Here is a 144,179-nt window from a genome sequence, read left to right on the forward strand (position 1 = left end):
AGGGAAGAAGCCACATGTGGAGCTGGGAACAAAGGATTGAATAGTGAAAAAGCAGAATTTGCATTAGCAAAGGGAAAGTAAATATGGTTTCCCTGTAGTCAGACAAGAGATGGATAAAAGAAGCTGCAATGAGAATGAAAGGTCAGTGAGAGATAAGAAGGCAAAGATCTTAAGAAAATGTTTTAAAAGACATTGTCTCACTTAGATGATTTTTAGGTGAATATCTGAAACAAATTTCAGGAAGAAAGGCTTTTAAAATGTGAAGAGACATAAATCATATACTTCCCTTTGGAAGGAACTATAAAAATTATAAAGTTATAAAATTTCAGGAATGAAAGTGATTTTAAGATCAAGAACTTTGTTCTCCAGATGAGAAAACTGAAGCTCAGGAAGAGTTTTAGTAAAATGTTCAAGTTTGCACAGTGAAGGTCAGTGTCAGTACGTAAAGCGGGTCTTCTGTCAACAGGTCTAGAGCTTTTTATATTTCTCACCACCTTTTTAATGGCTAATGCATATTTTGCCAATTAAACGTGTGTACATTGGCAATTATAAAAACAATATTTCAGTCAGCATGCTTAAGGGCTTTGTTTGCTATTAAACGAATAGCAATAGAGGAACCCAACTTCTGTTTAATGGGATTATAAACAAAATGAGAGATTACCACTAATGAACAGAATTGTACTGAATTTACTGAATTTTATAGTATTTTCAATTGTGTAGATAAAAGAATTAAATAATATTGTCATTTCTATGTTTTCAGAGAACTTTGACATGACATCTATGTTCATTGTGAGGTATAGTTTTGATAGAATAAAATTAATAGAGTCTTTAGGTCTTTAGGTCAGAAACTACATTAGAAGGACCGCTAGGTAAACCTAAAGTGAAACTGAAGTTGAAAGCATTCTTATCTAGAATTTAAGTGTTATGTACCAGTTACAAGCCAATCAAAACCTCACTGGTAGCAAAAATAAAAACAAGGAAAACACCCTCCCACAATAATATAAACAAATAAACAGACAAAAACCGAACTTCATAGCACAAAAAGACAATAGCATAGAACAATAATACTAAGAGACTAATGGCTCCTTTCACATTTCATAAATTTATAAACTCTCTCCTCCTCAACAGAATTTCTGAAAATGAACTTGGAAAAGTTTTAATTTCCAATAATACCTTGCAATTTGCAGGGGGAAAAAAAAAAGAGCAGGTAAAATTGGTGAGTAGGCACCCTGAGAAACAAGAAGGAAAAATAAGACTAGCAACCTGGAGGGACCAGGGACTGCCTCAGAATGTCAGTGGGGATGGAGAAAATGACAGGAGCTTGTCACTTCTAAGTGTTTCTTATTAATTTTTAGGGAATAGTATGCAGCACAGCAGTGTTCCACATACTTTCACAAATAAAATAAGCCCCACATTAGTTCAAGGGAGGCTTTGGGTAGCATGTTTAACAAAATTGCTGAAGAAAGCAATAGGAAACATCACAGGAAGGCAGTATGTGCTGTCAGGTAGTTATATGACTTTCTTAAAGCCTTCCCTCATCCCCTCAGGTTGCAGAAAACAGAAAGCCTATAGTTATTTTCCTCAAACTTCAGTTCATACAAATGCAAGATTTCATTCCCTCCGTGGGAAAACAATGGGAAAGAAACTGACAGAAATAAGTAAAACATGTACCAGATGAAAAGAGATATTGTAGCAACCGTGTAAATATACCTGGGAAGAAAGACAGAAAAGAGGAGAAGGAGGGAGGGGCCCCAAAGGAGAAAAGTGAAAGCCACTTGAGTTTTCTCACCTGGAGTTAGGCAGTAAAATCACTTTTCACTGTTTACCAATCTAGAGGAGTAAATTATTATCCATCACCAACCCAAATGTATACCATAGCTCTCTATTAACTGTGGGCTGACTTTCTGCAATCATACTTTCCTGTGTCTGAAAATATTAGATGCACAACTCCACAAATAGTATTTCCTAAGTTTTAATTTGCCACCCATTCTGCCTGGCATGATGAAATCTCATGCTTTTCTGCTTCTGTCTATATTTCTTTGTTAAGCATATTTGTATACCTAGTATATTACTATGTATCTAGTACCCAAGTATATCTAGAATGCTCAGTTTAATGTCACAATTGTTCTATTTTAATATGTGCTGCTATTGTTAGTCTCTTATTGGGCTTAATATATAAATTAGACTTAATAATATTTATGTACCTAGAGGGAAAACATAATATCTATGGTTCAGTACCATCCATGATTTCAGTTATACCAAGGTCTTGTAATGTATCTCACATAGATAAAGAAGGACAACTGTATATTTACTTTTTTGATTTTGCATTTTTATTAATTACCTGCTATTTTATTTTCTTAGTAGAAATCTTGGATATTGTTTTCTACTGGTAAGCTGCTTCAGACACTGTAAGAATTCTACACCCATGTTCATGCTCCTTCATCTTTACACACTCAAATTAGCTTCCTAGGAAAGTTCTCAGTCTCCCCACACCAAGAGCAGGCTAAGTGCCAGAGAGAAAACCCCAAAGTTACTCTGAGTCAATGAACGTGGTTATTTGGCAAATAGCCCGCACCTTGCCCCTTAACCTGGATACCTCTGGAACCTGTTCTCACTGTTTCATGGGCATCTCCAGCAGGATCGCATTTCAGACATCTCATTATGGTGGTTATGGATAGCCTTCACTGTGTGATCCACCGCACCCCCACCCCCACCCCCACCCCCACCCCAACCTTCTCATTTCCCTATTTCTCATGGAATTTCTATGTATTGCCTCAAAGATAAATTTCAGATGCAACAATTATTATATTTGTCTCCTTAATATTTTTTTCAACAAAACTGAAATACATCACCATGTATTGAATAGCCATTTTCTCCCACCTGCTAACACTGAAACTATTTAGTTAATATAAGATTTTCACTGGCAAAACAAGTTGTTTATGGATTCTTTATTCTCATTGGTTGCACTAATACCACATTGTGTTTACTATTACAACTCTGTTAAGGGTTTTGCTATCTGATAAGGTAAGTTCTAGTTCATATTAATAGTTTTTTAAACTTTAAGACATAATATATTTTTTCACATTTAACTATTTGCTTAAATTATAGTCTGTCCTTTACAGATTATTGCCTTGATAAAAAAGATATTTTCCCACTTAATTATTTGAAAATATTAAGTGTAATTATTTACAATATACCAGTGGAGGAAAATTTATAATCTGGATATTGATTTTGTTTCTGAACATAAATAAGTTATTTTGTGTTTCTAATTGTACATTTTATCTATTTATATAGCCTGTGCTTGGAACAGAGCATATGAACTTTCTTTGCTGTCTTATCCTTTCCTTCTAAAAAATCAAAAGGAATGTAACTTGAAGTTCTACTTGATTTTCTGAAAAGTGTTTGCTTCTGCATCAGCAATATAAAGGAAACACCCATTGTGCATTCACTTTTCTGGCTTCCCAGATTTAAGGGCATCTTTTCCAGATCCACCTTTTATTAGAGTCTGGCTTACTATTAGAACTGTCCCCTGTATTATAAATAAAATAATTTTTCCCATTCCTTCAATGGATTCTCTTATTTCATATACAGAGCGTTTAACAACTAGTATTAATTCAATTAAATATAAATATAAATATTTTCCCATGACCTAGATTCATTTACTTTTATTCTAGTTTTGATCATAAAGGATTTGAATGCAACATGCTATTCTCTTTTAACCATGGTAAAGAAGAAAATGATATCATGTTAGCCAATTATAATATTCAACAATTTGAGTTTATTAAGTGTTTCTAAAGAGCTTCCTTATTTCTCACCAATTGAATCTACCAGGAAAAAAAAAAAAAAGGCAAACTAGTTTACTTCTAAATACAATTTTAATCCTGACATAATTTTTACTATTCAAGGTGTGGATGTTTCAATGAAATGCTGTACTTTAATTATCAGAAAATAACTTTATTTTTCCCATAAAGTTTACATCCACAATTAAATGCTGTTATCTTAATCTCTTGCTATAATTGGCATGTTTAAGGAAATAAAGTCCAGGGCAAGTGAGCAATGTCTTCCTCAGGGAGAATACTTACTTAAAATAGGAACAAATGCTTTGGTCATCTTATTGCAGCTGCTCCCATATATTGATAACTGCAAAGCCATAAAGAACAACCATATGAGGCCTTAAGGATATTTTCTCTAAGTTTTAAATCAATACTGCCTTACATTGCATCACTTCAAATGAGGAACATAACAAAGTTTTCAGTTGTTTCAATAAGAAAAAAATAAGAGTGAGAGAAACAAAGTATAAATTAAGTTTTATATACACCTGTGCATAAGTTATTTTTGAAATGTCTACACCCCTGTACAAGAGGGGAAGTGCCTTTATAATAAGCTGAGTCAGAAGGTAAGAGGTTGATCTGTTAGAAACTCTCTGCAAATATCAAATGTACATGCCTAATGACTAATCAGTCTATCATGAATTTCATATTTTCCCCAAGAGTTCTCAGAATGATAAAGTGTCCTTTTTGTTTACAACATGAATTTAATTTCATTTACTTCCACAAAAAGCCTGTTCAGGAGATTGCCATTTATAACTCTAATCATCTGTACTCATTTATATCTTCTTAAAGATTAACTACCCTTTTAAAGTATAATGTTGCCAAAGATACACACACAACACTTTTATACTGACTAGTATGAGTGTGCACTTCAGTAGTTACTGCTCAACAAATCCTTAAAAATTTGAGAGGGTTTTACAGTTCAATTGGTGCTGGAGTATCGGTTTTGCTGACGTGGAGAACATAAATATCTCTATTCTCTCACAGCTCTTAAATTAGCAGGTCTTCAAAAGCCCGAAAATGGGGTCAAAAAGAAGTGCATCTTCAAGGCATGGTTCTCTCAGCTCCTATGAAGTCATGTTTGCACTTCTATTTGCCACATTGATGGTGCTGTGTGCTGGACTAATAGCAGTGTCCTGGTTGGCAATCAAGGAATCAGAAGGAGGTAAGTCCCAGACCTGGCTGCTGAAGGTCTTTACAGATGCATCCTGACACTTTAATCTCATTTTTCCTATCAGTGTATTTTATTCACTGCTGTCCTTTCATGAAAAGATATTTTTGTTGCCTTCTGATGCTTCTCTGTCATCCTCTTCATAGAATATTAGATGAAGTTACTTAGGGTATAATTTAAAACAATCCAGAATTCAAGATTGAGATTAAAGTTTGCTTTTTCTTTCTTTTCTTTTTAGTGAATAATGTTTCTCAGTAGCATAAGACAAAATAGATTTCACAGCCTGTAGATTCACTATGTAGAATTAAAATTCTAAACATATTAAAATATCTTAGAAGATACAACTTGATAAATATAAAATTAATGAAAATTATTGTTTATTTTTATAGAATAATATCTTCCTTCTCTTATTAAGCAAAAAATTCATTAACACAGTTTAAATCAATTTAAATGTAAGTGTAGATTTACAAGACTTTCAAACTGAATAGAAACTTTGATAAAAGCTCATTATTTAGAACCATCTTAGTGTGTATCAATAGCTTTCAAAAGATTTTAAATGGCATTAACTTAAAAAATAAATCTATGGGTTAGTGATGAATCTAAGAGAAAAAAAGTACTAATTTGCTTAAGTTTACATCATCAGTAAATAGCAAAAAGATTCCAAACTACATGATCAGAGTCTAAAAGTTGTGCTCAAATTTACCACTTATGTACTTGGAGTATAAATTAAATTAGAAACAGCAATAACTAGAGTATTGAGAGTATATTCTTTCTGAAACTTCTTCACCATTTTTAAATGATGAAATATATATGCAAACTAACACTTTCTGAAACCTCAACAGGTAGGAACTTTTGCATTGTAAGTGATATTACTTTCACTAAAAAATATTTTAGCTTTTGGGTTAGTTATTTTACTCTAGTAAATAAGAGCTTTAATTAGAATGCAATAAAATTAAAGTTTGATAAAATAATTAAACATAATACCTGGTTTATTTGAATACTTTTCCATATGCAAGGAATATATTTTAAAGAGAAAGAAGAATGGCAAATATTTTTTACATTTGTATAAACAATTGTAGAGGGTGAATTATATTTTTGAAAGAGTGGCTGCTTTGGTATTATTTAAATGGTGTGAAAAACTTCAAGAATTTATAATCATTTAGGAGTCTATTAGAATCTTTGGTACTTAGTAAAGATATAAAGTTTTGCTATTTTATAAGCAAAATGGGAAATAATTATTTATAAATGTTATTCCAATTTAAGAGGGAACAATTAAATATAAAAAGGAATTTGAGTTAAATATTGATTAGAACATCAGAGAGCATAACATAGACTTCAGTGATTTTAATTTTTTTTTACTTTTTTGAAAATCAACTTTAAAAAATTATCAAAATTTTACAGAAATCTTATGTAAACTTCACCCAGTTTTCCTAACTGTAAGTGGCTTATTTATCTATAATAATTGTCAAAGCTAAGAAATTCTATTGATAAAATATTAACTGAACCATACTTACTATTCATATTTCACTAATGTTCTATTGTTCAGAATCCAATGTTATTTCCTGCATTGAATTTAGTTAACATATTTCCTTAGACTCCCCAATCTATGACAATTCAGTCTTTCTTTGTTTTCCATATTTAAACATAAAATTTAAATGTAATTTTGAGTAAATAAAATAGCATAGGTTATATTCAAATAGGTTATATACAAATAATATTCCATTTTATGTGTAATACTTGAACATACAGGGCTTTTGGTTTCTACAAAGGGTCCTAGAATTTCTCGTTCCACACACATATTAAGAATTAATTGTATATCTGCTAAATTAATGAATATAAATTCAAAAAATTCAAAATGATGTATTAAAATAAAATATATCATTTATATAATGAAAACTATTTAAACTAAGTTCAAATTCATTGTTTAATATATAAGTTTGAATGTTCTTAGAACATTAGAAAGTTTGGCACCCATGACAGATCTTGGGTTGTAGACTTAGCCATTGCTATATCCAAATTTCAGATCTATCACTTTTTATGTTTACAACCTTGGGACATTTCTAAATTATTCTAAGCCCTGATTTCCCCATTGTGGGAAGGAAAACCAACATCCTCTCATGTTATGTAACTGTGAGCATTATGTATCATTGTTATTTCATTTACTAAGGATTTCATTATTGTATGATTCAACTGAAGTTGTTCATTTTAAATATAAATATATCAAAGAAAATATTCTCATAATGTGATTATTGAATTTATCATTTCTTTTCATTTTTTTCCTGTTAACATGATATATTTTTATAGCATTTTCAATAACTTCTTCAATAAAGATAGTCACATCTAATGTCAAAATGCTGTACATGCCAAGTTTATCATTACCACAATGCAAGAAGTAGCTTTAAAGCTGTTTCAAAGTAACCTATACACTGAACTTTTCACAGTAATCCACATGTAGGAAACCAGCAGTGTCCCTGGATTCTAGGGGTTGAAGAAGTATCTGAAAGCAACTACAAAACTTTTAATGGTCTATTTCTCACCATGTTTTCCTGAATCAGTTCCCATAACTGGTGGAAACTGATTAGTCCCTATGTCTTTCAATGGGAAACTCAAAAAGTAAAAAAAATTAAAAAATCAGAAGCTGATAGTGTCTGTTAGAATTCAAAGAAAGAAAATGGAAGAAAGAAGTATATTTTTTTAATCTTTTGATATAACCAGATGGCCAAAAGGAGAAAAAAAAAAGAAGGGAAGGAAAGAAGAAAGGAATGTAGAAAAAGGCAATTGATTTTGAAACAGGAAGACTACAAAGAAAAGGCAAGAGCAATGGGACCAACACATCAAGCAAGAATTTTGCTTACTTTTGTGTCTTATGTACGTATTCTCTTCATAATTCAGTGTTGTTTTTATTATCAATTTATCTAGATGCAGTATTTGGTATGAATCATAAAGTCAGAGGAACATTTAAAATAACATCTGGAGCTACATATAATCCTAATTTGCAAGACAAACTCTCTGTGGATTTCAAAGTTCTTGCTTTTGACCTTCAGCAAATGGTAAGGAATTGTCTCTCTTCAGCTCGTTAAAAATTTCATAACACAGCTTCTTTAACTTTTTTACCAAAATATGCATAGATCCCATTTTCTCTTTATGAAAATAAATAAATGTGGACATTTGAGATTCTTAAATGTGTGAATCTCCCATCAACACGAAGAAAATTTTGTAATCTATACTTCATATAAAATTTCAAACAAAAGTTGAAATTCTAAATTTAATGCACTTTTTTCATTTTTTTTAGATAGATGAGATCTTTCAATCAAGTAATCTGAGGAACAAATATAAAAACTCAAGAATTCTACAATTTGAGTGAGTATACTCACAAAATTTTAATTGACATCACTGATCACAAACTACTGATCTTCTTAAATAGATAGATAGATGGATAGATATAGATATGTGAATATGATAAAATCACTATTGTAGGGGGAAAAAAGTTTGGAAATTTCAACACTTGGTGTGGATTGAGAAGTAGTCCAGCATAAAATTTCATTTAGTAGCTCATAATAATAATTTCTGACAATTAATCAAATGTTAGCATGTTTCTCTCTCCTGAGAGTAAACTCTTTCAGGGATACATGGAAGGGTGGAGACTGAGTATCTACACAATCAGATATAGCATTTAATTTATTATGAACATGTGGAGGAAGATTGTTCATTATTAATAAGATATCACTGCATCACAAGTCTTTATTTACATTATAAATCACAAGACAGGGACTTGTTCACTCTTGTACCCAGAGGGCATCAAGATTATCCTCGGAGCAAATTAAGTAACCCATAAATTAAGGATTTTTAGATTAATATGGCAATAATATGCTTGAATCTAGAACATAGAGAGAAGTGTGTGTACGTGTTTGTGTGTTTGTGTGTGTGTGTGTGTGTGTGTGTGTGTGAGAGAGAGAGAGAGAGAGAGAGAGAGAGAGAGATGGAGAGAGAGAGGGAGAGAGAGAGAGGGAGAGAGAGAGAGAAAGAGATCAATATAGGAACACTTAACATGACATCTACCTTTTTAACAACACACTTTACTGTTGAATCACTGTATCCATAGGGAAGAGTCCCCTGTTTCCTATTCTGATATCCTACAGACTGGACATCATGATGAATCTAGAATTAACTGAGATTATTGAAGGGTATTTGAAACAGAGATACAAATCAGCAGCCATGTTAGCAAAGAAAATTGTAATGCTGGTTGGAAAATTATGTTAAAAGAGAAAAAAGACAATGTTCCATTTAAAAAAAATAGAAAATGAAAAAAAAATAACAGATCAAGACCTGATATATGTGTAAAATAGGAAGAGAAAGCCTTCAAAATAACTCAGAATGAAAAAGTGTTGCTAGAAAGAGAATGAGTGGTTCGGAGAGACTAGGTAATGTTTCCATTGTCAGGATACTAATACTAATGTATATCTTTCTAAAATGATCATGTGCTTTTTATATGGCTAATTTTCATGTAAAAACACTCAAAACAGAAAAACAATAAGAGCTAAGCTTACAGAGTTACATATTCAAAAATTTGTCAGATTGGTGTTTTCTAGCACATGAATCCTGATGACTACAGTCCCCCTCTGGATAGCTCATTCTCTGCATTTCTTAAAATGTCTTGCGTCTTTGTGCATTCTTACTCTTTGTGCCTTTTCTTATTCTCCATCCCTATCTCTAACCTTGATAGAATCAAGCACTTTATGGGAAAATTTATGGTATAACCTATATTCAAAATAGAGTAAAAAAAATCTTATGTGATGGATATCATTATCCAAAGTACATGTATGAAAACACAAATTGGTATCAACATACATTATATACAACCAGAGATATGAAAAATTATGCAGTATATGTGTAATAAGAATGGTAATGCATTCCACTGCCATTTATTTTATAAAAATCAATAAAATATCTTATTTTACAATATACTTTTTTCTTAAATATTATCTTTTTAGTAATTAGACGTATGTTATTCTTTTCTGAATCATCAATAGTACTTGCTGGAATTAGCATATAGGAAAATAATCAATCAGAGTTGAATGAGTTAAATGAATAATGAAATAACCTTTTCAAGGATACATTATAGAATGTGAAGATGTGATAGTTCATGCAAAAATCTATAAGGGCTTTTTCTAGCACTAGGATTGTGTACAATTTAAATTTGGTATTAATTAGTTATTTTTTAGCTATAATTTAATTGGTGTTTTAGCAAAAGCTATGGGCCAACTGAAGATGAAATAGGGAGTCTACAGTGACTGTACATTCTATGTTGTTTATAGATATATTAAAACATGAAAAGTTTGTGTGTGTGTGTGTGTATTTAGGAGAATGCCATGGACAAAGAATTAAACATTAAAGAATTTATTTCCATTATAATGAAAATTATCATTATTTCCTTTTTTCTTTTCTTTTCTCCTAACAATGACACATTGTTGGCATATTTGTTTCATGTGAAACATTTAAAAATCACCTCTTTAATTGTGGTGCAATGGAAACTAATTTTGAAGCTTCTGTAATCCCCCAAAGCACCAAGTAGAGAGCAGAATCACCACAAAGATGACAGTAAAGAAAGGCACTGTAAACAGTGCACCAAACATGAAATTCAAGTTGCTCTGGATAAATGAAGCCAATCTTTGACTTTTTAACATAGGCTTGAATAAATGCTCATTTAGTCATCCATCTGTGTTCTCACTTTTAATAGTACAGATACATAGAAGACTTGCTTGGAACCAGGCAATTAACTGAGTTCTAAGAATACAGATATTAAGAGAGAATATTATTAAGGGGCTCACACAACCACCATCAATGAGACATTTTCTCTTGTGTTGTAATTAAAACTGTTTCTTTTCCCCCTTTCTCCTTCTTTTCTTCTTCTCTTTCTCTTCCTCCCTTCCCCTTCTCCTTCTCCTTCTCCTCCTCCTTCTTCTTGTAATCCAGATGGATTACAAGGTTTTTCATTGGCTATTTACAAAAACTTCTTAAGAGATAGTGATGAATATATAACTGTCATTAGTAATCAGTTAGGCTCTGGGAAATATGTGATAGGATAGGACTCAAATTCCTGTTGTGAGGAATTTAAAATATTGCTGGAGAGAAATGAATCAGAAAAGTACACAGCAAGTTGCAAAAAAAATATAAAGACTTAAAATGATACAGTCTAGCTTTTGTTTGACTGGTATGGCTGAAATGTGCTTAGTCTCAGAAAAAAGTTTCAAACAGCTTAAGGTACATCATCTCAAATTTTGTAGATTTTTTTCCACTGGTTATATTCCTCTTTCTCCCCTTATTATATACTGCATCCACTTAACTCCATTCTTGCAATTTAAGAACCAGTATATGTCATCTCTCCAGAGATGGTTAATTGGTATCCTACACTGAGGGAGAGACTTGTCTCCTCTGCTCATTTAACACCTCTACAAATATATGAATTACAATCCTCACACTGCAATGTAATTGTGCATTTGCCTGTCTCCTGACCAGACTATTAGCTCCCTCAGGGCAGAGAATGTATTTTTGGTATCTGTATTTTCCAAACCTAACTAATGCTTGCCTTGCTGTACTTTCTCTGTAAAATTCTAGCAAATGAATGAAATATTTTAGCACCTGTTATTAAAACATTGAATATTATTTTAGCTGTTAAGAGTGTTTTTTAAACCTTGACCTGTACATATAAAAATAGGTATACTGTTTTTATAGTTTCTTCACTCTGATAAAATAGTTCTAATTTCAAAAATTCTGAAATGATTCTCTGAAAGCACAAGTGTGTTAATTTATTACAGATCCATAAATTAATAATTACAGATCCCCTTAAAGTGGAGTGGTAGATCATAGAAAGTTTTTTGAAAAATGTAAGAAATAGTTTGAGAAGCACAATTAGAGATTACTAGAGAAAAAAAGGGAAGCCATTCTGATAGAAAGAAGAAAAAGAAGGAGGAGAAGGAGGGTAAGAGGAATAAGAATTAATGTTGTATGTTGAAGATACAATTTAAGACGCGGTACAATTGAAAGAACATGAGGACAGAGACACTTGGAATACACTCCTTGCGTTAGTCTTAACATTGGCCAGAGAATTCTTAGTTCTTATTGATCAAATAAAGGTAGGATAGTAAAATCAGAGGCAAATGAATCATGCTTATAAAAACAGTAACAGAGGGCAAATGAAGATTATTTAATGGGCAGAAGAAAGGTCAGGATCTTGCCATTCCTATTGGAACAAAGCTAATACTAATAATTGAAGGTGCAATGAAAAAATGTGGAAAGTTTCATCTTTTATATATCTATAAAAAGAACAATTTACATTTTCTCTTTCTTCCTGTCCACCTCTCTCTTTCTTTGTTTCTTTCTTACCTGTTTATTAATCTACAGTGTCTTTATTATTCTTTAACTTATTGCATATTCATGACATCTTAATCTTAGTAACGAACCCTACACCCAATTCCTGTTTTCATTCCTACTTACAACACAAAGACTTTTACCTTTGTTTCCAGAACTTACTATTCTTGATACCATCTTTCATCAGGTTGAATATGGACTTTTTTTTATAGATAAGCCAAAACTTTTAAGTCCAAGTTTCCTCTAAAATAAGTGTGCATTATGCCATAACAGTTGATGACAAGAAAGCACCAGGCCCTGAGAAGTTCTGCAACTACTAGCAACAATGCTACATAAATGCTGAAAATATGTGCACAGGACCTAAGAGTCAAGAGCATTTTTATAATCAAAATTTGGGGAAGAAAAGCATAGATCATTTATATTGAATTTTCAACTAATATTGCATGTAGATAAGAGGGACAGGAGAGCATGGAGTAGGAAAGGTCTGTGACTAGGAGGAGTGCATGGAGGAGAAGTATTAGTTGCTTCTGGATTGGTAAGAGCTGGTAGTCCAGAAAGTTTACACATAGACAAGAGGAGACATGTCTGGGGATGCTGACCATTAGGGGTTTTAAGGCAAGATTTTAAAGTGCATTCAGATATGTGTTCGTTTCATCCTAGAGCTACTAATTGATTAATTTCCCTTATCAATTTCATCCTCTACCCTCTGTCCTTTATAACTAACCTTAAGACAACTCAGAGTTTTTCTGATGGGGACTGGTGGTTTATCAAAATCTCAGCATTTTCTTTGACAGTAAGTAAACTATTTCTCTACACGGTAAGACCCCTGTATTTGAAACTACATGGTAATTAAGTTGAGAAAATACTTTGCTCTTCTCCTTCACAGCAACATAGGAGGCCACTAGAGTGCCTACACCTTGATAAATATTTTATGATGATTCTCAAATAAGATACTTTATCAGTGTAGAGATAGTTTCCTCTGGTGGTCACTGAATCAAAAGTAAGTTTTTGAAACATGCAATGCAAAAAGAAAATTCATGAAAATGTCTGCATGATAAATTATAGGTTGGGACATTGAGAGATCAAGAAGAAGAGAGCAAAAGCAATTCAGAATTGGGAAATAGAGTAACAAGGAAACTTTTAGGATGACTTTAAGTAATCATGTATGAATAGAAACATTGTCACACTCATAATTAGCTTTTTTAGTCATTTTCATTTTAAAATTCAGTTTATAAAATCAGGGCACAGAAGTATCTGAAATCTCATCTAAAATAACAACTTCCACACCATTTGTAACAAAGTACATCTAAAAACCAATTTAAATACCTATTTTTTCTTTCTTGTTATTAATTTTAATTAAATGCACATTTTGTATATATATAGTTAGATTGTATACATAGTTAGATTGTATCAGTCAGAATAACTGAAATTATCCATTAATATATTTTTATTACTTTTTGTCACCAGCTAATGTGTGTGTGTATGTGTATAATGTGTGTATAGGGTATATATATATACACGTGTATGTGTGTGTGTGTGTGTATGTGTGTGTGTGTTGTCCTGTTCACAATAAGCAAATGGTTGGCTCTCCTTTGGGAATACTTTCTGCTATCAGTGCTTTGTGGAAAGTGCTTTGATTCTCTTAACAAAATACTGTTTACACTTTGTGGTCATAGGCACTAATTCTGCCCTTTGAACACAGATAAATCACAAAGTTAGGAAAAGAATGACTTTTGTTTACTCAGCAAACCTAAAGTTTATCAATATCATTAATGAAAATATGAGATAAGAAACATTTTGATCTATTTACCTCATGCTGTGAAATGACAGGATTTATCTGCTTTTAAAAAAAGAAATACTCAGCTATTCTACTGAAACAAGTACTTTGAAATGAAATGGACCATTTTCCACTATAGAAATAGTCCTCATTTACTTAATAAAAAACTCAAACACACAGCAAGTGATAGAGATCTTTACTAAAATACTAAAACACACACACGCACACACACACACATAAGCACATAAAAATCTATAGTCTTCTCATGAGGTGAAACAAAAATAAATGCCTAGTATGGCTTTCTTAATTTCAACTATACATCTTTCTTATCTCAACATGTACTGAATAAAAAAGAAACTTTAAAGAATCCAATTGTAAGTGGTTATAGAATATGTAACTTTTATCCTTGCAAAGTATACATTATTAAATGCAATGTATAATTCACAACCAAGAGAACACATCTTTCACACAAAAACCTTTTTTTGCCTGAGGATGAACTAATCCAATCACTTTCAACTCAGTGTAGGAAAATTACAAATTTGTACTTTCTCTACTCCAAATATTTTACATTTCCACTCCCTAGCTCAAATAAAATAAAATAAAAGCAAAATAAAAAGTGTTCAGTCAAGTTAAACATGTAGAAAATACATGAAGAAAAAACAGACTTAATTATATTCTAAGTTATATACTGTACAACCAAAGATAAAATGAAAATGTGCCATTGACAGCTAAGAAAATAGCAGATATAGTTCACACTTACTTAAATCATATTTCATCCTGCACTTTTTAAGCTCATGAATAATTACTCATATCTTTGGAGGTGAGGTTGATTATGGAGACATAAAGAGAAGGGAAGAGGAAGAGAGAAAGGAGAAGAAGAAGGAAGAGAGGGAGAAATAGGAGGAAGAGTGTCTATATCTTGAAAATGCTAGAGAATAAATATCTTTAGTGTCCTCACCAAACACCCAGATAGGTATTCTATCTTTTTGAATGTCAAATTCTTGTAACAATGCAAGATCATAAAACCCTGGAACTTTCTCCAAAGTAATGCATTATAGTATCTTTCCTGGTTGGAAATAGCTCACAATAGTAGCTATAGAAGTGGCGTTGTGCCAGATATGGTGGTGAATGCCTGTAATTACATCTACTTGAGAGGATAAGACAGAAGGATCACAAATTGATACCAGCCTGGGCGACTTTGTGAGACCATGTCTCAAAATAAGAAAATGAAAACGGTTGGAGATATAGCTCATTTATAGAGTACCCCTGGATCCAATTCCCATTATGAATTAAAGATAAATAAATAAACATGTGAGGAAATATGGAAGGGAAGGTAGTAGGGAGGGAGGGAGAGAGAGAAGAAAGAAGGAGGGAGAACGGGAGGAAATGAAGAGAGGAAGAAAGAGAGAGGAAGAGGGAAGAAGGAATGAAAAGAGTTGATGGTGAGAGATCAGGAATTATGTAAAAATACATCTAGGAGACAGAGGCGTAAGTATTATTTCTATATCTAACTTATAAGCTATACTACCCTGGGAAAAGTCACCTACAATAATCTGAGTCTCAATAGCTTTCTTACTAAAATGAAAATATTGACCAAAATGAGCTGAAAAGACAGAGCAAAGCACATCTCCTTTTCGGGAGTTTCTGTTCCAATAAATGTGGAATGAAGCCTGCGAGATGTGTTCCGGTTAATTTTTTTTAAAATTTTCAATTAACATAACACATGACTACAAGCACCTTAAATAGTACATGTTTATTATCTGACATCATATGAAAGCAGGAGATTTCAGTGGAATCTAACTCAGTGGTATAATGGTCATAATATGATTGGGCATAGATTTAGGTGCTTTTCTTTTTCTACTATGCTCTATTTAGCTTGTCAACCATGATTCACCTCCTCGTCCCACAATGATGAGGAAATTTGGCAATCATATGTAGACACAGTTATGTTTAACAAAGAAAATGGTATTCTTCTATAACCCTTCTTGCATTAGAAAAAGTTTTCCAAAAGTTAGCCATAATTTTCTCCTCAGATTTCTTGAGCAGAGTACAGTCATCCGCCCCTGCATTAAACCTTGATTGAAATGAGGAATTGTTCAAGATGGTATCCTTGAGAGAATGCAGAACAATTCTTCAACACGGGGATCAGCTGGCATGCAAAAATTAATAAGAGTGGAAGAATAGTTAGAAACAGTGTCTGTGACAAAATACATACTTATTAAAGACAAGAAGTGATTCTGTGTCTATGTTTGGGAACACTGATAAAAGTAGTTACTAAGGAGCCCTGTCATTTACAAGATTTTATTACAATGATTTAAGCAAATAGGTGGACATTTAAATCTTGTCACATTTTAAAAATAATTAATGCAATAGAAATGAAATGTGAAATCATTGTATCAGAGAAATCTGTTTCTTTCAAACATAAAAAAAATAACAGCTACATGAATCATTCCTATGAACCTGAATCATGGTACAGGCATTAAGAAGGATGTCTTATCTTCTGAGGATCCTGAACAACTATAATCTTTTGGGAAGATTTTGGTCTTTCATACAGTAAAGAAGGAAAAAGTTAACATTTTAGGTTGCAGTAGGATAGTGGATAGAAATAGATGGATATTGTGTTAGTCAACTTTTCATGGATGCATGGCGTGAACAACTTAAACAAATTTACTTTGGCTCATGATTTCAGAGGTTTTAGCTCATGATCATCAGCTCCATTGTTTTGGGCCTAAGGTGATGCAAAGCATCACTGTGGAAGGGCATGGCAGAGGAAAGCTCAGAGCAACCCCAGAGGACCTATTCCCTTCAACTAAGTTCCACTTCCTATAGTTTCCACCACCTCCCAATCATCCAGCCACATGACCAATCTCTTAATGGATTAATTCACTGATGAGGTCAGAGCCTTTATGATCCAATTACTTCCTAGGGCCTCAAATCAGAACACTGTTGTGTTAGGGGCTAAGCCAAATACATGAGTCTCTGCAGAATACTACATACTCAAACCATAGCAACTATATAAATAAAGAACTCTTTTGGAGTTGATAAAATTCTTCCAGTGAGACCTCATTAACTTACAGATACCACAGGGATACATAGGTGTGATGCCTATATTTTGAAACAGCAAACATATCATATAAAAATTGATACTTCCTAGTCTGTCTGTCCCTCTGGAATCAAGTACACTCTGAGTACCCACTGCTTACAAACAGGTACAGAATGAACATCAGAATTAGGAGTTTTCTCTCAAATGGTTATATCCTAAAAGACTATCAATCATGTTAGTAAAAATATAGGAAAGAAAGCAAAAAACAAAACAAAACAAACAAAAAAATATCTCAAGTACCTCTACTACCAAAGAAAGTATTTGTTTTTATATTTCTATAAATGGTCAAGAAAAAAATCTTGACAAAAAAAAATGCATATGGCACCTCAGGAGTTAAAATAAAAGGGAAGCTAATTACAACCACCTGGTTGAATTTGAATTTCATGGTGGGAGATGATGTAAGCAAGACAATTCTGACTATTTGCTATTAAACTGAATAGCCCATAAATCCTAAATCATCTTAGGTATATTTCTTTTTTTTTTATACCTTGAAACCAGAGCATATTGACATATTAAGACTAAAGAGAATAAAGAAGAAAATAGTAAATATAATCACTATTAGCTTAGAATATCAAGACTTCTTAAACTATATAGAAAAAAAATTATGTGAAACTATATTAGGTTTCTGCTTAAAAATTAACCAAATATTTTAAGTCTTTTGGGTATAAGCTGAGGAAATATTTGTCATGCTACACACTTAATGGTTGTATCTAACACTAAAGCAAAAAGGAAGTACACTAAGCAGATGCATTGGTGCTTGGTATGGTTGCTTCAAGGAGAATAAATAAATATTTCTCAAATAAAAAAATAATAACCAGAGAAATTACAAATCCATACTCTTCACTCCTTCAAACAGTAAAATCAGAATAAATGTCATGATACCATGTGATTTTTCTTAATTTCACACAAGTGATTCTGAGGAATAGCCTGGCTTGGGATCAGGATTCTAATGTATAACCCAGAAAATCTGAATTCCATTGTCTGTTTTGGAGTTTGTTCTCAGAAAATCACCTTGTGTTTTAATTCTTTTTCTTTCCACCTTAAAAGCAAAGATAATATTTAACATAACTTATCTTATTCTTTTTATCTTACTTTAAATTGCAAAAAAAATCACCTTGTAAAATGCATATTACAGAGTCGATACCTTATACTGGTGTAATGAGGATTAACAAGATGATAACAAGGGAATTTCAAAGACATTTTACATGAATTGAGCATAAATCACTTGAAGACAGCTGACATTTTCCTCTTATATCATCTTTTGCTTTGCAGAAATGGCAGCATTATAGTCCTATTTGACCTTTTTTTTGCTCAGTGGGTGTCAGATGAAAATGTAAAAGAAGAACTGATTCAAGGCATTGAAGCAAATAAATCCAACCAACTGGTCACTTTCCATATTGATTTGAACAGCATTGATATCACAGGTATCTGTGAACATTATTTGATTTCTTTGAATCATTAAGCTATGAAATTAAGATTCTAGCAATATACCATAAAAGCAGTGGGATCGTCCTTGACTTTAGGAGCCTGTCTTTTGCCTGAGGTAACACATTAACATGAGAAAAGTGAAATATGGAGAAACTATTTAAAGGAAAAATGTCAGTGAGAAAAAGTTTGTGAAAATATCAAATATCATAAAGTTTCTAAAAATATTGGTATGAATAAACATTTGCAAGTCTTGACACACTCTTTACATCAGTCAAGTATAGCTGGACTTTTCAGGAACCTTCTATCAGAAAGCACCACTTAAGGTTTTATGATTGAGGGATAGATATTTTCAAGGGGCAAGGTTCAGTCTGTAATTGGAAAGTTAGGGAAAAAAAGGGGGGGCAATGGATTTGATCTATCCTGTCCCTTATTTATAAAAATTAAATCTTATTTTTAAAAATGATAATATTTACAATAAGATTAAACCAAAAGAGAAGATATTTGGGGTATCAAAAATAATAGAAAATGGACAACACACCTATCAATGCTTTATTTTAATTTTTCCACTCTAGTTACTCTCTGTTCAATTCAATTCAACAATATATACACTATAATTATTTTGATTGAGAACAGTAGAAATTTGCTAGGCTCACAATTCTTTGCTATAAACTTTGGGGCCATGTGTGTTTGGGAATTCACAGGTTTTTGAAAGCTCACATCCAAAATAATAGTGTGTATATATATATATATATATATATATATATATATATACACACACACACACACACACACACACACACACACACACACACCAAGTAGAATGGAAACAAATTTAGAACAACCAAACCTCAATTTAAATAGTTTTAATACAAAAAAGGTCATTCAATATAGGTTTGCAATTAAATTGAATATATGAAAACATGCAGAAGTATAGATTTTGTACTGTTCTTTGATTTTAGAATAGTAGATGTAAAACTGCAATTCCAGTTGCTTCTCTTTCCAATGTTGGTTCATCAAGTAGTTTCCTATACCACAATGTCTCTTCCTGCATCCTGCAACTCCTGCTCCCTGAGAAAGCTCATGTTCTTCGTACCTCCCCCATGATGGCTTGCTTCTCTTTAGCATAGTTAGTGGGGCATAGATGGCCTACTTTAGACTTTTGTCTGATTCAGATTAGCTAAAAATTACTATCAGCCATTATTAACTAGAACAGGTGGTTTACCTAACAACACATTTACTCCCCACATTGATCCTGTAATATGATGTCTGCACTAACCCCATTTTACAGAATAGGAGACTAAAGCACAGATAATATCAGAAAATTGCCTAAAAGCACATGCTATTTATAGTTAAATAAAGGATTCTAATCTAGGTGATCTGTTCCTAATGTGTGTACTCTTAACCCTCATTACTAGAGTTTATCTATAATGGTTTTATCTTTGAAAAATGTTCTTTGGTGGGTTTTCAGTAGTTGTTTTTCTCCTAAAAAGTTTTCTTTGTTATTTTCTTTTAGTTATATCTTTTTTGTTTTGTTTTGTTTTGGGGGATTTTTTTTGTTTGGTTGATTTTTGCTATCTTTATTTAAATGTGTCTTGGTTTCTTGAGGCCTGTTTTGGCAAATAATTTGAAAGTTATGCTGACATTTATTTTCGTGACTTTTCACAGTTGAACAGTTTTAAGGAGGGAAGTTTATGATTTTAGAAAATATTGAGCCAAGGATATGGCTCAGTGATAAACTGCTTGCCTAACATGAGTGAGGTCCTGAGTTCACTCCCCAGTATAATATATATGTAATCTGATATATATATATATATATATATATATATATATATATATATATATATATATAATTATTGTAAATATTTTTATATAAATATAATTTATTTTATTTATATATAAATAACCATGACTTTTGTCTTGAGTTAACTTAAAATCTGTTTTATAAATGCCATAGACCTTATATCAACATCAATTCATAAATATCCACAACAAGTTGAAGTTAAAATTTATTTGATTTATTGAACTGCATTAAAAGAAACTTATAAACAAGACACCAAACTTAATTCTAGGTGTTTATTTTTAATATTTTAATATCATATGATTTTCAAGTTGATTTTTTGTAAATTGATTAAGAATTTCGTGCATATCTTTAAATTTAGTGAATACTGTCAAAATGAAAAATTTAAAATATTATCTTTATAAAAAATTTTTATAAATCTTGTTATCTTATTCATCAATAATCTGCCACTTGTCATTTAAAACCTGTCTTAGATCTCATATGAACAATACAAGATGAAAATAAATAAATAGTGAAATGAGCAATTTAGCAGGCAGGAACATTCTGCTTAGACTATGTATCATCAATACAGTTATGAATAAATTCAAATTTACTAGACCTATGGCTGATGACATATGCTTCAGTTTTCTTTGTAGCTTGTAAATTGATTCACTATACTTTTAAAATTTTTAAATATATTAACAATTGAAGAAAATGATATTTTTCTTCCTTTGTCATACATTGGAAATCTCTTTGATATCTAGAGACTAGATATTATAAAATTAGTACTCCTTTATCCAGTGTATATACAATATATACAGTATAACAAAGTTAAATGAAATGCACATTACAGGGCAATGGGTAAGCTGAAATTTTCTAGCACATTCTAATAAAACACCTTTGAAACTTCTTCCTTCCCACCTCCTTCAACCCATGAACAAGTATAGATGGTATTCTGTTCAGAGTTGGTTTAACAATTCCAGAGTCAGTATTTCATCAGTTTTTAAAAGCTATTTACAAAAATTTTTAATTCTACTACTTCTACTTTTAAATACATCAAGCACTTCTAAATGTAGAGAAGGACTAGATATTACACATGAGGTTCTGTCCACTATGCATACAGCACTGGTAGATAAAATAGCACACATAGCAATGGTTATAATCTGAGGTATCTTCTAACATGAGCATTTTGTCCTTGAACCTTTCCCTCCTCACTTCCTTCTCTCTACCTTCAGTCCGGTGGACAAGTACAGGCATGTTTAATGCTTAGAGATGGTGAACAAATTCATATTCAAAAGTCCTTTACAGAGGACAAGCTTTCCTATGAATTTCAACACAAAATGTACAAAATGTGCTAATTTTACTAACTACTTGGTCATACACTGATAACCTCTTTAACATCTAGAGACTAGATATTGCAAAATTGGTATTCATTTGTCCATTACACACACCATATACAAAACAAAGCAAAATGCACCAAACATACTGAAGGCTGATGTTTGAAAATATACAAGAATAAACACACTGACATATGACCTTTTACAATTGCTTCTTTCCCACCTCCTCCACATCACCAAACAAGTACAAGCAGTATCATACTGCTCACAGAGGTGGTTTAACAGTTTGATTCTCAAAAGACAATATTTCATGTGAATTTTAGCAAAAAAAGATATTTAAAAAGTTATATTTCACTACCTCTACATGTAATATACATTGGTCACTTCTAAACATCTAGACAGACTAGATGTTTCAAGTAAGGACTCAATTTGTTCACTATATACATGACAGTCTTGAATAAACTGCACACATATAACAATAGTTCTAATTTTAAAATATTTTCAAAATATGAGCATTCTGGCCCTTCACCAACCCAGTGGGCTATAATGCTTTAATTTTCAGAAAAGAATCTTTCCTAGGAATTTTAACATAAAACATACAAAATTTGTTTACTAATTCTACTTTTGTCATGCACTGGCAGCCTCTTTAGAAAGACTAGATGTATAATTAGACTCATTTGTCCTTTATGTACACTAGCTACACAGAAAAGTAAAGCGTAATCCATAGGCATAGGTACAACTCTTAGTCATGGTAAGCACACTGGAATGGTGCTCCCGAGGACCAATATACAACTCTTTTCTGTGAAAAACATTTATACTCATACTATACTTGGTTCGTAGTAGATATTGTTATAGGCACAATTACTTTGTGATTGAGGTCTTCTACATGTTTCAGTGGAAAACCACAAGAGACTAATGTCACATTATTATGTGATGTAAATATTAATTATTGAATATGACTACAGAATCAATGAATAGATACTTTTATTGAAATGTAGCACATAAAGCAAATTGTTTGCATAAATAAATTGTATAGACAGAATGTGCAAATACTGGAAATTCATCAAATGTGACACAACCATATCATGAATAGGACCATTCAACATAGAGAGGACAAAACAGGAGCTCTAAAACATCAGATGCCCTTTGAACAAACATTCAAACTGTATTCGGTGATTTGTAATATATTTACATTGGAAGCACAATTGTCAAATCAACTTTACTTTCTTCTAGCATCTTTGGAGAATTCCTCCACAACTACTGTTGTTCCTGCAACTATTTCAGGTCAGTACTTAAGACATTTTTAAGAACATATATTTGTGGTCATCACCATCCATGGTATTTTATTCCTGTAACACTTGTTGATATATTTAGTCTTTGTATGAAAATGCAAGTATCATACATCTGGTTAGGAACAATACAGTCAGAATATCACAGAGTTCATAGTACTAGTTACTATGTCAGTGGTATACATTCTCAATTTCAATGTTCTTGTCATATTTAGAACTTTCTCTGCATGTGTGTGTGTATGTGTGTGTGTTGTTTCAAAATATGACTCAGACATGTAGACTAGATGATGAAGCCATACTGTTTATAAAATCACTGACTATGAAAGAAAATTTTAACAGCATTCAAATTATGACTTTCAAAATTCATTTTACTCTTTGGAAAGGAGAATCCAATGTTTGATGATAACTTCCCTACTTTAGCATCTTCTTTACTCCATCTTAACTTCAATTGCTCATACAATTCAGAAATTTACTTTGTCTTACCAAGATCCCACCACTACCAACAAAGTTCACTTTGGAAAACTTAACAAACTTTAGAATTAACCTTAGTTATCTTAAACTATAAAACTATTCTGTTGTATAAAAATCATTAGAACTGAAACCAGAAAATTTGGCACTAATCCTGGTTTTACAAACTACCAGAATAATTTAGCACAACTATTTACCCATCTGAAAATCTGTATCCAGAATATTGTGAATAATAAAATTGTTTCGCATATCTTAGAAGTAATTCTAAATGGGTTATTGTTTAAATTATTTTAAAAATATAAATGGTTGTGCAAATTATAAAAGTAAAACTTTCAATATTCTCTATAATCATAGTCACCTTCATAATATTTGAAAGACCTATTTTTAAGATGTTAACCTGCATCAGGTTTTATATTTGATAAATATTATATCACAATTTTCAAAATAATTCTTTAGGGAGGTAACATTTTTCTACTTAAAAAGAAATGAATAAAGGAATTAAGTTACATTCTGAGAGTCACAGGTGATTAATTGTTAATAATCAAAATCAATTCTTCCTAATTCCAGAGCCCACAATCTAAGCATATCTCATTCTTCTATTTAAAATCTTCTATTTAACCTAGAATCTTTAAGTCTACAGCCATTATAAAGTAAGTAAATCTTCATATTTATTTAATGATTATTGAACATCATTCTCTTCTGTACTTTGAAAATAAACATGAGGTGCAAATCTAAATACCTTCACTCTATAACTCTAAAAATCAATGAGAAGCAGAACACAACATGATAGATTTGTTAATTAGCCTAATTTAATCATTATACATTGTAAAATATATATCAAAACATCACATTGTACCTCATAAATATATATAACAATTATTTATCACTTAAAATATAAAATATAAAAAAGAACACATGAAAAATCTATTCTTAGATCCAGATACAAATGACATATTCTTAAATTAATAGATAATAATAATTCACAATGATATCATTTATCTTTACAGACATCCTAACAACCAGAAGTCCTCTGGCAACTACAGGTCAGCCTAAATAATAATTTCTATACGTTTTTAAAAGGTTTTACTCATGTTCCAGTTTAGATCTGAAAACTCTGTGATGCCAAAGCAGTTTAACATTACCCTTATTGTAAAGATAAGAAAACGTAAACATAGGAGATTGTACTTTTAGATTCAGGTTTAAAGTGACAATATTTTGGGGAGCTAATGCTTGGGTTATCTTACCTCACTCTGACAGAACAAAGTTTATTATCTGTTGCTAAGGATCAATAGTATGAAAATATATTCCAGAAAGCATGATGGTTTCATCAGATATTAGGGACTTTTTTCTTTTGATTTCTCTCTCTACATACAAGTTCTACATGCTTCTTCCTATTACCAAAGTACTGGTTGCCAAACCATGACCAAGCTAGCCTTGAAGTCATTCACTCAATAATATTTTTTTTGAATCAGTGTCTACTTTATGCTAATTCCTACTATAAATCTTTGATTAGCCAATTTATCTGGATTCCGAGTAATTTGTGCTCCCATCTTTGTGCCAAGCAACTAAAATGCTTTCCCTAGTTTTGATTTAGTCTTCATGCTAAATAGCCTATGTGCAGCCCTAATCCTTTTAATTAAACTAAATAAAGTAAAAGTTGTGTAGATCTTCCATCAACTCCCATAATATGGTAGTACCCCATAACCATAGAGGGGACATTTCAAGATACCCAGCAGATGCTTGAAACTGCTGATATCACTAAGCTCTATACAGATGGTCTCCAGCTTGCAATAATTCAGCTTATGATTTTTCAATTTTATGATGGTGTTGTACTATACAACCGTTCTGGTTTTACTTTCAACATAATATTTAATAAATTACATGACATTCAACACTTTATTATCAAAGAGACTTTGTGTGAGAAAATTTTTCCCAACTGTAGGCTAATATAAGAGTTCTGAGCCTGTTCAAGGTAGTCTAAGCTAAGTTATGATATTGGTACATTCAATGTATTAAAGATATTTTTACCTATTATAGTTTTAATTAATGACAGGTTTATTAGGATGTGAATCTATTGTAAGTGAAGAAGCACATATATATATATATATATATATATATATATATATATATATATATATATATAACTAATTTTATTAAATATACATATCTGTGATAAACATCTGCCTTTCTATTTTATTTCTTATTTATTTATTTCTGTATTTATTTATTTATTTATTGGTGCTAGAGATTAAACCCCGGGCCTTGTGCATTTGAGGCAAGCACTCTAACAACTGAGCTATATCCCCAGCTCCCTTCTATTTTATATTACTTTTTTTCTTATTTTACCTTTCTGTTTTAGAAAAGCTCTGTAAGATATCACTTTGGTTATGTCTAAATTGTCATCTGGCATCATTACTATTGTAGTTTGGGGCTATTTTTAAAAATTAGAGTTTTTTGCACTTAAGCACTGCAATATACAGCAATCTGATCATTAGGACAGTTCCTAAGTAACTCATGAGTGGATGGTGTATAATATGTGGATACACTGAAAAAAAGGGCTTGACTCACACCCAATATGGGATTAGAGCAGCATAGTGCAAGTCCCCATCATGCTACTTAGAATGAAATTGAGTTTAAAACTTGTGAATTGTTAATTTATTGAATTTTCCATTAAATATGTTCAGAATATAGTTGACCTAAAGTAACTGAAAGCACAGAAAATGAAAGTATGGATAAAAGGGAATTACAGCACCACTATTTTATGTAACTAAAGTCTATATTATATGTTATATATTAGAAGAAAAGAACATTTATAAAACCATAAATATCCCTTCTTCGTAAGAGTTAATAATTCTTGTTTAAAATGGTTTGGTGTGATATTTGAAATGCAAGGTAATACATACATGAAACATGAATCAAAATAATTTAGAATACAAGCCATCAGAACTCTAAAGCCCATAGAGAAATCTATATGGCACCATAAGCAAGCCTGCTGTTGTGTTCTGGTATAGCGACACAGCAGCTAAACATACTTAAAAACTGTTGTCATTAAGCCTACACTCCCTCTCTAAGTTGAAAAAAATATATTTACAGTATCCCAAACTAGCCTTTAACATATCTGAAGAAAAAATGCTTTTAGGATTGATAATGACTAATTCTTTGAAGTTAAAAATAAACTAAAAAGGTAATTTACATATGTTTTAAGAAATTTCTTGCTAAAACTTTTAATATACAAATTAATGCCCATTTTTAAATTTTTCTGTTTGTGGATTTATTGAGTGATTCATGTCACCCAGTTACTGAGCTCCTCTTAGCTGGATAAAATGTCCTAAGAGAACTATGTGGAATGACTTAGGGGAAAAAGGATCAGCCCTAAATAAAGCAAGAAGTCCTTGAACTTCAACCAAATTTTTTTCTCCCTTACTACTCTAAAGACAAATCTGCCAATAAATATAGAAAACTGGTTAAATCACATATTCAGTTTCCTATGATTGGAGTAGATAGTGAATGAGGGGATAGAGAATAGGAGATCCATCACCTCTCCATTGTTTAAACTACAAGAATGGGGTCAGATATGCTTAGCATGTCTTTCACAATTTAATTGAGATTTCAAATAAAAGTCCAAAGCAATATAAAATTCTCAGTTGTTGAAAAGACATGAGTGAATCCACCCATTACCTAATATTGCCAATCACTCCAGACCTGTTTAGCAAGTTAACTAGCTTCTTTGATCTTTATTCTTATTATCTGAAAAATAAAGAGTAAAAAAAAAATGTATGCCTTCAAGGGTGATTGAGAATTAAAAAGAGATTTTACTACATTGTTGTCAACCCAGTGACTCATACATCAGAGAGTCACAATCAGTATTGGATCACTTCCCCCTTCCCCTACTGACTTGGACCCAAAAGAGAAAAATAATAATAGTTAAAATTGTAGACTTTTTTTAAAAGAAGAGTTTTAAAAATCTGTTTAAATAAAATAACATGATTATATTTGGCAGTGCTCATTTTAATAGAGTCACTTTTAACCAAAAATATTTAATTTCAAAACATTTCCTGTTATTGAATGTTGTGTTGTTTTACTTTAATTTGTTTTCAAAATATTATTATTATTATTATTATTATTATTATTATTATTATTATACCAGGGATTGAACTCAGCGGCACTTGACCACTGAGCCACATACCCAGGCCTATTTTTAATTTTATTAAGAGACAGGGTTCACTGAGTTGCTTAGCGCCTCACTTTTGCTGAGAGTGGCTTTGAATTCTTGATCCTCCTGCCTTAGCCTCCCAAGTAGCTAGGATTATAGGTGAGCGCCTCGGGTTGGAGGAGAGGGTGGCTCACCGGCTCAAAGAATTATTATAAGACAAATAGATGGCAAAATATCCCATTCCCTTTTTCACTAAATCCATGTATTGCATGTGTTCTGAAACATACTTCTCATTTATTCCTCTCACAAGGCAAGATGGTATAGATTTATAGAGGGGAATGAGGCAATTAAACTTGAGAACTGTGGTTTCCAAGCAGTAATTTATTATGGATATGCCTTTCAGGGATGTTAAGTTTATTCTCATTTTTATATGCCTGGAAGATAGAGTTTGAGAAAAATCAACAAATGCATGCATCATATAGCTGGCATCAGTACTATTATAAATTCTGCAAGAGAATTTTTGTATGATAACAGGTACAAAGTCCATGAGGGTTAGGTTGTATTGTTCTACAGCCTTTGCTGCCAATTACTGTAAAGTTTTACTAACCCATTTGGAACACTAGCAGAGAGAACTAGGAGCTAACGTGGCATTATACAGATTGATTTTTTGGCTGCTACAGATGCCTAGTGGGGCTGTTGGGCAATTACTCATATGCTTGAAGGGTTTCTAGACTGCAGATTTTTCTAGTCCTTTGTTGCTGACTGTGCAGGCATTGATTGCAGAAAAACAAAAATGTCACTATCATGGGCTTTCTCAATCTCAAGCAAAATGTAATCTTGGTATAACTTCAATATGTGGAAGAGTTTGGGGACTGAAGAAAAAGACAAGTTGGCTGATTCTGTGAAGAACTTGAAATTGAACCAAAAGAAGCTAAGATAGAATCATGCCCTTCAATTTAATTGTTCCAAGACTGAGGCACAGAGGCTTTATTCCTTTTATATTTTATATGCACATATATATGCATATGTGTGTGTGTGTATATATATATATACACACACACTCACATATAAATTTATATGCTTGAAATATTTTTCTTCTGCATTTGAGAACATAATATTTATTTAGCACTAATCATTCTCCTCTAATTTAAGATGTTCATATTTAATGATATCAGTACTTTAAAAAGATTCATCCATAATAATTTCATTTGAATTGAAATGCCATAGTCTTGCTTAAAAGACTAGATTTGTTCTATCAAAGCAGATGAGAACTTGTGTAAAGTGATGTCTATTCTCTAGTATAGCAGAGTGAAATGAAATTAGTTACCAATTCAGACATTCATAGATTCAGACACTATTTACTTATTTATTTATGTATTTATTTTCCTTTTTTTTTTTTTTTTTTTTTTTTTGGTAACAGAGGTTGAACCCAGGGGTGCTTACCCACTGAGATACATCCTCTGATCCCTTTTTTAAATTTTTTTATTTAAAGATGAGGTCTAGCTAAGTTGCTTAAGACCTTGCTAAGTTCCAGAGGCTGGCTTTGAACTAGTGATCCTGCCTCAGCCTCCCAAGCTGCTGGAATTACAGGCGTCCATCACCACACCTGACTAGTAGTATGTGAGCTATAGAAATCTAGGGCTAATTGGTCTTAAGTAAGTTCTGGCCACCTAGCATTATTATATAAATGAAAGGAAATTAGAAATTCAAAATTTCCAAATTACAATTTTTAATTTTTGTCTTATTAAAACATTTCTTGCATATGATTTAGAATAAAGGCAAGAATTTTACTCTTATTCTCCATGCTGCCTAGCACCAGCTTGCACAATGTACATACACGAGTTCTCTGGTCCCACATCACTAAAAATTGTTTTGACTTTAGATCACTCTGAAGTAACCACATTTCATTTATGTATATACTGAATTCTCTATACAAATATAATTAGAAAATTAAAATGATCTATGTGAATAATTTCAAAACAATGCAGATTTACTAATGTGTTTTCATACTATGTAAAAAAAAAAAACAGTACCCTGAAGAAAAATACTCTACAAATATAAAAATATGTGCAAATCTTCTTTCCACTCAAATAAACAGTAACTAATATTCAGGTAATATAATCAGCTGCTAAATGAACCACTTATTGTTTTCTTTGAGTACATTTATTTAAGTAGAATTCATTAACTCCTTCCAAACATTTTCTTTTAAGAAGTACAGCTTAGTACTTCTTAGAGAAGAAGAAATAATAGGGCAGAAATTAAGGAATGAGATGCAAACCAAGTTGTAAGTCAATGAACTCTCATTTTAAGAATAGAAGTCATTTACAAAAAGACTGGCCTATGATACATTTCTGTAACAACTAATATCTTAGTCAATCATGTTGTCAGAAACTGAAATTGTGACTGTATAAACAAGGGAAAATAGAAGGAGACTGAGTAAAATTATGATTTGACAGAATCCTGAAACTCATTATCCTTGTATAACAATTATATTTGTGTTTTCTACTTTAATTTCTAAATGAGAAATTTCTGTCTCTTCATGGATCAAATCAGCTGACGAGTACTTACGAAATAATCTGGAAAGAAATAATGAACAAAACCCAAACAAGAGTATCCAATATTTCTACCTTCCAGTGAAAATGCTTTAAAATAGACTCATTTTCTAATCCCATCATATGTTTCTATTCCAGTCACTATTGTGACTAAACACCATTAGTAATTTAACTGCCCATCACTTACACTTGCTCCTTTTCCACCTCCTCTGGTCTTGGTCAGGAACTCATTTGATCACTGAAGCTCATCACTCTGTTAAATCGCAATTCATTCCAAGCCCCATCTCTTCTGCCATTAGAGAATTCAGCCATTATGAAGGTCCACCTGGGGAATTGAAACCATTTCTCCACTGCTCTCATCTTTCCAGTTGATTCTCCACATGACCCCAGAATTGCCTTTATGAAACATGGGCTGGTCACACCACACAAGTATAAGAAAACTTTCTATGTCATTTCCTGTAGAAAAGCATTTCTAACATTTAACGAAGATTAAAAGGCCCCCTAAAACCTGGCACCAAATCCCCTTCCTATTATGGGTTCCATTCTTTTTTCTAGATAACTTAGATTCATCTGGTTTCCACATGGGGATCTGATTCTGTCACATCATCACATACACCTATCCTCCTGGTTCCCTTCTAACCATCCTTCAAAATCTAGTTTAAACACAACCATTTCTGGGATGATATCTTTAATCCCTCCTTCATAAGAAAACTAGCTCTTGCTGCTCCTACAACACTTTTTTTAAACGTCTTTTAAAAAAATTAATGAACCAGTCTCCCACTAAACTCCAGGCTCTGTGCGAACAGAGGCTCTTCCTTACTCATCCTCTCTTCTTTGTCCCTTAAAGTTCCATGACACAAGTAGTAGACAATAAAGAGTTGTGGAGCAAATGAGTAATCCTTAATGAGATCAAAGGGTCCCAAGAGCTATCTTTTGCCCAGGGTTGATCTATTGTTCAACAGAGAATGGACAGAGATGTGAAGCCTCTGGAAGTGATGCTGTCATGGGAAGAATAAGGACAGCCAAAATTAGGTATCTTCCTAGCTATATCCCCAAATCTACTCTAAGTTCTGAATACACAGGATCCTATTAACAACTGTTAAAATAATATAAAATTTCAAGTAAAGTTCTTTTTCCCCATCTATTTATTTATCAAACATTTATTCAATACTATCAACTAGTATGCCTTTTCCAGATTGGGACTCAATGATAATGACTTTTTGGATAAATAGTTTTTATATATGACAATTCTAATAAATTCAACTTTGGGAATTATTAAATAACATTTTATTATTCTTTTATTCTCTGAAATGGGATTTTCTGCCATTTTTGAATGACTCTGATATTTGGTCCTATTTTAGATGTTAGGTGTTCCATAAATTTCCCAATGGTTTATGTCCATTTTAATTAGAAACAGTTACTAAAAGCTAATTTAGTTGTGGGGTATGTGTGTGTGTGTGTGTATGTGTGTGTATAGGAACCCTGTCTATGAAAGTTTTTAATCAAGTTTTACCTCAGTAGATTAATTGACATAAATATATATTTTTTATTTTCCTAGTTGCTTTTGGAGCATAAGAAATGCTAGTATGCTTTATGGAGCATAACAAATTTCATAATTTCAAATTTTTATATTTTTAAAACCCAGCAGATGGCAGTACAGTTCTGGCTTTAAGACTAAGACCAATAACAAAATAAATGCTATTGAGTTAAAGATTTTAAAATCTTTAGGCCACCATTGTTATTATAGTTAGAGAAAAAATATCAAATACCCACATTACTCTGAAAACTAAAACCATGTTTTATCTTGTGGATATTTGAGAATATTTCTGATTTTTAGAGTTGCACTTAAAATTTTCCAAGACAATTTCTAGAGGTGAAATGCGTTTCTTGGGCCTCTCTATACCTACATATGAGGAAGTGGGCAGGTGAAGGGGAAGACAGGCTGAGATCTATAAGTTGATCAGATCCTGGCCAGATTATGGCAAAGAAACTTGCAGGAGTGTGTTTTTATCTTATCCTGTAAGAATCTGTGATTCAAGAAGCAAAGAGATATGAAACCAAAATAACCATGGGATTCTTTACTGCTGAATGTAGCAATGTATTGAGAATATTAAATTTGTTATCTTACTTTAAAATGTCCTTCATTGATGTATTTTTATTCTGCAGAATGTTTATTACTAGAATCCATTGTATTTCCAAATAATAAATTTAAGGATAAATGAAGTGGTTACTAGATGCTGCTGCTGATAAATTCCCCATACAGTACAACAATGCCAGGAGTTATAAGTATTAAGGACTAAATTCTAAACTCTAATATTACTTTATCAAGCTTAAAATAAAATTTTCATTTAACATTTATAAAGAATTTTTTTTTCAAAATTTAAAATCTTCTATATTTAAAAATACTTTATTCATGAAATGAAATAAATATTTCTATTGGAAGTGAAGTATATACTCATTAACTAAGGAGGTAAATTACAAAAAAAAACAACAAATAACAAATGTTTGAACATTGTACATTTTTTTACCAATTGGAAATTAATTCTACAGTACAAGCTTATAATTTAAATCTTTTTATGTTTTTAAGGAAATGCCTCAATAGAGTGTCCACCTGGCTTCAGGCCTTGTGCTGATTCTCTGAAGTGTATTTCAATTGATTTATTTTGTGATGGAGAAATAAACTGTCCAGATGGTTCCGATGAAGACAATAAAATTTGTGGTAAGGTCTCCCACCTGTTCTCTCTCCCCCTTCCCTGTGTCCTCTCTCATTCTACATACACACTCATCAGACATCTGAAAGTATTGAAGAATGAGCTTTTCCAATAGCCATGTGTATAATTTCATACAAACTCTAGAAATAATAGTACTAGTATTTCCCTAAACTTTATTACATAATGTTAAAGATGTTAATTTTACAGAATTCTTCTTCATAACTGTAAAAGAACTCTGTGATCAGCAATGTCTATAATAATGAGGGATGAGAGTCATCATTTTCATCCCTTCTCTATATTAAATTATTACTAATTCTAATAAAATTGAATTCTTATATTTGTCATTATACTTTTTAATAATTTTTTTTTCATTTTTTTCAGTATCATATTTTAATAAGCCTTTTACCCTACAGTTTAACAGCTAATCCAGTAAGCACCACCCAATTTTGATTGTTGCTTTTGTTTGCCTCTTGTAGTTCTGGCAATAATGCAAACACTAATAATTAACAACTTATTGTCTTATGATAAAACATCTATGTTTTATTTGTATATTTAGCATTTATTTTGGTGTTATTATTTTAGTATTAGTTATTGAATGCTTCAGTAGCATATAGCAAACATGACTCTAAATGATCAGACATATTTTCTCTTTGGCATATTACTTCATATTATAATTCAGTTCCATTTAGAAAAGTTTATTAGAAAACTATTCTGGTAAACTTTTTGCTGTTGTGACAAAAGACCTGAGAAGAACAATTTAAAGGAGGAAAAGTTTATTTGGGGTTCACAGTTTCAGAGATCTCAGCCTACTGACTGCCAAATCCATTTCTTTGACTGGAGATGAAGCAGAACATCATGGCAGATGGGTGTGGTGGAAGAAAGCAGCTCAGAACATGGCCACCAGTAAGCAGAGAGTTCCACTCAATAGAAATATAAACCCTAAGTGCAGGTCCCCAGTAGCCCATGTCCTCCAGCCATACCCCACCTACTTACAGTTATGACCCAATTAATCCATATTAATGGATTAATGCACTGATTAGATTAGGGCTCTAATAAACCAATCATTTCTCCTCTAAACTTTATTGCATTGTCCCACACATGAGTTTTTGAGGGACACCTAATATCTAAACCATAATAAAAGCAACATCTAACTGGGTAATTTATTTTGATATGTGTCATACTTAAGAAGATTACCACATAAATGTCAGCATGAATTAGTCAGCAATGTGAAGAACCATTTGGATAAACTAAGCAAGAATTTATTTTTAAAATATTAAACAAAAAACATGAATTGTACCTTTTCTCCTTTTTTTCTTTTTCTTTCTTTCTTTTTTATTTATTTATTTTTATTTTTTGGTACGGTTTGTAATTAGTTTTTAAATTGAGTGTGAATACAGTCAGTTCCTGAAGTGTGTTAAGGGCACAGTTTCTATTTGCTGCACTTGCCTCTTCTATTATGTTACACTTTTTTCATTTTGCTTGATATCAATTGAAGATGAATGTTTCAATGAGGAGCCAAATGTTTTAAATTACCTCTTCACTGGGTACATATTTTATAAGATGGGCAGTTGGTCTGTTTCCCAGCACCAACCCAACAAAAGGTAACTCTTGCTAAAGAGACTTCCACTCAGCAACCCAATTCAAATGTTCTTGGATAAATTTCAAAGCTGCAAAGTTTAACTATGTTCTGTGAAGTGCACTCAGAATATATTGGTAGAAAGTGCAGGCTACAGAATATTTTTTAATCTATTTTATATAACTAAGTTACTTAAAGAGGAAAAAAAGCTATCTTTTTTTGCTATAGTTTTCACAGATTTTCTAAAACCTTTTCAAGAGAATGATGCAAGTGTGCCATCATGAGGTAGCAGAGGTGATGTTGATTTTTATTTCAAAAGTAAGAATGAATGTCAAAGACAGATACACAGCATTAAGCCTATGTAATGATGATCAATATTTTAAAGTGAAATAAAAAGCATAACTAATATATTAGATGAATCAAATAATCAGAACATATATCACACCTATAATTTTGTCTCTATTTTCATGGAATTTATAATTTTTATAAACTAGTATCAAAGTGTATCAAAAAATAACAATGAAAGAGTGACAATTTGTCCCCCCAAAAGTTTTAAGGAAATGATTACTTTTCAAAGTCCTTTTAAACTCATCAGGCGAGCTTCAGTTTTAGAATTAATTATCTAAATTTTCTTTAAAGACATAATCAAACTGCACTATTATTTTTACTATCATAGAAGCTTTATGATTATTAACCTTAGTATTTATCAGCTTTCCATGTGACTGTCTTTAGCCTCTGTATCACTATTAATTCTCATTTTCCCAATTATCATATTTGCATTTTAAAGTTAGCCTTGTATATATTGGAAAATATATTTGAATTATTTGTGAAATAAGGCAGTGGAAAATTCAATCAATTACTCTGTCTTTATCTAGTGAGAATTCAAGAGTCAAGTTGTATTCATTTTAATTATTGATGGTGTGCAAAAAGGCCCAGTGGACTATATTGCAGCACCAACTTAAACTTTAGTAGCATAATTTCCACCTCAAAGCCCTTGTCCATCAATCTACAGTCACAGAAAAATGCATAACATTAAGAGGTTTTCTCTATATGAAATTAACCTTTGCCCTGTCTCTTACTCATTTATTTTACTCCAGCTGTGAGCTCTAATTTTAGTTTGTGTTATTAATAGAGTCACATTAATGTTGACTTCCTCACACAGCTTCTTTTTTTAGTCTTTGATTATTTAGGTTTGCACAACTTATAGCTGACTATAGCTAAACCAAGATTTCTTTAAATTGTTTTTCACTTTTGATTAGAATTGCATCAGCAAGAAAGTTCACTTTTTAGCTGACCTATGAGAAGAAAAGATGCTGACTCACAGTCTTTAAGAGAAGGTGCAGGCCTATTTAAAAGTTGTAGAGTGTCCTCAAAATTTGCATGCCTCGTATGTATGTGTATAATAGACCATTGTGGATGGGCATAAGTCATGATTGATTTATATACATCTTGGAGAATTCAGTGCTCAGACCAAATAAGCACTCGGTAAATATAGAACCAGCAGGGGGAGCTCTCAGTACATACCCTTCGAATCCCATCCCACCACAGGCAACATTTCTGATAACACAGAAGAATAACTGGTATAATTTGACAGATACATTTATCTCACTCTCAAAATTTTTTTTTCCCTAATGATGCACTAGAAAGCATTGAGCAATGCACAGTCACAGCCCTGAACACCCAGGAATCCTATTCATCCATGGTTGAGTTACATCTGCTTAACCTGAAAGCCTATCTTGTTCCATTGTCATATGCAAAATTAATTTATCCAAGAACATCCTTAAATTAGTGAAAGCATATATACAAAAGCTCACAACACAGTCCCACATCTTGAAATGATAGCATTTTTACATTTTGGACTTTAATATTGCTGCAATTTTAAGGTCCCTCAGGAATATTCTCCTTCTTTGATTCCATTCAGAAATTTATAAGAGGCCCTTTTGAGTGAGATTTACCCTGGATTTATCCACTTGTAGTAAAGCTTTGCAATTCCAGGGACAGGCAAACCAATCATATTCTTTAATATAGAATTAATACCATGATAAAAAAAAATCTTAGCAATTTGAGACAATAATAATTCACCTATATCACACCAGGAATTATGGGAAGGGATTGTACTCTTTGTAGGCATTCAGAGTTCCAGGTCTTCTTCCATTACCTTCTCTGCCCCCAGAGTCCTCCAAAGAATTATCTACAACCTGCTCACAGAGAAGATAATAATGTTACAAAACATTTTTTTTCAAAACTTTTGGAAATAGACACAATTACTTCCACAATAGTTTAGTGACCAACTTAGTCACATGACTCCATTTGACTGCAAAGGATTTGGAGAAGTGTGATATAATCCTGCCTTAGGAAACAGAGTCCAGCAAACAGACAAATCTCTGACTCATGGACATAACATTTTGGAAAACTATGAGTCTTGTGCAGCACACATCTGTTTATACCTTTCTGAAACCATCTGTAAAGTTTGAAGAATTACGAAAGTTTCACCAGCTTTGCAAATTGATTTTGTAAATTGATGTTGTTTTGTTCCCTTTTTAATTCTGCACATGCTTTGCTTCCTCTTGTTTGTTGTGGAATGTTATTGTAAATGTGGTCTATATTCCACTTTTCAGAAAATTTGAAAAGATGGAATTGTTGAAAATGTCCTTCTTCTTTCATGTACACTTTCACCTGCTCAGAATGGGTTATGTTGTTTACAATAGCTCTATTATGGTATTAGAAAATAAAAGCACAGTAAGACTGCCCAACTTTGAATTGCTGTTTATAAGCTGGGAAACCTGATAATAATGTAACCCCTCTAAATCTCAAGATTGTTCTTGTCTAACGTTAATTGGCTTTTTTTTTTTTTTTTTTTTTTTTTTTTTTTTTTTTTTTCAGCCACAGCTTGCGATGGAAGATTTTTATTGACTGGATCTTCTGGGTCTTTCCAGGCTATCCATTATCCAAAGCCATCTAAATCAAGTATTGCTTGCCGGTGGGTCATACGGTAAGAGTCCATCTTCTATGTTCTGTTCTTTACTTATAAAGTCTTTTTCTGATGCAATGTCTTATCACTTCCAGTAGTATTTTTTTTAACAATAATTGTTACCAGTAACTAGAAAATTCTTTGAAACAACAAACTGTTCAAAAGTTTTTCATTCTCATTTTCACCTTTAAAAAATATTCTGTCCTATGTACAACAGTTTTTAATAGATGAAGCCATATCATTGGACTCTGAAACAAGTTTGTTTCGTTCTCCGTGATTGGCACAGGTTACATGCTACTAAAGTAACTAGCACACATATACAGCTGTGTGTGTCACAAGAAATGGAATTTTTGTCATCTGCATCTGTCCTTAGAATGCAGTTCTCTGCCCATATCTACAGGGAATTGGTTCCAAGCCCCCCACCTTTGTCAATACCAAAATCAGTGGATGCTCAATTCCTTTATATAAAATGGCCTAGTATTTATATAGAACCTCCACACATTCTTCCACATATTTTAAATCATCTCTAGATTATTTATAATAATTAGTTCAGTATAAATTCTATTTAAATAGTTGTGATGATTGTTTAGGGAATAATGACAAGAAACGAAGTCTTTCCATGTCAGCACAATTATTTCTAAGTATGTTTGATTCTGTTAGTCAGCTTTTCATTGTTGTGACTTGAGAAAAGCAATTTAAAGTAGGAAAAATGTATTTTTGGCTCATGGTTTCAAAGGTGTTAGCCCATGGCCAGCTGGCCCCATTGCTTCCAGGTTAAAGGTGAGGCAGTGCATCGTGGAAGAAGAGCATGAAAAACAAAGTTTTTCACCTTATGGCTTCCAGAAGCACGGGGTGGTGGGGGGAGAAAGAAAGAAAGGAGCAGATACCTGATATACCACCCCGGCGCAACCTCCTCCTCATGACTTAATTTCTTCAGATAGGACATACCTCCCAGAAATCCCCTCCACCTCCCAATAGTCCTTTTTAATTATATCAATCCATTAATCCATTGATGAGATCAGAGCCCCCAGGATCCAATCATTTCCCAAAACCTCATCTCTGAACATTGGAGACCAACTCTTCAACACAGGAGCCTTTGGTGAATATTTCCCATCCAAACCATAAGAGATTCATACTTGGTTAAATCTGTGGACATAGAACCCATGGCTATGCAATTCCTTTATCATTATGCCAAAAATTGTTTACAAATCTTCATCAGTGTTATACAGTTAGTCTCAAGCAAACTAGAAAAGACTTCTACAATTTAGTCCAACCCCTGGCCCCCTTTTGGCTATATCTTGAATGACATTTGGGTCCATTATTATATACTTGATCTCCAAGTTCTTATTTCAATTGATCAATTAAATTGCTGTTGATTAAAATAAGCAGACTGCTGACAAATGATATGACCTGAATGTTTACCTAGCATTCTTCATGAAGAAGGAGTATCTGAAGTGCCTCAAAAATACTCCAAGGGAAAAAGAATTCATACTCGATAAATATGAGGGGTACTGAAATAAACTCATTTAAACCCATGTATATAATAATTTCTTTATCAATCTTTACAATCTTAATGCCCATTGAAAATAATTTAATGCTTAAATTTGTATCATAATAAAGACAATTCAAATTTAAAGGGTTTATGTGCAGAACAGAGTAAAAGCTTTTGCTGTAATAATAATATCATTTATGTAATAATCATCCTATATCAATTAAAAATTTGTGTTTCTTTTCTGTCTCCTTCCTTTTTATTACATAATTTTAAAACCCTTTTAAGAAATTCACTTTGATATAGGAATGATAATATAAACCTGAAAAATCTAAAATGTTATCCTAAATCAAATAGTGTACTTCATGATGAAATTATAATTGAATTAGTTACATAATTAATTAGTGATTTTTCTTCTCCATCCTAATTACTGTATCAGTGATTCACTGTACCATATAGTTATTGTTTTTCTCAATGGTGATAAAAGTGAGTATAGAGACAATGACTTTTCTATATGCATGGCAGACCAATTAAGTGGAGAAATGTTTCATATGCAACTAAACTATATTTTGGGCTAGACCAACCCACCCTTGACATTGTGACTACATTTAGCACAAGTCAAATGGTTAAGAATATGGAGGTTAGTGTGAGACAGTCTGTGTGGGTACAAATCAAGTTTCTTCAGATTTGTCCCAGACAAATAATTCCAGGGTTGCTGAGACAAATCTGAGATGCATCATTTCAGGCAAATTAATAAATCTCTGTGAACCCAAATTTTTACATCTGTAGAGCTCAGCAGCCCCAACCACTTGGATCACAGTCATCATAAAAGATAAAAATTAATATAGACTACTTTGTACATGTAAGTGCTCAACAAAAGTAAATTATAAAAGATTATCTAATAATACAACTATTACTAATTGTATTATTACTAATTGTATTAGAGTGTATACGTTAAATTTAGAAAATATTCATTCTCTTAAAAATATAAGAAGGAAACCAAGATACCTAATATGATTAAAAAAACATCAGATTATAGCCATCTGGTAAACTTATTTTTATTGCAAGTGAGTTGGCTGTTTTGAATTTAAAAAAAGAAAAAAAGAACTAAACACAGTATGCACTTTTTCTCTTCAGTCTCCAATTTGCTACTCTGAGAAGACAAAGGACCCTGAACAAAAAGGCTCCTAGATTGCTTCTCTTGCATTCCTTAGTATCATGGCTTAAAAGCAACACCTAATGAAGAACTGTTTTTTCTTGCCTACAGACACCAAAACTTTAATTAAAAGAGCAGAAGTCATCTCTGAAGTTTTCTTTATTTCTTCTGTCTCTGTCTTCTTCAGCTTTGACTCTGGATTCCCTACAGATCTCAGTAGCAGGCTAACTCTGCCTGATCCTTCTGCTCCTTCATCTTGATCTCCTTGTTCCTGCCAACCTCCTGTGGTTACCAAGCACATCTGAGAGGAGCCTGTGAATGGTATCTTCTCACAATCACCACTGGAGCTTTTCAAAGCATGCAGATCAGAATCCACTCCAGAACTGTTGAACCCAATACCCAGGGATAAAGAGCATGTCAGGTTATTTTTGTATTTTTGGTTTTTCTTTCATTATTATTTTTTAAATTTTTATTTAATTATTTTTTTAACTTTTTAACCACATGCCATTGTTCTATCTCCCTGGCAGCAAACACCACTCAGATACATTAACCTGGGTTTCTTCTTAAATGGCTTTTAATTGTGCCCTGCTCCCAGCCACCATTTCATTTTATGTCACTCTACTCCTTGAAGACTAAACTCCAGCCATGAACTTCAGCGCCTGACTAGACTTAGAATGTAGCGTTTGTTAAATCTTGGTTTTTATCACAAATAGCCATTTCTCAGTAAAGACCTTTAGACATTTAAAAATTAACTTCCTTTAGAGAGAAGGTCCTCATTTGTTTGCTAGGCCAAGTTACTACTAAAATTATACCTAAAAATGAGCTTGTTGTGCCCTTAGCCAGAAGGCCTCATTTATCTAGGGCCAGTTTTGGGACAGGTCAACTTTCAAGGTTACTGCTTGGCTTTGGAGACTAAATCTCTACTCATTTTCAAATGTTCTATAATTCATCCCCACAAGATATCATCTCACACCTGTTAGGATGATCATTACAAAAATCAAAACAAAGTAAGCTTTGATAAGAATGTGGAGAAATTGGAATCCTTGTGCACTAACAGTAAGAATGTAAAATAATATGGTTATATGTGGTTCTCAAAAAGAAAATTAAAAACAGAAAAACTATATGATCTAATAATCCCTTCTGGATATTTATCCAAAATAACTAAAATCAGGATTTCACATGATGTATCTAGACTCCTTTGCATGTTTTAGCATTATTCACAGTAGCCAAGGTGTGGAACATATAAGGGGGTAAAAGAAATATGACCTATACACACAGTGGAATGTTATTCAACAATAAAAAGGAAGAAGCCCTGTTGATGATATGATGTGGATGAACCTTGATAACATTACATTAAGTGAAATAAGTCAGGCACATATGGTAAATACTGCATGATTTCCCTTATAAGAATTTCCTCAAACTCACAGAAATGAAAACAGAATGGTGGTTGCCAGGTGCAGGAGGTACAGAGCAGTAGCAGTTGGTGTTCAGTTTATAAAACTTTACTTGTCAGAGATAAGTTCTAGATATCTGCTATACAACATTGTGTTAATGATTAATGATATGGTACTGTGCACTAAGAAAGTAGGTGTCATGTGGTTTTTAACACCAAAAAAGAAAATATATGCAGATTCTAGACAACATTAAGAATTATGATAATGGCTGAAAGCGTTGTAACCTCTTTATGCCTTTAATTTAGTGTAAACCAAGGACTTTCCATCAAACTGAGCTTCGATTCCTTTAAAACAGATTATAGAGATGTGTTATATATTTATGAAGGTATAGGATCAAGCAAGATTTTAAGAGGTAAGTTAAAAGAATATAATATAATCCATCATCAAAATGAAAATATGTGGGAAGCTTTTTGGAGTAAAGTGTTTTCCCTTTAATTTTGAACTAAATATGAACTGGAAATTTAGGTTACTAGAAGGAAAAAGCAAAAGTAGTCCTCATTAAGAAAATTAGGAAACTAGTGCTCTATGTTATCTTTGTAACAAAATAGTGACTATGTCACATGGTCCTCTTCTAATTGATGTTTTTAAAAAATGTGAAAGAAATATTATATATTTGTTTATCATACATTCTTCAAACATTAGTCTCCATTAAACAGAATTCAGTCAAACCCTAAATCTTGTGTTAAATCTTATTATTCTATTTTCTCTGACATTGCATAAGTTATAAACACACAGAAACTCTGTCAGTGTTCACTCTGTTGGGTAAAACAGTGTCTAACATCTGAGATAAACGCAGTAAACAGTAGTGTAGATAATACTGCTACACATACCACTTATCATTAGTATATAGAAACTAATATAATCTGAGAAGAAAGTAGGGATGCATGAGTAATATATATTTTCCCAGCCCACTTGTACTCTTTGGCCTCAGAGTTCACAGTTATATTTATGGTATACAGTTTAAGAAGGAACAAAATTCTAGGAGGAATCTTATTAATAAAGTTTTGTCATTTTAATGTCCAGATTGTGGGTAGTGAAAAGCAAATCATATCCAAAATAAAATGACTTCAATTGATTGATATGGGAAATATTTAAATAAGTGTTAATAATATTTAGATTTTATGGATGCTATTGATCTGACACTACAGAATGATTTATGCAGATCTTCTTATTTAATATTTTCAACAAATCTGGAAAGTATGTATAGGAGTCAAATGAGATCCAAAAAGTCAGATGATCCCAAGTTCACAGAAATAGTTATGTTAGAGGCAGAAATCAAATCAAAACTCTTTGCATTCCAGTTATCTTAATTTATTTTTTAAACAGATTATTTTAATTTTAATTAAGTTAAATTTTGATGAATTTATTTTTACATAACCTATTTAACTTAAATTAAATTAAATTTGATTTATTAGCTAAATTAATTAATTAATTGACTAGAAAAGTTGAATACTTAATGAATAAGGGAATTTTTCATTGTGCTTTGAAAGCCCAAATTCAAATAGAGTAATGAGAATGCATAAAACGTGAACTCATGGTAAATAACATTTGGCTTAAATAAATGCACCAATTATTTCATAATCATTTTTGTTATTGAAAAATACTCTTCTTTAAAATTATAATTAACATAAATATTTACACATGTGGGTAAATATTCAAGTTTATATAAATATTTTCAAAGGCTAATGTGACATTAATAAATTTTAGCATACATTGATCTCTTATAATGCATGAAGTTATGCTGTCAGGACTTTTTCAGCTTAATAAATGCTCCCCTCACAACAATTATGATAGTTTCTCCGTTATAGATGATGAAACCTAAATTTAAAAAAAGATAAATGCTCTGTAAGTGGTAGGTACTCTCACAGTCCTTTACTCTTCAAACACCTTGATTCGTCTAAATATTATTTTCAATGCTTAGACTATCAGTAATTTATGAATAAAATTTAAAATAGTTAATCGTAGTGATGCAAATAATGCACAAATAATTACCTTAAAAATGTAATGTGAAAGAGAGTACAAAGAGGTCTATGAAAGTGTTTCAAATTAAAACAGGGTCCTTTGCTTAAGACTATCTAAAATTTTTATTTCAAAGTTTTGAAAAAAAATATTTTAATTGTAATCAGAAAAAAAAACATTTGATTGTTAAAACAAATTTTATAATGAAAATAATAGTTTTTTAAAGAAAAGCAACAATATCATACCCCTAGCATCAACATAGTAAATGGTATAATGTAAAAAATCTCAGTATTTGTGGATTTAAATTTAGATTAATAGGTTTATATTTCTATTTTATGGTATTAAGGTGAGTTTTCAATGGAGACAAGCAGTAATTTTTCATAACTTTAGAGTTATTTCATATTGAAATAATTTCAAAACTTTCGTTCTCAGTTCACAAGCCCATCTAAAAGATTTGCAAATCTTTTGTGTGAGAGATACTTATCAGATTTACTTTCATTCAATTCCAGTTAGGAAATGTATCTCAAATGCTGTTGTAATTTTTATCACTTGGAAAATATTTAGATATTAGGAAATTAGGAAAAGTGGATTATCTAGAGAAATTATAAGACTGTCTAACACCATGAAATATTTGCTTTATTCTTGATTAGGATAATCAGGATAAACAAATCCCAATTCTCCAGCATCTTTATCATGTTTCCCTGCTCTCTTTCACAAAATGTATTCACCAGGGTCATTGCAGTTAGAAGAAAAATGAGGAGTTAGTTCACATTCAGGTGTGACTGCTTGACAACTCTATGTAAATTATTATTTATAAATTATTGAATTTTTGGAAAAAAATACTGTATTTTCGTAAGGAATTAGTGTTGAAAATTTTATTCTATCATGTAATATAGGAAAAATTCACCTTTTATAAAATTATCTGGCAATTGGTTTCTTTTTTCTTTCAACAAAAGGCATTTCTTTTAAGTAGGCAAACTGTATCACTCTGTGTACTCACATTTTAATACATGTGCTCAAATATTGACTAAACTTCTCTGCCTATTCATAAAGTTTTGTCATTTTAACCTCTGACATAATGGCAGAGGTACAGAAAGCATTAAGTCATAATCTGTGCCTTTCAGGGCTTATAATAAATTTGTGTGAGAGATGTACCATCCCTAGCATTCATTGAGCACTTACTATCAGTAGTCGCTCTTCCAAATGGAAATGATTTACTCCTTATAACAAATCTTTATGAAAAATTTCTTATCACAGAGAAAATTGAGGCACAGAGAAATCTACTCAGACATAAAGCAAGAACTGAATTGAATACTGACTTTGAAACCCCAGTTCTTAACCACCACCCTCTACTGTCTTTGTTTATACATAAGATACATGTCTTTCATTGGATCTGTGGTTCAAGGAAACCTTAAAAATCTGAGGAAAGTTTTAAAAAATGTCTACAGACACATATTTTATACTCTTTATCAGGGGTTATTGTCTATTTCTGATGCAGGTTAATGGATACCCGCAGTCTACTTAGACCAGAGCAATAACATTGGAAAACGTAGGAATCCTAACACATTACAATCATCAAAGGTGCCATTGAGCCACCAGCCTCATTCACATCCATCCAGAAACAGTTGTGCCAGAGAATTCCAATGCTGTAGAAAGAAAGCAAGAATGAGAAAGGCAGACAGGTTTAAAGGAAACTTTCTGGAATATTTACATATCTTAAGTGACTAGATACTTATGAACTACAAAGGTTTTCAACATGAGAGCAATTTTGGTTACATAGTTACATATGCTGGTAGGAGGAATCTAAATAACCAATATAATTCTTCATTAGGAAACACTGGATGACACACATTTTGGAGGAAAATATTAAGATGTGAATTTGAAACTCAAAAATAACAGTGATGCTTTGTCTGCAAGTGTGGTCAATTTCACAGACCAGAATCTGATATCTAGGTCACATTATCTGACTAAAATATTAAATCATTCTTTCCTAACTGTTTTTACATTATAACTACCAATAAGAAACTCTTTTAGACTTATTTTCTTCTGTATGTTCAGGTAATTTAAGTATTTTATGTATATCTGTTTATGTGTGTATATCTGGACTTTACAAATTTAAAAACTTAGGCTGGGGATATAGCTCAGTTGGTGAAGTGCTTGCCTTGCATGCACAAAGCCCTGGGTTCAATCCCCAGCACCATAAATAAATAAATAAATAAATAAATAAATAAATAAATAAATGAAATGAAAAAAAATTAAAAGCTAAGGCTATTTCTCACTCCCTTAAGAATCAAAATTGAAAGATAACATTTATGTGGCTTAGAGTTAAGGCAGAAAGAACAACAATAAAATCAATATAAAGTGCTATGGATTCAATACTTAATCACCAAGTATTATATTGATGTCCTACAATTATATCAGAGAAAGAAACAAAGAACTACTCTTTTTTTCTAATATTGTGACTGCATTTTAGCTCCTTTGGTATGGAATAGGATATAACTGATAGAGCCAAACTAACTTTTGGTTTAAGAACTGTTTAAATTTGTGTTTCTTACAGGAACATTTTCAGTAAAAGAATACATCTTTTCTTTTTATATGTGTACACAATGTATGTACCTACTAATTAAAAGTGAAAAAGTTTTTTAAAACATAAATATGTATAATAATTTGAGATTTTCCAATACTTAGAAAACACACTTCAATTAAGTAAATCACAAATGTAATGCTTTTAGTTAACTGAGTAATATCAGAATGATGGATAAATGGATGGATAAATGGATGTATTTCTATAACAGTAATTCATTTTCTTTTGTAGCTTCCCTTTGGGAAAGTAGTCCCGGCACAATTAGAATTTTTTCCAATCAAGTTACTCTCACCTTTCTCATAGAATCTGATGAAAATAATTATATTGGCTTTAGTGCAACATATACTGCATTTAATAGCAGTGAGCTTAATAGTAAGTATAATTTACTCTTAATCCTTTGCATTTTCAGGTTCCTAATATTTTAATCGAATTTTAAAAGTATCAAGACATAAAATGTTCATCATGGAATTTCATTATGAACATATTTTATGTACATCTCTCTTAATGCCAGAAAGAAATTATAAATTATAATATAGTTCACATTCTTCATAGAAATCTAATAACCAACTTGAGAAAAATTATAAATTGATATAAATATTAAATTAAAATGTTATATAGTGCAATATTACAAGTAAAATGTTATTGATTAAACTAATTCAGAGCTGTTTCCATGTAGACTTAATTTTGATCAAAGTACTAAATTTAATAATAAGGAGAGAAAAATTGGGGGAATAAAGTTTGTGTGGGTAAACCAATGGAGATAAGATGTAAAACTTAAATAACAAAAGCTTGTATTTGCTCACGTCATGATGAATATTAGAAACACATTAATTTAACACAGTTGAAAAGAAAAGATTTTTCAGACTTCATGTAATGAAATAAAGTGAAGATTAATAGAAAAGAATGTTTTTACTTATCCCACTCGATTGTAAACTCTACAAAGTTAGATTATTTTCAACATAACTTAATGTAACTGCTTATATTGTGAACTTAATTTTAGGGCTCTTTCATTTTTATTTCACAGATTATGAAAAAATTAACTGTGATTTTGAGGATGGCTTTTGTTTCTGGATCCAGGATCTAAATGATGACAATGAATGGGAAAGGATTCAAGGATCCACCTACCCTCCTTTTACTGGACCAAATTTTGACCATACTTTTGGCAATATTTCAGGTATAATTTATATTTAATTCATAATTTAAAACAAAAAGGGTATGTCAAAGGAATATAAAATCAACAAGGCTTTTCAGAACTTTTTCTTAAAATCATGCCCTACTAAATTTATTTAAATGAAAAATGATAATCAAATAAAAAGTAAAATTTAATATGTTTCAAGAAATATACTTTTACCATATATATTTATTTGCAATATGTTCAAGTATACACAAAAAGGCCATTAGAAATAAAGAGACAGGTTGTCGTTCTACATTTACCATTTATTATTAACTAAATGATTTATGTGAGGTAGTTTCCTTTTCAGAGTGTTGGTCTGCTTTGCCTTAGTTTTATTTTCTGATTATTCATTGCTAGTGCACAGAAAAAAAAATTCATTCTGTATATTGATCTTATACCCTGCTGTCTTGATGAACTTGTTAGCTCAGTTTATTTTTAAAGAATTCCTAAGAATTTTTATTTATAATATCATATCACATTGCAGTACAGATAGATGAACTTTTTCTGGAGACCCTGTGGAAGCCTGATGGTAGATCACTGTCATAAGGGAAGGCTGTGATCTGTTTAATACATTTTCATGAGAATGTGATATTAGAATTGGATTCCTGGTGGACACATTAACATCAGAGATGATAGTATTTGACTAAGAAAACCAGAATCATAGAGAAGAATCAGGAGATAAGAATCTTCTGTTGAGAAGATCACTCCTCAGAGCCTCAGAAGCATATAACCAGAATACAAATATAATCACTGAACAAAGGTTTGTGAATTTAGAAGAAATGAAATCTTAAAAAACTAATGAAAACTACAAAAAAAGAACAAAATAGAATTTGTGCATTTATACAACTTTAGTAGACAAAATCCATCCTACAATGTGATTGGTTGAAAAGTTGCTGGTGAAAATACAATTCAGTTTTAAAATAACATATTAAAAGCCTCCTGGCCAGCCATGGTGGCACACACTTCTAATCCCATTGGCTCTGGAGACTGAGGCAGCAGAATCACAAGTTCAAAGCCAGCCTCAGCAATTTAGTGAGTTCCTAAGTAACTCAGCAAGACTCTATATCCAAATAAAATATAAAAACAAGGGCTAGTATTGTGGCTCAGTGATTAAGCAACCCTGGGTTCAATCTCTGGTACCAAAACAAAACAAAAAGTCTCCTTTAACAATGTGCAATTCCAGACATTAAGAACACAGATCACATATCACCAATTCTACACTCTGAGAAATTTCAAGTTGAAATCTTTATTTCCTTTCAACAAACATGATAAGCCCCCCTTTTTTTCCTATCAGAGAACACTGTATCTTCTAACCCAGTGGTTTATTTTCACCATAGTATTCTTAGTATCAGGAACAAGAACCTGATTTTTTTTTATATTCGAATTTCTACAGTATTAACAATGCCTAAATTTAATCAGAATGTAATTTTAATTTTAATAGATGAACAAATCTCTAAAATTTTGACTCAATAAGTAATTCTGAATATTTTTAGATAAATTAATATCTTATAGCAAAAAAATCTAAATACATGTTTTTTGCAATTTGTTATTAATAGTCACTTCTGTTATGAAGATCAATATCTTCATTTTTATCCCATGAAAAGTAAATGGTTAATTTAATGCTCATTATGAGTGACAAAGAGTTAAGTAACATTATAGGGTTAATTTATTCATAATAGTAATGTTTCTAATAAATACTGACTCTTTAGATAATGACATCTCTAAAATATTAAAATATGGCTCATCATTCTGCATCTTGATCAAAATCTTTCTCTAAAAAATGAATTATCTTAACCAATGTTCATAATCATCACCAAGAGCTCTTTTCCATTTATGATTTCACCCCTTTATTTGAGAAGCTTTTTGTGAGCCCAGGCCCTATTCAAAATACTCAGAATACATCCATGAACAAAATAAATCATATTTCCTGCTTTCACAGATCACATATTCTACGAAGGAAAAGTAGGAAATAAGCAGAATATATAGGAAGTTCTGCTAGGTTAATTGTAAGATGAATAGTCTGAAAAACCGTGAACCTTGGCAAAGGAAAAAGGAAAGTCAGGTGTTAAAATGCCATTGTATTTAAAATAAGGTAATCAGATTAGGCATCATTGAAAGTGACATATAAGTCAAAACCCTAAGCAATTAAGGAATTAACCACATAGATAATTCTAGACGGAGGGAACAGGCAGAGCTAAGGTTCTAAAGGGGAGCATGCCCAACCGGTTTGAAGATAAGAGGAGAGGCCAGGGTGGCTGGAGTGCAGTGAGTAGAGCATAGGCTTTAGATGATGGTGCCTTTTCTATGGTTCTGACTCTAACTGAAATGAAGAGCTAGTTAAGGTGAGCACTGGAGTGGCAGGCTTCATTTACTCTGACTGGTAGTTGCAGAATAGTTTGTGGAAGGGCAAGAGTGTTGCCTGATTTGTTAGTCGGCTTTTTGTTGCTGTCACCAACATAACTGACATAAACAAATTTAAAAGAGGAAAATGTATTTTGACTCATAGTTACAGAGCTTTTCAGATCATGTTCCACTGTTTCCATTTCTTTCTATTTGAGGTGAGGAAGAATATCATAGTTAAAGGGCATAGCAAAGGGAAACTGCTCAGATCATGGAAGTCATGAAGCAAGGGTGGTGGAGAGAGCCTGGAAAAATATATAGTCCCCAAGTGAATTCCCTTAGTGACTTTCATCCTCTAACCATGCCCATCTGCCTACAGTTTTCATGAATTCCCAGTAGTTCATTCAGTTATTAATGGATTTATCCCCAGATGAGGTCAGAGCCCTCATGATCCTGACTTTTCCAAAGCCCCACCTCAGAACCTGTCTGCATTGAGGATCACATCTTCAAATTATGAGATTGTGGGGAACTTTCAAGATCCAAACCATAACACAGGGAGACTAATGCAAGGCTTTCCCTTGACCTAGATGTTTTAGTCAGCTTTTTCACTGCTGTGACTAAAAGACCTAACCGGAACAATTGGAGAGGAGAAAAGTTTATTTGGAAAGGTTTATGGTTTCAGAGATCTCAATCCATAGACTGCCGGGTACATTTCTCAGGGCTCAAGGTGAGGCTGAACATCATGGTGCAAGAGTATGGCAGAGGGAAGCAGCTCACTTGGGGATAAGTAAGAAGAGAGACTCCACTAACTAGATACAACATACATACCCCAAACCCACAACCCTAATTCCCACCTCCTCTAGCCACACCCTACCACTTCCATTACCAGTTAATCCCTATCAGGGGATTAATTCACAGATTGGGTTAAGATCCTCACAACCCAATCATTTCTCCTTTGAACCTCCTTGCATTGTCTCACATGTGAGCATCTGGGGGACACCTCACATCCAAACCATAACACTAGAGAAGAAGTCAAGGGACTCAGATCAAGGATCAGATATGGTAATAAGAGGTCAGATTCTAGACATAGTCTGAAAGGAGTCATAATAGGATATTGCAATTTAGTCACTAGTGTGTACCTATACATAAAAAACATTGCTATATATAGATGGTCAGTCCCATAAGGCCCAAAACATTTAGTACCGAGAATGGTGACATGCATATTCTTCTATATAATTAATCATTCTTGAATAAATTATATCTCAGAGCCAATCCTCCATGGATAAAGTAGTAATCTACAAGAGGAAGACTAACTCCTATACAATAGTCACCCTAGCCCTCTATAGGAGGCCGAAGAGTCAAACAATATGATCAGTTGTTCCCATAGTGTAATAAAAAAAAAATCTCTACCACAGTTGGACAAGAGTAGTTAGAGCAAAGTGAAGAAAGCATTTATATCTATTGACTATGACAGAAACCTTTTATGTAGTTGAAATCCTTGACATTTGAATTATCATTTTTCTACTTTTATGTCATCATTATAAGAGATAAAATAATTCCACTGATATTTGAAGAGTGTTAGTGCATTACAGGAGAGAAAAGGCTTCAGGTTGCCCACAGATTACATAACTAAAGAAAGTAGATGAACTTGACGAAAGGGAAGCAGGTGGAATGTCAGATGGAGATTTTAAATAGTTGGGTGGGAAATGAAGTCTCAGGAGAAAGTCATGTAGCAGGAGTTATTTAAAATTAGACAAGGTAGAGCAGGTCAGAGCACACCAGAGGCAGCGAGGTAATGAGGACCACGGTAGGTCTTAATAGGTTCTCTCTAACTCTCATATGTGTGATTTCATAATCTACCAGTCATTCACCCCAGGGACATTTTTCTTCCAACTGGCTTTTTTATGTGTCAGAACATCCTATGAAATGGAAGAGAATTAAGTTTCTCCTGCTGTTCCTCTTATCTATGCAGGGTTTTTTTTTTTTTTTTTTTGTTCTTTACCTCCACTTTAAATGACAGGAAGGCCTAAATGAAACAGATGAACTTTGAATTAGCATGGCTTTAGAGAAGAATATCTAAGCCCTTTCAGTTTTCCAGACCTTCTAAAGAACTCTTTCTTGGTGGAGCCACAGCTCCTAAATCTGTGTGCTGTCAATGTGCAGCTTTCTCTTTACTTCTTAGAAGCCAAGAAATTGAGGGAAAATGGAAGCGTTGATGCAGGGCACCATCTCAGGGTGTTCATAAGTGGCTGATTTGTTCAGAACACAAGGGAAAAGCGAGGTCAGCAATATGTAAGACTTCAGAAGTGGCAGGGTCACCAAAGGGCTAGATAGCCCAAAGAAAGTGTTTCTTTCCTCGCCTTTTTCAAGGAAACTGTAATTGTTTCTAATGCTTTTGGAACCAGTGTATGTAGAACTGAAGATGATGTGAATGTGGACCTTCGAGTCTTAGCAAGGTTTAAATCTCAGACCTTCCATTTAGGCAACTTATCTATTCTCTTTCTCTCTCTCTCTCTCTGCCTCAGTTTTCTATTCCAGAAAGTAAAATTGATGATAATAGGACCCCAGTTTAATAGGCATGTTATAAGTATTCAATTGATTTCTATGTTTAAAAAAATTAGAAAAATGCCTGACACATAGGAAATGCTATATAAATGTTTTGTTTTTTTTTTTTTTTTTTGCAATAACTATTTTCTCTTCATGCCACAAAAGTATTCAGAGGCAAAAATTGTCTGTAGTACCGTAGCATACTGGGGAGTAAAACAGTTATTTGGCTCAATTTTCAGAAAGTGCGCTAGGCTTTTAGATGTCTCTTAGCATACAAAATTTTTCCCAGTGTAACTTTAGTGTTTTCAAAGTAATATTCTTGTTTTCTTATCTTCTCTGTGATATTAAATTTTTTAAAATAAAAATAATGGTTAAAATTCAGTCAGATTCTATTGTTTATAGAATCTGACTGAATTTTAACCATTTCCCAACCTAAAACTTTCAATACCATTCATTTATAAGTTCCAGTTAATTTCATGTACACACTTACCTCTCACAAACCTCTTCTATCAGCCTCTTCTTGAGCAAGAGCTTCAGGGTTCCAGAATGCAGGGCTTTCTCCAGGTTCTGTTCTCTGCATCATCACCACACACACACACACACACACACACACACACACACACCCCAAACAATTTTTTCTCTTGAACTGATTTGTTGGATAGAAAGAGGTTAAGTTTTGTTTATGGAGAAATAGGCAGAAAAAGTTACACAAGGAAGTTGTAAGAAAAGCCTAATAGCTCAAGAAAGGGGTAGACTATGTGCTCAAATTAAAAAACATATTTCTGGGTTTAAACCAACTCAAAAGTCAATTCTGAAAACTCTAGAAGACATTTCAAGAAAGTTGAGAGATATTATCATCTGACCATAAGAGTTTCATGTGTTTATGGAAAATATCTGTTTAATCATTCCTTTTTGTATAGAACTTTAATAAACATAAAAGTAAATTAAATCAGCATAAAAATGTACTTAAACAATAGTTAACTAATCCACATAGAAAATACAAATATGAACAAGTTATCTTTCTTTCTTCCAAACTTCTAACAAGTTTTAAAAGTTAAATGTTAGGACTGGGTGTTTCAGTGATAGAACATTTACCAAGCATGTGTAGGGCCCTGGGTTTTATCCCCAGCATCACACACACACACACACACACACACACACACACACAAAATTGCATATTTGTAAATAAAATGCATAACATTTATATTAACAAACATCAGAGAAGTACAACATGCCATTAAGAATTCACATGAAAAAATGAATGCTTCTAACTGGAAGAATTTCTGAAGGAGATGATAATTTGACTAAAATTATCTCAAAAAATAGAATTTTAACAAGACATAATCAGAAGAGAAAACACAAGAACAGAAAAATATGAGGGGAAAGACACAAAAGGTAATAAAACTTCTAAATATTTGGAAATATTAAAATGAATTTATGGAAGTTCTACATAAAATTAGAAGAATAAGAAGAACTATGTCTGGAAGATACTAAGGTTTAGGACAGAGCCCTCAAATCTCAGAGTGAATTTATACTTAATTTAGTTACTAGGCAAGAAAGAGAGAGAGAGTGAGTAAGCGAGAGAGAGAGAGAGAGAGAGAGAGAGAGAGAGAGACAGTTTGTGATTTTGAATAAAAGATCAACTAGATTGCCCACAAGGAAGCATTATCAAGCAATGGTGTAGGTGATGAAGAACTTCCAAGGAGGGGTAGAGAATTTGGACGAAAACTCATTTGGAAATAAAGAAAAGTGATGATTGTGACTTAATTCATTATTTCTAGTGTTGTGATATTCTCCTCCACCTGATGAGATCTCCAGAAATAATACTATGTGAATATCTGGTATCTGGTCTCTTACTCTGAGTGGAATCAACTGGATATACAATTAATTGAGAACATATCAAATGAAGATGAGTCTGAGCTTTTCATTACTATGACCCAAATACCTAGCAAAAACAACTTACAGAAGGAAAAGTTTGTTTTGGCTCATGGTTTCAGAGGTTAAGTCTATGTTTAGCCAACTCCATAGCTCTGGACTCAAAGTGAGGCAGAACATCATGGTAGACCAAAGTGGCATAGGAGCACTACTCCATTCTTGGCACCCAGGAAACAGAAAGGGAGGGAGAGAGAGCCAAAGGAAAAAATGAACCTCCAGTGACCCAATCTTCTAGCCACACCCCACCTGACTATTGTTATTACCCAATTAATTAGTCCATTCAAACTAGAATGGACTGTTTAGATTACAGTTTTCACAATCAAATGATTTCACCTTTGAAGATTCCTGCATTCACATGAGCTTTTGGAGAGTACCTCATACCCAAACCTTAACAAGATCCAAACATAAATTTTATCACATTCAAATTATTAAAGGCAAAAAGAATGTAAAATCTTGAGAAGACAGAAATGACAAAATAGCGGCCTTTAAACATTGTTTATCACTTTTTTTTTCAGTGCTGGGGGATTGAAAGCAGAGCCTTGCACATGCTAGGCAAGTACTCTACCATTAAGGCACACCCCCAGCCCTCCTTAAACATTTTCATATCTAACAAATCATCTATCATTTTTGCTTCCAAAGGTCAAAATTAGAAATGATATATGCATAAATGTGTAATCTTTAAAAATTCTAATCATAATGAAATGGATTTTCTTGGAATGCAGTGATCTCTAATGTATCTGACATGTATTAAATAAGATCATACAGGCAAATTATTGTCAAATTAAAGGACACTTAGGTGGTTGGACTGACTGTATTTTCAGGTAAACTACAATCCTCAGCTTTTAGAATTTATAATTTTCTCTCATTTTCTACTTTGTTAACTAAAGAGTTAAGTGATATCACAAAAATAGTAATTTAATGCTATATATTATTTTACTATATTCCAGAATGTATAAATCTATATAATACTTGCTAAGTTGTGCTTATTTGTTTATTTATTTTCTTATTTAAGCAAAGTTCATAAAGTACTAGAGTCGATATGATTAATCTATTTTATGTATAAATGAAGTCATATCTTGATGACTAAAAATCCTATGTATATTACAGTTTAATGAGTAAATAACAGACTCAAAATGTTTCAAATCATAACCAATTGACTATGAATGTGACCAAACATAAATAGAAGCATGATGTGTGTTAGTGTTATATAATTTCAAATAATTACAAGTATTTTTGAAGTGTTTAAACATTTCATTACTTATCTATGGCATTCAAGTTTATTTAATTATTTCTTCCCTTACTGTCCTAAGCAACTAAAAGTAAAGTCACCTCAATATGGATTTAGAGTTGGGCATTTAAAGAGTAGATTTTGGTACTTCTCCTCTATATCTATACTGCTCTTTTTCATTGGGTTGTATAACTGAGCACTAAATAGCTAAAATGATTATTCATGAAATATCATAGCATATATAAAATACACATAATGTGCTAGTAATATAAAATGTTAAATACACTTATATTTATTTTATACTTTATGGTCAACTCAAATGAATATGTATAGATTACATTTATTAAGATATTTGACCATAATTTCACCTTGATAAAACACTCATTTATTCTGAGTAATTTTTATCTCCTTGTTCTAAATGTGCAGTTATGTATCTAAAGAAAGTATTACTAGTATTTCTTTTCTTCATGTCTTGTTCTTACTCTGCATGTTATAACTGTATGAATTTGAAATTTATATGCAACATTGCCTATATTTTTCTGTTGTAAAACACAGGAGAGAAGATGCTTGATTTCAAGAAAACTCTAAATTTTACCATTTCATAAAAACTGCATTGCAATCGAATTAGATTAATCTAATATTTTACTTGCTTCATATCATATCTCATGTTCCCTGCCTCCTGTCATAATATATGAGTAGTAAATGAAGAATAAAATAAATTCCCCTAAGAAAATGTTCAAAATGTTCTTATCCAACAACACTTTGTACACATCCAATGACGCAAATCATTGGTTGGGATAATGAATTCTAGACCAGACAGCACTTTATGCAGTGGCCTGTGCTATTTTAAAAGCTTTTATATGGATTAGCATGCCTCCTGTTCTTCTATGACCTGGTTAGTTATCATTCAAAGGAGCACAGGAAGATGAAAACATTATAAATTAGGTAAATTTTTATTTACAGATATGTAATATAGTAAACGTAATATGAAACTGACAGTCTTTGAAATGCTTAATCTTGCCTTCAAATGTGAATTTAAATACTTGAGTATATCATGAGTTAGCCCACCAGCATATCTTCATACTGCAAAGTACTGACTGTCTCTAAACATGTAGAAAATTGGAATTAAATTAGAAGGCTGTCAGTTGTGACATGATTTTCCTAAATAGCAGTTTGTTATGACAGAGGTGCTGCTTTCTGAACTCAAGTCCAGGGTCCTATGTATGTTTTCTAATGTTTTCATCTGTTAGTCTTGTTTATGAATAATATATCTCACAAAATTAAAATGTTAATATTTAAGCATATAAAAATGTTTTCTTTGGTTTTATAGGATTTTACATCTCTACACCAACTGGACCAGGAGGGAGAAGAGAAAGAGTCGGACTCTTGAGCCTCCTGTTAGAGCCTACTTTGGAGCCAGCCTGCCTTAGTTTCTGGTATGTTTTTTGCCGACTTGTTTCTTAGTTTCTGGTAAGACACATATTAAATGTCGTCTTATTTAATGAGTAGTATTGTCTTTCTTAGGGTACCAGTCTCAGATTCCACTGACATGGTGATCAAAGTTTTAAGGCATGAAGTATTACTTTTCCAATTTATGGAAAAGCAAAACACTGGAACACTCCAGTGTTTTGCTTTTCCACCCCCAAGGGAAAAGAGGATGTTGCAAACACAGTAAAGAATTTAGAAGAACCTAAAATGTATTTACGCTAATGTGGTAGGAATCCAAACATTTCTGCTTATTTCCAAACTAGGTATTATATGTATGGTGAAAATGTCTACAAATTAAGTATTAATATCAGCAATGACAAAAACATGGAGAAAACAATTTTCCAAAAGGAAGGAAATTATGGAGAAAATTGGAACTATGGACAAGTAACATTAAATGAAACAGTGGAATTTAAGGTTTGCAAAACACATTGTGATTTGTATTTGTATTCTTTTTTAGGGTATTGATGCAATTATAGTTTACAGTGATACGGTGAAAAGCTAATAATTTATTTTCTAAAGATTTCCAAGTCATTGTCTCTATTTTCTAATCTACCCTAGTTTTTCTTTGATTATATTTATTTTTATTTATTCATTGACATTAAAACAAATTACTGAGGAAGATTTTGCTACGTGAAAGTTTAGCTTGTCCATAAAATCTGTAGAAACCTCATAGAAGATTTTAACATGTTTCTTTAGCAAATTTCTAGAATAGACCAACTAAGTACCCTACTTTCCCAGGACTTTCAAATTTTCAACACAAACCCCACCAAGGTCAGCCCTGCACTTTTTCTAGGGAATTGCCATTTTTTTAGGACATCCATGCCCATTGGTGTCTACCCACTTGCCCTACTCTGACTTAATGTCCTTTAGAAACAAATTCTATAAGCTGTATCATTGGGAGTTCTTTTATCATTTATTTCACATTAAGGTGAATTAATTTTTCAAATAACAGTTTAATGTGTTCTATTCCTAAGGGTTTTTGCAATTAAAATATAGGATTATATCCTATTAGTTTGATCAAATTAACAATGTTCTTATGGGTGATTTTTAAATAAGATTAAAACACTTCCAGGAGATATATGTTTAGACAGACACTGTGATCATCAAAGACTTCAGTTCTCCCTTGTGACATGATGTAAGGCAGGTGATAATCGATGACCCTTATCATATTCCTCTCATCTCTTTTTGTTTCCTTCCTTTTCTTTCCCTTCTTTTCCAGAAATAAACAATTCATAAGTTTTTGGTATTTTTATTTAGTATTTTGCTATAATTGTTTTATTTTATTATTTCATTGTGCTATAATTGTTAATCTCTTAATATGCCTGATTTATACATTGTAATTTATCATTAGTAATAAATATAGTATAGGAATATATATTAATATATTTATATATATTTAACATAATTTATAGATATAGTTAAATATATTAATATGTATTTATATATATATTATATGTGTGTGTGTGTGTGCACATAATAAGAAAGGCAGTCTCATCAGAAGAACTTGAAAATCATGATTCATCAACATTTCACTATGTAGTAACTTGTCATTATTTGTTTAAATGGATATTGTTTCTCTAGAGGATTTTGGGTCACAAGAAGACTTAAGTCAGAAAATATTTGAGTGGAATCACTTTATATACCTCTCTGAATTTCAGATTGTTTTTAGTGCTGTTAAAAATCAGATCTTGAGTGACATAGCATTGGATGACATTAGCCTAACACATGGGATTTGTAATCAGAGTCTTTATCCAGAGCCAACTTTGGTCCCAACTTCTCCACCAGAACTTCCTAGTAAGTAACATTAATGTCTATTTTCCCTAAGTCATTAACGTTCTCAGGTAGATCTTAATGTGGCTTATTTTTTGTTGTTTCAGCTTTATATTGTTTTTTTCACTGAAAATCAAAGATTAAAGTAAAGTGAGTAAACTGGAGTCCATAATTAAATTTAGACTAGCAAACTATTGCATGTTACACACACACAAAAAGACACTCTTTGCTTTGTTCTGGATCATATTTATGATCATTTTAATTTCTCTCTCTCTCTCTCTCTCTCTCTCTTGAAAGTAGTGAAGGTGCTGATTATCATTTTGTTTTCACTAAAATAAGGTCATACTGTATTGCCCATATGCAGTGGTCTACAGATTTGAGGACAGGAACCTCAAGGTTCTCATGGCCCTTTTGAAGGAGTGATTTTAAGATGTCAAGAGGAGTTCAGTTTAGCCTAAAGCCCATTAAGCCTTTTTAATTAAAAAAAAAAAAAAAGTGTTGAATTAGACTGTAAACATACAGACCAAGCTCATATAACCTATTTTTGTCGTATAAATGGTACTTTTGTAAGCTTTTGCAATATATACCCTTCATAGAGCCACTGATTTGTTGCAGCTGAGTATTGACCATGATTTCTAGCCCTACAGGATGTTTTAGCTCAAAATAACAAAATGTTCTATACCTACTTGTGCTCTTAAGTCAAACTAGAAACATGACATTTCAGAGAAAAACTCATTACCATTCATCTTATCCTTTCATGTCAAAGGAGACAAAATCATTTTACTATTTTCAGACTATGGGATTTGACAGATTAAAAAAAAAAAAAGACCCAGTTAATGACAAGTAATATCAAGCACCCACTGTCCTTCTATTAGAATATTTTTAGCACACTGTTATTTTTATGCAAAAGCATTCCTTTTTTCTTTCAATAGGGCTGGATGGAGGTTATATAGTTCATAGCTTTGTTTGAATTGAACCTCATGGATATTTTATTCTGTTATGGATCTGAGCCCCAAAACATGGAATTTATTCCATTTCACATTTACTTCTATATTTCCTTGAAATACCACATACATTTTCAAAACTTTTATTTATTTATTTATTTATTTGCTTACAACTTTGAGTTAAAAAAATAAATAAATAAGACTTTTACAACAGTACTTTCAACAAGTCAAAGACTATAAAGTTAAATGACTGGAGTTTGAGAACATGTAATAAATAAGCTTCCATTAAATGGGTGATATAACTATACTGTCCTACTGGACTCAAGCCACCATATTGAATGTGTACTCACATTCCATCAAAAAGCTCTTTTCCACTTGCCATCTTGTGTAATAACAATTTTAAATGTGTTATTACACAATTGTAAAACATTCATTCAAATTATAAATATCTATAACATAAAAAACACTGCATAAGAAATGTAAGATGTATCAATAAGCATCGATGTTCAAAAATTAGTATAAAAATAAATATTTAAAATCTTAGACTAGCACATCTGCCTAATACATGAAAAAAGTGGTAGAGGGTAGAGAGTGTGACCTAAGAGAATATATTAAAGAAACATCCATAAAAACAGAATGACCCTTATGAGCCAAAAGAAAAAGAGAAAAAATGCCATGTATTTTAATGTGATAATATTAGCCATAAAATTGTGATGAGAAGTGGGTTTCTTTACACTAAACTCTACATCTAATTCATCTTTACTTCATTAGTGTCTAACTGTTTCCTAATACAACATAAATCGGTGATCAATATATAAATGTTGACTAAACCTTCTTCTCTTCTTCTCATTATTTTGGCTATAATCTTCTTTTGGTGACACAAACACTTTTGTGAAACAAAAATTTAATAGCAAAATTAAAGTTTGGAAATGATAGCAGAGTAGATGTAGAGAAAATACCAACAATAATTTGAGTTTTGTGGCACTAAGCATTCAGAATCTTTAAAATCATTGTTGGTTTCACAAGTAATTCCTATAGACTAAATATTACAATATTTTGCTGAACACGGCGGTGTATTCCTGAAATCCCAGCGGTTCAGTAGACTGAGGTAGAGGGACTGTGAGTTCAAAGCCAGACTCAGCAAAATCAAGGTACTAACCAATTCAGTGAGATCCTATCTCTAAATAAAATACAAAATAGGGCTGGAGGTATGACTCAGAGGTCAAGTGCACCATATTTAATTCCTTGTACCAAAAAAAAAAAAAAAAAAAAGTTACAACATTTTGTTATTTCAGTGTTGCCAATGTTGCAATCACTCTAAACAATAGATTTTCCTTTTAATCCTGTCAGTCTGTCCCTCTATTCATTAATCAATGGTTAAGAAAACTTTTGTGGAAGTAAATAACAGTTTCATATGCTCAATATCTAAGACATAGCAAAATGTCATTAACAAAAATATAAATTTGAGAGAACTTTTGTTGAAAATATCATACACATAGTTAAAACTATAAATATGGGTTCCCATGTTAAATATTTATCTATGTATACTTTACTACCTTCATGTCTATTCTAGTCAGAAGGAAAATAGATAACACCCAGATGTCGTGGCAGTTTGGTATCATTTACACATTTTAATATTAGAAAATTATAATGGTAGAATAACCCACTTGACTTTAACATACAAACTAAGAATCCATCCAGAGTATTTGTTTCAATTTCCAAATAGTTCACTTTAAGACAATGTTTAGCACAGCAGAAAATGTTAATTACCATTCAGTGCCTTCTGAACAATTTCATTCTAATGCTATTTGCAGTTGGTTCAGTGAAATTCTTATTTGAACAGAGCTTTTCTGGTTCCAGATCACTGATTTGTTTAAGCAAAAATAAAAGGAAACCATGGTTGCTGGCTAATAGACTTTTTTTTTTTTTGTCATCTCTTTTAGAACGTTTAAATAAAAAAAAATAATAATCCCAGACAAATAAGGGAATAATAAAACTCAGCTTCTTCCCTGAATCCTAGGGTTCCACATTGTAACTAGTTCAGGGAAATGTGAGTTTATTTTTCCTAACTGCAGGGATTCTTCCACTTTGTGACTTTACTCACTTGGTGTTACATCAGCTCCACAATTGTGCCTATGTCTTTGGCACAAATTAAATGTTTAGGAAAGCAAACATTCTACTGCACAATCATCATACCAACTTGCTAAGGTACTCTGATGGTGCACAACCAGATACCTACTAAATATAATAAGTGTATTTCAACAAGAAATCCATGTTTTATTCTTTGACTTATTCAAAAAGCTAATTTAAGAAAAATATCAAGCAATATTTTTCACTACTTATTCATTATTTATTTCAGTATTTTCCTTTATTTGCTCAATATTTAACCATTTTTAATCTCCAAATACACACAAAAAGTAAGTTTGGAAAGTTGACTGACATGCCATAATATTTAGATTTAAATAATTTACCTTGAGTTTTTCATATAGAAATAACAGTACCTCTCCCTCTTGTACTTGATGGCCTTATTCAGCACATCATTATCATTCCACAACATTGTTTTACTTAAGAGTCAAACCTCCATCAAATTCCACATTAACTTCACTTAAAGACCCTGCATCAAGGATTTTAACTAATCTATTTTGTTTTATTCATCTTCTTTTTAAAACAAGTGTACTAACTTTTAGAGCTATCATTGGTTAGATACCTATTAATAACAAATAAAATGTAGACCATTTGGAATGAAAACCTAAACTTGATCATCACAAAATTAATAAAAGGATTCATGACTGATCACAATAACTTAATGGAAATACAAATTTTGATAAATTAAAGCAAAATATTATATGAGATTTCATTTTGGATTGCAACTTAGACTTATAAGAAGCTATTTATGATATTAAAGGATTTGTTACCTATTATTATAATAATAAAAAACAACTCCTGACATTGAAAACTAACCTATTGTAACATAATCATCAATCTTAGGTATTATATTTCAAGCAACATCTACTATGACCCTCACATAATAAGACAAATTGAAAACCTTTGATTGAAACCATTTTCTTATTTCTTGTTTTCCCCTGGAAATCTTCAGTTTGGACCCTCTTATTATAAAGATCCTCTTATTATTATAAAGAAGAAAGCTAGGCTCTCTTCCTTCTCACCCTATAACACATGCTTCCATGTTGACACATTTCTCAAGAATGACAAAGCTTAAACATGGATTAAAAATGCCACGCCCCAAGGAGATTATCTGTCCTGACAATTACTTTGCAAAATGCTGTGTGTTATTTACATAGTATATGCAATGAAAATCCTTATTGGCATAGTAAGAAACTAATCAGAGTACAAATATTTGAGACAAAAACTCTAGAAAAGGAAAAATTAAAGAGTTGAACAATGGGAATAAATAGAATTTCCTTCAGCAGATAGGCTACTTTGCTTTCATTGACTTGGTGGGCTTGGTTTATCGAATAACACAGCAGGACTGTGATATCTGGAATTATGATTTATGAATCTTTTGTTCCTCTGTTAAGGAGCACATGCCCCGTCTCCACTATAGCATCACTACCATGAAATTAAATTGCATCATGTTATTTAGAATGCCTTAAAGTACTGTAGTCAATACTAACACTCATTTATATGCAAAGAGTAACTGAAATAGCTTATCAGGACAAGAACCAGAGATATCTTACTGGTCAGTTATTTGATGTGAATTTATAATTCAAATGTATTTCAAAATATATTTCTTAAGTATTCTAAAGGAATGAATTTTTACAAAACTTATGTTTAGAGGAGAAATGCTAAGTAAGTGAACTCCCTGCCTTTTCAGACTTTATAATTCCACATGTCCATCTTTTTTTAGCTCTGTTTGTGAGTTTATTAAAGTCCTCCTTACTCATCTTTCCTTCAAATGTAATGTACTTTTTCTGTAAATTCAATACATTTTCAAAATGTCAACTATGCACTATATAAGCAATATAATATTTTGAAATGTTCCTATTCCTTTAATAGAAAATTGGATAATGGTCACACACACACTCAACACTGCTCTGATTGCCCTGCTTCATGGCTACATTTTTGAAGGAGTAAAATTTGTCTTTTTCCAGTATTCAAACTGCAGTCTAATTTTTGTCCCATTGGTTATACTTTACTTCCTCACTGATCTCATTGAAGATTGGTGGAAATATTTAATGGAAGTTGAAAATTATTAAAATTAAATGAGCTATGGGTATTCAGGGGTTATGGAATTGTAACAGATCTCTCTTCAGAAATCTTTGCCAAACAATGAGCCACATAATCAAGGATATTTTATTTCTAGTGGAGAACCTGCCCTCATTCATTGTTATGAGTCTCTGATTCAAAAGTCTTTTCAGAGCCACGTGTACACTACTTTCTTCCTTTTAGATCTACTCCTCATTAACTTTATTAGTCAGTTTCTTCATCATATTCCTTGCCATCCTCCTTGTTTTTGTCACATACTTACCAAGTCATATACTTAATGAGACTCAGTCTGTTGGATCATATTCTTCAAATGATTCAAAGTTTAATCAAACCATCAAGAGATAGTATTGTATTGTGAGATATGCATGAGATTAACTGGGTTGAATTATTGACTTTGACATTGGGAGAGTGTGTATGACATTAATAAATGACTGAATATCTCAAAATTTAAGATTGCCATAATGCTGAAATAATAAAAGCAATTACCTAATATCCAAAGATGTTTTGAAAATTAGTAGCGAGTATGCCAGGTAATGTGTAAGTGCTTTAAATGAATTATATTTGATTTTTTACAAACACTTAATATCTATTTTATGTATGAGAAAACCATGTCTTACAAAAACAAACACTTTAGAGCACAATTTTAATCCAGTAACTCCAACACATGTTCCTTTTATTCACCATACTTTCCTCAAATGAATGAGACAAGGTACATGAAAGCATTCTACAAACAATAAAATGTTGTGAGTTTCTAATAATTTTTATAAGTTAATCTTAGTGTAGAAAAACCTGGTCCTGTAAGGCATAAGATAACACTGTGTCCTACTTCCTTACAAAACTGAAGAGTCTGGCAGTGATACTATTATTGAATCAGATTAGTAACAGAGGGACAAAGTATAAAGCCAAAATCATACCACCAGTGACGGTACTTCTTCCAACCACAACCTTCCTTGACTACATCACCACCTAGCTAATCCATTTAAGTGGATCAGTTCACTGATTAGGTTCTTATAACCTAATCATTTCACCACTGAACATTCTTGCATTGTCTCACTCATGAGCTTGTGGGAACACCTCATATGTAAACCACAATAAGGCAGATGAATTTTAAATGACCTAAGTAAAGTTGATGATATATTTTAAAAAGATCAAAGAAGGGGTGCTTCACTAGGATTAAGAGACAATTACCCTTCCCATAATCTGATTTCTAATTTTTTAGGAGTAAATAATTCCAATATCATCTCCCTTTAGTAATATAAAAAATGTATTAACATTAGTTTTTTATATTTTTAAATCTGGTTTCATTTTGTATTTTTTACATATAATAATGATAACAAAATTAGTAGAATTGGGATATTTAAAGTAGTTAATTTTTATATTACATTAGAATTTGTTTCCAATAAATAAGAAGATAATACAAAATATGTTAAGAACACCATAAAGCTAATCTATCTAAAGTATCATACTCTGAGCTAGAAGATCTATGATCTATTTTTCAATTAATTTACATCAACTTCCAAATTAAATCCCAGAAAATGTTGGATGCCAGATCAACCCATGAAAATTATGAATAAGTAGAGTGTCAGTTGGTTTTCCTTTTCTGAATATAAAATGCTTCAATATACAGGATAGTGAGGCTTCCTTTCAACTCTTCTGAAAAGGCAAAAACAAAAGAAGAAAAAAAGGAAAGGAAAGAAACACAGGATTCATGATTTTCTGCCCCTTCTCATAAGATAGGGGCAAGTATAGGATTTGTTCTATTATAAATAATCATTTTTTCTATAGCAAAGATTTCGTGTCTTATTTCATGAAGAATATTTATAAAAGATGTTTAACAAAAAGGTTTTCCTCTTAGAAAATAAATTTTAGGAAATAAAATTATGTTCAATCTTGCAGATTAACAAAGACAATAAGAATATAAAGATTTTGAGGAGGTCTTCAGTTAAGAGATGAATTTACTTTTATTTTTGCCTAATTTAAGTTGCAAAGTTTTTTTCACACAAAGACTACCACGTATCTGTCATAATTAGTACTAAAAGAAATGTAACTGGAAATTTCCTGACATATACTGTTATCTCTCTGAAATAAACTCTATGTTCCTAATGAATTTGTATTGCTTTCCTTTCCAGCGGACTGTGGAGGGCCTTTTGAACTGTGGGAACCAAATACAACCTTCAGCTCTCCGAACTTCCCAAACAACTACCCTAATCAGGCTTTCTGTGAGTCCATTTTTTTCTAGACCATAGTAAAGAGTTTATATATCAAGTTTAGGTCACTTCTTCAAACAACAAAATAGGTTATAAATTTATCAAACATGGGCACATCCATCATGTCTGCCTATGTGATTGCTTAATATAAAAATAAACATCAAAATAATCACTAAATTTTACAATTTCAGACCAGGCAAAGTGCTAATGTCTAATACTATTTCAGTCAATTCTCACAATTATTCTTTAGAAAAAGTTGCTATTATTATAATTCTAAATTAGAAAGTTGGATAAAACCAACAAATGAGGGAACTGTCTTATTCCTGGTACTTCTCTCTTATTCACTGTCTTTGCTTCTGCACATAATGTCTTAGCATGCATAACAAGTTTTCAAGTTCATCACACAAAGTCAATGAGAAAAATATCAAAAGTAAAGAACCATTTGTGACATTTACACATTGTGTAAATGTATACTAGTTCAATCAAGCAGACACCCAAAGTACTGTGATTAGACTCACAGTATTAAAGAGAAAATAAAAGGGAGAACAGCTGCAACACCCAAATTCTAGAGAAAATAATTTGCAAAAACTGCACAAAGGCTATCTTCAGGTCAATATTTTTACCTTGAAAAACTCATTGTTGCACTGAAGATGTGGATTCCCCAGCCCACCCTACAAAGATCCTACTTCAGTAGATCTGAGCTGAAACGGACATTTTTGTCCCATGATCATGCCTAATGAGGAATGCTAATCTATTTATAGAATTGTAACTAGAATGAAAAAAATGTCCCAAAGGCAGTAGAAAATGCATTGTTAGAAAATATCAACCTTTCTTCCTTCAGATGATCAAGAGATAAGAAAGCATCGCTTTCAAAGTCAAATATATTTATCTGATCCAATAAATGAATAAATAAATAGCTATTAATCTAATGTGACTTGTATAGGGAAACAGATTATTATCTCTACTTCACACTGCAGGCATCTTTTAAAGATCATTTGAAGAAAGTAATGATCTTAAAAATATCAAAAAACAGTGGGACATTGAAACAACATTAGTCAAACTAAATTAAAGCATCTATTTATTCACCTAAATATTTATTAAGTGCTTTATTTGTTAGGCATTGAAATAAGTAAAACAGGGAACATATATCATAATCTAGTAGGAAATCAGATAATGATTCAAGCATAAAATGTTAAAATAAGGGTGAAGACAGGACATTATGCAGGAGAAACATGGAAGGGTATTTACATACAAACACAAAAGACCATTACTATTTCTGACTCTCTAAGGAAAATTAAATAATGATAACAGCTAAAATGGAAAGTGTGAATTAATTTTGCACTATGTTATAGAATTTGAATTTCTTTTTCTGGATGCAGAAGGGAAATTTCAAACAGTTTACAGGAAAATTGTGTTAAAATCAAGTTTGCCTTTTAGAAAGATCTATCTGGCTACAGTGCCAAAAAAGAATAGCAAGGGAGAGGAGTCATCAGCATCACCGATTGGGGGATGAGAGATGGAAGTGCTTTAACCTTCGACAGTAGCAATGGATATTGAAAAATAAATGGAATTCAAGGGATATATGAAGTTGTATTGACAGGCATTAGCAAATGATTAGATACGATGAGAGAGATCACATTCAGGAAAATGTGAACTTCCTGGCTTGGGTATCTGTGAATCTGTGGCAGCATTCACTGAGATAGGAAGAAGAAAAATGAGTTTGCAAAATAAATAATGCTCTATTCTCCTTGGATCTAATTGGACACAAGATATGTACATCCATGTACAGTAATTGGATAAATTTGTCTTTGTCTACTCTCCAATGAAAATGCAGAAAATAAAAACTTAGAAGTCATTACAAATACATGAAGTTTTATTCCTTAATTTGAATTAAAGCACTCCTACACAGGGAGAAAATGGCTTAGAATAGAATCTGAGGGTTACAACATTTTAGAAATCAATCTATAAACCAATATTTATAGATACTGACAATTTGGGTATCTCTCTTAAAATTGGATCACCTCCATAAGACATACATAATAAACACAAAAAAATTAAAATAAATGTTAAAATTTACTTGTCCTGTGTATCATATCACACTTCAACATTTAATTTTCTTATAAATTTAGACGTGGAAAGCTAAGTGAAATGAATCACAATCTTAATACCTTTAGATATCCATAAATTTCATACTGTAGTAGGTAAATGACTATTTGCTATATTTTATTAAAGTATTTTCATAAGAATAAAACAAATACAATTGTGGTAAATTAACTCAAACTTAACTGAAGGTTTACATAAATATTATTTACCAAAGCAATATATTTCCTAGTCAAAAATTCAAGAAAGGAAAGGACAAGGGGAGAGGAGGAAGAAAGTAAGGGATGAGGGAAAGGTAAGGGAAGGAAGGAAAGAAAGACAGAGAAGGAAGTTTGGAGTGTTGGTTTTCCTGGAATTAAAAAAAAAAAAATTAAGCAATTTGAAATTTTCAAGACTGAAATTTTTAATGGAAATCAAAATAAGTGTATTATAAATTAAATGTTATTATTTACCATTTTTAAGGTGTTTGGAATTTAAATGCACCAGAGGGAAAGAATATACAACTTCATTTTCAAGAATTTGACTTAGAAAATATTGCAGATGTAGTTGAAATCAGAGATGGCCGAGAAGATGATTCCTTGTTCCTGGGTATGTATGCAATATGAAGACTGTAAAAGTCATACATCTCAGACATTGCACTGACTCAGTACTTCTAAATAGCTGTGATCATTTTACAACTAACAAAATGAAAATATAGAAGTAGGGTAACTTGTTGAGTTTTAAAGGAAACTTTCAGTACGGGGCATGTTTGCAATGACGACAAAATAACATTTATTATGAATATTCTTGGTCAACAAGGATTAATATTTTTGAGTTATTGCTTCCCACTAGCTATCATTAATTTTCTACAACAATCCCTATAATTCAGAGACTAAGCACTAAGGGTACCTATCATGTAGTTTTCTATGTATTCTGTATATATCAGATATGCATAAAAATAACTCCTAAACCCAGGGTATATTTCATGTCAGACTATCCAAACAAATTGCATTTGTTACATAAAAAATTTTAATTATTTTTGGTTTACATTCATTATTATTTTTTCCTGCCATTGTCTCTAATACTAGCTCCTTCTATATAGGTATCTAGGAATGTCTCAAAAACTGATCTAAGTTGATTTTTTTCCTATTATCTATTATTTTTTAAAATATGGGGGGAGTATGCTCTTCTAGAGAAAATTTTGTAGCTTTATCACAAAATGCATGTGGAAAAATTAAAAGTCAAACATAGTTGTTACTAATACCAATTTTTTAGAAAGGGGTTTCTTTTGATAAGTCACATATTAAATTATGAAAATATTGAACCATGTCAATCAGCTTGAATGCATGAGACAACACAATTTGGGACTTAAAAGTGTTTTGTCTGAGTGTGCTTTGGACCCATTTTCCTCATTTACTTTAAAATCCAGTCTGATATCCTTGCAATCAGAATACAGTTTTGTAAACACTGCAGTCAATGGGTGAAGGCTGCACAGGAAACTTTCCCAAGCCCATGAAAGATTCTTCAGCCAGATACCACACAGTTCTAGAATGTAAGCCTCCTGTTAAAGGAATTTGAGAGTAACAGAGAGAATAAAAAACAAAAGCCTTGGTGGAGAATAGATACCCAAGAACTGGAGAACTTGAAATTTGTTTTTCATATTAACATTTATGAACATATTTTGAGAATTTTTACCTTTTTACATCAAATTGTCTCTTTAATAACTTTGGTGTTCTCATGACCAAGAAAAACAAAAATTCAATTTTTTTTCTTTTACTCTTTACACAAATCATTGAAAGAAAATAAGAATTCCAGAGAGATCTCATTGTTTTCATATTTGTAGGTAGGATTTCTCTGAATCATTTTTAGTACTTCTAGCATATAAAACAATTTAAAAATGAATGTATCTTTTTTAATTAGCTAAAGTATTATTTAGTAAAGAGTGTTTATAAAATCTGTAAAGCCCAAAGATTAGTGGGATATAGTTTTTAAAAACCACCATTGAAGTTTATTGTATGTAATCCATCCTTCAGATTACATTTTTGATTCAACTTACAAAAAAATATGAAATAAATGTGGACAAAAATTTACTAAGGGAGACTATGCTGTCGATTATTTTATAAAAGTGTTTCTAAAAAGTCAAATGATGATTTTTCTTGGCTAACAAGTTATTTAAACAGTGGTGGTGTTAAGCCAGATAATATTTTGAGTAATGTATTATGGAATTATAGAGCTTCAGAACCTCAAGTTATATTTTAAAAGATGGAGAAAGATGCTGGCTTTATGAAAACAATGTCTAAAATATAAAATATAAAAGGAATGCACACATTTGTTCATATATGGCTGCTGCATGAGTGAGCTGTGATGCATGTAGTCCTATGATCAGCCCTTGAATGTGAAATAAAGTCCTGTTTCTTTCTAGAGTCAAAGGTTTCACTGATTATCTCATTTTCCTTTGGAGCAGCTGTGTACACGGGGCCTGGTCCAGTGAAGGATGTGTTTTCTACCACCAACAGAATGACTGTGCTTTTCATCACTGATCTATGGTTGGCCAAAGGGGGATTTACAGCTAATTTCACCACTGGTTATCAGTTGGGAATTCCAGGTAAGCAAAACTGCACAAGGTCCATCACTTTTGAAGCATAAAAAATGAAAATATACAAGATTTCAATGCCTAAATCACAACTTAGATGTTTGTATTCTAAGATATGTATTCTTCCTCATCTGTATAATCATTATCTACATGTTCAAAACAGGAATCTGAATTGTTTTTCTACAGATCCACTTGCATTTCTTTGGTTTGCTAAGAGTCTTGAACTTTGCTCAGTAAAAAGGGTCATGTTAAGCACTGAAAGTGTAGTAACTGCCCCTGTAATGAAGGACTTTATCATGTTACCTTTGCCAGGATCATATTCAGAAGCATCAGGGAGATAGACAAGTGAGCTGTTGAAATGCCAGCAACAACCAATTAAAAAATTTAAACTCATCAACTTATTAGAGTCAACCAGAATAAAGTGGCTGCAATAAAGGAATTAATACTAATATTTCTGATATGTGCAACTTTCTTATCTTGAACTTTTTTTATATACATAACACAATCAGCAGGAACAAACAAAATTGTGGTCTACATGTGTGTGTATAGACAGAGATGCATAGATTTATTTAAGTTCACATGCACCCAGATCCTCCAGCTATACCCTACCACTTCATTTAATTCCATCAGGGATTAATCCACTGATTAGGCCAAGGCTATAACTCAATCATTTCTCCTCTAAACCTTCTTGCATTGTCTCACACATGAACTTTCTGGGGACACCACATCCAAACAATTACATTGTTTGATAAAAACCAATTTGTTTTTATTGTTTAATAAAAAAATAAATTTTAAAGAAAATAAAAAGCAAAACATTTGCACCATTATTTTTACATCTTAAATAGTGAATTTGAATTTTAAAAATTAGTATATAATTTTTAGTGCCTATTAGAATAGTTCTCGCTTAGCATCTATTTCTAATGTCAATTGCAACACAGCCTCCCTTCAGAAATTTGGAAAACAATGGTTGTCTTTAGCCAAAACAATTACATGGGAAACTTCCACTACCACATTATTCTTCTGGCATAATAGAGGTCTTTGTTAATAATATGAACCACATAATCTTCCGGTTAATGGTATAATTCAAAGACTCAGGTTAAAAATTACCTATATTTCCACAAAAATTGCTACATAAAAATATAATGATAAATCCAAAAACAATAAAATATGGGAAAATAAGAATATTTGCAATAGGCATGCAGGAGATAACCCCAAACCACAATCTGAAAATTATGCATATTCCCAAAGGAAAAGAATAGGTTAAAATTGACAGTGAAAGATATAATGGGGAAAAATAATACACTTTCTGAATCTGACTAAAATTACCTGAAAAATTGTGAAGTCTTAACAGTGTTTCATTAAAAAAAAAAGTAATAGGCACAAATTAATGTTATATCATTTCCTACTTAAAGTTTTACATTTTTAAGGAAATTTTTGTGAATTCTTAAGCAAAATAAAAATAATTATTCTTCCCAGGTATTGAAATGGAAACAGCTTCACATCTAATGATGAACATGTGAAAACAGTGATAGTTCTAAATTTTTAAGAAGATACTGCTACAAATTTTAAAAAGTACATGTATCAGTAATGTATCAGTAGAATTATGTACTCTGGTCTGCAAAGTATCATAAATTGGAGCAAACAAATATCTAGTACTTGTTCCACTAGAGAAGGGATATCCCCACATTTTTCCAGGACTTTTATCCTGAAACCAAATTTTAAAAGAGATATTCTGGTTTTTAAGTGGAACTGAATAATGAAACTGAAATAACTGAGATTAATAACTATTCTCTAAAAAATAGGTAAGTGGATTTATTCATAAATCCAAGCACTTGTATGAATTACAGGGCATTTCACCATCTGCAAAATTGAAGGCACCTTAAAACACAATTTTAGAAAAATAGTAGATCTGTAAATTTGTATTCCAATTTGCCAATGAGAAGAGAAGACATAAATTAAAAGAGAAGAGAAATTCACCTGGAAAAATAATCAACAAATATATGAAACAAAATTGCTCATCATCTCTAGCAATCAGAGAAAAGCAAATGAAAACTACTCTAAGATTTCATCTTACTCCATTCAGAATGCAGTTATTATGAAGACAAACAGCAATAACTGTTGGTGACGATGTGGGGGAAAAGGAACACTCATGCATTCCTCGTGGAACTGCAAATTGGTGCAGCCAATATAAAAAGCAGTATGGAGATTCCTTGGAAATCTGGGAATGGAACCACCATTTGACCCAGCTATCCCTCTCCTCAGACTATACCCAAAGGACTTAAAAACAGCATACTACAGGGACACAGCCACATCAATGTTTATAGCAGCACAATTCACAATAGCTAAACTGTGGAGCCAACCTAAATGTCTTCAGTGGATAAATGGATTAAAAAATGTGGCATATATACACAATGGAATTTTTCTCAGCAGTAAAAAAGAATAAAATCATGGCATTTTCAGGTAAATGGATGGCATTGGAGAAGATAATGCTAAGTGAAGTTAGCCAATCCCCAAAAAACAAATGTCAAATGTTTTCTCTGATATAAGGAGGTTGACTCATAGTGGATAGGGAGAGGGAGCATGGGAGGATTACATGAAGTCTAGATAGGGAAGAGAGGAGGGAGGGAAAGGGAGGGGGCAGGAGATTAACAAGGATGGTGGAATGTGATGGACATCATTATCCAAAGTATATGTATGAAGACATGAATTGGGTATCAACCTATTTTGTATACAAACAGAGATATAAAAAATTGTGGTATATATGTGTAATAAGAATTGTAATGCAAAAAAAAAAAACAAAGTACATGTATAAAGACATGAATTGGTGAGAACATACTTTATATACAGATATGAGAAATTGTGCTCTGTATGTATAATAAGAATTGGAATACATTCTGCTGTCATGTATTCTAAAAAATTAAATCAATTAAATAAAAAATCAATTAATTAACTAATAAACTAATTAAAAGAGAAGAATTACTTGTGAAAAGGAAGATAAGAACAAAAGTCTTGTGTAAAAAGTACTATAATTGTTGATTTTTATGCATTTTTATTATAAAATAAAAACAATAGCAAGTATTTTGAAAAAAAATATTACAAACAATTGCTATTCAAAGTATAATCCCAAATTCTACCATCTATTGCTCTTAACATAAAAGAGATACCAGATTTTAGGTATTAAGGGTTCTTTGTATTTTTTTTTTTCATACAGTGAGATTTCAGTTATTTCTGTTTTGTAATTTATGAAATAAGTTATGCAAAAAAAAATTCTTGATTGAAGCTAGAATGGAATCTTTCATGTTCATAACTGGGTGATCTATATGTTATAGCTTCATATCAAAGAAAACATTCAGCCTTTGTCTTTTTGAGATTGGCTTATTTCACTTAGCATTATGTTCTCCAACTCCATCCATTTTTCTGCAAATGCTATGATCTTATTCTCTTTTAATGCAGAGTAAGGTTCCATGGTGTATATATGCCAAAGTTTCCCTATCCATTCATCTACTGAAGGGCATCTGGGTTGGTTCCACAATTTAGCTATTGTGAATTGTGCTGCTATAAACATTTATATCTCTGTGTCCCTGTAATATGCTGTTTTAGATATAAACTGAGGAGTGGGATAGCTGGGTCAAATGCAGGTTCCATTCCAAGTTTTCCATGGAATCTCCATACTGCTTTCCAGATTGGCTGCACCAATTTGCAGTTCCACCAGAAATGTATGGGTATGCCTTTTTTCCCACATCCTCGCCAACACTTATTGATGTTTGTATTCTTGATAGCTTCTATTCTGACTGGAGTAAGATGAAATCTTAGAGTAGTTTTGATTTGCATTTCTCTAATTGCTAGCAATATTGAACATTTTTTTTCATATATTTGTTGATTGATTTTATAACCTTTTCTGAGAAGTATCTGTAATGACGATGGGGTTGGGGAACACGGGAGAAATGGAGGAAATTTAGATAGGGCAAAGGGGAGGGAAGGGAAAGAAGGAGACAAGGGGGTAGAAATGAGTTAGACATCATTACCCTACATACATGTATGAAGACACGAATGGTGTGAAAATACTTTGTGTGCAACCAGTAACTTGAAAAATTGTGCTCTATATGTGTAATATGAAATGAAATGCATTCTGCCATCATGTATAACAAATTAGAATAAATATATAATTTAATAAAATAGGTTATAGCTTCAAATTCCTCCTGAAGCTGAGATAGATGCTGTTAGAAAAGGTTGTCATCAAGCTGTCAGCAGTACAGTCTTTTTCCATCAGACTTCTTGACACCAAAAGACTGTAAACCAATTACAAAAATGGACTTGGTGATGAAAGATAATCAAGCTGGTGATAGAAAGAGATTAGCACACATATCTGTGTATACAGATGCTCTGCCCTGGTGATCATTTTCAAAAAGTAAATATAAAAGATATTGTGAATTCTTTTGAGTATTTATATGCTTGATTTACCATCTGAGACATTTTAGAAATCCTTTCAAGGCATTCAATGGAAATATAATATAATCATGTAATGTATTTTTATATCTTTTACTTATCCTATTTTAAACATTTCCACTTATATTGAACAAGAAAAATATTTATAACATATACTTATTGAAATAACTGTCCTATAATAGTAGACTCATTGCTCTTTCCTAATAATCAAAATCTGTCTAAGGAATTGAGTACTGCCTATCAGGCAACTTGGAAGTGGCAAAAGATTACATTTAGGGATTTGGAGTCCTCCCTGGATTGTGTGGCATGTGCCTTAGAGACCAGTTTAAAGCCATTTAAAGCCAAGCATATGTTGACTAAATGAGGCAGGGCTACAGGAGACTTCATAAAGAGAAAATGGGGAAATTTGATTCTTAGCAATATTTCTTTTTCCCTCTCTCACCATAAACATAAAACTATCAGAAATAAGATTTTGGAGTCCAGAGAGAGTTAAACTGTTGGATTAAAGACTTCTTAATGAAGCTGAACTGCTGTATGTTGCAGAGAATCAAAATCAAGCTTATGCATGTAAGGAAAATTTTAAAATAGCTTATTTATACCTCTCCTCAGATTTTATACTTTCTGTTCACTTCAGCAACAATATATTATTTTGTCGCATTCAGCATTTTTTAAAATCAATTCATTCAGCCTGCAGAAACAAGTTATTTTTCTCTGTGTTCATAAGGTATAATACTAATAGCTTTGGCTAACACACAAAAAGGAGTTATAATATGTATTTTCATTTAAAATTGTATTGAATATTTAAATTTATTTCTACATAGCTCATTTTTTTCAATTACATATGCCATGACTACTCTAGTCAAAGAGTAAATTACACATAAATCTATCAATGATTAAATTATTGCATTGAGTCATTTTTTACATAATTATTTTAATAAACAATGAAAAATATAATGAGATAATTTAAAATAACTAATGATGACAAACATTCTACAAGCATATTAAGGTATTTGATTATGGGCATGGCATTAGTACTCTCAACTTCTTAAAATAAATATAATATACATCAAAATATGGATTTAAGAAGGAATATGTACATATTTGAACATGTGTACCTAGTTCTAAACCTCCTTGTTTTCTGAATAAAAATTAATACTAAAAAATAAAATATAGTTTCAGTTAAAGTATTAATATCTACCTGTAGAATATGTAATAATATTGGTCCATTTGTCATCTCACTAATCTGGTTAAAAATATGTGTTTGTGAAACAAATTGGTAATTACATTTACAAGAACATCCCTAATAGTATTATTTTTGAGAGATGAAATCCACTTTCCTCATGGTATAAATGTTTGTAAAAACAACCAGCCATGGCTTCCTAAAAACATTTTTTATTAAGATAAATTAGATTTGGTCTGAAAAAGTACAGAATTTTTCAAAATCTAAAGTATACAGATAGCTTCAGTTATTATTGTAAGATACCAGTAGGGAAGGAGTAGGCATATTTTCTTGTTTATATGGTTATTTGGAGGAGAAAGTAATGCAATCAGCACATAGAATGAGAATGTTAACTTTAAAATATCAATCAAAAGGATAATCTCTTTTAAAATATTACTGTTTTGCTATTAATATTATCTATTGAGGACTCACTGTATTTGTAAGCAAAAATAACTTTAAAATTAACTTTCATGGTATATTTAAGACAAAAGTAATAATTATTCCTATTTGACATTCTAGGAAACCGAGTCTCAAAAAGATTATTTTATTTGCCCATGGTCAAAAAAATACAAAAGAAAATGGCTAAACTGCAGCTCAGAAAAAGGTCATATGATTCCAGAGCCAGTATTTTAAACGCTATTCAAATTTAAATGAACAAATTTTGCCTTATAAATTCATAAAAATCATTTTTTTCAAATCACTAAAATTACCATCAATGTAAAACTACATAGTTTTGTAATAGCAGTTTAAAAAGTACCTTATACTGTATCAACCATGCTGATTTCTAGCCTATCAATCATTTAACATATATTAATCTCTTTAATGTTCAACAAATATCTACTAGTTTACTATTGCATGCCATTTTGCCAAGTCTTGAGCTTACAATGAGGAAACATGGCAAATTGGATTTTTATCTCTTACATTGTATATTCAGCTTTTAGAATGACTGGACCCAATGAAAGTATAGACAAAGAGATCTTTATTTGTTCCCATCTACTTTATTTAAAATCTCCCATTTTTCCCCCTTGATATTTCAGGCAGATCTCTTCACTTTTCTACTTACTTCAGGCATTAAATTATCTTAACTGAATACCTAAGAAAACTTTAATAAAATGTATTATCAAGGATAGCATCAAGTGTTCATATCATCTAATTCAAACATTCTTTAATCTTCCAACTCAGGCGTTGTGGAATACAGTTGTTGTCTTTGGAGATTTCCCTCTTTGCCCCAGACTGCAACATAAAGGGTTCACTTCCAAGATCATTTCTTATAATGCTGCACAATTCTGAATCACTGCTGCTCCGCACCTCCACCCCTGTCCAGGATCCAGTCCTGGACATCTTTGCGTTACAGTCTGGTTGCCCCAACAGGCTGCTATTGCCCTGGGATGTGCACATCTTTCCCAGTTTTTAGATGACCAACTTTCTGACTTCTAAATTCTTTACATGGGAATTGATCATCAATATTTACACAGCTTTCTTCTCACAAACCTAGGAAACTAAAGTCATCATCTTCTGTGAAATTTTGTAGTTAACCTAAGTTTAGTCTGGGAATTTTCAGAAGTTGATCATGAAATCAATTTATCTGGTTTTCACCAGCTTTCCCTGTTTTGGTATGGAATGGATGGAATGAGATAGAATAGAATGGAATAGAATAGAATAGAGTGGAATAGAATATAATAGAATGGGATAGGATAGGATAGGATAGGATAGGATAGGATAGAAAAGAAAATTTATTCGGTCACTCAGACAAACACACATTGATGCATGTCCTAGAGTTATGATCGAAATGTATTCAAACTGAAGTGAGCATTTTAAAAAATCTGAAAGTTTTTGTACTTGTCCCACAGGTTCTGTAGTAAGTAAACTTATCTGGGGAGTGGGATTCTGACTTCCTTTTTCTGGGCAACCCAATATGAATTGGTTCGCTTAGGGAATTCCACACATGGTTTGCTGTATGACACTTTTCTTTCCTCCCCCACAGGAGGGCACTCTTTCAAGATCTAAGTCTAGTCAGTCTTCAGTTTGTTTGTTTGTTAGTTTTTCAGAAAAAAAAACATAAACAAAGAACAGTGATCCACTTTTGGATTATATTTTAATTTTTAATATCTATAAATAGGTGATTAATATCGATAGTTGACCAATCCATTTGTGATATTCTGTTATTGTTGTTTTGTGTATTATGTAGATTTACTACATCACTTTATAGTATAAAATATTAATTAATGCTCTCAGATATAGGTTTGCAAGCTATATTCTAAACAGAAACAGTTCCTTTCAAGCACTATCATAATTTGCCATCATAAATTGAGAGTCTAACAGAAATGATGAAGAAACATGTATCCAAAACCTCTTAGACAACATTTAGAACTGTTCCACAGACTCAGAAAAGGAGATGCCTGTTGTTTCATGAACACTTCCTTGAAATCAGATGTATTGGTTTGACACTATTTGTGAAGCAATTTGTGTTAACTAAGCATATGGCATTTTTAATGTCTAAGCTGGTTCTGCCATGTATGTGACAACGGGCTGATGTTTGAGGGGCCTAAATGCAGTGGGTATACCAAAGTCATTCACTTGCAATATCCTTGCCCTGTTCAATAAACATTCTTTCTCCACAGAGCCCTGCAAGGAAGACAATTTTCAGTGTGAAAATGGAGAATGCATTCCCCTGAAGAATCTTTGTGACAGTCACCCACACTGTACAGATGGCTCAGATGAAACACATTGTGGTAGGTCTTGTTTTTATGAAAATACTCATATGACTTTAGCTTCTGTATTTGGATCCACAAATGTGAGAGGGAGATCATGACTGTACTTGTCACATTGTGTTTTGATGTTTTTGAGTGTGAACACCTCCCAGTGATTTTAGCACTTCTGTACCATCCTGGTTTAGGAGAAAGTTGTTTTTTTTTTTTTTTTGCCTCTGTTTTTTGTTTGTCTATTTAAACTAGGCCAAATTTAATAATAATAAGTCTGGGACAATCAATCCTCATAGATTAGCAAAACACCGCAGAGTCAAGATACCAAACAGACGGTTAATCCCACTTATAGTAACCGTGTGTTCTGTCCATTGCTTACAAAGAAGAGAGGCCTTGCTTTGTTCATACAGCCCAGTCCCCTTGGAGATCACTGTAGCAATATAAATAGCAGATTATTTTCTATGTATTATTTTTATTTCTAAGAAAATATTTAATGCATATCATATATATTTATTCACACACACACACGTACACACACACACACACACACACACACACACACACACATATACCATTTTCTACAGACTAACTAAGCACAGTAAAAACACTCCAATAATAAAGACTGACTCTACTTTAGCTATGATGAAATTGAGTTTTAGGAAAATTATATGGCTACCAAAAGGTCACACCCTTAAGAGGGCTAAAACTATATTTTCACTTAAGTCTAATTCTAAAGTCAACAGCTTACGCTTTTCAGAAGAATAAAATGTAAACAATAATTACAATGTTGAATATGTAGTTAAAAACCATGGCTGATGTTTGTCTTGTTTGATAAACTAGCATAGTTTTCTCTAGTCCCTACCTAGGCATGAACACCCTTAATATTCTACCAAAATGTTGGTGAGACATTGGGGAAGATTACGGCACTAAACAGCAAACCAGCAAATGCAAATAAAATAAAGTTTTTAGGAAAAGAGATAAGAATGAAAAGTGTCTAAAATTTTTCCTGAACTTGGGTTTTCTTATATAAGAGACAAGTTTCCAAGGTATGCTCTCTATAAATAACTTTATTTTCTGTTTACTGATATGCAATAGACTTGCATATCTCTACTGCCTCCATTTTTTAGTTATATAAAAGAACAAAATTAAATCAATTAAATTCATGTTTCCAACTTAACACCCTTCAACATACTCTTAAGGAAAACTATAATCAAACTCTAAAGTCCAAATCTTAAGAACATTGCACATTTTATTTAAATGTTATCATTTATTCTTAGTAACCTAGGTCAAAGTGACCCTATCTGTAATGTAATCTCTTTAATACATCTGAGTGTCATATTTGTGTGTTATTTTTTTAAAAAATTATAAATTATATTATAATTTTATGTATTTATGGGGTACAAAGTGATGTTATGATATATGTATACAATGTGGAATGATTAAATCAAGCCAATGGACCTATCCATCATCGCAAATAACTATTATTTTTTATGGAAAGAAAACTTTCAATTTCCTTCTTAGCATTTTGAAAATATCCAGGACATTATTGCAGCCTCCATGCTGTGCAATAGGTGTCAAAAACCTTCCTCCTATCTGAATGAAATTTTGTATATTTTTGACCATTTTCCCATTCCATCCATCCTCCACTCTCTGGTAACCACCATTCTATCTTTTGAATCTTTAGTGCGTCTTTTCAATGGCACAATGAACAACAATGGTTTGGTGCAGTTCAGAATCCAGAGCATATGGCATGTAGCTTGTGCTGACAACTGGACCACCCAGATTTCAAATGATGTTTGTCAGATGCTGGGACTAGGGTAAGTAAGTCTACTCAGCTATCTTTTAGAAATTCTCAATCTCTTTGGCCTGGCTCAGTGGTGCACACTTATAATCCCAGCAGCTCAAGAGACTGAGACAGAAGGATTGCTAGTTCAAAGCCAGCCTCAGCAATGGCAAGGCACTAAGCAAATCAGTGAGACCCTATCTCTAAATACAAAATAAAGGCTGGGGGTGTGGCTCAGTAGTTGAATGAGTTCGATACCAGATACAATCCCCCCAAAAAGAAAAAGAAATTCTCAAATTTTTGCTGATATCAAATTGGATTTATTTGAAACTAATTAAAGTTGTAAATTTAAAAATATGCATGAAAGGAAGAAATAAAAGTATCAACCCTATCCTCAAATATAACTACTGCTAATAGTCTTTTATGTTACATAAATAAGTATACATAATATATTATAGACAATATTGTGTTCTATAGCCTACTTTCAAATGAGTATTGTTCATTTTTCTAGATTATAATTTTTAACAAAATGAAATACAGTTAACTTTTGGTATCTTTAGATATCCCATGGATAGCAAACTCTAAAAATGTTCAAGTCTCTTGTATAAAATAATGTAGTATCTGCATGTAACCTTTGTTCTTCCTTCCAAATACTTCAAATCATCTCTAGATTACTTATAATACCTAATACAATATAAGCAATGTGTGAAGAGTTGTTATAATAGATATTGCTTAGGGAGTAATAACAAAACTATGAGGTCTGTAAAGGTAACAACCAAGCTGTGATAACTTTCATCTCTATTACATATACCTGAGACAACCAGTTTATAAATAGATAAGGTTTATTTTGACATACACAAAGGTTCTTTTTCATAATTAATCAGTTCCATCACTTTTGGCCTCTGGGGGGACAGTATATAATGAAAGGAACACTTAGCATAATAAAATTGCTTTACTCATAACCTAGAATGCAAAGAAGGACAAAGATGAGGTCTTGCAGTCCCCTTCTAGGGTGCTCCTCAATGACCTGAAGAACTCCCACTAGGCTCTACCACTTAATAGTAGAGCCATCTCCGAACAGCACCTCCCTGGGGACCAAACCTCCAATACACAGAGCTTTGGAAAATATTTAAGACCCAAACTATATCACATATCTACTTCTGTTTCTATGGGTCACTTGGCTACCTCAGTCACAGTGGGTGTGGGGAACACGGAGTCAAAACACATACAATGGGAGCTGGCAGGTGGCAACCTCAGCAAGTTCGTTTAATGCAGAAATGATTACAATTGATATAGGGCATGGGTAGGGCGTACCCTCCAACACACACAAGCAAAGCAGGTTATACAACATCTAGAAACCAATCATCTTATGATTAATGTAACCACACTATGAAGAAGCTCTAAATATTGCAGACAGTGGAAGGCAGTCTGAAGGGATCACTGTCGCTATGAAAGGGGGGCTTTATGAGTTAGGGGAACATTCCCTGAGGCCCTTGCCTCTTGGTTCCCTGGCAATGCTAACCTCAATCACAGATGGCTCCCTAGAACAGAGCGCCCCATCCTACAGGTGTTCCTGCCAGTCCTGCATGAGCCCAGGTTTTTCAAGCATTCTGAACTGCTCATAGCTGCTAGCTGCAAACCGAAAGTTACTCCTACATATTTTATCCATTATTGTTTACATCTGGATTAATCCTTGCCTCAAAAGAATAGGTGCAAAGTAAGTGTTCATTAAGGCAATAAATTATTCACAATGTGTCCATGTATGCACATATAAATATATATACATCTACCTAGCAAAATGCATACAAAATATTGTCCAATTATAAATTGTTTTTTCTTCCTGTCCTAAACTGTTGATTTTTTAACATATTCTAAAAGATATAAAGAAAAAAAAAGGAAACGATCCATTAGTGTATATATGTATACACACATAAGCATTTAATAAATATCCCCAATATCTCTAGTTCATCCAATCAAATGCAATTGATTGCCTTGTGTATAAGGGACTTTTCTTTCTAATTGACTAGTTTATATAGCAGAATCTTAATGTGGCACACAAGTTTCCGAATTTTTTTTCAAATTAGTATTGTAACTTTAGGTTTGTTTGAATCTCAAAACATATTTTCTCTAGAAATAGCCTTACATGTAATAGTTAAGTCTCTAGCTTAATACACAAAGCCTGGTTAATTCTAGTATACTGAGAAAATTGTATTCTATACCAGTGCCAAGATAATACACAGCTACTACATGTAAGTAGTTTTTATCATTGGAAACTGTGCTGAGATCCCACTTAGAATGTTAGGAGTGATCCATAACTTCTTTCACGTGGACTTGAAGTTTCAGGTTCCCTTGTCTCTCCAAATTCTGTGCATTGAGAATGGAAACTCCTCCATTGAAGGCCTCATATGAGAGATAATAGCCTTATCCAGAAGGCAATTTTTGTCAAGAACAGAGTTCCGTTATGTAAATAATTATTGATTTAGTTTATGTTTATTAGTATTAGTCAGAAACTCCCTGTACTTTAGATGAACATGTGTGTTTGCGTAATATGTTTTCTATTATATGTTTCACGTTTTATTCTCACAAAAACACTTTCAACTTGAGGAAGAGGATCAGGCAAGAGTATGGGAAGAGGGTGGTTTGTAGGAGGAATACTGTGTCAACAAAGCACTGAAACTGATAGTCTATTCTCACTTCAAGTGGAACACTGGGTAAGTGGCATTGATTGCAGTTTCCGCCTTTAACATTGACTTTAGTTCAACAGTGAAGTCAGAGAGGGGAGACCCTAGGAAGTGCTTTCCTTCTGCTGCTCAAGTTGTCTGTAATGCTAAGGAGCTCTTTGTTGCCCACCTTGTAAAGATTAAGCTAAGGAGATTGGTAACTTGACCTCTCTCCAGATGGCTGCATTAGAATGTTCTGGATTGTTGAGCTTTCACTGCCCAAGAGCCTTGTGTCTCAATTCACCAGCTTCCTAAGCATCATCAGTTAATTATATATACAGTGGCTCTTTTCAATGTGGCTTGTGAATCAGAGCTAAACTGCTTCTTAGACCACGTTTGGGATTAAGATTAGTCACTTCTTTGCAAAGGTCAAACTTACTTTGAAAAAGAGTGTTTTCAATAAATTTAAATGAAATATGTTAAATGGTAGGGCATAATGCTAAATCCTACATTTATATGATAGAATGTAGAAGAAAGAATATATCTTCACTGCATTTCAACAGTACATAAAATAAATATATTATTCTTATTACTCCTGGATTAGAACTAGTTTTAGCAATGAAATTGTGTCATGTTCGTGAATGAATAAGTCATGATTTTTGTTGTAAATGCTTATGTGCGGGGGGGGGCGGGTAGAAACATAAATAGAGAATCACAAGGTAATGTGATAAACACAATGTGATATAAGACAACCTAACTCACTTTGGTCATATTAGGGAAGTCTTTCCAGAAAATGACCTGAGCTCAATGGATGAAAGTCAATTCCATACAACCGTGTACTATTTATTTACGTTTCTCTTTTCCCCAGTCAGAGTCTACTTTCTAGTTCACTGACCTTATTTCCTGTGGAAAATACCTTCCAGCTGGAGACAGGGACAAAGAGCTAGGTTTGTCAGCATAAGAAACAAGTGATGCTTTCTACTGTCTTAGACACAATATTTTTGATGAAGGCCAGGCACTCACTGTCTTCTGAAATGAGTCAGGTAATTTCTGCGAAGACTTTCATCTTTGGCCCTGTGCTTGCTCATTAAATAATCTCCATAGTGCTCTAATAATTGAAAGTAAGTTATAGCCTTAATGAGAATTTGTCTAGACTGGTGCATGGTAACTGAAAGAAAACTTAGTGAGTTTAAATGATGTGTGTTTGGTACAGTGGAAAGTAATTTAGGAGTCAACTTATTAAAAAGGCACTGCAGTCTCTCAAGATTATTTATGCAGATAGGTTTTGAAATGCAATTCCCCACGGATTCTAGTAAATCACATGAGGCAGATTTCATCAGCCTTTACTTTTTTATATTAAACATTTTAATTCCCTTCCATTTATAGCATGCATAAGTAAAAAGTACTTTAAATAACGTTTTTATGTCCTTTATCAGAAAATGAAAGGAAACATTTTATACTGAGGCAAGAATAAATGCTAGTAATTTTTTTGCAATGGTATTTTCTAGGAGAGAACACTACCCTGTTACTGAACCAATTAATGAATGATGCAGTTGACTTGCCTTGCTCAGCTTTAAAAACTAGGATAAGCCATCAGCTCTGTAAAACTTCAGAATCTAGAAAATAATCATGGATTAAAAAGAGTGAATTACTTGTATCCTAATAATTCTATAAGGACTTGATGTGATATTTTTGAATCCCACAATAGTCCTGTGCAAGATAGCTTCATGTGACATATCATAAACGTCCATTAGATTCTCAAACCTGACTAAGAAATGGACCCACTTCGTGTTCTTTCATTGTAGACATGTTTGTGAAATATCGGAGGAAAGGATGAAATGGTTCTTTTGAAAGTCTTTCAAATACACAGAAAATAATTAGCTAGAATTCTTTTTAAACATCACAACAAATTTGTTTCCATAATTTAGCACTGGGTCCTGGAAAAATGAAAGTAAAACTGCTATTCTATGCTACTTAAGAAATCAGTGGGCAAATAGCCTTCCTGTTCCTGCCTATGTTTTTTGTCAGTGTCTCCTGAGTTTTCCACTAGGCCTTAACATATGGCAACTCAGAACACAAAACAAGGGCAAAAAATGGAAAATATTAGAAAAATCGCAACTATTCTCTTTGATATTAAACAACTCATTTTGGCATTTTTGCTTATTTTATATGGGAACAGATAATTGAATTTATTTTTACTTTTAATTCATAACTTCAGCACCAAAAACACTTTTTGTTTTTTACCAAGGTACTTTGGTGCGGTGGGGTGGGAGAAGCTGTGAGCAAGTTCTGTGATGGAACAGAACATATGTATTTACTGGATTTAAGTGACTAATAAAAAGCCCCTCATTTCTGTAAATAACAAATTATAACTCTGGTTTACTTTCCTATCTTAAAATTAGAAATGTACCAATTAAAATTAACTAAGGAACAAATAGTAGTAAACTATAGTAGTTTTTACAACTCTCTAAGATAATCTTTGATAGGTTTTTTATCTAACAAGACTGGTAAAAGCACACTGGTTCTGTAATTATATCTGCCATGGCCAAGATAATGACAGCAAGTGTATCCTGACTTGTAATCCAAATGCTACATCAGCTCCTGGATGTAGCACCTAGTTATAAATTAGAATTCTCTGATTTGGTTTGCAGACACTGGTATCCAAGGTGATCAAAATCAGTGGTTTTCACCAGCAACATTGAATCTGCTGGGAATCAGTTATTCAGATTATGGAACCCAGTTTCACACCTAGAGTACCATCCAAAGAAACATGATTTAATAAACCCTTCAGGTGATTTTGATGCATGCCAAATTTTGAGAACCATTACCTATGGTTGGAGTTCTTAACCTTCCCTTTGTGTCATGGACACTTTTATAAGTCTGGAGAAACTCTCCAATCTCTTCAGTGATTCATATATTTAATTGTATAAAGCAAAACACACCTAGTCACAAAAGAAATTAATTGAATTAAAAAATAATTATCAAAATATTAAAATATGATATGGTAACAAACATTTTAATGAAAGTATTAAATAAGATACACTGGTTGTTTGAATAAATAATATCAAAGATAAACATAAATTATACATAATTTACACATATATGTATAGATATACATATATATACACACACACATATATTGAATAACTGCAATATGATACAAAGATATCTTAAGTTTGTTTTGGTGACAATATCATAGGTGCTGCTAATAACATTGTGATTAGGCACCGTGTACTAGAAGAAAAAAATCTAAATTTCAGTTATAAATTTGTAAAAATAAAGATGTAACTATTTATTACCCAATTACAAACCCCCATAATGTTATCATGAACTACCAGGCTAAGAGGATAAGGACCTTGGTTTCAGTGAGACCCAGGGCTCTTACTTTATTTTTTTTTAATTGATACATACTGTTTACACCTATATTTTAAGTTTGGAAATGCATATTTAGCAAGCAGCAATACAAAAGTGTTAATGAAGAATGCATAATCTATGAAAATATCCCTTCTACCAGCACATTTCTAAATGCAAAACTGACTACCATATTTGTTACTTCTGGGTGGCTAGAAGGCTCTTCCTTTCTAAGAAACCCAGGTGACTCTAACACAGTAGTTTTCTCTTATCTAAGGAATCATGATCTTTGTGCACTTGGTTTGATATAAAACGTAGTACATTGTGGTTTGATTTCACCTGAATAAAACAAAGCAACACAATTCAAACCTCAAAAACTCTTTTTATACTGCCATTAGGTCTAAGAACCCTATTAAGAATAATAATGGACTTAATCCAGGGGGTCCCTTAGCTTGTAAACTCTGACATTAACTTTAATTTTCTGGAAATGTTACTCCCACCCTCATAATAGATCAAGAGAAATGGAGAGTTTAGGAAGATCCATATAAGAAAGATATCGTTAAAGAGTAAAACTGTCCATAGCTAGATTTTTACCAAAGCCTATGTTGCTGTTATATATTATTTGGAAAAACTCATTCTTGATTTCACCAACTAAATATATAAGAAAATATACTACTATGGCTTAGGAGTTTCTTTTCTATGAAAGTTGCTTATTTGTACTAATACAATTCAGGGAGGATTCTCTTTGTCTTGAATTTCTATTTGGGATTACACTTTTTAATGGGTATGTTGACACCTCAAACAGATTGATGCAGCCAGGGAATTACTGAGAATATAATGATACATACAAAAAAAAGAGTAAGAAAAGCTTTTATGTTTTGGTATAATTATGAATTATATACCATTAATTTTCTGCAACATATAGTTATTTAGTCTGCTACATTGACACAAGGAGAGAGTTTGTTTTTGCCTAAGGACAACTCCATTGAGCATTTCCTATAACCCTGTTCTAAGGGAGAGAGAGGTTTCTACATTATAAAACAGAAACAGATAAGAGGAAAAAACTTCAGTCTTGTGAAATTTATAACAAAACCTTCTTTATTCATCCTACTTCTTTTCTAAAAAGTACTTTTAAGGCACCACCTATTATTAATGTTGTATGTTTTCTGAGACAAAGGATAGTTTTAAATAAAATTGATGAAATCCAAAGGAAAACAGCTCTTTCCTCTCTTTAATTTTCCTTTACTTCCTTATTTTTTCTTTCTTCTTCACATCTTTATTGGTCACCTTCTCTTCTCCATCATTTCCTCCCATTCCCTCTTCTTTTCTTCATACCCACTTCCTTTAAAAAATACACAGATATACATGATGACAGCATATGCAGTAGAATTAACAGAATAATACATGAAATTAAAGTCCAAAGAAATAAGGATACAAATCTAGGAAACATAACAAGATTATTACAATGGCACCATTCATGTCTGAGATTCCTGGAAACCCACTCATTAAGGAAAACATTGACATCACATTGCCACATCTAGTGAGGCCAAATTTGAAGTTTTGGTGAGGGGCAATGGTGATTAGAAAAATAAAAACTCACACAGGCTGATTTTGAAGACAAATAGCTGAGATAAGGTGGAGTGTTGCTGTCTGATGGAGCTATCTTTATTTACATATGTTTTATTATCAGGTTAAAGACTATGCAAGCATAATTCTTTGTACTCAGAAAGTTACAGAACTGGAAACAGCTATGCAGCTTTTCAGCAGTTGCAACCCACAGTTGCAATGTGCAATGTTAGGACCTTTGTGTAGCACTCAAAAAGGTCCATTGTTTAAAGTTGCTGTTGAGATGGCAGGTTCAGGGGTAGCAGAGCTGGTGAAACATTGTGTTGTCTAGCATGCTAGAGAATTCCTCTATCCCTAGGAGCTATGTGCCTGAGATCAAGGTTGAAGCTGATAAGACTTTTCTTCAGAGCCTCCTCATGCAGGGCATTACCAAAGGAGCTAGGCATCCTATGCCTTTGCAGAGACACATTCTTAGGTACCAGGCACGCCATAGCCATGTGATTATCAGAGACTCCCAATCTCAGTCATTACTCTCCCATACTCTGCCACAGCTCTCCACATCATATAGCTTTCATGATGAGATAAGAAATGGTACTAATTCAACCCAGTGTGGTGGCACATGCCTGTAATACCTGTGGCTCAACAGTCTGTGGCAGGATGATTGCAAGTTCAGAGCCAGCCTCAGGAACTTAGTGAGGCACTAAATTACTTACTGAGACCCTGTATCAAAATAAAATTTAATAAGGGCTGTGGATGTGGTTTAGTGTTAAGCTCTATTGGGTTCATTCTCTGATACAAAAAATAAAAAAATAAAAAGCTACTAATTCTAAGGGGAATGCAGATTTCACCTGATGGTAAACACTAAAGGAATTTCACACATGTGTTTGTAAAGTAATAATCCACTAAGAAAATATAGGTACTGAGAAAACATCAGAGCAAAAGTGGGTGTGTGTGCCACATGACCCTGCTCAAAAAATAAACACTAGCAGTTTCAAGCTCTAGTAGCAGCTAAGAAATCATGTTCAAGTAGATGACGGTGCCCAAAGTGTCTAAGATGTTGTCCACAGAGAACCTGTCTCCTTGACAATCTTGTAGAAGTATCACTTCTCTCAGCCATATTTTTCATAGATGGTAAGAGGAATTTGTTTTCTTCCTAGCACCATTACATCTGTAAGCAAATGAAGAGAAGCGACCAAACTGACCCATCTATTTTTCTCTTACTCATAATGCAGTAGATTTCACAAAAGAGAAAAGGGATTATATTAAGTAAATTTTGCATTGATGTGATTCAGTGTAAATGTCACAAACTTTAAGGGTCAAGGTAAGAAATTTTTAAATTAATTAAACTTAACTGTTTCTAAAAGCTGTCATAGGCTAGGTGAGTGCTAAATATATTGTTTTAAATGTAGTAAATGAGTAAGCAATTGTAATCATAACTGATACAGTACAGATGTGGTGTTTACCTAAATGCTTGCATGCCATGACTGTCCTAATGTAGTGATTTGCCATCAAATCCCTTCCATTCACTATTCCCCTCCTTGCCTATAGAATGCTCTGCCTTCCCTTCTGTCCTGCCAAATCCATCCTCTTCTTTCCCTCCAATCTGAAAAGAAAGGACCGTCTTCCTCTGAAAGCCTTTCTAGGCTAATCCCACCTGGCTCTATTCATTACTTAAGCTTTGGGGATATGAAATGAGCTACAGTGCCTCGCTGCAGTATTTGCAGCTTGCCTGATTATTCTTTTTGGCTTTAGTGTGTCCAAAGGCTTAAAACATCCTTACCTAAGCTCCTGCTTCAGGGAAGAATTCTTATCACAGCAAAGACAGTCTTAGGAGCAAGAAAAAAGAAGAAACCTAAGCAGAGCCTGAGAAAAGAGGCAGAAGATTTAATACCATGCAAGTAGCCTTGGGATATTCCTTTTTCTCTCCCTAGAATTCATCTACTCCACCCATGACCTCAAAAATGATAATGGTTGCATGTGTATGCTCCCTTTCTCACATAAAATAAAGTTTTTCTGAAGTCAGAACAGTCCTTTGAGGGTACATAACCTATAAAAATGGTAATAAATGTTTAGAAATGGGAGGCACTAGTATGTCAACAAGGTAATGCTATATGGTGTTTCTATGTGATATTAAATTTCTATTGATTTCAGAGATCAGTGTAAATAGGTAATGGAGTTATCTAATCTGCAGATCTGGAATTTGGGAAATTTAAAAGCTCACACTCTAGCTGTAGTTTTCACAGTGTGTCTCACTAAAAATTTCAAGGAAAGAAAACAGAGGCAGGAGGAGCCTCAAGTACATTCTTCAGATACAGAATTTAATACAACATATTAATCTCTGCCTGGTCTTTCGTAGTTCTGAGACATTTGTCTTTGAACATAGGATTTTAAATCTCATTTATAAAAGCTCAAAAAGCCAAATTCTAGCATACTAGATAGTGGCTCCATTGTCCCCACTCTCTCTTCAGCAGAGGAGAGATACCAAATATTTTTCATTTATTAAAGGTATGGGAAGTAAAAGGAATCACCCTCTAGCCAGTTCTTTGTTAAAAATATAACAGTGTTGAGTGCTCCTTGCAAATTCCTGTACACAAAGAGCAAAGCATCAGTGATGGTTGCAGTCTTAAGTAACACTGGGCCTTCTCGTGGAGAGGCAAGGGCAAGTTCATCATGCCACTTTAAGAGAGGAATTGAACTATTGCCCTGCTGGCCAGTGGAAGAGAGCAGAATCAGGATGTTTCCAGCTTAACAGCATATTTGCATGTGAAAATTAAATCTGGAATAAAAGAAAAAAAGATTAGAAATTGAAAGCTTAAGTATATAGTTGAACTTTCAGAAAAGATTTGGGATATGTAAGAGAAATCATTAATTAAACATCACAGTGGAGAGCAGGGGTTTAACAGGCTTTCTGGGGAAAGAGAACCTAGGGGACTGGATGTCTTTTGTTTCATGGAGGGAGGTGCCTCCACCTAGCACTGGCTCATCCATTGATATTTGAAGATTCAGGCTACATACTCCCTGTTTTATAGTAACAGTAGCTTTTGGTTTTAAATTAAGGCTTGTTAGCCTTTGAATTGAACAAAATGTCAAGAACAAAGCAACATTATGAAAGATAGGAAAACTGAAGATCTTATTTTTCTATGTTGTCCTTAGGCAACATCCTTTTTTTAAAGAGAGGAATTGTGCTCAGGAAGAAAAAAAGCTTAAATGATAGTGCAATAATTCTGTGAAATAGTCATTCAAATCAACCATCAGAAAAACTGCTGAACAACATAAGAAACTCTAATAAAAATAAAATATCTAAGGTATATATACAATGATTTCAACTTTGTAAAATAATATGAGAATATAAACACACACTAGAAGTATTAAGTAAAAATTAAAATTATATTTCATGTTATTATGGCAATTCTTCTCTTGATCTATGCTGTTTTTGTAGGTAGCAAAACATTTGAAGTTTTGTATTACATTGGTTTCCTCTTCTACAGAATCCCACAATTTTTCTCAGTCTTCACAATATAAAGAATTAAATTGTAGCTTATTTTTTTTTGCTTGTGTTTTTCTTTTATTTATATATATATATATATATATATATATATATATATTTTTTTTTTTTTTTTCCATAGGAGTGTAAATTCATCAATGCCAATACTCTCTACTGGAGATGGACCATTTGTAAAACTAAGTGCAGCACCAAATGGAAGCTTAATACTAACACCCAGGTGGGTCTTAAATTTGGTCTTGCACATGAACTGGAAAGAAGATCAATTTTTGAAGCCAGTCAAATTTTAATGCTTTCATAGCCTGGGCATGTAATCCACAACAGTGATCTCAAGCAGTATCTATTCATATTTTTTATAACACTGTCTGATTCTCTCATATATATGGTAAGAGAGTTAAATGAGATATTGACTACAGAATCATTAGGTACATAGATAGGGGTTTGATAAGGTCTAATAACATATATTTACTTCTTCATTCTAATTCTTAGATTTGTAAACAATTAAATTCTACAGGCAGAAATTGTGAGATCTGGGATATAGGTTCAGTGTGACTCATACTAAAGAAAACAACACAAATTACACAAATTAGCTACCATTAAAACAAGAGAAATGGGGGCAGGCATCATAGTATATTTTTTTCTCTTACTTAGCAAATGGAAGATGAGTATTAAATGACATCTAAACCTCTAGTTGGGCCTATGCAGTCTCTTCTGTTTTTAAAAGTAAGGCTCATTTTTAAAGCCTCTCCAAAGGTGTTGAAAAGCAACAACTTTCCTGTATTCAAGAATATGTTTTAGCTTAGATGTTATCATTTCTCCTGTTCTGCCTTAATGCTCTTGCTGGTATATTTTGTTCAACTATTCTTAATGTTAGAAAATAATGTTATGTAATTATTGGGCTATTCAAGAAAGGTAACATTTCTATGAGCTTAATGTATAAACCAAATTGAAAAAGGAGTATTTTTAATGCTAATAAAAGGACCTTTGAGTTGAATGTTTTGTATTGGTATTTGTAGGGCCTTGACTGATATTATGAGTCTCATTGAGAATGAAGTAAACCATCTGCAAGTGAGAAAGTAGCCTTCCAGATTCCTTTCTCTAAGACATGCCGGAATTTATATTACCATTATAGATCTTGAAGCAGTTTTTATATTGAGAATTTCATCTATTCATGTCATAGACACTTCACTTAGTAAGAAAAAGCAAAGGATAAAGAATTTAAAAACCATTCAAGTTAATCATATGCATATTTTGGAACAGTGCTAGGTTATTCCATACTTATCAACAAAATGCCAATATCAGCTTACATTGACGTCATTACTTTAAGTATGTTCGTGATATTCAAAAGAGACACCATTTATAGACATTCTTTAAACTCATCAAAACAAATCAGCCAGTTAGTTAAATGTCCTTAATCCCTTCCTATTAATTAGCTACATTATGCTTTCTTGGCAAACATTCAAAAATATTCATTTATCCATTTGATTAGTTATTTTGTGCATTTATTTATTGCAGAGACAATTATGTTTATTGTCCTATGAAAACTGGTGCTTTTGAAAATACCCTTGCACTAGTGGTTACAATAAAAAATAAGTGAAGGGGAAGAATGTCAGAGAAAATTAGTCTCTCAACTCTCAAAATATGCTAGCCTGTACTCCCATTTTTTCTTGTTATGAGGCATGCACAAGACTCAAACTACCATTTGCCACCACTAGGAAAAGGCTACCTAAAATATACTCAGCAATCTGAATAGTGACCTACTTCTTTTATGGTAATAGATGTCAATGGATATGTGATGATATGTACTGATCAATATTATGCTCAAAACATAGTATTAGACACAGAATGCAAAATACTTATCAAATATTTTGATGAATGTCTATCATGTGACAATCACTGTGATACAAATATTCTACAGGTTACCTCCAATCCCTGTGAAAGCTTTATGACTTAGATAATACGCTTCCCTATAAGGATGAGGATAGGAAAGCTGGTGTTGAGCCACGAAAAGTTCACAGATCTAATAGGCAATGTGAAGATTCTAACCCAAGTGGACTTGACTACAAAGCATTCTACTTCTCTACTCTAACACACTATCTTCAAAATTTTCCAAGTCTCACTTTAAGTAGTATTTTGCAAGAGAAAAAAAAACAAAGAAAAAATGCAAAAAATTAAATGAAAGCCATGGTTTTTCAATAAGAAAAAAGGAAATATTAGCCATAAAAGCAAAGAGAAATTAGTTCTTTATAGTCAAGAGGGTAGATTAAAATCCATCGGTTCATATCACAGTATTACTCCACTGGGTCAAGGAAAAGAAGCAGGATCATGACATTGCTATTCTTGCACTAGAGAGAGCTAACCTAGCTTGACTCCAAGACAATGGCCAGAACAGTAATTATAATTCTTTCCAACTTTGTAAATTCACCTTGATGAAGTAGGATTAGCTGCTCATTCTGCCTAGAGAATATGCAATGTTCTCTACCCTGAGATAATGCATGCATGCGTGTGATTTTGTAACAACAGTTTTATTATCCAAAATACTTGAGAAGGAGGTGCTAAGTGCCATTGAATTTTATGGTTAATTACCAAGTTAACCAGAAACTTTTCTGTGCTTGATAAAAAGAAATTAAGCATTGCTTAATCTTTCTAAGACAATTGAACACATCTTAGGAAAACTAATCATTTTGAATATGGATTTTTATTGGTAAGTGCTATAGATGTAGAAGGAGTTTTTTATTTAAGATTTTTTAGGATAGACACAATAATTTTATGTATTTTATTTACTTTTATGTGGTGTTGAGGATCAAGCCCAGTGCCTCACATGTGCAAGGCAAGCTCTCTACCTCAGAGCTACAACCCCAGCACCTAGAAAGAGTTTTGATGAGACTTGAGATATATACTAGTTTAGAAGTAATTTCTTTTTCCAACTCAAGTGGATCCCTGAACAGGAATTCGTTAATACTCACCATGGATACATAATTATATATCTATAGTGAGAAATGCATACTCACATTATTGGTTATTAATAAAGTTTACATCTATTTACTTATATTTCTATAAAAATTATTCTCTATCATAGAGGATATGTCAATCAGGCAATGGAGAGTTTTGTAATTTCAAGTAAATTTTATTATGCATGTTCGAGAAACACTAAATTAATTTGAGCATATGGCATTGCTTTGCATTTTGTTTCATTTTATTTATCTCCAAAGTTTAAACACCTAAAAAAATGAACAGATTCAGTTAAGTATATATGTATGTATGTGAGCATGTGTCTATTAATGTGACCAATATCTAAGGAAGCTGTATTAGGTCCATGTATTACAATTTATTGTGTTATACTGATCTCTAGTGGTTGTACTGTATAACACATTGCAAAACAATTTTCATTTAAAATTCAAAATAGGAGTCTTGGCTTTGAATAAAAATTGGTATCCACATTTTTAAATGAGTTTCTTCAATAATTTATCATACACTTTACTTAGTATTTACTATTTACATGCCTGCCTCCCTGGAAAGCAGTTCCTATGACTCATTCATCATTCAACTCCCTGAACCAAGCACACAGCCTCACACTTTGTCTGGCCCTGAATAGTTGTGGGATTGTCCATACTGGGGTATACTACACAGAGTAGTCTCTCCTGATCCACAGTTTCACTTTTTGTTTTTCCAATTAACCATAATTACTCACAGTCTAAAAATATTAAATAGAACATTCCAAAAATGTACAGTTCTTTAAGTTTTAAATTAGCTTTCAATTGAGTAGCACAATGAAATCTCAAGTTGTCCTACTCAGTTTGGCACAGAAAGTGAATCATCCCTTTGTCCAGCATATCCACATTGTCTAAATTACCCACTCATTAGTCACTTAGCAGCTATTTTCCTTATCAGATTGACTTGCAGTATTTCAGTGTTCATATTCAAGTTACCCTTATTTTATTTAATAATGGCCCCCAAACACAATGCAGTGATACTGGCTATTATACTGAAGGGAAGCCATAAAATATTACCTTTAAGTAAACAGTTGAACTTTCTCAACTTAATATAAAAAAAAAAGTCATAAGGGAGATTTCTAAGATCTCTGATCTGTAATAAGAATGAATCTTCTATAGATGAAATTATGAAGAAAGAAAAAGAAATTTGTGCTAGTTTGACTAACACACCTCAATCTGCAAAAAATATATTATGTAATTATTGGGCTATTCAAGAAAGTTAACATTTCTGTGAGCTATAACTACTGGGTTTTAGTTATAGTGAAAAAGACACTAAAGATTTAGTACTACCTGTGATTTTAAGCATTTATTGGGGATCTTGGAATCTATTCCCCATGAATAAGAGTGGAGGGACTACTGTATTAAAGAAGGTGGAATCCAAAGTTGATTCAAACAAAATAGCATATTTATCATTGGCTGAGTATTCATTATGTATAAGGCATAATAATAATTCATTGCAAACATTTTTTTATCATCATAAGTCTAATACAGGAAGTACTACTACTCCCATTTTAAGGTTAGGAAATTGAGTCTCAATGATATTAAGCAACTGACCCAAAGTCACTTGAAGAGTAAATGGTAGTTAGGATATAAATTTATGTGTACTTGGCATTAAACTGGGGCGTTTTCTGATGTTCATTTGTGCCTACCTGCATTTCATGTAAGATATGTAGAATAAAAAGCTCATTTAAATAAAAAACAGTAAGGTAACCTACATTATGTTTTACTGTAAAACGTTAAGTGCACAATTTTTGAAATATAATTATTCTTCTGTTACAGTCAACAGTGCTTGCAGGATTCCCTGATTCTGTTACAATGTAACCATAAATGTAAGTCAATATTTTGTCACCTTCCCTTTCAAGCCTTCAATTTAAAATTCTGAATAGAGCTTTAGGTCACCTGAAGCTATTATGTCCCTGTTAAATTTTCATGGTCAAAAGAAATACCCTCCCCCAAAATAAAATACATGTTCTTTCTTCAATTATTTTAACAGCATGTGGGAAAAAAATGGTGGCTCAAAAAGTGAGTCCAAGGATTGCTGGAGGAAGTGATTCCAAAGAAGGGGCCTGGCCCTGGATGGTTGCTCTGTATTATCAAGGCAGTACAGTCTGTGGTGCATCTCTTGTCAGTAATGACTGGCTTGTGTCTGCTGCACACTGCGTATATGCGTGAGTATAGTATCACATGTCCCTTCTCAAATAGGCTCACCACAATCTTGCAAAACCACAGCCACATTTCCTACAGCCTTGCAAAACCACACTGCCCGGACAGTGTTTCTATAGTTCCTGACATTACAAACTTTTCAGATATTTCCCATTGAAATCATGAATATTAGAGAAAGTTCAATTAAAATTATCCATTAAATATTTATATCAAGTATTATATTTCCTACATATATTAAAATTGAAATTTTTACCTAGCCACAAGATAAACAATTTTAAGAGTGTGGAGTTAGTGTTTAATATATAAACTGTGTATATTACTTTTCAATTAGTCCAGTACTTATTGTTAGCAAATTGTCAACATCAAAAAGCATGCATAGGAGTCTTCAAATTCATGTTTAAGCATTTTGTTGTAAATTTAAATGTTTACTTAGTTCTCAGTTTACATACATTTAATGTTATGTGTAGCTAAAATTTAGAATAATTCTATTTTTGTTTTTGTAACAAAATAAGGCAAAATGAAAGCTGAATCCTAAGGCTTATTTTCACTCTCTAAAAGCAGTGCCTCAGGAGGAAGTAGATCCAATAGGGAGGGACAAGGGAAGAAGGAGAAAATAAGGGATCCTGTGCCCAAGCACATGTTAATTCTCTGCTTCCATATGAGATAAGGACTTTGTTTAGATAGTTACATTCCAACAGTTCTGAATTACTTCATGGGAAAAAAAAAAAAAACAGATACCTTTCTCCTAGGACTTGATTTCCTGCCTCTAACTGAGTAATCAAGGCCTTTAGCCAGTAACCTTATCTGTGAGGATTGGGATACATCTCTGTAGCCAGCATCCAGAATCTCTGTGTGACCTATGTAGGTGCAGGAAGAGGCAGCTGCAGTTAATCACTAAAAAGACTTAAACTCTTCCAACCAACACAGACAAGGAAAGTTACTGAGTAAATAAAGACAAATTGTCAGATGCAGAGGGTTATGAAAGTTTTAGGGGAGATAGGAAGAGACAAGAAGAATAAGAATTAAAAGAGCGAGTCTATGCCTAAATTCTCATGGTAACAGAATGATAATAAACTCAAAAGCATAATCTTAGGAATCTGAAGATAAAGAATCCTTGGCTAGATCTCAGGTGGGCCACCCAGTTGACCTTCAAAGAAGCCATCCAAGGTTATGTTCCACTAACACTCTGATACCGGGCACTGGGTACTATTCTAAGTGCCTAAACTGAAGTCTCTGTCTGTATCTGCAGTGCCTCATCATGACTTTGCAGCCTTCTTGTAGTTATATTTTATTTATATTTTATATTTGTTCAATCATACTATAAAAAGTATCTACAGCAGGTAAATTTTCCCTACCCTGCTGTTACGATTCAGTTATGAGGTATCCCCTGAATAGCTCCTGTGCTCAACAATTCAGACATATCTTGAGGTGAAATTATTGGATTATGAGACCCTCTTAAATGAATTAATATAATTCATAGGTTAATAATTTGATTGGGTGATAACTGTAGGTAGATGAGGCATGGCAGAAGAAAGTTCATCATTGGGGTCATGGCCTAGACTATATCTATTCATGTGTTTATGGCCTTTGTTTCTTTCTCTCTCTCTCTCTCTCTCTCTCTCTCTCTCTCTCTCTCTCCCTCCCTCCCTCCCTCCCTCCCCCCTCTCTCTTGCCTGCCTGCCATTAGCTCATGAGCTGGGAAGCTTTGTTTGGCTACATACTTCTACCATGATGCAAGGCTAATCTTGGGCACAGAACAATGGAGTTGGCTGACTATGGTCTGAACCTCTGAAACTACAAGCCCAAAATAAGCTTTTCCCACTTTAAACTGTTTTTGTCGAGTATTTTGACCAAAGTGATACAAAGCTAACACTCCTACTAAATATAGCTTCAATATTTACTTATACATATACTCTGCCCTGGACAATCCCAGATGGGTAACATCTATATCACTAGTTTGTTGTAAATATGAGACATTTTTAGCTAAACATTTGATCTTTTCTATTGCATATAGGTAGGTAGGTCTTTGCAAGTTAGTAACCTTGCTATATTAATCTGGGATTTGGTAATTCCTCTGTTTGATGTTCTTGTAGAACATATTATTTCTAAATGTCAGGGTTGCAGTATGGTTAGTGACATCTTTCAACTATCTAACTTAATCTTTCAACTATCTAACTTATGGATGTTTTTTAAAGGTCAGTGATACCACTATCATAACTTTTCAAACCACAGATATGTATATGTGTGTGTGTGAGTGTGTGTATATATATGTGTGTGTGTATACATATATATGTATATATATATGAAATATAAAGCAGTTTCTTCTTAATGTAAACACAATTTCAATCATGTAGAACATAAAATGTCTTTTCACATAGTTTCAGTTTGAACATGTGAACAAAGGCAAATGTGCTAGAATTATGAATTCAACTTTGCATTTGACTCTCCTTAGCCACCCAGTAGAATTCATTTTTTTACCCAATTGCCAAGATTTCGTTTTTTGATTTTTTTTTTGATTTTTTGCCTTCTACTTCATTTCTCTAGAAAAGCAAGAAAATTTCTGATATTATTTTAGATTTTGTTATTAAAACATATTTGTACCAGAATTCCAATACTGCCCATTATTTGACTTCTTTAAACTCCTAATTGGTGCTGTGAAAAGTTTAATTTCCTAATATTAAGAATAACCCCCATCAAGCAGTTCATAGAACACACACTAAACAAGTGGCTTGTCTTCAATGCATACCGGTTCTGGGGTTTGACTTGTCAAATGGCTTAATTGAGCAGTCCTTCTCCTATCCTATCTTTTTGTCAACATTTCCATTTGCACCCCTCAGGCTTTGTACTCCCTGGATGATCTTAAATATCCTTTTGCCCATTCTGTTCCTCTATCAAAGATTTGTCTCCCTTTACAATCTTTAAAGGAAAAAGTATGGGCCAACTTTACTAGGACCAAAAGTGCAACCAGAGTAGATGATTTTGATCCCATATATGACTCCATGAGGATTATAAATAATCTGCTTAGTATCTCAGCACTTCACCTTCTTCATTTGTAGGGTGACCATAATAATATATATCCCATGATGTGCTTGTCAGGATGTAATTAAAATGCTACAATACTTTTGCACACCATGAATCATATAAATGTGCAATAATGATTTTATTTTATTGCACTTCTTGTATAAGAAAGTACAGCAAAAGAAGAGTCCAAGTCTTGCATAACATTCAGCAGATTTATTTTCCAATTTTTTGTATTGATCCAATTTCACACAGGCACACTAATTGCAAGAATAGTATAGGGAATTCTTTTAGACCTTTACCCAGATTCACCATTGCTTACATTTCATTCTGCATGCTTTATTATTCTTTCTCTCCAAATCAAAAACTTTTTATTTTTCTGAACTATTTAGTAGTATCTAGTTTTTGTGCTTCTATATTACCAAAAACAAAGATATTTCCCTACATAATCATAACTAATCATGGAATTTAATGTTGATGCAATTTAGTCATTTAATTCTCTCAGGTATGGTCTTTATTTTATTTGTGTGTTTATTATGTAAGAATCAATCCAGGGTAAGTGCACTGCATTTGGTTGCTACACATTTTGTATCTTTATTTGGAAATAATCCTTCCACCTTCCTTTTTACCTTTGATGTATCTGAACACAAGCCACATATTTTTTAGAAAGTCCCTCTATTTTGGAAAAACTTTCATGCTTGCTCCACAGTCAGTTTTGGTATATCCTCAGTCTCTGAGAACTTTGCTTTCTGGCAAAATAAGAGTTTCAGGTTGATCTTATACTCTCATTGCCCTACCCCTCAAGTCAGCTTTTCTATAAGAGACTCCAGTTCCCTTTAACTAATTTTAGTTCTATCTACATTGTAGTAAATAAGATCTTGTGTGCTCATCACTACTGCTGGTATATATCTTTTTAAATTCTCTTAATAGACATAGTTGCATAGTTATAAATGTGAACTCAAAATAACAAACCTAATTCAAATAAAATACCACAGGGTATATTCTAATCTTGTTCTCTTCTGCATTAGTTATTTTTGTCTTCAACAATGAAAAACATTGTTTCTACTCTCCATAAACTATTTACATATATGCTTGTGTTCAAGCTCAAAACACAAAAAGACTTGCTACCTCACAGTGCATGTAAAACAAACTTTTTTTCCCATTCTTTTTTCCCATTACATATAACAAAATGCACAATCTGAAGTGTACAATTTGAAGCATTTTAAAAATACATGAACCTGTGAAACTAACAGTCTCATAAAGATATAAAACAGTTTCATCACCCATCCTGAGCTTGGATTGCTTCCTTTCTAGTATATTCATTAGTCCAATGGTATGTGTTGAGCACTTGTCCTTGTGCTAAATATCATCCTTCATGCCCCTTCCCAATTAATCTCCATCCTTGCTTCTAGAAGCTACCACTATTGAGTCATTTGGGTGGGCAGTCATATATAGATTTAGAGTCTGGATCACAGTCCTTGAATAGACATATATAAAATTAACCAAAAGAACTCTTGCTGATCTTCCATTATTTAATTTAGCTCTTCAGAGCAGACTAAGTATATCACATGGGTTATTTCATTCCTTATTAAAACAATTTCTTGGAACAGGTGTCAACATTCCTGAAATGGATGATTTCATATAGGAGGTATTTAGGGTATGGTGAGAAAGACATACACTGTTTACACTTTATTTGTTACTAAATTTATAAAACTGATATAGCTAATAAAACTTTGAAAATAAACATTTCCAACAGTGAATAACTGATTACAAAGTAACATGTTTTAGTGAATACTACAGTCACTAAGGTTTCCAAATGTGATATCTTTTGATTCTTAGTGAACATTAAAATAATAGTTTAAAATAGATTCTTTTGAATGCCTCATACATTTTAAAAAGAACACAAACATACACAAAGAAAATACTTGAAAAACTATTTGCTACTTCTATCTACTCTAAAATATAAACATCATGGGTTTAATTTCATTTTTCTGTCTGCCTACTTACTCTTAAATCTTTAAGGAGGTAAGCTAATAATGATTATCTCTTCCAGGTTGCAGGAATACTAAAATACCATTTGAAGATTATAGTAATTTTTGCAGATCAAAAAGAAGAACAGCTGGGGATGTAACTTAGTGGTACAGCATTTGTCCAGCAAGACCCTAGGTTTAATCCCAACACCAGGGAAAAAAAAGGGGGAGGCGGTGATTTTCTTAAGGTTAAGTTATATTTGATTTTAGTTGGAATGTAAGTCTTGATTCCTTTTGTACTGCTTTTAAAAATCTGAGCCACTAGTCATCTTTTGTAGTAGTTAAAATTATCTTACTATTTCATTAGGACTTTTAAATTTATGACCTTCTCTTTACCAATGTCAAATCTGTGTCTCCTACTTCAAATTATGTATTATTTAAATGTATCATGATCCATATTATATAATCCACTTTTAATACTATTCTTTTAGCACTATGTAAAATAACACATTTTAAGCAAGTATCTTATATTTATTAGTCCACACAGAAATTTTATTTTTAAGAACTTTTAGTGTCCGATCTCTGAAGCCATCTATCTCTGCTTTGTGAACTAAGTCAACATCTTGAATCACATTACTAAGGAACTCTTTTTTTTTTTTTTTTTTTCTTATTTTGTAAGCACTCATGCTAATGTAGCCTGATGTTTTAATCAACCTTTTTGCTTCTGTGACTAAAAGACTAAAGACAGAACAATTGGAGGAGGAAAAGTATTTGGGGACTCAAGGTTTCAAAGTTCTCAATCCGTAGATGGCTGGCTCCATTCTTTGGGGCCTAAAGTGAGGAAGAGTGAGGCAGAGAAAAGCAGCTGGAAACATGACATCAGGAAGCAGAGAGAAAAAAAAAACTGTCCTGAACACAACAAAATATAAACCCTAAAGGTGCATTTCCAATGACCACCTCCTCCTGCTTGACCCTACCCACTGTCAGTTACCAGTGAGCTAATCCCATCATAGATAATTCACTGATTGGGTTAAGGCTCTCTTAACCCAAGCAATTCACCTCTAATCCTTTTTGCATTTTCTGACTTACAATCTTTTGGGGGACACCACATGTCTTAACCATAACATTATGCCCCAGCCCCCCAAAAGCTCATGCCCATCTCAGAACGCATGATACATTTAGTCCACTTTTCAGGAGTCCCCATAGTCTCAACAGTTCCAAGATTGCCAAGAAGTCCAAGTACAATGTCTCCTCTGAAACTAAGGGCACATTCTCAGCATGAACTCCTATAAAAGTCAAAAGCAAGTTACGTGCATCCTATATAAAGGCACATAAGTAAATGTTTCCACGTAAAGCGATAGGGACATAGAAAGAAGGGATGGGACGAAAGCAAGACCAAAATCTAGCTGGACAAACAAGTTCCATAGCTCCACGTCTGGCATCTGGAGCACTTGGCATCCTGGCATTCTTTGCAAAGGACTTTTATAACTCTGTCCCCATGGCCTTGCTGGTTCAGACCACATCTTCTCTCTCTTGGCTGGTCTGTGCTCCATTCCTGCAGCTTTCCGAGGCAAACATTGCACATTACTGGCATTTCTTCATCTCAGGGGTCTCCATTCCAGTATCAACTTCCTTCACACATCATGTATGGTCCTCTTAGGGGCTGTCCACAGGAACTGTGATCCTACTGCACTTTGCCTGGCCTCTCAGGCCTTCCTTTGAAATCTCAGTGGAAGCCTCTATTTCCCTCTAACTCCAGCATCTTGCATTCCTGCAGAACCAGAACCTGGTGGTTGCCACCAAGCTCTAGGCCATCTTACCACAGTAGCCAAATCTCCAGGACCCCTGGTGGAATAGCTGCTAGGTGCCTAGGTGACTGAACACACTGAAAAAAAACTTCCTAGGCACCATTGGGCAAGCAGAGTGCCCCACTGTCTCTTCTCAAGGGAATGGTTACACCCTTGAGCCTCAGATGGGTGTGGTCTTGCCAATTCCTGAGATGCCCTCGAGTCATCTTTCCTATTGTCACTGGACAAAGTCTTCAGTGTTTCTTTAAATGCTGTAATATCTTTAAGAAATGCAACTTCCTTGGCCCCAGTTATATCCCTGCTTTCAAATCCAAGTTTTTCAGAGCAGAATGATCTGCTAAGGCAGATCCGTTATATGCTAAGGCTGAAAGCCATTCGGTATAATATTTTAGGGAGTGATTCATATAATAAAGAAATATAAAATAGTATAAACTGAAAGAGTAAAGTGGCCTTTTTGGATCAGGTGATTACACTGAACCAATAGATATTGAAGAACAAAATGAAAGAGAAGTTACACAAATTTCTGTAGAGGTAACAAAGTACTAGTGCTCTTGGGTAAGAGGATTTAGGCCTATTCCAAAACACCTTGAAAAGCCCTGCTGCTGTGGCCAGGAAGGGACTGGCTGTAACAGGAACAAGATTGAAGGTGCAGAGAAGGCCCTGATACGGACTCAGTAGCCCCTGGTAAATGGACTGAGAGACCAGTTAGAGAACTAAATAATAACTTTATTTAATCAAGCTGCTGTGTGGAGATGATACTACTGGGAGGTGTCATGACAAAAGTGTAGAAACCAGTTAGAGAAAATGGTGCCTTAGGATCACCAGTAAGGGTGCTGGACATGTGGCTAGATGTCATTTATAAGATCTTATGTCAGAGTCATCTGAATTTACTAATAAACAGAGGTAAGAAGTAAGGAGTAGAGAAGAATTACTCATGTAAGTATGTGTTATGGTGTAAATATATGACCCCCAAAAGCTCAGGTGCAAGACAATGCAAGAAACTTCAAAGGTAAAATGATGAGATTATTACAGTTATTAACTAATCCATGCATTACTCCACTTGCATGGATTAACTGGGGGTAACTATAGGCAGGTAGGGTATGACTGGAGGAGGTAGGTCACTGGAGTCATGGCTTTGGAGTATGTATCTTGGCCCTAGTGAACAGCTCTCTCTCTCTGCTTTGTGATTGCCATGTGCTGAGCTGCTTTCCTCCACACCCTTTATCATGATGGTCTACCTCACCTTGGCCCAAGCAATGGAGTTCACCATCCATGAACTAAGACCTCTGAAGCAAAGACCTCTGAGCACCATATGAATTTTTCCTCCTCTAAAATTGTTCTTGTCAGGTCTTTTGTTCACAATAACAAAAAAAAAAAGTTGATTAAAACAGTAAGCAGCAGGGTGACTTTGATATATTCACAATGAATGATGTGAGGAAAATTGGAAGAAATAGAATTAGCAAGGGAATAAGTGTTCTCATTTTATACATGTAAGTTGGACATTTCTACTAATACGGATTAATTAGTATGCTAACCTAAATTTCAGAAATGCAGTAATTGTGATACAAGTTTGTAAGTTTCGAGTGTATTTCAGGTATTTAAAGTGGTGGTAGCACTGGATAAGATCATATATGGACTGAGTATAGATGGAGAATAGAAGACAAAGGTGAAATCCAGGAGTATTCTAATATAGAGAGTTTGAAAAGGGAAAGGCAGCTGGGGAAAAAAGTGGAGAAAACAACAGGGAATGAAACAAAAGGAAAATTACAAGTGCAAGTGCGTGGAGAGTCTTGGAAGTCAAGTGAAGACAGGAATTCAAAGATGGTTCCTTAAGGGCTGGGGATGTGGCTCAAGCAGTAACGCGCTTGCCTGGCATGCGTGCGACCTAGGTTCGATCCTCAGTACCACATACAAACAAAGATGTTGTGTCCGCTGAGAACTAGAAAATAAATATTGAAAAATTATCTCTCTCACACTCTCTCTCTTAAAAAAAAAAAAAAAAAGATGGTTCCTTAAGTTTCTGTGAATAACACAAAGTCAAAAATTGCTCCTAGTTTTCTGTACTTACCACTCCTGCTCCCTTAAACAATTACATGTGTACCTACATCTTAAGAACAGACTTCTACTTAATAGATGAAATAAAAAATATATATATAATAAAACTATTTTCCTTACTTGGGAAAGGGTTAAAAATTGAACATATCCAATTTTCCCACCCCCGTTTCACTCACAACTACCTTTTGAACATGCATTCCAGATCCATGTCCTTTCATAAACAGCTTATTTTGTTAACCAGGATAATTATGCTGATGATCAGATTGATGAAACTTGGCTGGTATTATCCCATTTACTCTTTGTTCTTTCAGATTTCCTCTAAAGCTTTCTTATTCTCTGGCACCAAACCTATATTTTGGAAACATCCTAATTTTTATTTGTCTTATAAATTAGAATTTGGCTATCCTCCGAGGATTTTTATCATCTTTTGCAAAAAATGATAAAAATGGAAAACAAAAACACTCCTCTGGGAGTACACATTAGTACTGGCTGTGGACAAACTTGCTGAGGTGCTGTTGCACCACTTTTAGTACACACACACACAAAAATTTCTATTTACATTTATGAACCCCCATTGATTTTTTCCCTTTTAACATATTGTGTTTCTCTAGCACAGTTATTTTACTATATTTACTTTCTAAAATATTGACCCTCAGATAAATAAAGTTATTTACACAGTAACGCATAGTGGCCTGGTCCAGGGATAGCATTGGTTCACCCATCCAGTGTACCACTTGTGTGCTAGGAAATGTGCTAGTTTTGAGGTTCCAGAAGTCAGGAGGGCATGCCTGTCTGTTCCCTCCCAACCTGTGTTTCTACTCTCCCTGTTATTGGGATAAACATTTGTTTACAGTACAAATGGAGGTGAAATATGGTGGAAATTCAGCCAAAGTTCTTGCCCAATGCTGCTTGTATCTCCCATTGTTAACCCCTATGGGTTGAGGTTTGTCTGTCCAGTTGGATCATGTCTTTTCCCCATGCCCTTCTATCTTCTATCCTATAACTCTTCCTCTCTTAATTAGACTGTAAATTATTTGAGACCAGAATAATTTTAAAACATACTAATTCTCTTTTTTTCACCTGAATTGATATCTGTAATGGGTTTCTTCTTTCATCCTTCATTTTGGTGTTAATGAAAAAGCTAAGAAGGCTTTTGCATTGCCCAGGATCCCAATGATTAAAAAGCACCAATTCTTGAGACCCACTTAGACCCTCCAGATTAGTCTCTGAAGATGAAAACTAGGAATCTAAATTTTGGAAAATTTCTCAAGTGATTTATAAAAGTTTGAAAGCACTGGCTGTCACATCTGGTTTCTCTAGTCACTCTCCACTGAGGAAAGGCTCTGGAATTACCACAGGATGGAGTGTTAGCAGTGCTGGTTGCGCTGGTCATGGACTTGTTGTGGGAAAGTTAAGTTCATAGGTCCAGAAGGGTTTCTGAGCAGGACTTGAGAGATAAATGTAAATAACATGTATTGAAGGGATTTTTTTTTCCTAACCATGGAACTACTTACAGGTGCTGAAAGAAATAACATGAAAAGGAGGCTATTTTCCCTGCAGCACAATAACAATTTTATAAATGATCAAGAATATGTCAGATTAATCTTGTCATAAATTGCATTTAATTAGACACTAGCTTGAAGCATGTATATTTAACCTTCACAGCTCATGGTTCATATATCAGTTTTCTACTCAAGACTTCAAAATAATGAGAGGAAATGGTAATTACTAAAATCTACGTTACTTACACTCTCATCAGTAATACATTTATTAGTTCTCAAATATAGTTCTTACAAAAGAGATATGAATTTAGGAGTTCAGCTATCCTTTTTCTAAATTGCTTTAATTTAATACTAATTTAAATCTGTAACAAATTAACTGAATATGCCTTTATGCACTTCCATATGATATATTCTGAAGATATAATATATAGAAAACACTTGAGAAAATATCTTATAATTTTAATGGTAATATATACTCTGTTAACTTCAATATATATATATATATATATATATATATATATATATATATGTGTGTGTGTGTTTCATATATTCTAAGCAAATATTGTGATGATTTAAATGTTAGATTGTTGATATAATAAATATTATTTATATAGATAATTTATGTGCATACACTATAAATAGAAAATATTAATTCCATATGTAAATATATAAATAATTAAAATATAAAATATATAAGAAATATAATGAAGTATAAAGTAAGAAATTTATGATGTAGTAATTTTAAGATTAATTTATTATAAATACTGGGTGTATACATAAATTCTTAAAATTGTATAATTATCAGCTTCCTCTCAGTGTTAACGGATAGGCAAATCAGGGGAAAGCTTTGCAGTTGAACTTGAGGAAATCTAGTTTAGATATGATAGGTAGAGGAGAAATTTCAGAAACAGGACAACAGGAAAGAGATTTCTCTCTAGGTAGGCCAAGGTACACAGGGGAGTCCCAGTGTTCAGTGACAATAGAATGTTATCAGCATGTCAGAAATTATGTGTGCCAAGCATGAATCCTCTAGCTTGAAGAAGAAAAACAGAAAGACTTCTTGACAAGCAGACAGGGCCTTCTTCTGCCCTGTAGCACTAGAAGATGTTCCTAGCTCAGCATCTGGGCCACTTCAGGAGCTGCCTGCAACTACTGGGAGCAGAAGTACCTCCCCTGCTTGAGCATGTAATCCAATGGCAGAGCATGGCTCTCCTTCCTGCTTGCCAAACCTTCAATCCTACCTGCCAGTTTCTAGTTCCTCCTGCAGAACCCATCGCTGTACTAGGTGTTTGCTGGTGCATGCACAGGCTGTAAAGTCTAACCTAGTTCACATTCACCCACTACTCCTTAAATCACCAGTTTTAATACAGTGTGCTGTCAGTAGGTGTTCTTTGGAAGCTTTAGTTATCCATTGCTTTTAGTGATAACTGTTACTTGACCAACCATGATAATTTGGGGAATAAAATAAAAACTTTTAGACATTTAAATGGAATCTCTTTTAGTATTTTGATCTTCTCAATGAATAGATAGATGAAAAAATAGATGGATAGATGTAAAATAGTTTTATTGCCCTTTTTGTATTTGCAGATGATTTGAATTTTAACGTTCTAAATACCACACTAAACTAGGCATTTGCAATTGCTAAGAATTGAATTGATTTCTGTATCTATAATTTCAGTCATTGGATTTTGACTTCATTGTGAACATAGCTTAATTGGCTTTAATTCCATCTATTCACTGGAAATTTCTTGGCATAAAGATATTGCAGACCAATAGCATATTTAGTAGTCCTTAAACACTTTCAGATTATAATTTACTATCTGATTTCATCTTTCCTATAACACAATTATTATCCTTTACCAATACATTATTGAAAGCCAACCTTGCATGTGGAAATTATTTGAGTAAGTATCATTACAAGTTTTACTGCTTACCTTAACTCTATGTAAATTCAGTGACTCCCTAAATTGGAGAATGTCTCTGAACTTCCTTCTATTACTACATCAGCTGCTGTGGTTTCTGAAGGATCCCATGGTAGAATTCCATCCAATGCAGAGGCCCTCAAGTGGTTATATATTACTCTAAATGTGGAGTTTTTATTTTTAAATTATTTTAAAAATTGCCTGCTGGTCCATACCATACTCATTAAATTAGAAGAGACAAGGGGGAAACCACTGTTTACATTATTTAAAGGCATTCCAGGTGATTCTAATGTACATTCAGATTGGAGAACCACAATCTATAACTAAAGATCAAGAGATAATTTGAGAGAAGTGACAGAGAGATTAGTCCTAATTAAGGCTTTTTCTGTGATCTTATCAAAATATAAAAATTTAACCCTTTTTACAATCTAAAAATTTGATCTCAAACCTGGAGTAGTCAAGGGGGAGTAGAAGGGAGGGAGGAAAGGAGAAAGGTGTGTCCAGGGTTCTAAAAGGAGAAATGAATTTGGGTGTGCTATTGCACACAGTAGGGTGATTATGGATAACAGTTTATTATATATTTCACAAGAGCTAGAATAAAGGATTGTGAATGTTTTAACCATAAAGAAATAATAAATGTTTGAGGAGATACTAGATATGTTTATCCTGATGTGAAAATTATTTAATGTATGCATGTATTGAAATATCACATGGTACCCCACAAATATGTCCAATTTTATGTGAATTAAGAATGATAAAAACAAATATGAAATATTGTAAAGAAAAATCCTACAGAGAAATACAGGAATATTGTAGAATGGAAATTCATAATTCCTACTGTTTGCAGTTAGATAGTTTTTGCAGAGTAACTGCTTTGAAAAGTGAGGCTTATACTTATTTTTTACAACTTTAGGCGAAATATGGACCCATCCAAATGGACAGCAGTCCTAGGCCTGAACATGAGATCAAATTTGACTTCTCCTCAGGTAGTAACTCGGTTGATAGATCAAATTGTCATAAACCCTCATTACAATAAACGAGAAAAGGACAGTGATATTGCCATGATGCATCTTGAAGTTAAAGTTAATTATACAGGTAAAAGGAATCACTTTTATTTATTTATTTTATCTTCTCAAATCAACCCAAAATAAAATTTGAAATATCATCAGTATCAACATATTAGTAGCCTATAAAAATTGGAAAATCTGTCACAAAGTCATTATAACTTAAGTTGAATTGAGGCATAGAGAAAAAAATATTAAATTTCCTTTGTCAAGGTGTTTAAATTCAACCTTCTATAAAGGATTAGTAGAATGAAACTCTTAGAGATTTCTATATCAGTAAATTCAAAGGAACAGCACTAAGAAATAGGTCATAATATTACTCATGCCTTCTCTATTTCTTCTGTAATTGAAAGGTAGTTTCATCTATCCAAAGGACAGACTAAGATGTAAACATTTTTTAAAAAAAAAAAAAAAAAGGATGCGTTCTCAGAGTAAAGAATTGCATTATCCATGTAATGTAGATTTTAAAAGACATTAAATAATATTACTACACTAGTAAATGAAGGACTTCTTCCAAATGCACAGATGATATAACAGAAGTCATATGAGAAAGTGAACTTTTATCTTGAAGGTCTCTGCTCAATTCCAATCGTTGCTCTGAAGTCTTCCAATGCCCAATTAAGAGAAAGTGCTCCCCTTTCTGTGTTCTCATGAAATTCCATCTGTACAGGCATCACAGCACTAATCAAAGGCAGATGGTTACTGTGGTTAGTTGCATGGTCCTATCCTTGAGGGTAACCACCATACCTTCTTCCTTTTTGTGTCTGACCTGGGTCTTATAGGTACTAGGTGCTAAGTGAACACCAAGGAGTTAGATGCAGAAGAACTTTCAGAGTCAATGACCAATATTAGTTCTTTCATAAGTGCCCTATCAAACAATTATCTAAAAACTTTATAATGTTAACCCAAGTTTCTTGTAACTGATCCTGAAAATCAGCCTTACCTAGATTTCACAGAACTGGCTCTATATTCACTGAGTACTATCATTATTTAAAAAGCAGATAAAAATTATTTACTCCCTAAATACGACATTATTTGCCATATAAAGGAGTAATTATGAGACAATGTAGAGAATCCCACAAAGACCAACAGTAGCACCTACTCCATTGTCACAGAAGTATTATTCTCAAATTCCTTTTTCTTCTATGATTGACATTTGAAAGTTTTTCAGGCAGGAAGAACTAAAATACAAGGTTTGAAACTAAACGATGAACATATTGATTTTTTAAAATTTTTTAGAAGAAAATGTGTATCTGTTTTTATTTTTTGTTTAATTTTTTTTTCAGATTACATACAACCCATTTGTTTGCCAGAAGAAAATCAAGTTTTTCTCCCAGGAAGAAATTGTTCTATAGCTGGATGGGGAATGATTGGGAATGAAGGTAACTGAGCAGATTTTTTAAAACAGGAATGCCCATTAATGACAAGAATGCAACTGTACTATCCTGTGAATATTTTCAATACTTTTAAAAACACTCATACTATGATTTTTTTTATATTTCTTAAAAGCATTGTCAGGATTATATTAACATGTTGTGTATTCAAATAGTATTTTAAATTTTTATAGATTGTGTAGAGCATATTATAAAACTATAATGCTCTTGAGAAAGATCACAAATATTTCACAAAACTTAATATTTCATTTTTTGTATAATAAACACTCTGGCAAATAGAGAAGATACACCATTTAAGTGAATATAATCCCAGATTATAGATAATTATTTTTGTAAAGTGTATTGATAAAGTCTTATCAAAAGCCATTTCTCTAATCAATAAAAGTATCTTCATTTATAATGTAAAGACCTCCTACTCAAATTCCTTAAAATGAGAATGAAATCTTTTCTAGCTTTAGCACACTGACACTGCCTAGTGGCAAGAGGACTCAGAAACAGCATGAATCTTACATTGAGGACTGTCTATTGAAATATGCCCATTATTATTTACTCACATATTTTATAAGTGCAAAACATATTAAATATATCCAAACAACATCACCAGTCATCAGGGAAATTCAAATCAAACCCAGGATGAGACATCACCTTACCCAGTTAGGATGGCAATTATAAAAAAAAAATGCATGATAAGAAGTACTGGTGAGGATGTGGAGAAAAAGGACCCCCTGCACACTGTTTGTGGAAAGATAAATTAGTACAGACATTATTGAAAAAAAAGATGGAGGATTGCCCCAAATTAAAAATAAAACCACAATATAGTTCCAAAAATCCCACTCATGAGTATGTTAAAAAGACCTTCTGGTATACATAGCAGAATGAAAACAGCCAACAATAATGTATTGCACACTCAAAAAACTAGAAGAAAGGATTTTGAAAGTTTTTACTGTAAAGTAGTGATAAATGAGAATATAGATAAGTTTAACCTGATTTCAACATTACCTGATGTACATTATTACATGGCACTCCATTAATACGTATGATTTTGATGTTTTCATGTATGAGTTAAAAAATAAAGCAGAATTTATAACTCAAAATATGCATACAAACTTGAATTTTTAAAAAGTTTTCCAGTACTCCATACTCTTTAAATGTGACTGTGAGGTTGATTGACAACATTATTCCTAACAGGAATAGCCCACCAAAGACATACTTGAACATTTAATATGGTAAATCAAAAGGAAAGACTCTTTAGTCAATAGAAGTGCCTCAGTGGTCACAAGAAATTATAGCTATAATATTTTAAAGTTTCAATTTATTTAATATAATTTTAAAAATCTTGTGGAGAGGTGCAGAATTAAAGTACTCATGTTGAAAATTTCCCTTCTCCTTAGAAAAAGCATGAAGTTCTGAGTCAGATGCTTGCTTACAGATACCAGTAAATGCTGTCCCCAGCAATCACATTATATTGTTGAAAATGCCTCATGTCTGATGTCCATAAAGTAAATCAAAGTCAAAGATTATATATTCTTATATTTCCTTCATTTTAAAAATGGCATGATTTATTAAATTTAAAATTTAAATAGTAAAAATGGTTTCTAAATGGATATTTTTCTTTCAGACTTCAAACTAAACTGCATTTTATGGCCACATATAGACTCTACAAAACCAAATTGTCCACTAGCAAAATTTAAGACTCTTTATTCCATGAGAAATATTTTTGTGCTGAGCAAACTAGGTTCACATTTATTTATTATAACTAAAATATATGCTTAATTGACATCAGGAAGTCTGTAAGAATGGTATGAAACAAGAAAAAAACATATCTGAGATCAACTTCATTTTGGAATAAACATCCAGGTCATGTTTAATATTTCCCAGATGATTTCAATTTTAATGAATTTTATGAACTTTGCCTTATTAGTCCCACCTAATTAATTTCATAAAATCCCAGGTTCCCATCTTGTGAGTATATTGCATTAATTAATCAGCCAAGAAAACCATGACCTTATTGTCCATTAGGAAGGAAAGAGGCGATATTCTTTAAAGTGATCAGTAAGCTTCAAATAATTTTACTAAAATGTTTATGGGGGGCACATATGTACTTAACTATGCTCATGGCACCTCATATGAACAAATAAATATTAAATATAAGAACACCATTCAATTTTTCCTTTATTAAATAATTTTATTCTCAACTCAAATATATTTTCTATTCATTGGCTAGGAGAAAAAAATGCCTTTTGCTTTTATTGTAAAATTTAATCAACTGGCCCATCCTTGATTTTCATAGGATAGATGACAGTAATGTGCTAAATTTGCTCCTCCATCTTTCCTTAACTTAAAATCTACTGTCAAACTGTAAAACTTATCCCATTCCATCATGTGCTGTTGGATATTGAGGCACTGGCTGCTAGTAGCCATTTTTGTGTGATTCCTCCTAATTCTATTTTCACTGCCATGTTGTTCTTTAAAGTCAGTTATGGTGGAAGGTTTAAAGCAGCAAACTGGTACATTTTGATTTTTTCTGGAGAAATTCTTGCTACATATTTGCCAACACACCATTGAGTCACACAAACTGCATTGCACCTAAGTCACACATGCACACATATACACTTTGTTTCTTCAATGTTTTTAGTGCATGAATTAAACTTAGCTAGGAGTGAGTTCACGTTCATTTTTGCAACAACACTGTCAAATGTACTAACTTATCCTCAACGTTTTGACTGTCTTAAAGAACCAAATAGAATTGCAAATTATTAGAAAGTGCTTATTGGGTACCTTTTCTGAGTCACTAACACCTGCTTGTTTCCATTCCTCTTTGGATTAGTATTTCAGTAAACAGAAACTCATACTCCCAGTGAATGAATCCTTTTATAAAAAGAATGGAAATGCACTCTGCTACAGTGTGTCTCCTTTCTATTCACCTGCATGTGGATGACAAACTGATTGCCCCTAGACCAGGGCACAGTTCATCTGAGCTTTGTCCTCTGCTTGGTTTGCACCTGCTCACTCACAGAGCACCACAAAGAAGCTGAATGCCATTATACAGGAGGGAGCACCTCCTCAGGTGCCAAATGAAAAGCACTTCTGAATTTCCATGTTTTTGCTAATTTCCCTGAGTGGATCTCTTTGTGTTGGCAGGCTTTATTTCCATGAGCAATACTGTAACTATTTTAAATTACTGAAAATGCCTAAAGCTCACCCTAGTCCAATCTACCCTTCCAAGTATCCCTTGGGAGAGGGAAAAAAATGAACTACTGTTAACCCATTTGTCAAAATCCACAGATGGGCTTTATTATATGCTCTAAAGTTCAAGGTTAGTAGTTAGTTCCATTATATATACGCACATTACACCATAATGAGAGCAAAATGCAGGAATAAATAAGACTGATGGTGCTTCATTCAGGGGTGCATGCTGATCACTTCTGACTGGCTGCCTGCATTATCCATTCCGAACAGGGCCTACTGCAAACATATTACAAGAAGCTGATGTTCCTCTTCTATCAAATGAGAAATGTCAGCAACAGATGCCAGCATATAACATTACTGAAAATATGATATGTGCAGGCTACGAAGAAGGAGGAATAGATACCTGCAAGGTAAATATGTAAAACTGTTCACCTTACACTTTCAGAAAATATTGCTACCTAATTATTTTATTGCTTAACAAGAATTTGGGAGTAAAGAAACCATCAAGACCCCTTAACTTCACCTTTTCTTTTACAAAATTGTGACTTTTTGCCTGTTTGCATGGGACTACTCAGTAGCCCTGAGCATTAGAAACAAAACTAATGTTTAGGAACAAGGATTACAAACCATATGTCTTTGGGTATAATACTTGAATGTGCAAGGTGGCAAGGTAAGAATGGGGAGTAGTGGACCTGGAATAAATCAGATAATTTGTACCTTATCTAAAAGCATCTATTTTCAAATTTTCAATCATTTTATACCTGAGGCAAAATGCAAAACAAATAAATCAAGGCTGAGGGCAAATTTTAGTCTGTGGCTCTCTAATATTCAATTCTGTTTTAAAAGTATAGTCCAGGTGTTTGGTGACCAAAAATAACTTCTAGATGAAAAAACAAAACAAACATGAGTCACCTGGTAAAAGCAGTTACAGCTAATCAAGTGGAAAATGAACAAAGAGATTAATAACCTAGGATAATTTTGACTCTAGAAGTATTACACTAGAGTATTTCTTTTATCTTTTACATTCCATTTTAGAGATGTCATAACATGTACTCAATGCAGTGGGAATGCCAATATTGCAATTAATTTGAAGTGTTGATTTTGACCCATATGACCATCAGAAGAAATCTCTTACCTACCTACTACCTCAATGAAACATCTTACCACCTAGAAATAATATAGACATTGTTTAGCTCCATGAAATCCACATACAGTTAAGAAATAAGAAGTTCTACTAAATTCTAAAAGCATAATCAATTTATAGGTGTAACAATAAGTTAGTTATTACATGCATGATTCTTGTAATAATTTCTTTCTTTACTCACAAATTTTTTAATTCTATGTTTGGACTTCCCTGTTGGACCCTGGCTTTACCACTTATTGGTGAGACTTTGGGTAAATCACTTGAGATTTATTGAGAAGTTTAAGTGATATCTCACTTATAAGGCACAAAGCAAGCACTCAAAGATATTAACAGCTTTTAGTTTTAGACTTAGTAAATACATTTTCTGGCAAGTTTTCTGTATCTAAAAATTAATAAAATATTAATGCATTAACATCTACTGAATTAGATTAAACCTGAAAGCATTACTGACCAAATGTATAATTTATACATGTGGAAGTAGAAACCTGTATCATGGAAAGTGATTTCACTGTGTTAAAATATAACAACTTGATTCATTTATTAACACATATTTATTATAATTTGACAAGACTTTAGACATTTATGCAGATATATATATATATATATATATATATATATATATATATAACATAAATCAATGTCTCAAGTCATGTTAAACTTTCAACTGAGTTTTCCATTTATTCTGCTTTGATGAACACACAATTTTAAGTAAAATTGAATAGCTTTCTTGTATAAAAAGTACCTCTGGATCTTATACTTCCATTTAAAATGAAAGATGTACTAAAGGTAAGATATATTGCCACTTAAGGGGAGATTTATAGAATTATTGTGCAGGAGGGAAATCAGCTGTATGACCTCAATTATAGTTAATGGGGATTGTGTGGCAGACACCTCACTCACTAAGCAGAAAATACGATGGCTAATGCTATTGATGTTAAGATCACATTAAGCTGATAACTCATGCCAGATCTTTGAGATCTTATAGTGGGCTCTGATTTCAGAGTGTAAGTATGCTATTCATCAACAAGTAAGAAGTCTCTCATATACAAGGAAATACCTTATGTAACAAAAATGTTATCATAATTGAGTAATCATTACTTCAGATTGTCACATGATTTTCTTGGTTCAACTTTAATGCTCTGTTTTATAAGAGGATTAACTGATTAATTAATACACTGTTTAAAATTGTTATTGATATATTGTTTGAATAACTTTGAAGCATAAGATTTTAACCTCAGAATTTGCCCCATGACGCATTCACAAGTTCTTAAACATCTGGATTACCAAAGGTTTGCATTTTTAAGGCAGTTGTCTGGATTTAAAAGTAAGAACAGTATTTAGAGAATGACTTCTCTCTGTAAAACTAAGGGGAGGGCATTCTGTTCACCATTCCATACCAGCAATTTTCAAACCCTTCCTCAATCCAGCAGATAGATCTGCATCACCTCAGAACTTTTTAGAAGTGCCGATCCTCTGGTCTCATCACACACCTGCTAAATCATAACCTCTGAGATTGGAGTCTGGCATTGTGAGCTCCACATTTATCACCTTTGGTGATTCTGATAGTTAAGTTTCAGAACCATCATTCAAAACAAAAATGGTTACCAGCCCTTATACTCAGAAAAGGTAGTGATTTTTTAGGTTTACTTATAAATATAAAATGTGAGTGGAAAAATATATTTCAAGTTAATACTTTATCTTCTCGATATTAATTCATATTTTTGAAGTAACATATTTCAGAGTGGAAGAAGGAAGTACCATCATTGAGCATATTAGATATTTAAGACAAGAAGGTCCATAACTAAACTGAAATGCTTAGTGAGATGATGGTACATGATGGATACAGACCTCAGGCTCCCAGCCAGATATACCACACACCAGAAAGGCAGCAAGCCTGTTGCCTGGTCTTGAATAACTGCAACTGACCTAGTATGGGCTGGGTAAGCTAAAATCCTTGTTTATATAATCAATGTCTGGGTCCCTCTTAAAATAAAAATTAAATTATTTTGGAAAACATGAAGAAAATCAAATAACTCCTCTTGAAAATATTCAAGCAGTTGAAATGTACTTTTAATGACATAAACTATAGGTGAAATTTAAAACTTGGATAAATATTGTTTCATAAATATTCCTGAAAAATATATATATATATGGTAAGGGCTTAGGATGCAGAAATAAAAATCATAGTCCCTACCTTCAAACAACTTGAACATATTTTTTACATCTAGAATATAGGTAACCTGTGATTGCCAATGTAATTTATGTTCCTGTGCACCCAAGATTAAAATAAAAGTGCTTTGATAGACCCCATTTTTTCCTTTAAATAGAGGGATGAGAGATGATAAAGATTCAGATAAAAAGTCTCTCTGATTTTGTCTAACATAAATCTAAGAATGAAATATTCTGCTACACCAGTCTATTTAAACAAAGTGTATAAGACTTTAAATTATTTCATAAAAAGGCAATAAATTAATCTAAAATGTTCACATAATTAACATAGGAGAAATACTTGTCACTTTTACATCATTAAATATGATACATTTTCCATTATCATTATCATTACTCAGGAATCATTGTGCACAAATAAGAGTTGTGTAATTTACTAGGATCAATTGTAATTAGCATTTGTTCAAATTAAAACCTTTCTATATCAGTTGAAATCTCTGATGAAAACATGTTCTTATTAATAGAATTATATCAAAGATTTGCCTCTTTCATTTGAAATGTTGAGGTTTTCAAATTTGATTGTGTTTGTTCAGTGCCAAAAATTTAATCCCACTTAAGAGTACAAAGATCAACACCATGTATAAGTTATTGTTTAAATCACAATATGGAATCAGTTATATTTTTTCTGGAGTCCTTCATAAGATGTTTTTTACAGCATCTATTTAAAAAAATTATCAACATATTTTGTTAGTAATTACATTCCTATTCATTATTGCGCTTTAGAGTGTAACACCATAATTAAAGAAAGTTTTAGGGTGTTGTAAAATATTACAAATTATGTTTGAGTTGTCATAATTTGCTCTTTCTTCCTATTGAGGAGCAATGGGTTCTCATTTGTGGCCTAGAGTGATGGTAAGAACATCTACAGAGGGCTTGCAATAAATCATATTTATAAATATTTATTTTTGATTGATTTGCTTAACACAATCTCTTATGTTTATATTTATTAACCACACACACCCACAACTTTTTATGTGACTCACTTTTTAGGGAGATTCAGGAGGACCGTTAATGTGCGAAGAAAACAACAGGTGGCTCCTTGCTGGTGTGACATCATTTGGAAACAAGTGTGCCCTTCCTAACCACCCAGGGGTGTATGCCCGAGTCACAAGGTTCACAGAATGGATTCAGAGTTTCCTACATTAAGCCTTTCCTAAAACAAACACAAAAGTGGGCAGTTTTCCTATCCCATTCTAAAAAACATACAAACTGAGAGTTTTGTGGGTAAAAGAGAAAAGTTACCATAAGCCTTATTTATTCTAGTATAGGCCACTTAAAATGCTGGGATGAAAGGAAAGCATAAAATACAAAAATCTTAAAATTAATCTTTATGACACAAAGTAACTTCTCAATTTTGATTTCATTTTGAACAGATTTTCTTTCACAGATATCATTCCTTGATTTTTAATTATTATTTTTACCATTGTCTGTTATTTACATTGGTTTGATTTTAAAACACAAGCCACACATTTTTAAAAGTTTGATTAAAATTAGAAAAAGAAGTGAAATAAACTGTATTGCCCAAAGTATGTCATTGTTTGAAATAAACTACTCAAAATTGTCTGGTTTCAGTTTAGCGTGTTATTATGAGAATCTCAACACTTTTCTTGCTTTTCACCCAATGAATTTCCATTTCAACTTGAGAGTAAACTTAATATTTTCCCTATCATATAAAATATTTATTGTAAGTTCATGTCACAGATCTAATCACGACATGATTAGTTGCCTGTTTCCCTCATATAAAACTGAGCAGCAAATACACACAGGTCTCTATATCACCTTAGCATTAAAACAAAAAATAAATTAACAAATATGGTTAGTCTATACAGATCATTTTTACCTGGATAAATCATACTGTCCACTTATTTTAAGCTAGTCTTTTTAAGATTCAGAATATAAACAGGCATATTAAAGAAATATAACTGTTAGAAATGTTTTTCTGTTCTTGGTTTATGTGTATTATACTTGATATTTCTAGCATGTGAAAAACTTGTTAAGACACAGCCGAATTGGCCATTAGAAGGCCAAAAATGTGTAATAAATGAATTTTCTTTGCTTCTTTAATGTCTTGGATCATTTCCAGAGGAACTGCAAACTTCAATTTAGCTGACCACACAGAATCTGTTGATTTTGGGTACACAAAATTTATACTTATTTAATGCAAAACACATATGTACACGCATTCTTGCATAAGCATATGATAGAAAAGAGAGTGATATTTAGAGGAGTTTAAAGAAAGGATTAGTCAGTATGGATTGACCTTATGAAAGAAAGGAAGTTTGAGTTATTCCCAGAAGGAATGATTATTACTGATTCATTTAATAGGGTAGCAGGGTCACTGCAAAGGTGGTCCCTGAAATCTTGTAAGTTTGGGAAGAGTGGTCAGTAGCATGTATTCTGGTACCAAAAGCATCACATTGGTAACAGTCATACTAAAGGGAAAATGTCATATTAAAAAAAATGTGTAGCATGATGGAGGACTACAGATGCCCATAAAGAACTGTGTACTTTATTCTTAGGACAAAATTCAGGAGCCCCTGAACACACTCTTCAAGAACTTTTTTTAATTCTTGGTCAACAGGAATGATGAAGCAGCAGGCATAGGTTGTGTTGTTTGTGTTTAGTACTTGAACATTATTCCGAATTTCTTCTGTATTTCCCAGCACATATTAAAGCTATGCTCTGAAAACATGAACACAACAGATATACCATCTTCTCCTTTTCATTTTCGAAAGTCAGCTAAACTTTTAGAAAACTCTTAGGACAATCAGTATCATCTTCTAATAAGAGAGGAGTTTGCTTTTTCCACCTTTAGTCATTTATGGGTTTAGTCATTAATACCAGAAGAGTTATTCAGATCTGGATAAAGATAAAGGAGAAAGCAAAGCCGGTCTCCATCATTCGCCTGCTTCTGCTGTGCAGCTGTTACAGTCCTGGGTGGCAAAACACAGGAGAAACCTAGTCTCCCTTTCATCAAGTCCTGAATAAGGGAAGAAGTGTGTGATGGTAGTTTGGATGGAATAGGGAGGTGCTAGCAGCTGGTCTCCAGTTCCTCCTATGGGGATGAGTAGCCATAGAAAGAAGAAATGCAAAATGAGGCCAGATCTAAGCTCAGCTTGCAGATGGCCATTCTCTCAGTCTTAAAGCACCTGAAAAAGGGTCAGTAACTACTGTTTTCTATTCCACACCTCAATTTTGCCAATAAACTCCAGGAAATGCTTAATTACAGCATTTTATTATCCAACTGAAAAAAAAATTAACAAAGAAAAGTTGTTTTTTTTTTGTTAGCTCTATGCCCACAACTTTCATTCTTACCACATTTGAACAGTTTTCATCTTCATGTAGTGATGCCACATATCGACTTTGTGTTCACATAAGAAATTTAGACAACACCAAGGGTCATTCTTCAGAAACAAGGATTCTTTATTTGGTTAAAAGGAGAACAGGGACATCTGAAGACCAAATAGTTACAACTCTATCTTGAGAAGAACAAGTTATAAGCATCGAAGAAATTAGAAGACAGAAAGGAGCCACTGTTTACTAGCGCAAACAAACCCTCTTCAATGAACATTCAATCACTAATAACTTCCTACCCATGTGACACTCATTCACCTAATTTGTAGTACTTTTCCCATCCTGAAAACTTGATGTGCTGTGCTTAGCTCCATATTGATGGTGACCATTCACCTGGTCCCAACTCGAAGACCTCTTCATATACTTAGAGAGGCTAAATTCAGCCAGGGCAAATGCTGCAGCTAGCTGCCTCCTGCGTCAATCCCAAACCCCAAACAACCACCTTTGTTTGGTGGGGAAGGGAAGGACCACCTTGATTCCAGAACCCTCAGAGAGCTACTTGCAATTATATAGGCAACATGTGAAGACATATGATTTATACTGTGTATGTCGCTTCTTTTGTTCACAACTGACTGCATTACTGTTTATATAGCTATTAGTAAAGTTATTCTATTACAAAATCTGTTGAATTTTAAACTAAAAATTATTGTAAGGCACATGTCTTACACAATTGAAATAGACAATGCTTGCCTCTAGGTAAAGTGTTTCAGGAATTTATACCACAGTTAATAAAACAGCTTCTTTCTGAAGATACTTCCTAAACATTGTCCAACCAAAAGCAGAAAAACCAAATGAAGATGATTAATTTCTAGAAAAGAATTTTTTACCCCCATGGTAGTATATTTGTGTGTGTGAGTATGTGTGAATTTAGTTAACAACAGTGATACACTTCTTTAATCAAAACAGCATGTATTGAAAAATGAAATGCCATAAAAATAAATATTAGAACAGTCCATTTTTATCAAACACTTATGCAAAGGTAAAATATTTTTGCACACTGTAAATTTCAATACAATTTACTTTAACTAGATTACAACCTATGAAAGGTGAAAGAAAATAAAAATAACATATTCCAACACATATACTCTTGATGTGTTGATAGCAATTTTATCTGCATGGTCCATTCCATTTACTTGAAGTTTGGGTGCATCCTTTAGCAAAATAAGCATGTCTCACTCCATTATAGCACAGCATATTTTATAAATGAAATAATAAACATATAAAAGTTGTTTGAATATTTGCCTCAAGGGGGAGCTTACAGTTCATCTTGCAGATCCTTTGAGATTTCAAGCCATTCCAAGCTAATGTTCTGTTGCCATTCCTTATACTGATCCAGAATTATAAAACAATTTTGTTTTCTGGAGGCAGGTCAAGATATTATTATACTTCCATGCCACTTTCCTTTCTGGTACTCTTTGAAATCCACAGGGTAGACTGATTAGGGCTAGTTTTTGTTCTTCCTTTACTGAAAAACATAAAAAAAATAAATTCAGCACCTAAAACTTCTTATCAAACTAATCAATTCTTGGTCCAAATGGAGATCCCTCAGACACTTATTTATAAATGAGTCTTTCTTCTCTCACCAGCATATTTTTCCAGTCCTACAAAAAATACTGGATTATTCCAATGTGTAAAGATGGCAAACAATTCTTATGATGACAAACACCAAAAGTGTCTTTCTCTGAATCTTCATAATTCAGTGTGATAGAAAAATGTGTCTGACACAAAAATTTTCCATTTTTCCCCAGTAAACATGTGTGTGTTTATGTTTGTTCTTGGTCATTGTTTTTTTTCTTTTTTTATAATCTTGCATTTTGAGTATACTTCTATGGATGTATGTCACATTTAATATCAAATCATCAGAAAACTTGTTCTGGTACTAAGTCTAAGAGCCACCTAGGCCTTCCTCCCATCAGTTTTCCAGTTCTATACTTATGTCACTTGGTCCCTAAAAACTATGCCTCAGCCTCTGAAACCAATGAACTTCAATGGCAGAGCCAAGCTTTGATAATTTGGGAACATCTGAGTTTCTTAACCAGATCTGAGTTATAATTTACTCTCGTCAGAGCTAACATTCTAGCCCACATTTCCAACCTGTGCTTGTGGTTTAACTTTTCTCAGTAATAGGTCTTTCCAGAGACCTACAGAAGTATATATTCATGTTTTCTTAAGTCCTCTACCAGATTACTTGTCAAGACCTGGACTCCTTTGGTCTAGTTTTCCGAGGTTAATCTCTCACCTGAATCACTGTTCTTAACCTGTCCTTGTTTACTGTGTTCTGCACTAATGTCTTCCCATGAGCATCTCCTCCCAAACCTGCAGTAACTTCCCTAGCCCCCCACTGGCATGCCTCTCCCATTCCATCCTCACCATCCAAAGACATTGCAGAACTCCATCAAAGAGAAGAACTATTTCTAATCACATCTTACTATTTTAAAATATTATTTAATTCTCTTCAATTTAACTGTTTCATGACAAAAATATTATATTCAAATTTTATATTTTGTAGCTTTTCCTCCAAATAAATAAAAACATAACTGCATTCTACAAAGTCATCTAACATAAATACAAAACGTTAGGCAAAGTTTATTAGAACCATATTTTTAAATGGTTAAAAAAACTGGTTAAGTTATTAATGTGACTTTTGTGTAAAATTAGTATTTAAGAATCACTGCTGGTTAAGGGAATGAGAGTTATTTTGAACATGACATGGAATGACAGAAACCATCATGTGTACCAGATTGGAATTTAAACTTTCTGCAAGGCATTCAGATGATAATGGAGTTGAGTCTTTGATGAAGTTTCTCCTTGCTTTCCTGGAAGAAAGGAAAAGGGGAGGATCTAAGAATGAATGAATGAAGTACTGTAGTTAATTCCGGCATCTGGAAATGCTGAGTTTTCATTTATTCTCTCATTATGAGAATTTCAAACATGGTAAAGCCCACAGATCTTTGTGCTTCCTTATAAACCTACAAGATTTTGAATGAATAGAATTGCCATAACAATGCACTATTTGAGAGCAAAACAAAACAAATTTTTGAGAAAATGCAGTTACTTGGCACTTTTAGCCCTTTTCACTTTACAGGTGAGAATGTCTAATTCATATTTTCAAATCATTTTCTCAAGCTGATCTGCCACTCACTGGTCTTCCTTAACAGTTTGCCGGGTTAGAAGGGGACTTATATCCAATCCTTCTGCTTCACAGATTTTCACAATGAGAAATCATCTTTCCATCTATTGTCTTAGGAATTAGGACAAGCAACTACATATGTACTATTGTCCTTATTCTGTACATAATATTGAAAAATAAACCTCCATTATGTCCCACATATATATTAGAAAGCCAGGAAGACACAGGTATGATATTGATTTGCCAGGCTCTATTTGTCATTATTCAGAATGATTTTACATCTAGGGAATTACAGATTATATCCTTTTAAAAATGTATGTGAATTACTTTAACCTACACAATTTTTCACCTGGGTCTTTGGTTACTTAGTGGAGTCTTTGAGGTTTATCTAAGGAATGATTTCATTAGATCCTTCTCTGTTTGAGGCATTCTTTAAGATCAGTATCATCTAAAATACTCCAACAAAGATGTTTAGGTTCTTCTAACAAAAATGCTTTTAGTTTGCTCTTTTCTTCTACTTATTTATATTTCATTTAAAAAATCTGATTGACAAATTGACATAAGAAAAACTTCTCTAACTGAAGAGTATGGATAAATAGATATAAAAGGTGGAATATTCCTCAGAAATCTGTTAATAAGGTTGATTTTGTTTCAAAGACCTGCCAAAGAATGATGTATTTTTACCACTGTATTGCATTTCCTATCCTTAGAATATTCCTTTGGAAAAAATCAGAATCCTATGACTTGAATTTGGAAAAGGTACTATAAGTACATCTACAAAAATCAAGTTTTACATACAACTTGATGTCAGTATTGGAAGGCTTAGCATTAATTCTTATATTTAATAACTAGTGGAGAGTATAGCATAGTGCATCTATTATTAAGTTTATAAGCATTCAAATTTTAGATCCCTTCTCTATGCCACTTGTGGGACCCAAGACAGATTAAGTTAACCACCTAAGACATCATCTTTCCAATTGAAAACTAGAAACAGAGAACACCTACTTCATAAGGGTTGTAAAGATTAAACTGTGCACTGTGTGACTTCTGTAATCAAGGTATATTGTGTAAAATTGAATGTACTGGATTTGTATTGGCAGATATGAACATCAGAAGCCAAATTTAAAACATAACTAATATTACAGTAATATTTTTTAAAGATTTCTGAATACTCGTATTATGGTTTTGATATGAGGTGTCATATAATGTGTGGGACAATGCAAGAAAGAATAGAGGTGAAATGATTGGATTATGAGTGTCTTTGGGGTTTTTTTGTTGTTGTTGTTGTTTTTGGCCTTTGATAACAGGGATTGAACTCAGGGCACTCTACCACTGAGTCACATCTCCAGCCTTATTTTGTATTTTATTTAGAGATAAGAGTCTCACTGAGTTGCTTAGCTCCTTTCTTTTGCTGAGGCTGGCTTTGAACTACAGATTCTCCTGTCTCAATCTCCCCAATCGCTGGGATTATAGGTGATTGCCACCATACCTGGCGGATTATGAGTGTTTTAACCTAATCAGTGCATTAATCCACAGATAAATTAACTGGGTGGTAAATGTAGGCCTGTGGCTTGAAGAGGTAAGTCATAAGGCACGTGCCTTTGTCCCTGGTGGGTGCAGCTCTCTCTTCTTCCTGATTGCCATACCTTGAGCTGCTTTCCTTTTCCATGCTTTTCTGCATCATCTTGGGCCCAGAGCTGTGTAGTGGGCCATCTATGGACTGAGACCTCTGAAACCCTAAGTCCCAAATAAACTCTTCTGACTCTACAGTGTTTCTGTCATGTCTTTTGGTCACAGTGATGAGGAAGCTGTCTAAAAAAAGGCATTTAAAGTTTTTCAAGTTGTCTCTCCATAAATGAATTATTTACCTTTTATGCAGCATCTGGAAACAGCAGGTTCCAAAAGCAACCAATATCAGTAAAAGCAGTGGTATCGTTGGTATAATAACATAAATTAGATTAGGAATTATGCCTACAAAAGTAAAACAGACAGTGTACAAAGATAGTGAGGAAAGATTCTAATACCAATCACATAAGAATTTCCCCAAAAAATTCAAGGTCAAAGAGAACTATTACCAATAAATAGATTCCAGACAAGTTATAAATCTAATGAAATAAAATGTCCATATTTTAGTAAAAATTTAAAAAACTAAATTTTACTCCACCAATTGTCATACTCCAATTCAATATCTGTACTTTTAAAACTTTTATTAAATCTGCAATTCAGACATGGACTGATTTTTATAATCTATTCGTAATCTTGGTTTCTTTATTTCATGAATCCTTCTCAGTCATTACTTAGAGAAACAAGCACTGATTATTAAGGAATAATTATTAAGATTGTTGTTGACTTATTGGATAATTATCCTAGCCAATAAACAGTGCCATGATATTATGCAAGTCTCTGGGATTAAGTCAAAATATGTAAATATTAACTAATGATACAATCATAACCCAGAGACATAAGACTCCACAGGCACAAAGACATGATCTTAATTAAATTCTAAAATGAATCATTTTAATCCTTTCCCATCACACTTGATAATGTTAGGTATTCTTAGTAAAATTAAAAAAAAAATCTGCAGCACTCAAGTCTCACACAGCATGAAATGACTTTATTAGATATCTTTTCAATGTTGTACAAGATGAAATATTCCTAACATAATTATTTACTGATATCTTTAATTAGGTTTAGATATTCTGAGCACTTTTTAGATCATACACCTGGAAACTGAAAAGTACTGTCTTAATATCACGCCTGTACAAGGAGTGGAAATCGAATTTAGCTTGCAAGCTCTCAGCTGTCATTATGACTCATCTAAATAACTGGTCAAAGTGGACCAGATGAAGATCAAGCTAGTCTCTTAACTGCATATCCCTTCCTTTCTTAACAGAAGAAATATTAGTGAGATTTAGTGAAAGGGTAATTTGGGGATATTTCATCTTCTCTTTTGAGCCTCCAATAGTGATAGAAAGCATTTTAACAATTAATGAAATATTTTATTTTTTAAATACCATTATCATTTAATATATAATGATAAAGGTAAAGAGAAATTATTTCTTACTATTTTATGGATTTTGAATCACTTGCAGAAAGATTTTGAGACTTTGGGTTTTGGGCTCAATCTTTGCAAGGCAACTAATATAAAGAAATCTTCTATCCAATTGGCATAGGGTTATGCTAAAAAGAGCCCCTAACTGATATTGAGAGCAGTTTCTGATTAACATGCAGTTTGCATTGGGTATTGCCTTTCATTTTCTTAGTAAGCAATGGTATACGGGAGGCAGGCAGTGGAGAGCTCATAGTACTCATCTCTTCCCAAAGTGCTATGTGGTGATGTCACTTTGGTAGTCTGAAACTAGCCAGGTAGCAATATTTACATTACAGAAATTGGAAAAGTCTACAAATATGGCTTTTCATTTTACACCTCATTCAGACAATCTCCACTTACTAGCACTAGCACATCATTGTTTGGAGGCATTGCATGAAATTTTCCCTTGATTGGGGAAATTCTTTGTAGATCCAGGGTTTCACATGGATCACTTAGTTTAGTACCAGACATATTCCCTAGAAGTGTAAATCTTAAGAAACAAAAGCAGGTTCTTCTACTAAAAGAGTAGCATAGCATAATTTGTTGTAAATTATTTCAAAATTAAACTCCCATTGGCCCATATTTAGTGTACCACTTCCCTAAGTAGCAAGAACTATTTCACTGGGGTCAAAACAAACAAATGTTGGAAAGTGAAGTTCTGTACTCCACAGAGTCAATACATGTGAACCAATTACCTGCTTCAGTAACAACCACATTTTGATGGGTGTCTCCTGGTTGGTTTGTAAGATAAGGCTTTTCTACAGGTTCTGTTGGATTAATCTCTGTAAATAATTAGTGCAGAAATCATAAGTAATAATTAAACAAGAGAAATGCAAACAGATAAAAATAATTTTTTTATATAACAGTGAAAACATACTGACTTTGATTTCTGAATTGTTTACAACTAAGAATGTGTTCTGAATTTAAACCTAACATAAAATGTTCAAACTATACAGTCAACACTTAAATTATGCTTGAATTAAAAGATCCACTTGATGAATTCCCTCTGAAACTGTACTTAGCAATTGAGGGCAGGTCTGTGTTGATGACAACCTGCTACAGGCAATAATGATAAAGCAGAAGTGAAGTTAGACAAAGAGAAGCAAGAACTTGCAAACACAAGAAGGAGACTTTAGATGCAATTCAAAGACAAGCAAATATGACCTATTACTAACATCAATTTAACACTTAGGTTTCTTCTTGTGTAATAATTTGCAGATGACTATTTATGGATTGCGTTTTGAATCAGTGATTCAAGACTCAACAATGTTCTGAAGCACATTCCTGTCCTACACAAACAATGCCATTCCTAGATTTGCTTTCCAATAGTATCTACTTCATATTACAATAATAAATTCAAGCTTGAAGTTGTTTCTTTTCCACTTTTATGATACGAGATTTCTTCAATAACCAAAAATTTTAAATGTTGAAATTTCTTACCATGATTTGCTACATGTAGAGCACAACTTCCCCAATCAATAACAACTTTTTCACTGAGGTCAATGTGAAGAAGTGCTTGAAAGTGCAGTTTTGTACTTGATACAGTCAAGCACATGAACCAATTACCTGCTTCTGTAACAACCGCTTAATGTATTTTTCATCTAAGGAATTATTTAGTTTATTAATAATTTAGAGAAAGTAAATTTTATAATCAAGAAACCTATAAATTTTCTTTCATTTGTTCTAAAAATGTAATTCTGTTTACTTTTGCCAGTTGATGTGAAAAAAAAACATGTGCAACATCTTATATCATATTTAGAATACAGATATTTTAAAAGTGATGTTTACTACCCTTTTATTGCCATAGAGTCTCTAGTCATTTAACACTTTAATAGCCTCCTTTAGGTTCCAGATTCAATCCTAGCCTATATTCTACAGATGTTAGTCATTCTATGACTTCAGGTAGTCAACTGGTATTTACTGAGCAAATTATAGACAATATGCAATAAATCAACATTGAACTAGTTAGTTTTTAAATAATTTCATCCAACTTTTATATTATTGCTGATTAAATATAATTTTTGGAACATAATTGCATACATTTTTTTAGAATCTAAAAATAAGAGTGCATAAGACAATTTTAATATGTAAATTTTAGATTCACATCTATCCTAATGAAAATATCTTTGGATGATATTGGTAGACCCAAGGAACAGTTACGCAACTCACAGTCCACTAACAAAAAATGGAAGAGAGGAGAGAAAGAAGCTTAAAAGTGAATTATTTCATTTTTTTCTAGCAAGGTTAATATTTTTCACCACTTTTGATGTCACTGGTAATACTATTAGATGGTGTGCAGGAGCAGAGAGACAAGAGTTCATATCACTTAGTAGTTCTAATAAAGTTGGAAAATAAAGTTCAAAATAATCAGTGTTATAATTTATATTTTTTAATTAGTTATAGTCCTTGGTCCTTTAACTCCTCACCACTGAAAGTCAAGCAGTGACTACAAACCTGGGGAATTAATGAAACCAAACCTTCTACAAAGTAGGAAGTAAGTTTGAGGAAACCTGACTACATAGAAAACAGAGAGTAAAATGTTAAAATTAAAATAAAGAATAAAAATTCTAAGCATATTTATAAAAGCAACTCTAACCCTGTGCATATGATAAGAAACAGTAAGTATGTAAAAGGTGTCTTACTTAATAAATGTAGATTATTTAAAGATTGGGCAGAATGTAGAATGTCTTAAATTCTTTTATATGAATAATATAAACCTAGATTACTAACACAAAATAAGAAAAGAATATTGTAAGTTTGCTTAAGTCTTAAATAACAGAGAAAGTTTGAATGCAAATAAAATAATAGTAAAATAAAATGATCAGGTAGCTCACCTAATAAGTCAAAAGAAACAAGGGGGATATATTTTACTAAGAATGTTCTTATAATGTATTTTTTGTTTCATCCAATACTTTTAAGTACATAGTGGTAAAAATTTTAAATATTAGAGTATCTCAACTTTATATTTTTCCATGAGAAAAATACAAAGAGGAAGAGCAAAAGTACATAACAGTCTTAGCTTTGGAAAGGCTTCCAGGAGGGTAATGATGGATTTAACAACCAAAGAGGTTAAAGAATAAACTCACCAGGGATATACAAAGTTGGCTAATATTCTCAAGAGCAGGGTAAACAGAAAGAAGGGTAAATCTAATCCAAATAATCCCTTGTGCTTTACGGTCTTATGAGAAAAAGAAATCATGTAATTTCAAGAGAATAATGGAAGCAGCAGTACTTGGTTATAATTGCCTTCTGTGAAAACATATTATCAGGTCAAGCAGACAACCCTTTAGAGGAGTTAAAATGACACTTTCAAACACCGTGCAGAAAAACAGCCACAAAAAACAAAAAACCTTAAGTATCTAACTTGACTTTGTCAGATGATTAAAAAAATATGAGTTTACATAGTTTTGATTAGTTCTTCTTTCAGTTAAATATCAATTTAGTTGAGGTGTCCTATTCAAAGTCATTCAAAATTACCATTTTAAGCAGGAAACCACAGTAGTCTAGCTTAGGTCAATGCAATCTTCCTGTTTGCTATGTATGTTAAGTGAGTCGGGATTTCAAAAGAAAGCTAATTAAGAAGGCATAAATAAAAGAATGGGAATCAGAGGGAGAACGTTTTTTCACTATGGTGAAAGGAGCTATGATCAGGCAGATTTTTACTAAGGACCATATGCCGAGTATTATGCTACGGCATGCCAAACTAACACTCCAGAAGAAAGTTGCTTTGTTTCCTTGGGTTCAAAGGAAATCATCTGAAGGATTACCACTCCATGTATAAGTCTATAGGAACTCTGCAGGCTTATACCGTCTTTCCACCCCCTACACTAAATATTAAACTATTTTAATCTATACATTCATTGTTTATAAAATAAAATCGATCACAAAAACACAATTTGTGTTTTTTAATGACTATTTTTTCTTAAGGACATTTCTCCAGATGTTTCTATTAACTCCCTTCTATTTAGTTCATTGGACAGTTTGCTATAAAGGACACAAATTTGCTTCATTATGCCAAACAATAGGAAAAGCTGCAAGGTGATATATATTTTACAGCAGAAAAACAAAAAAGCTCAAGGTAGCAAAGCTTAAAGACAAAACCTAATATGAGCAAATATGCACAAAATCTGCTATACTTACTGATGCTATTTCTTACCTGGTTCATACTTGCAGATATAATTGTGCTTCATGTTACACCTGTCATCATTCCATTGGTAAAGGTAAGGACCTCCAAGGCCAGGATTGGCAGTTGGTTGATGATACATCACAACACACTTTTCACTTCCACAGGAAGGTTCATCGGTGTACCAGTTTCTGCAGGAAGAGAGTGACAGAAACACTTTTGAGTAGTTTTGTTTGTTGGTTTCTGACATCTTTACAGGAAACAGAATTTTCATTCCCCAGAGCACCACAGGACACTTTAGGATCCATACTGACCGGTACTGGGAACTGCTTCCATCAGACCACTGGTAGAGATCTGGGCAGGCACCAGATGTTTGACCATCTCCATTTCTCCAAAGCCCTATCCAGAAGTCACCATCAGAAATGCCTGTCCCAGGTTTTGTCAGGTTTTGCAGCATGCTCTCTATTAACTTCTGTTCTGCTTCATTCTCAAGGCTGAGGAGCATGCCTCCCTCACTCTCACAAGCCTGGCGTGCCTCCTGAAAGCTCACTCGGCTGGACAGTTCATGGAAGTAGGCCATTTTGTAGCAAGGATGCTTCGAGTCAGCAAAGCACACCTTTTGGCCTAAAAAAAAGGAGAAAAAAATATATACACATGCACTTATTATCTGTAAATTTGGAAGATAACTCATATAGGAATTTAACTTATTAAAAACAAGAAAAGTAAATTTTATCTGTGATGTTCTAAAGAAGAAGCAAAGTGGCATATTTACAGTGAAAATTTATTTTTATATGTCTCAGAGCAAATCCATTAAAACTAAAAGTTATAGAGGCCAGAAAGAAAGTAATTATAGAAATAAAAATTATTTAATATAAAAGTATACCAGAAGTAACTGGATAGACTTCCAGAGTGCTATCTTTGGGGGGAAAAAAATCACTCATTGTCAATTCACTGAGTATTTTCTGGCTTTATTTGACATGTTGTATGTGAACTTCAATCCCTATGCCAACATTTTCTTTGACTTTATGAAAACTCTAAGATGAATAAATTCTCAGTGAGAACTCCCAAATTTGAACTTAGAGAACTGAGTACTTATTTTTTTAAAATATTACAAAAAATATAAATGGCTTAAAAAGCAGAAAGAATGAAGAAATAATGAAATAAAAAGACTAGTAACAGATCTCAAATTACTAATTATAGCCTTTCTGTTAATTTGATTGGAAATAAGGATAGGCTGAAATTTGAACAAACTTGTCATTTGAAGACAGTTAAAAATGATTAGCCCAAAAGCGATAAGGTGATAAATATTTGGCAGACTTGAGAACAAATTATTTATCATTGTAGAGGATCTATTTCTACATGAAACATATAGTAAATACCAATGATTTCTTAAAATTTAATGTAAAGAACATTCCATTAAACAAAAGTTAGTTCTTTTTTAGTTTTAACATAGTAACCCTGCATTTTAAAAACATTCCTTAATTCAAAATTACATTAAAAGTAATTCTAAATTAATTGTATTAATTATTTGAGATTTTATTACATATTTTTAGGAATAAATATCAGGGTCAGGCAAATGTTCAAAATCTATACATAAAAAACAATATTCAAAGTTTTCAAGGAAAGTTTAAAATGTAATCTTTATATTTTACTTGTATATTAAAGCCATTTGTAAGTTTTAGCACTGCACTTAATCACCTATCCCAAAATATACTGACTTTAAAAGTCATTATATATTTTTGAATACATTTGTTTTGTTATCCAGAACTACACAGCAGTTCAAGAGGACTCTTGAAATTTCTCAATGGAACATCACATTTTTCTCAAACTTGATTTTATGACATCATAAACTTACTTCTGGTAAAAACATCTATGAAGTTGTAAATACAAAAGCAACAAGATTTTGCTTAAAATAAAAAATATTTAAAATAGAATTTTACATACATATTAGGCAGAATTTTTTTAATTAGTGGCATAACTGCAATTATGAATGATCTTATTGAGTCACATTCAAGCCATATGTTAAAGAACATCACAGTAGACAGATTTATCTAACTTCACCAGCAACAGAATTCCAATTATTCTACTGTTCATGTTTCCCTTATCTTTCACCACCAAGCATATAGTGCCAAGATTATAAAGACAATCTCCAGAAAGATCATGCTTTCTGGTTTTGGTTTTCCTTGGTGTTTAATGTTCATCTCTAACCTCCAATGTTAACTTCATAAATTCTTAGTCCTGTTCTGATGTTTTGAGTCCTGTAAAATAGACCATTTAGTATTTTATGTAAAACTAAGTCAAAATACTTTTCTAATCAATTAAGATATTTTTACTACTTTCTTACAGTTTATCTGCATAAACATTACTCTTGTTGGGTTTGAAGGCCTTTTTCAACTATTTATCTAAACTATCAGTAGTTAGGGTTTAGAGGGTGTTACATACTTCAATACTTGTAAAAATCATACAGCTTTCAAGATTTATACTCTTAATTACAGTACAGCACACTGAGCAAGTATATCATATCCACCCAGCTCCCCAGAATCAGCAATTAATGACCTATGATAACACTCAGACAGAAGGGAGCAGAAATCAGCAGAAGGCCATTAACCTCACAACAGTGTCAGAGTGACAGGCACTCAGGATCTTGACAAGCTGAGAACATAAAATAATGATTCCAGCAATGCAGCAAACCAGCCCATTTTCTCCTTTGTCTTATTAACTGTGATATGGAAACAGCAACAGCATACTGAAAAATATGAACAAATTAACAGACCGGCTAAACTCACTGTTAACAAAAAATAACATGCTAAATATGAATGAACTTGGGAAACAAGTAAAAGAGACTTCAGCAGGAAACTTCAGGCTTTGGTCTGAAAATAAATAATCTTTGAGATGAGATAATGGAAGTTCCAATGGTTGACTCTAATATAAATATTGTTTTAAAATTTATCCTTATACATTATTAGTTTTTGTGATGATTTCATTGTTTAAAATGGTTGTTCCTATTGTGCTATTGAGCCCATATTTTTATGCCTGCATTTTAAGAGCAATCTGTGTTTATTTTCATCTGCTACATTCTTTACATATTTCTGAGTCTCCAAATATGTCTTAACTGCATTCCCTTGAGTTTCCAATTTGTCTAACTTTTTAATCCAAGAACTTTCAAAACTTGGATTTGATTCCAAACTTTTGAAATGTTAAATTTTCCAAGAAGATTGTTTTATAAGATGTCAAAAAGATTTCAAATTAAAAAAAAAAAAAACAGAAAAGTCAGACGTTTTAATGAGCAAATTGTATTTATTTGTAACAAAGCCAGCATATATCAGGAGATGCCTGGCTATGATTTATATGCTAAAAATCACAACTGATTTCCTGCGATATATTAAAAAACAAGCGCCAGAATGATTAACCAGTGATGAGGATACAAAAATAGTGATGAGAATCAATTCATTTGAAAAATTAAGACAGCAGTTCTAACAAAATGCAGAGGATAGTTTTAAGTATCATATGGAAACTCCTAACACTACTGTTAATTTATAGAAAATAATAATAATAATGATAATAATAATAATAATAATAAACTGTAGAGACAGGGAATATATTTAAAATAATTGACAACTAATACCACATAGGCTCTGGACAACAGCAAGCCTTGACACTCTTTGCAGCAGGCAATCTCTGGTTGTGGATAATGGAATGGTACATGAGTCCTGGATGAAGAAGTGGAGATTGTGATGGCTGCACAGAAAAGGGACCCACAGGGGATAGGACAGTAGCCAATTTTAAATGGGAACAGATATATGAACACCAAATGGTATTGACTAAATATTAACTGTGCCTTCAGGTTTTGAAATTAAAAAAAAAAAAAAAAACACTAGCAAGGCAATTTCCAGGAAATTATGGATACATTACACAATTTTTTTATGGTTTACATATAATCAGTTAAAGCTGACACTGTGAATTTCTTTATATCCAATTCTATTTTACTACGGATTTCTACCTTATTGTGCAAATTTTGTCCAAGTTGCAGCAAAATCAGCAGAAGCAGAAGCTTCTGAACCTCTTGATGCATTTCAACTGATCCCATTTGGCTGCTATCACTGTGGAACTCCAACAGCTGGGAAACAAATGTTGTCCTAATTCCCAGAAACCTTCTGTTAATGCAGATATTCTGGAAGCAACTTTCCCACTTCTGTAAATGCTAATCTTCCTAGAGAACAATTATGATTACCTCCTTCTTTCTGTGAGATCACATGGAGAATTCCCCTGTCTCTTACTTTCAAATGAATATTCAACTAAAACCTTCCATTGATATTTTATGGGAAAGGGGAGTTCAGAACCCACTTGAATCTAATGTATGAAATATGATATGTCAAGAGCTTTGTAATGTTTTGAACAACCAATTAAAAAAAAAGAAAGTTCAAAAAAAAAGAATGATTATAGTGTTTTTTATTATACTAAGATTAGCTTTATACTAATGCTAAATAACTGTAACCCAGTATCTGTAGTCGGAAAAATTCTTTAATTATGGGATTATATATGAGAGACAGACAAAAGAGCTTCCACCCAAGTTTTTACAAATATATGGAGAAAAAGAAAATCTAAGATAGTGTCATTGCACTCATTTTCATTAACATACTCTGAATACACACCAGGAGATTAATACAGTTTAAATCTAAGAAATATATAATTAAGTTTTTCTGTACTGAAATATTCACCCTATTATTTCATTTGCACATATATACATACATACATACACCCAGATATATATACACATACTTTTATTTGGAGATAATTCTTAGTCATGGCTTCTAAAATAAACATTCCTATCACTCACAACTAAAATTCTGCTACTATTACCATTAATAGATGGTCTTGTGTTTTTCCTTAGTTATGGAAATTCCTGTAGAGCTAAATATTGGCAGAGCTTTGAAGTTCTTTGGAGAATGATGTAAAAAGCAAGGCCAAAGTCATGAAGTCATGGCATTTGTTTTTTCTTTCAGAATAGAAAGGATCAATTAGCTAATTTTATTTTGCTTTTATTATTTATTTTCTTATAGTTGAATATACAGTAATTATGAAGGTGGCAAAACTTTTCTTATGTCCCACACTATAATCAAATACTATAAGTGTTAGTTAAGTATTGAATTTAGATCATATTTGTTCAATCAAAACATAGAAGACATATTACAAATTCTTACTTTTAATTATGCATTATCTCTAATTACAAAAAAAAAAGCTATATAAAACAGCACTGAACTTTGGCCATCTCAATAGAATTCTATAAAATAATTTTTCATAGTTCCTTCCTACCTTCTTCAAAATCTCACTAAAATTAATATCGATATTACAATGTACTGGATAGCATGACCTCTGAGAAACATGCCAATATTTTTTAACTAAAGAGAAAGGGAATGCTATTAAGCTTAAGTGTTCTACTTTTAGGTACACCAATCCCTTAAGAATTTTTATTTTAAGTAAAACATTTTATTATAGAAACTTTTGTTTTTGCATCAGATATTTTATAATGCACTTAGTTACAGAGTGCACTACAAATGGAGACCATACTCATATAAAATCAAATCTGCAGTCATGGGTCATTTTATGGATGCTGGTTGCAAAAGCAAGCCCTACTTCTGCAGCTGGGAAATACTACAAGCTTTCTGAGAAAGGGATGAGATTTACTGTTTTTTTTTTTTTTTCCCAAAATCCTGTTATTTGAAATAGAGATTAGAGTAATAAACGAAATTATGTAACAGTGTGACTGAAGAGTCCACTCTTCCAATCAGAAAGAACAAGTTTCCAATGTACACATGGGTATTGGAATTACTTAAATTTTCCTGGCCTGAGTTTTCTTTCCTAAAAAGAAATCAGAATGTTTATGAGTTTTGTATAAATAACATAATAACCACATCCTGCCATTTATCAATAATTGAGAGTGCAGTACCTCACTTCCATCTCAATCCATGTAAGTGGATAAATTAGGAAAATATGATCTCTCCTCATGCTGGATGGCTAAGAAGTCCCCCTTACCACCTGTTCAACCAGGAAGTGTTTCCTTGGTCTCTAGGAAGCTTCCTCTTTAGGCACAGCACTTACCAATCTTTGTTCCTCTTCTTGATATGCATTTCTGAGCACAGCACAATATGCACAACTGTGTTTGAAACCACTTAGTTCTCCGGGCACACCTGTGATGTAGGTGTTTACATCATTTTTAAAATGAGACAAAGGAGGCAGAGAAGTTTAATGATTTTCCCAATTTTCCACACATCACAAGTGTCAAAGCAGGGGGTTAAACCACCTTTCAGGCTCTGCAATTCATTTAACTGATTTTGATGTTGTCTCCATATTTGTCTCAAACAAAAGATACCAATGAAATATTTCATGAACAAAGATACTGAAGATACAAAGATATACGTTGTGCATGTTATCTATTGTAATCACTAGCATTGATCAATTATTGATTACAGGGAGTAATTATTGATTACTGGGTGTTAATATTACTGGGTGGAAGGGTTTGTGCATTAAGAACTTGTTTCTAGGTAGCCTTTGAATTTACTTTTAGTGAATTTAGACCAGAGTTAATATTGGAATACATGTTGTCTCAGACTTTTCAAACCATATATGTACTTAATGAAGTTTAATCTAGCCCTTTTATATGCTAAACGAAACAAATTAGACCCAAACTAAATGTATTCCCAAAATAAAGTAACTCGCCAAGTTATATTTTGTGTTAGATTTTCAATGATATGCTAAAATGGTGAGAGAAGCAATCTTGCCTCACAGCTGTGTACACCCATCCACTGTGTGCAACTGCCTGGCACAAAAGGCAGTTGGAAAGAGTAAAAATTATTGGCAAAGCATCCGCTGGATTACCCTCTGTATTTCTTAATCTGTTACTGCCTCTTTTCTAACATTAATGTATAGGAATTTCCATCTTTAGGAAAAAGTGGCAAAACTAAAACTATAAAATTATGACAAATGGCAGTTAAGGAATAATGATTTTGATAAATGGGTAGTTTATTAAATGACTAGTAATGAAATTAATTTGTTCCTTCCCTGTCCAAGAGATACTTAAAGTAATTGCATATTTGGAAACTGCATGGTCATCATTTTTTTGCTTTTGATGATGTCATGAAATTGTTGCACAAGATGGATACACCCAGCAGTTCTCTTGTATCTCCTTTACTATTATGCTAACCTATAGTATTCTTCTCACCAACAATGAATTTCCAATACTCTGTTATCTGCATGATAGAAATAGAAGTTTCTAAATCACCCAGTCTCTGAAATAAATGATATGGCAGTTGTAATAAGATTAAACTAATAACTTTAAAGTATTTGGGAGAAATCTGGAGGTGCCATGAAATACACTTAATGCCATGTTGCAGCATAAGCAGGATAGGGACCAATGCTGTGTGCACAGAAAAGAGAAAGTATAAGTTAAATAAATTAATTAATTATTTCAAAATACTTCAAATGTTTAAAAATGTTACTTGTTCTTAAACATATTCTGGCAAATTAGAGACCCGAATTTTCAGCCTCGTTTTTTATATGTATCCATGCAGCACAGGTAAAATTCTCTTACCTTTGTTTTAAAGATGTTACTACTTACTAGTAACATTACAAAATTAAATGAATTTATCTCCCACAAATATTCTCTACACATCTGTGTCTAGTAAGAAATAAGTCCATGTCTAAATTCCTCAAAATACTTCCTCACTTAGAACATAAATTCCACAAATACTCTTTAATTACTATCACCACAGTTTATATATATATATATATATATATATATATATATATATATATATATATATATATATATTGTTTATTCATGAATTAAAATAGTTCCTTATCACTCTTCTATGCTACTAAATCTTATGGGTAGAATATAATGATGAAGTTGTTTTAAATGGTATTTGTTTACTAAAATAATTTGATCTTATTTTTAAATAATGTTCTGAACTTTAAAAATAATGTATTTAATACTATTGGAAAGTATATTATTGAATATCTTTAAATATTAAACTAACAAATCTCTATGAAGAATTATTTTGTGAAAGTCTTTTTTGAGGGATATTTTAATGTACTACCTAGAAATTATGAAGTATTTTATTGAAATTTAATAAATAGAAACTTTATTTCATATGATGTATGTTCCAAAAAATGGCACCAAAGAGGCTTCTTCAGTTCTCCTCAGACACTTTAGAAGAGATTTAGTTAATGGTCCCAGTGGCATGAGAAGGTCAAGGCATACCAGCAGACCTGTTAGGAAACCCTGCTTCAAAGATGACAAGCATTTGGCTGCTCTCTGCTCAACTCATCATGGCTGAAGTTTATCTTTTGGAAAACAAATTGTCAAAGCATGAAAGTCACAAATCAATTTACAGATGTTTAAATTTCAAATGTGAATTTTATGACTAAAGACAATCTAATTACACATAAGAAAAACATAACCAAGTAATTGTCTTAATATCAAGTAAACATCATCATTTATATTAAATCAAATAGATCATGTTCAGTTAATTAGAAACTTTCCAGATGTCACCTTCAAGATGCCTATAAATTCTTAATAGGAAAATAGAGTGAAAGGTTTGGAATTATTCATGTACCGAAAGAACACAATATAAACTTTTTGTCAGCAATTTCATTAAGTTTTATTTTTACTTTAGGAATCTTTTTCCTTCCTTTAAATTTTAAGGCATGTAAACAAGAACACATCAAAAATTATTTTTTAAGTCAAGAAAGTGTTTCTATTTGTTTAAAAAAACACCTCATGCTCAAAGCATGGTCTCTGATACTCATTCATTTTCATGAAATTTTCTTGTTGAGACAGGCAAATATGTAATTTAGACTGTTAGGTAGTTCATTGCAGTGAACTTTTTATTCTCAGCAAAAATTGGGGGAGGGATCTAATATCATAGCTTCTGCACTTCCTGAAAAAGAGTTAGTGGAGAGTGATTGATAAGCACACTTTCCAGAATTATATTCTGTCATTGTGGAACAACACTCATTGCTGAAGGGAAGATCAGTAACAATTAAGTTTAATGTGCCATGTTCTACAGGTCTGGCTTCACAACTGGTTAAGTTGCTGTCATCTATCTCTACATCTAGTGACACCTGTTGTTCAGATACAAATGTTTATTGTAACAGTTTAATAAGCACAGCAAGGTAATTCTATAATTACCAACATGGCTATCTTCAACCTTCAAGTAGGGCCTATTCACATCATCCTAGCCACTAAGAATCTACTTTTTTTTTTTTTTCTTTTTGAGTGTTTTTCAAAAAAAAAAAAAATGGAAGGGAGCTATTTATATGACATATAAATAGCTCAACAAGACAGTGAACGTCGAAAAAGAAAAATCAGAGATAAAGCTGGGAAGCTTGCGAATTTTATCTATTTCCCTTGCACTAATTTGACAAACTTAATTTTATACCATCTGTATGCACGAACCTGCAGTGGTTACCAAATACACCTCAATCCAACTCCAGCTGACTTAATTTTCTGAGGCCTTTAACTTGGAAAGGGATGTGCAAAGGAAAGGCGTCTGTGCAGAACAACCTGTCCCTCATTCCTTGCCTGGCCTGCTGAGAACAAAGGCTGCTTTGCACAGGCATCCGTGAGCGACCAGCACAGAACTGGTCTGGTCTCAGAAATCACCCCTGTGAATATGGTGAGGGAACTGAAGTGGAGTCAGGCCAACAGGGGGTGGCATTTCTGTGGTAGCTCCTCAGTTTCTAGGATCCACCGGCCTCCACCCTACCCCGCCCCTTTTGCAGGTGCCCAACCCTGCCTTGTGGTCAACTGTCTTACAAAGAAAGTGGAAATCACTCCTGGAAAAGAGTCTACCTTTCATTATTTAGCAAGAGTTTGCTCCACAGCTTCTGGGCTAGACACTAAGAAAAAAAAAAAAAAAATTAAACTTTTTTCCTATGTGTTTGGAAGAAAAAGAGTAAGAATAAAACCATCCATTTTTCCCCACCTCTTTCCGATCCCCCACCCCATACAGGTTTCCAACCTTTGAGACCGGCTCCACCCTGGGACGGGCTGCCCACGGTGCCTCATGGTCCCTTGTCCCATGCAGTCCGCTTGGCTAGCGGCCCCCTGACTCACCGCTGACCACCCGGCGGCAGAAGGCTCCGTGGTTGCAGACGAGCGCGGCACCCAGCAGCAGTGAGACCACCCGGATCATCGCGGCAAAGCGGCAGCAGCAGGTGTGCGTGGAGCCCAGGCAGCCTCCGCCCGCGGTGCGGCGGGCGGTTCTAACTCCGCAGCCTTCCTGTCTCCCTGCTGGGTCCTAATCCCTTCGCCCGAACCTACCCTCCAGGACTCTTGCAGGCATCGCCCTGGGCAAGGACCTGTCGCCAGGCGTGTCTGTGCCACGCGCGAGTGTGCTGAACTAGAGCGCAGAACTTCAGGGGTGCGCGTTTAGGGGTTAGGGGACAGAAGTTAGGAGGTCCTGTATCTGTTCCAGAGGTGAAGCGGGAACCCCAGTTTGGACCCGACAGTTACCCCTGCTTCTCTCCTTTGGCCTCTAGATACTGAGCGGCTGAACCCCTGCGCTCTGATAGCGGCTCTCACAGCAGCAGCAGCAGCAGCAGCAGCGGCTCTGAGCTGGAAGCCGGGTCTTATATACCCGCATCCCGAGGTTCCGGCCCCTAGCTAGTAATAATTTTTAACTACTTCGTCTCTCCTGCCAGCGGAGCATCCGCAGCCCCTCCCTAAAAACTGGAGCCACTTTGAAAACAGTCCAGTCAGCAGTCCCACTCCTTCTCTCCCCTCCTCCCCATTCCCTCTTGCCATTCGCTAACAGACTGGATACTCATTTGTGTAAAATGTGACAGCTTTGCTATTAAACTCTGGCAAAAGTTGGATCCATTTGGTTTTCTCAAAGATAAATGTCCACAACGATGCCAAGTCGTGGGGCCTTTCTCTTTTTGTGCTAAATTGCTTGATCATATGTATTGCTAGATGCAGGGCTGCAGCCACTATTTAAAATGGATTGGCAGAGTGGGAGCCAAAACCTACTCAGTGAATTATATACTGTGGCAGGTTTTCCCCCACCTCGGTTCTGCAAATAGCTTATTTCCAAGCAGGTTGTTTGACTAAATTGCCACAGAAGCAAATTGAAAAGAATATTAGAAACATGGTTTTCCCAAATGATTTTGGTCTCAGTTTTTGCAACTGGTGAAAGCCATCAAGACAAAATAAATATTCTTACTTCTTGGGAATTTCCTGGATTTCTTTGCAATAATCTGTGACCTAGGGTTTTCATTACTAATAAAGTTCATTTTAGGACCTATTAAGGGCTTGACCAGCATTTACCATACCAGTCTACCCAAGGATTGTTCTACCAGTTTCCTGGTGCATTGGAAAAAAATTCATGAGAGTTTTATCTATATCTAGTCCATGGTATGAGCCCTGAAAATGCTCTCAAAATGAGCTTTACTAGAATGAGTATTTTCCCATTATGTAGCTTAAATGCACCAGAATTTATTAAATAAAATTCTTGCATCTTAATAGGTAGCACACCTTCCTCTAATGTCTCACCTTCTTTGATTTTCATCAGTCTTAAGAATAGTCTAAATATTTGTAGTATTGTTTTCTTGGAAAAAGGGAACTGCCACTGCCACAGTAAGCACAAATCTTATAGAATCCAAAAATTTAGCCCTTGGAAGGATTTTAAATATTATTAAAACCAATCTACTTAAGAAAGTAGAATTCCAAAATAATTACAACTATATGCACCCTATCACTTAATGTTTCCTTGTATTACCTGTAAATATATTAATTATTACTGGGCCATAAGCATTTAGTGAATTCGTCTTGTAGAGTTCCTGTGAGTCTCACTATAATTTAGATGTCCACAAGAAACACACACTGTTGGTGTTTTGCACAGAAAATGGAAAACTGACAAAGTCGGAGGGCAGTAGAGGTGTATTTCGGCCTTGGAAACCATGTCAAACAGGATCACTGGGTGTGATCAAGGAGCTGTCCTCCAGGGGCTCCCAGTCCAGTGTAGAGAAAGAAATGCAATAAAATAATGTCTATATGATTAAAAAAAGCAATACCCATCCCACAAGAGCAAATTAAGTGTGATGTTAGCATAGAGGAA

The 144,179-nt window shown here is 32.9% G+C and overlaps 2 protein-coding genes across 4 annotated transcripts; one reads left to right on the forward strand and one right to left on the reverse strand.

Annotated features, from left to right (window-relative positions):
• The first annotated feature begins 4,850 nt into the window (after positions 1 to 4,850).
• Positions 4,851 to 119,508, forward strand: Tmprss15 (transmembrane serine protease 15). 2 transcript variants are annotated; one of them, XM_076868384.2, is made up of 26 exons: positions 4,851 to 4,995; positions 7,921 to 8,051; positions 8,294 to 8,361; positions 18,522 to 18,673; positions 23,025 to 23,075; positions 24,556 to 24,591; positions 32,841 to 32,972; positions 37,424 to 37,532; positions 41,856 to 41,962; positions 46,385 to 46,525; positions 47,178 to 47,327; positions 56,708 to 56,813; positions 57,129 to 57,279; positions 58,524 to 58,659; positions 65,936 to 66,025; positions 68,576 to 68,701; positions 70,557 to 70,697; positions 78,972 to 79,082; positions 80,737 to 80,869; positions 92,039 to 92,134; positions 96,687 to 96,736; positions 96,901 to 97,075; positions 110,259 to 110,440; positions 111,696 to 111,791; positions 115,263 to 115,402; positions 119,353 to 119,508. In XM_076868384.2, exons 1-26 carry the CDS (start codon positions 4,851 to 4,853, stop codon positions 119,506 to 119,508), a joined length of 3,111 nt encoding a protein of 1,036 aa, XP_076724499.2. The 2 variants fall into 2 exon arrangements, with proteins under 2 accessions (XP_076724499.2, XP_076724500.2); XM_076868385.2 differs by lacking the exon at positions 23,025 to 23,075.
• A 3,528-nt stretch (positions 119,509 to 123,036) lies between these two features.
• Positions 123,037 to 142,256, reverse strand: Chodl (chondrolectin). 2 transcript variants are annotated; one of them, XM_076868517.2, is made up of 6 exons: positions 142,178 to 142,256; positions 132,375 to 132,684; positions 132,094 to 132,251; positions 128,633 to 128,704; positions 126,715 to 126,817; positions 123,037 to 123,181 (listed from the first exon to the last, which is right to left on the reverse strand). In XM_076868517.2, exons 1-6 carry the CDS (start codon positions 142,254 to 142,256, stop codon positions 123,097 to 123,099), a joined length of 807 nt encoding a protein of 268 aa, XP_076724632.2. In that variant the 3' UTR covers positions 123,037 to 123,096. The 2 variants fall into 2 exon arrangements, with proteins under 2 accessions (XP_076724632.2, XP_076724631.2); XM_076868516.2 differs by having other exon boundaries at positions 128,633 to 128,719.
• Between the last annotated feature and the right edge of the window lie 1,923 nt (positions 142,257 to 144,179).

Source organism: Callospermophilus lateralis, chromosome 10 (assembly GCF_048772815.1).
Source record: "Callospermophilus lateralis isolate mCalLat2 chromosome 10, mCalLat2.hap1, whole genome shotgun sequence".
Taxonomy (NCBI): domain Eukaryota; kingdom Metazoa; phylum Chordata; class Mammalia; order Rodentia; family Sciuridae; genus Callospermophilus; species Callospermophilus lateralis.

Excerpts from the sequence above, each read along its gene's own strand:
- Tmprss15 (XM_076868384.2), top strand. The coding sequence starts at position 4,851 with ATGGGGTCAAAAAGAAGTGCATCTTCAAGGCATGGTTCTCTCAGCTCC. Across the intron at positions 8,052-8,293 it reads CTTTTGACCTTCAGCAAATG|ATAGATGAGATCTTTCAATC; the intron begins GTAAGGAATTGT and ends CATTTTTTTTAG. Across the intron at positions 115,403-119,352 it reads GAGGAATAGATACCTGCAAG|GGAGATTCAGGAGGACCGTT; the intron begins GTAAATATGTAA and ends CTCACTTTTTAG.
- Chodl (XM_076868516.2), bottom strand. The coding sequence starts at position 142,256 with ATGATCCGGGTGGTCTCACTGCTGCTGGGTGCCGCGCTCGTCTGCAAC. Across the intron at positions 132,252-132,374 it reads GGAAGCAGTTCCCAGTACCG|AAACTGGTACACCGATGAAC; the intron begins GTCAGTATGGAT and ends CTCTTCCTGCAG. Across the intron at positions 123,182-126,714 it reads TTCCAGATGCTGCATAAAAG|TAAAGGAAGAACAAAAACTA; the intron begins GTAAATAATTCA and ends TATGTTTTTCAG.